General features: G+C 52.9%; 1 protein-coding gene and 2 long non-coding RNA genes across 9 annotated transcripts; 2 read left to right on the top strand and 1 right to left on the bottom strand.

Annotated features, from left to right (window-relative positions):
• Positions 1 to 15,360: 15,360 nt before the first annotated feature.
• NKD1 (NKD inhibitor of WNT signaling pathway 1) lies at positions 15,361 to 99,752 on the top strand. 4 transcript variants are annotated; one of them, XM_072827099.1, is made up of 10 exons: positions 15,361 to 15,483; positions 15,639 to 15,671; positions 16,289 to 16,422; positions 72,092 to 72,158; positions 86,591 to 86,697; positions 89,605 to 89,700; positions 95,309 to 95,456; positions 95,954 to 96,038; positions 97,383 to 97,510; positions 98,259 to 99,752. In XM_072827099.1, exons 1-10 carry the CDS (start codon positions 15,459 to 15,461, stop codon positions 98,846 to 98,848), a joined length of 1,413 nt encoding a protein of 470 aa, XP_072683200.1. In that variant the 5' UTR covers positions 15,361 to 15,458; the 3' UTR covers positions 98,849 to 99,752. The 4 variants fall into 4 exon arrangements, with proteins under 4 accessions (XP_072683200.1, XP_072683203.1, XP_072683202.1 ...); XM_072827102.1 differs by lacking the exons at positions 15,361 to 15,483; positions 15,639 to 15,671; positions 16,289 to 16,422; positions 72,092 to 72,158 and adding an exon at positions 83,531 to 83,651; XM_072827101.1 differs by lacking the exons at positions 15,361 to 15,483; positions 15,639 to 15,671; positions 16,289 to 16,422; positions 72,092 to 72,158 and adding an exon at positions 83,768 to 84,062.
• On the bottom strand, positions 77,774 to 83,708 carry LOC140633924 (uncharacterized). Of its 4 annotated transcripts, XR_012031516.1 has the most exons (6): positions 83,340 to 83,686; positions 81,508 to 81,821; positions 80,585 to 80,699; positions 80,045 to 80,173; positions 79,118 to 79,184; positions 77,774 to 78,079 (listed from the first exon to the last, which is right to left on the bottom strand). It is a non-coding gene; the product is annotated as an uncharacterized lncRNA (long non-coding RNA). The 4 variants fall into 4 exon arrangements; XR_012031513.1 differs by having other exon boundaries at positions 79,118 to 80,173; positions 83,340 to 83,708; XR_012031515.1 differs by lacking the exon at positions 79,118 to 79,184 and having other exon boundaries at positions 83,340 to 83,561.
• A 6,114-nt stretch (positions 99,753 to 105,866) lies between the features above and the next one.
• LOC140633922 (uncharacterized) lies at positions 105,867 to 114,472 on the top strand. The gene is made up of 2 exons (XR_012031512.1): positions 105,867 to 113,094; positions 113,763 to 114,472. It is a non-coding gene; the product is annotated as an uncharacterized lncRNA (long non-coding RNA).
• The last annotated feature ends 2,595 nt before the right edge of the window (positions 114,473 to 117,067 follow it).

The following is a 117,067-nucleotide window of genomic DNA, read 5'->3' as shown; positions in this document are numbered from 1 at the left end:
AAAGGGCCCAAGTTAGTTCATGGCCCAGAAAAACTTTTGGAATATTCTAGAATATGTTAATATTTATTGAGAAGCATTCATGTGGCACTTACTATGTACTAGGACAAGCTCAAGAGTTTTCATCTTTGAAAAGACTATGAAGATTCAAGGGATAATGGGGATTTGGGCCGCCTTGCATCTGACCCTATTCTTGTTAGGAGTCATATAGGGGTTCTTTCTTTTCTAATGCCTAGGGTGTGGCTGGGCCAGTGGGATGCTTCTCTCTTCAAAGAAACAGGGGGAGCCATAGATTCCAGTCTGCAAAGCAGTGGCCTGAGGATCCAGTGCCCAGAGTCCAGGTAGCCAGTGGTGGCCTGTTCTTTAGCTCTGTGTCTTCTGGCCCTGGTTCCAGCCGCCTGACATTTCTTGCTTTCTGCCCATTTTCTCAGCCTGATCTTACAGCTCCCTGTGAGTCCCCTTTCTGGTAGGATTAGTCATGGTTGGATTCTGTTTTAGCACTCAGAGTCTTGACTTGTTCAAAGGAGGAAGTGAGGCAATGAGGCCAGAGAGAGAGGTGGGGAGAGGGGGAACGGAGAAAGGTCTTGAGCGCCAGGCCAAGCATTTGCGACTTTATCCTTCTGGCCAGTGGTTCTTAATTGGGAATGAGCTTTACAATCACCTGATGTATTAGTCAGCTGTTGCTGCGGTGGTGCTGTGTAACAAGTGACCCTGTGTGGGATATGGCAACAAAGATATATTTTTCTCACTACTGGTCTGAAAACCAGCTGGAGTGACTCTGATGAACTTGACTAGAATTGGCTGAGCCAGGCTGCGCATTGAGTTTGTATCTGTTCTGCACATCTCATTTTGGGAGCCAGGTTGACAGGCTATCTGGGGCAAAGTCATTCATGGTGAATAGGAGAAGTGTGAGGAGGTGGAGTGGAAATATGAAATGCCTCTTAAGGTCTTGCCTTGGAGCTGGCACAGGGTCATCCCTGCCCATGTTCAATTGGGCAAAAGAAATCGCATGGCCAAGTCCAACCTCCTGGGTATGGGGGAGCCTCCTCTGCTCACCATGAATCATGTAGAACTGGACATGGAATAAATGTCTGATGTCATTTCATCTACCACACCAGGAGTGTTTCCACAGTCTGAAGCCCTGATTCCAAGCCTTTGAGTGTGATATCTGTATTTCTAAAAGGCTGCCCTGGTCATTCTCCTGTGCACTCCTAGGGGATAAGTCCTCCTGCTACAGACAATGAGAAGCCATGGAAGGCTTTGAGCAGAAGCAGGACATTATCAGTCCTGTACTTGGAAAACAGCTTTGAGCGATAGACGGATGTGGAGGCCGGGAGATCAGTCAGGGAGCGTCTGGTTACAACTGAACCAGAAGAGATGATGAAAGCGTGAGCCTGGTGTTCAGACACTTTTGCTGTATCACAAGCCACCATAAAACGCAGTGGCTCAACACAGCCACCATTTAAATGGTCTCTTGTGATTTGGGGGGTTGACCGGGCTCAGCGGGGTAGTTCTGCTCTATGTGATGTCAACAGGGACCTCAGTCGCCTGGGGACTTTCTTCTGTGAGGCATCCAAAATGGCAGTAGTTGCTGGCTGTCTGCTAGAAGCTAGGCTAGGGCTGTCTACGAGCACACATACATGACCTCTCCATGTGGCTGGGGCTTCCAGCATTGCAGTCAGGTTCTGAGAGAGAATGTTCCAGAAGCAAACATTCCAAGTGGGAGAAAACCAAAGTTGCTCCTCCTCTTAAAGGCCTAGCACTTGTACAAATCTTTCCACCATATTCTCTTGGTTCAGTGGTCACAGGGCAGCCCAGACTTGGGGAAAATACATAGTCTGCATCATAGGGAGAATGACAAGTAAGAGTGGCCATCTTTGATCTATCACACCCGGGCAGTGGCAGTGTGGGGAATGGAAGGAGGGAGGGGAATGGAGTGGAGGGAGGGGAATGCAAATCTAAGAGACATTTAGGAAGAATTATCAGAATGTGGCACCTTTTAGGTCATAGAAGGAAGAACTGAGATGCCCAGGAAGCCTTGCCCTGAGGGTTTGTCACGGTGGCTACTTCAAACCCTGGCATCAGCTGTGGGGTTCCCACATAGACTGGCCACATTGTCATGTATGAAGTGTGTTCCCTGGGAGGGAAAGGTGATTGGCACCTTCACCAGGGAGGGACACCTCTAATCTGTCTGATGGGCATCGGTCAGTCAGATGAGCTGGGCTTCTCACGAGCACCAAATGAAGAGGACATGGGACAGGCAAGTTTGGATAGTGGGGAGGTGGGAAAAAAGAAATATTGGATGCTCCTGGAAGAGGAGGGTTGTAGAAGCCAGAGTAGAAGGTAGCATGGGCGGGTCCGGGAGATGGACAAAAGTGGCCTGTCATTATCTTGATGGCATTTGCAGATGCCATCGGAGACTGAGTGATATACCCTCAAGGGTAGCACCAGCCTCTTCCCAATGGCGCCCATCGATCCAGGTGGCCAGTCCTGATGGCAATGCCCCCATCATGGTTTCGCTCTGGCCTTGAAGGCCCAAGGCCATCTGAAGAAGGATATCTTCTGGTTCCATGCATCAGGAGAAAACCAAAAAATCATCTTCTGGATCACTGAGACTAGGCCTTGCGGGGCAGCCCTGGGTTAGAGTATGAGACAGATTTTTCTTTTCCTTTCTCATCCTCTGGCTCCCTCACCAAGCCAGCTTTCTTTCAGACCTGTGGTTTCTGGTCTCCATGTCACCCATGTCACCAAGGACAGTTGCTAACTTGACCCTCGGATTGTTTAGTCTCTCATTCCTCTGTCCCTCCTGTCTTCTATTTTCCTTTCCAGGGGTCAACTTTGAGAGGTCAAGCCCACACATTTGAAGACATCTCCAAAGGCCAAGCTCCATTCTGGACATGGAAGGAACTGGCCCAGGCAGTAGCCGGGAGATACCAGTGCCTACTCATGATCAGTCTTTCTCGTCCTCATACCAGACCCATAGGGAATAGACAGAAGGAGGTCGACACTCCTAGACTGAGTCCCAGGGCCACCACTTATAGATTGCATGACCTTGGCAAGTTATTTCACAGATTCGAGACTCACTCTTCCCATCCATAAAGTGGGGCCAATACTTCTCTGACAGGCCCTGAGTTTTGCCCATTGGAGGGGGGAGTTAAAAGGACATTCTGCCTTCCTCAGGTAAGCTGATGACACCTGTCTCCCCCTTCCCTTGGGGGGCCTGTTCTTCCCATCCAATACTGTGGTGGGGGGCAGAGCCATCAATCAACTCCCTCCGGCCACTGGGTTGGCATCTGACTCAGGTTGGGCCAACCAAACTCCTGTAGTGATTGGTTAAGAAGTGTGCATGTGACCCATGCTGGGCCAATCAGAGTCATTGCCCAGGATTTGTCTCTCCTGAGGGGGAGAAGAATATCTCTGTTTCCACTGGGAGCACAAGGTTGTGAGGTTGTGAGTCTGAAGCGGCTCATGATCTGTCTTCCCAGTACCTGGGTTATGTGAGCCCATCAAGTTGCTTTCTGCTTAGGCTGATTTCGGTTGGGTTTTGTCACTTCCAATCATTTACAACCAAAAAGAGCTGAAGAAAACATTATTTTTTGGTACTTTGATAATAATAATAATAATAATAATAATAATAATAATAATAATAATAACGAGAGCCCCTTTTATCACATGTCTCTTTGCCAGGCTCTGTGGCAAGTGTTTCCACATACTGGCTCATGACTCACCTTGGTCTCCGGTTGTTTGTATGCGAGGTGACACTTCCCACGTATCTCATCTCCTTGACATTGGATTTGTCCCAATACCGTGCAGAGCACTCAGCTTGGTGTCTGTCCTGCACGAGGTGGAGGGCAGCCTGGTGCCAGTCCCTTTGGGTCACCTTGGACTTGGCATTCGGTGTGACGTAAAGGAGGTGGCCTGTGCGGACAGTCTGTTATCACACAGATTCCACTGGCCACATGGGGCTGAGCCTCCAGCCAGAAGTTGTCTGGGGACTGCTCTTCCCGAAGTGGCTGCCTAAAAGTGGGAAGGACCCGCTCCTGCTCATCCTGCAAACCCAGGCCTCAATTCCTCCTTCCCTATCAGTTTGTTGACAGCTGGCTCTCGACTTCCTTCTGAGGGCAGTGAGGAACTGTAAGGTACTGTTTCCCTTGGGCTGGAGGTGAGACCTCCCTGGGGATCCAACTGGGAGTAAACGTGATGGCCAGCAGCTGGCTTGTGGAGGAGGTGGCATCTATGCTGGTGTCGAAGGACTAGCTGGAGCCTGGAGCGCTGAGAGTAGGGAGCAGAACAGCAGAGAGAGGTCGCAGCCTCGGGGGGCTGCTTGGGCATCCACAGAACCGGCCCGATGGTAGCGCTCAAGGGGGCTTGGGTGGGAGATGTGGGGAGAGTGGACACCCCGACACTGGCTCTCCAGCACAGGTTGCTAATTTTTAAGAACAGAAAAGCTGGCATTTTTATTGGCATTAACAATTTTTTTTGAAATCAGAATGATTTTGACCCGGTGTTAGAGATATCCAGAATGTTACTTGTGCACTGAAATACTAAGTTGTGTGGAAGGGGCATTGGTTTTGGGAGGCACCGCAGCTCTCCTCCATTTCAAACCCTTATTTATTGCTGTTTTGTGACTATCGTTTGGGTTTTTAGTGAGGCCAAAGAACTTTTCGGAAGTTTGCTAGTCCTCTGTACATCCTGGCCCATCTGGGTGGCCGATAGCGAGCTCTTACAAAGGCAGGTTAATGTTTAGGGGAGGAACAGAACAAGAGAGGGTAGGGACTCCCAGGCTCCATTCTCAGCCCCTTCTTCCTCTCCACTTTTCCTGCTGGGGTCAGTTCCATTCTCCTAGGGCCGGACCGGCCAGCCCTGGGCAACGTGTTATGATCAGGGCCTTCCCTGGAGACATCCGAGGCCATGATGGAGGAGCCTTGGCCCTTGCCCCATGCCCCACCCATCCCTGCTCATCTGAGGTTGGAGGGCAGCAGGTGGTGTGGAAGCTCTGTCACCTACCTCCTATGCTGCAAACACGAAAGGTCAGCTGTGATGTGCAGCCTAGTGAGTTCTTGGAAGGTGACCTGATGCCAGATGGAAGTGGGAGCCATCGAAGTGTCTGTGCAGCAGGGAGGCCCGGTCCCTCCTGAGCATGGTCCCACGGTGGGAGGTCATAGAGATGATGACCATGACCAGGCAGCATCAGTGCTGGCCAGTGCCTCCTGAGAGCTGGACTCTGCATACCATTTTGCAGATGGAGACAGCGAGGCCAAGTAACTGGCCAGGGTCACCCAGCTGGCAGGCGAGGAAGGCAAGCCACCTCGGATAGCCTAGGATCCCTCTCAATAGTTTCTGGCATGCTCATTTCCTAGCTACAATCCCCATTTACAGATGAGAGAGCTGAGGGCAGATATGGGAGACAGGAAGTGCTAATGTTCTGCATGGTCTTTGTTTCTCTCAGGTACCCACGGAAGGCAGAAGGTCTGGGCAAAGGAGGAACTTCTATCTTCACCAGAAGCAAGATTTACACTGGAAAGAAGGATCTCGAGGGGAGGTACCAGACTCAACATTCCTTGGCTGAGCCCCAGGGCTCTACATATACCTTGAAGAGCACTTAATTGGTTGTAATTTTTTCTACCATGGGATTGGCATGTACAATTGCAGCTTACACACTGCACAACTCCAGGTGTTTGTTATGTGGCATCAACCTGGGTGACCCATCACGCAGCCCATGAGCCAGTGTACAGTAGTGGCTGCATATAAGGGCTTGGCTGGCAGGCAATGGGGGAGCTAGTCTCTCTAACTTTGTGGAGAAGCTCTCTCATTCTCCTTGAGCCCACTTCCACATCTATAAAGTGGAAATGACCATCATAGTCCCTTCATTTCCAGGGCATTTGTAGGGATGATGTGAGATAACCAAATGCAGATAGCCCTTTGCACAGGGCCTGGTAACTGTGAGTCCACAGTACAGTTTTGCTTCTCACACCTGTCTCCTGGCCTGGACTGGAGGGCAGGCAGGAGCCTTATCTGGTTAATTCCTGCATCCTTCTTGCCCGGCCCAGTCCTAGCACACTGGGGGAACTTACTACCCATTTGCCAAGGAACTAAAGGAATAACATTAAGGATGGTGAGGGTATTTGGGGGACACTGAAGCAGCAGGCATCGGGCTGGCACCTCCACCACAATTCTTCCCTTTTGGAGAGAGCCTAGGGCCTGGTCTGAACGATGACCTTCCACCAGATGCCTCCCTGTCTCTGGTGTTCATTTTCTCTCGGTGCCCTTACTCAGGCAGAGGGCGAGACCGTCGGCCCCAGGCTGGGTCCGGCAGGGAGGCATGCTTCACAAGGCCTGCCACCATACTTAAAATTTTCACAATTAGTTGCCAGCTTAAAAAATATGTGAAGATTTCACTTAGAGACCTGGCTTTCCAGCTACTCTTGAAAAATCAAAAGATCTGGCAACTCTGGACCTTGGAGAGGGAGCTGGTGTTGGGCTGTAGCGGTGCCTGTAGGCTGGGCCTCCCTGGTCCGGGCCCCTTCCTTATGCTGCTCGCCTTCCCCTCTGTGAACCTGTGAAGCCCGGTTCCATGGCGCTCCTGTGCCATCGTCCCAGTGACCTCTCAGAGCTTGGCCTGCCAGACTGAACCGGGCCAGGGCCCTCCTCTGTGTGAGGAGCACACCTTTCCAGGGAGAATCTACGGAGGCGCTCTCAGATGTGCCGGCCAACGGGGCCAAGGCTCGCAAGCAAGCCTCCGGTGTAACCATCCTGCCGACCTTCTCTTCCTCCCCCACCCCCTCTGTCCATCCTGCGAGGTTGCTGCATTGTTTGGAGACGCAAACATACACACGTTATTAGAACCCCAGATCAAAGGCGGCGTCCCACCGCCTGCCTCTCAATGGTCCCTTTGTGCAGACGGAAGCTGGCCAGAGTCAGAACGCAGGGACTGAGGGACAGGCTGGGGAGGGGGCGCTCAGCACAAAGATACTTGTCACCCAGAGAAGTCCGGCAGATCGTGATGTTAAAAGAGGCGCCAGGTGGAGGACGTACCCCGCCAGCCACTGTGGGAAGATGCAAATGGAGGAGAAAACACTCATCCCTGTGGTTTCAGAGGGCGGGGACCACGGTGGCGGCCGGGTGTGGGGGCAGCGGCCTCCATCTGTCCCCTGCCCGGGCTGGGAGTGGAAGCCGCTTGGAGCCATAGGGGGGCAGTGACCTCTTGGCCACAGAGTCAGAAGAAACACAAATGATGTGGGAGGGGCTTGGAGAGGGCCAGCAGAGGCCGCGGGGGGCAGTGTCACCTCTGGTCAGATGGGTCCCCGTGCTGTCATTCCTGCCTGCGGCAAACACTTCCGAAGCCCCTACTGTGCGCCAGGCACGGGGCGGTGAGGCCGGCACCCAGGCAGGTGCCGAGTGGAGGGCGGGTGCCGTGCTGGGACGGCCACGGCCACATCAGGGAGAGCCGCGGCCGCGGGTCCGCGCTGGGCGCCCTGAGCGGTCCACACACATTGTCTCATTTATCTCCCGGGGCTGGTCTGAACAAAGAAGTGCTTTGAGAGTTCAGACACCGCGCCAGGAATCTGCCAGCTTGGGGGGCGGTGCAGGCGGTGGGGAGCAGGTATGAGAAGGATGGCGGAGAAGAGAAGCGGGTTGTCTAGGAGCGCAGCCCGTGAGGACGAGGAGAGGTCAGGAGGTCCCGGGGGAGCAGGATTCTAAGGAGATACCTGCCGACCCCTAAATTTGTCAGGGCCCCAGGGCTCCATTCCGTTCCCGGGCTACACTCACTCACCAAGGGATCGCATCTGCTGTCAGGCCATAGGGGGGCAGTGACCTCTTGGCCGCTGTCGGTCTATAGGCTCATGACAGCCAGGTGTATCTCTGCAGCCTGCAGCCTGCTTCTGGACCCTAGGCTCACGGATCCACTTGTCGACTTGACCTTGCTGCTTTGCTATGCAACAGGCCTCTCAGTAAGGTGCTCAGACTGAGCTTGGGAGCTCCCCTGCGCTGCACACAGCTCCACCTGCAGGCTCCCTCCTTCCTGTGGATTAGGTAAAAAATTCTGGCATCTTCCATAACTCCCCCCTCTCTCCCACCCCATGTCCATTGTTTTATCTAACCTCATCGCCTCCGACTTCCAAATACGGTCACATCTGACTTCTCACCTCCTTGGCTGCTATCACTCAGGTGTAAACCATCATGATGTCACAACAGCATTGCTGCAATCACCTTGTCACTGGCCTTGTTTCTGCCAGGTCTCATGCTGCCACCCCCTAACCCACATTCTGCTTGCAACGCAGCAGCCTGGGTACTCCAAGTCACAATTCTCTAATGACCCCTGTCTCCCTCGAGTTGAGCTAAAGTCCTGGGCAAGGCCCACAAGATTCTTGTAATGAGCCCTGCCACCTTTCAATCTCATCTTCTCCTCCCCCTTGCACACCCTATTCCCACTCCCCCCCCCCCCATGCTTCAGAGCCACAGCTCCACTTGTTCCCAAAGCATCCATATCATGTCCCTGCCTCAGGACATTTGCACTCACTCTTCCCTGCCTGGACCTGCTTTCCCTCTGGCTTCCTTATGCATCTTTATGGCTTCCTTTTTTGTTTCCAAGTCCTCACTCAAAGACTACCCTCTGACCCCTCTACCTAAGATTGCAACCCCTTCCTTGATATTTCTTCTTGATTTTTCCCTCCATAGACACATCACTATTTCCCCCCCCATAGACATACCATCTATTTCACTGACTTATTTTTGTCTATTTTGTTAATATAAGAGCCTGGTACAGATCTTTGTTGACTGACTTAATTAATGAAAGAGGAACACCTTTATTTCTCGGGTTCCTCCCCCCTGGCTTTGGTCCCTCCTTCTCTCAGTATGCTAGTTAGTCAGTGAAGAAGCAAGTTATAAACCTGGCAGCTGCTGGGAAGGTGTAACTCTCCTGAGCTTCAAATGTGGTCTACAGACCAGCGGCAGAGGTCTCATCTGGGAGCTGGTTAGAAATGCAGATTCCCAGGTCCCACCCCAGACTGTATTTTCACACCATCTCAGGGAATTCCTATGCATGTTAAATTCCAAGGAACCCTCAGCGAGGCTATTTGACCCTGGGCCCGGGAAATTGGGAACAAGGGTCTGTCAGGGACCCAAGGTCAGAGCACATAGGCAGAGCTAACCAGGTCAGGAGCTGGGAACAGGCAGCAGCAGGGACCGGCACAGTCTGTCTCCCTCCTCTGCTTCTCTCTGCTTCTCTCTGACTGCTTCTACTCCTGCTTCTTTTTGTTCATTCCTTTTTTTTTTTTTTTCTTTTTGTTCATTCCTAAGACCACATGGACCCCAAGCAGCTGCTCTGGCCCCTGGAACTATGGAGCCCTTTGGTTTTGGATTGCCAGCAAGTGGATCCCAGACCCTGGGCCTCTCTGTTCAAATTCTATTTTTTGTTTTTTAAGATTTTATTTGTTTATTCATGAGAGACACAGAGAGAGGCAGAGACATAGGCAGAGGGGGAAGCAGGCTCCTTACAGGGGGCACGATGTGGGACTCAATCTGGGGATCCCAGAATCATGCCCTGAGCCGAAGGTAGATGCTCAACCACTGAGCCACCCCGGCGTCCCTTTGTTTAAATTCTGAGAAGAGACCCTGACTGAGCAGGCTCATGGGTCAGACCCCCAGCCAGCTGTGACCAAGGAGCCAAGGGGTCATGTGGTCCTGATAGGGCAGCTGGCCACTGTGGAGCTGTGCTCGGTGGCATGGAAGGAGAAGGTGATGGCAGGAGATGGAAGGAGATGGCAGGAGACGGCAGGAGAAGAAAGAAGGTGGTGGCCAAGGCAATGGAGTAGGAGGAGGGGAAGAGGTGGGGGAGGGAGGAAGAGAGGGAGGAGCCTAACCTAGAAGAGAAAGCCAGGGAGGCAGGCACATTGACCAGGAGCTTTCCTATAGTGATGTGTTTCCTTCTTGCCTCAAGCTGTGGCTACGGAGCCTCATGCATAGTGGTGTCTGATTGCTCAGAGGCCTGGAGGTGGACATATACATGCTGAGACATGTTCAGTGCCCACTATAGACATATGTGGGTGCATGCCTTTATCGGGCCCTCCTGCACTGGCCCTGTCCTCACTGACTTTACTTCCTGCCACCCTTTTAGGCTAGGTCCCTGGATTAGGACTTGGAATCTCAGATTGGAAGGAACCTCAGAAGCCATCTAGTCTGGCATTTTCCAAAGTGCATTCATTTCTCTTTACTCAAACTTCCTAAAACAGGTTCCCCAGGCCCATGGAGACCTTTCTCTCACATAATAATAGCATCGCACAATGCTGGTGTTCCTCACGGAACCTGCTTTGGGAAACGCTGATTGACCAGACCCCCCTCCTCCTGTTATGTGGATGGGCCAGACCAAGTGTGGTGATGAGGCCCCAGGTGGACAGCGTGTCACTGAAAAACAAAGGCTCAGGAAAGTGGAAATTTCTCTCTCCCTTTTGTGAAAGGAGTTGGAAAGTAGACAGATGGGCACCGTAACCCGGATGGCTTCACAGATGCGCAAGACAAGGGCCGAGTGGCAGGGACTGCAGGGGAGAGAGCAGGGTCTCACCAAGGAGCAGCATGACGAGGCCAGGCTGGCTCCCTCGCTCTCTCCTCCTCCCTGGGAGCCCGTGCTCTGAACTTGGGAGAAGTTGGTGGCACAAAATACAATTCAGTTCAACCAATTCTTAGGCTCAAGTCGCTGTCTTTGGGGGCTCTCCCCTGTAAGACTTGACTAGAATGGCTTAGAGATCTCACCCCTTGTTCCGGGCGAATCCCACCCTCTTCTATCTCATCTCCAAGGACTGAAGCTGGGGCTGGTCTGGCTCCCATCTTCCCCGCTGACAAACACTTCCACTCTGAAGACCGCCTGTGGCCTGTGGCCCTATGATGTTCTATGTTGGGCTCATTCCTTTCTTCTGTCCTGTGCTGAACCCGGAGATGTGGTTAGGCTTTGGCAGAGGTTTGCAGTAATGGAGGGTGATCCTGCCACAGAGCCGAGCAGGTGACAACTGCCAATCACACAATACACCTCACTGTCCTGAAAATTAATTGACTGCTGCCTTCCTCATGGGATTGCCTTTCCTTAGGCCCTGGCGTAGTGAACTCCTCTCATACTCTCTGGTCCCCTTGACACGCTTTTCTTCCCTCTGCTGGTTGCCATCTCTCAAGTTCCTGTGACTGTCTCATGCAGACTAGTTCAACTTTCCCTTCCTCACCCAAATTGGGTTTTCAGGACACTTGGCAATGCCAAATCTCAGTGTGTGTTTGAGTGTGTGTGTGTGTGTGTGTGTGTGTGTGTGTGTGTGTGTGTTGGGGGGGTTACAGAATGAAGGAACCCAGGGACCAAGGGGGAGCCAGCATGGTTGGGCATTAATTTTCTCTTCAGTATATCCCAGAGCATATTCTTGGCATCGTCTCACTCTCTCACTGACAACACACCCACACACCCAGGGTGGGAGGTGGGGGAGTGGTGTGTCTGTGGGACTGGGGGGGGCTCTCCTCATTCTGTCTAGAGCACCTCCTATGGGCAGTGCTGCATACTGCATCTAGAGATGCCACTCAGGCAAGAACCGCCTCTCTTTTAAGGAGCCCAGATTCCAGGAGGAAAATTTAGTGCCATCATTATAAAATAAGGAGTGCCAGGCCCAGAGGCAGGGGAGCGGACCCGGGCTAATCAGAGTGGTCAGAGCTCTTCAGGCTGGAAGATCAGGAGGGCTTCCTCTAGGAGGTGGCATTTGAAGGGAGCCAATGCAGATGGCTTTCACCTGGGGACCAGCGTGGGGGTGGGCCAACCAGGCTGATGCAGTCTTTAAAAGAAAAAAACCTCCCAGCTCCACGTCTAACAGATTTCACCTAAACCAGCCTTGCTAAATCTCAAGCCCCATGAAACCCGTTTCTGTTATAATCTCTCTCTCTTATCTCTTCCTTCCCATCCTTTCTCATTCTCCTCCCCCAAAGGATGGGAAATCTTCAAAGAAAAAGATGTGTCACTGTAAGTATTCAGCCCAAGAAGTGGGCCAGATAAATTATTAAAACACATAAAAAGACAGTGAGTCGTGGGGCGGGGAGCCGGCACAAGCCGAATAGCCACCCCAGGTGGACGGTGGGCTGGTGGCGCCCACGGAGCCCCTCCTCGGAGTCCTGGGCAGGCTAAGGTTTCACCACAAGGCCCACCTCTCTGGTTTCTCGCCCCAGGGCCAGGTCGGTGGGGGCGGGGGTGTCACGATTCCAACAGCAGCGAAGTCCCCGGCGCCTGCCCGGCTGGGAAGGGGCCAGGCTGAAGGTGAAGGGGGGCCTTTGTGTCTGGGCTGGACATTTGGGATTTACTTCCCTCAAGACTCAAACTGGTAACTGCGGAGTTTTAGTTCTTGCTTTTATCTCTTTTTGAACTGTAAAAAGAAATTCCCAAGGGGAAGAGGGGATACTTTTTTCTCATGAAAGAAGAAAGCCATGACCGGTTTAAGGAAGTAACCAACTTTTTGAGTACTGTGAGAAAGAACGCTCAGAGTTTTGCTTTGATTTTGAGGCACCCTGGCACCGGTGGGGGGTAGCGGGTGAGACAGACCAACAGCAACCCCGACTGAATGCCATTTCCTTTGGAGGGGTTGCAGGAGAGCTCCTGCTCTGAATCAGACTCTCAAACCGCTCCCCCCACCTCCCTCCTACTCCTGACTCCCGTTATCCTGCTCTGTCTTTTCATTTTCCTACAGCTTGGAGGGGGGACGGTGGGTGGTAGTGGCCTCACTTTGGTGGTATTGACGTTTTGGCTGGATAGTGTTTTGTTTTGGAGGGCTGTCCTGTGCATTGTAGGATGTTTAGTGGCAGCCCTCTACTTGCGACCCTCAGACATTGTCAAATGTCCCATGAGGGTACCAACTGCCCTCGGTTAAGAGCCAGGGCATAGCTTGTGTTGCCTTCTGACTTGGTGCACTATGGGCCCATTTGCTGAGTGTATTGTTTCTTGTCTGACTTCCTCCTGGTAGAGTGGGGAGCTCAGTGAGAATAGGGATTGTTTTGTTCCCTGATGTATTGTAAGTCCCTAAAACAGTGTTTGTCACAGAACTGGCACTTCCTCAATATCTGTTTCCAGATGAGGGACTCTCTCTAATGGTGGGGTGTGGGTTTGAGACTGTGTTGGGCAGCAGCCTCACGCCGTTAAAGCAGCCCGGCCGATCGGATCAACAGGCTTGGGTTCAGTTTCTTACCAGGCCACTGGCTAGCTGTGTGACCTTGGACAAGTGACTTCACCTCTCTGAGCATAGTGGTTTCCTTTCTTTGTAAAACAAGTACAAGCCTGCATCAGAGAGTGGTTGTGAGGGCTAGCCACCCTTTAGGATGATGCCTGGCATGTAGTAGGTCCGGGCTAAAGGAGTGCAACATAAAATGGACAATGACAATATTCTGGAGAGTCCCAGCACTCCTCAAATGAAAGCAGCCTGTTACTGGCATCAATATACCTGCTTGTAAGATTAGCCTTTGTTTTCACTGGAGAGGGTGTGTGAGAAACGAAGTTTGGATGATGGAAGTAAGGCACTGTTGAGACATTGTTGAGTAAGACATTGTAAGAGATTGATGACTCGAGGCCCCTGCAGCTCCCAATGTCCTTTTGAGATATGTTGATGCCCAACGCAGTGGCCACCAGCCACACACGGCTATTGATCTCTCGTGATGTGGCTAGTCTGGGTGGAGATGTGCACTAAGTGGCAAGTACACACCAGATTTCAAACAATTAGTGCAACACAAAGAATGTAAAATATCTCATTATATGTTGAAATTATAATATTTTTGGTGTTTTGGTTAAATAAAATATATTATTCATTTCATCTGTTTCTTCTTACTTTTTTTCTATGTTGAAGAGGGAGATGGCCTATATGTTATTTCTTTTAGTGTTCTTATAAGCTTCTAAAATTTTTTAGTTTTCGTTTAAATTTCTTTATTGAAGTATAATTAACACACAGTGCTGTGTTAGTTTCAGGTGTACAATACAGTGATTCAACACTTCTGTTCACTACTCAGTGCTCATCTTGATGAGTCTTACTCTAATCCCTGTTTCTTTTTACTTAAAAAAAATGTGGCTACTAGCAAACTTAGGCTTATGCATGTCACTCACATTGTCTTTCTTGGGCAATGCTGCTGCAAGGAGCTGGCAGGAAGGGCAGACTTGAGCCTCCATTTTACAGACCACAAAACTGAGGCTTGCAGAGAACTCAGTCCCAGGGTAATAGCCGTGTGCTCACACTTAGCACAGGGCTTTCTTTTCCCACGCCGGGGCTGCTGGGTACCAGGCCGAACTTAACAGGCCCACGGTGTCCCAGCAGAGCAGGCATTCTCCTTGAGATCCACAAAGGTGGGGTGGAACCCCTTGATGTCGCCCTCCCCTCCGCAGAGACTTCCCCAGACAAAACAAACAAGCCCTTGGGTCTGGCGAGCTGCAGCGGGGAGCGGAAACCGAGGAAGATCAAAGACCCAGCGGTTACCCCCTTCCGGGCCGCGCAGCTGGCAGCGCGCCCCGACCCCGGGAGGGCACCCACGGGCCCCCGGCGTGAGGCCTGCGAGCGATTGGCTGGCAACTCGTGGCTTTCGGACGCTCGCAGCCGCCAGGAGTGGGCTGGGCCCAGAAACGGCTGCAGGCGCGGTGCGGGCTCCTCTCGGACTCCCAAATCACAACGCAGAGGGGCGGAGCGGGGTGCTGTGGGCGGTGGGGGCGGGGGCGGGGGCACGGGCACGGGCACGGGCACGGGCACCGGGCGAGTAACGAGCGAACACTTTCTGCAAAAGTCAGGTCCTGGTAGGATCGGGAAGGGGCAGTGCAGCCGACCCCCGCGCCCCCGCCGCGTCTCCTCTCTCGACCTCAGTCCCGTCACCTGTGAGCTGGAGCCGGAGTCCTGCCCAGCGCTCTTCGAGGAAGCCGAGCGGAGGGAAGGTGCAGGGCTGTTAGCGGGAGCAGAGGCCCATCTAGAGGAGACGGGACCCCGGGGCGTGTCCTCCCAGGACGCCTACCGCCAAGGGCCCTCTCCCCCTCGCGGCCCCCCGGCCCCGACCTCCCGGCCACCCCCCGGCCCCGCAGCCCCCCGCGCGGGACTGGAGCCCGCGGCCTGGAGGGGGGCGCTGTGTCCGCCCCTCGCCGCCTGGCCCCGCCCCGCGGCCCCGCCCCGCCCCCGCCCCGCCCCCGCCCCGCCCCCTCCGCGGCCCGCCTCGCCTTTGATGCGCCGCGCCCGGCCAATGGGCGCGCGGGGAGGCGCGGGCCGCGGCGGCGGGCTGGGGGCTCGGCGCGCCCCGGCGTCAGTCGGGCCGCGGCGACGGCGGCAGGAGCGCGTCCCGGCGCCGCCTCGGGCTCGGCTCGGCGCGGGGCTGCTCCGGGGGAGGAGAGCCAGGCGCGGCTCGGGAGCCGGGGGAGCCGGGGGAGCCGCGGGCCCCGCGGGCCGGGCGCATGGCTTAGGGACGCCGCCGCCCGCCGCGCCCCCAGCATGGGGAAACTTCACTCCAAGCCGGGTCAGTGTCCCCGCCCGCGCCGGCCCCTGGCCCCGGCCGCCCTCGCCCTCGCCCGCGCCCTCGCCCGCGCCCCCGCGACCGCTAACTCTCTGCCTCTCCTTTCTTTCCGGCTCCCGCCGCCGCCGCCGCCGCCGCCGCGCGCGATGTGCCTGCAGCCGCCGTGTGCAAGCGCAGGGAGAGCCCGGAAGGTAGGCGCGCGGGGCACGGACGGGGGAAGGACGGACTGGCCTCGCCCGCGGGCTCTTATCCCCAGGCCCCCTCCCCCGCCCCCAACTCCGCCACCAGCCCACAAACCCGCTGCGGGGGCAGCCTCCGCGCCCCCTTCCTGCCCCACCTACCCCTCCTCGCCGTCCTGGGCCCTCTCCCGACCCGCACCCCTCCCTCCGCGGCCCCCGCCCTCCGCGCTCCCTGCGCCCCCTCCTCAGACTTCTAACCCCTTCCCCGAGAGCTTGCCCCAGGCTTCCCGGCCTCACCCCCGTCTCCCGAGATCTGGGCTCCGGCGCCCCCTGCGCCCCTCTTCCCCTCATCCCGTGCTCACTGCACCGGCCCTCGGACCCTCACCCCAGACCTCCGCAGTCCTGCCCCCTGGCTCCTGCCCTTCTGGTCGGCAGACCTTTCCTCCGGGGTGCTGCTCCCCCTTCGCGCTCCCCGCTGGGTCTCCGCCGAACCCCTCTCTCCCGGCGACCTGCGTCCCTATCTCGGATGGTGCCCCGCTGCCTCCGCCGCGCCCACTCTCTCCCTCCCCTCTCGGGTAACTTTCGGCCCAGGGGCCAGACTCAGGGGCGTCTTGTCTTCCCCGCCCCAGGTGACAGCTTCGCGGTGAGCGCCGCCTGGGCTCGGAAGGGCATCGAGGAGTGGATCGGGAGGCAGCGCTGCCCGGGCGGGAGCTCTGGACCCCGACAGCTGCGGGCAGCGGGCACCGTTGGCAGAGGAACCCGGGTACGCTCCCCACCTACCTTTCGGCCCCAGAGGCGGGTCTCCCTGCCCACCCGCCCCAACTTTTAGCACCCTCTTGGCACAGCTTCTAAGTCCAGAAGTCCCTTCTTAGCCGCCCCTGCCCCACCCCGTAGGTACCCCTCCTGTCTTGGGGAACCTGAGAGGTGGCTCAGGTGTCAGTCTCCCGTCCAGCTGGGGGTAGAGGGCTGTCTGGGGAGGGAAAGGTCCTAGATGAGGCAGGCCGTGGTGCAGCTCCAGTCTGTGGGGAAGCTCGTCTGTGCTGGAGGGATTTGGGGGCCTGCTCTGATTTCTACCCTGTTTCTGTGGCCAGCATTAAAGGGTGGGTTTGGAGGGGGGTGCTAGGAAGACAGGGAAAGCATGTAGGGGTGTCTGGGTGGAGGGTGGGACTGTACTGGCCTCCACATGTGTTCCAAGTGTCTGTGGCATTCATCGGTACCATCTGCCCAGGAACCCTAGTAGAAGGGGCTGTGATGTGGGTAGCAGAGCCTGGGGGACTCTGAAATCTGGTAGAGCCCTTCACTGGGCCCACAGGGAGAGAGAGGGTCTCCTGCTGCTGTAGCCAGGGCCTGCCCTGAGCCTTACCCCAGTGGGTCACTGAGATTGGAGTTGTTCCTGAGGTTGGGGGTTGGGGGGAGCAGTAGATGCGACAGGGGAGTGAGTCCAGCCCCAGCTCTTGGCCTGGGACTGGTGCTCACAGATGTCCAATGAGCTCTGGAACTCTGCACGGGGCTTTCAGATGGTCTGCGTGGAACTCGAGCAAGCCAAGGATCAAAGGATGAATCAACTTTTTGATGTGACATTTAATTTTTTTTTTTTAACTTCGAGGGGAACGGACTGAGTCTCAGGTCTGGTTAGTTCTTTGGTCTTGTCCATGGGCTAGGGAGGGAGGGGCCTGTGGAGTTTTCAGATGTGAGTGTGTGTGTGTGTGTGTGTGTGTGTGTGTTTGGGAGGTGGCACCTGGGTTGGTTGCAGTTGGGAGGTGGGCCTGTGACTTACATGCACTCTTGTGCATGTATGAAATAATCTCTGCGTCTGGGAGAAGCCCCCATCTCCTCCTCCACCGCCTCCCTTAGCTGGGGGCTTTCTCTTCATTTTTCTTCATCTGTTGGCTGGGCTGGAATTGGAGCTGCCGTCCCCTTGTAAAGGTCAAACCTTGGTGGGTGGGGGGCACTGCGGTTGGGGCCCTTTAGAAAGAGAACTATAAACTTCCCTTTCTTCCCCCACCATTTATAGTTTTTGATCTACTTACTTATTTAAAGCCTAGTGAAAATGATCCGATTTAGCCATATGAACAAATGCATTTGCAGCTCAAGACAGAGGCCAACTGAGTGGATTTCCATTAATCAAGTTTTGGGTTTTTTCAGCCTGTTTATTTTTACAAAGTATTCCTGCAGAATGACATTTATTTGCAGTCCCTTCTTTTTTTTCCTTTTTTTTTTTTTCCTTTCCTCAACTGCCAGGCAGCTTGCTCCATGCTTTAGGGGAAACTTGAAATACAAGCGAGGGCTTACTTCAATTGACTTTTATCTTCAAAGCCATAACAAATGTTACCCGCATGTTTTTGGTGGGTCTCCTTGGCATCCAGTCCTGGAGGATGGGAGGGAGGAGGAAGGAAGGAGAGGAAAACAAAAGTCTGTCGTTTTTAATTAAATAGTAGTATTCCCAGCAAGAGGAATGTGAGCCAGTAAAAGTTGCCATTGGGGGAAATGAGGGAGGGTGGGGAGGGGGCCCCAGCTTAAGTCTGTGGCTTTGGTGAAGTCATGGAATCTTGTTGCTTAGTTTCTTCCCCCAGCTGAGGACAGCATGGGGTGGTGCTTGCCTCGCTTCCTCAACTCGTCTCTCAGAGAAACACTGAGGGTTCATTAACCTTTGTTCAAAGCACTTTTGAAGATGTGAGACATGGAGCCATCAGTGTGACATATGTTAGGTGGTGGAGGGTGGGCCCTGCCATCCAAGGTAGTAAGAGGAGGGGCCCTCTGCTCCTTGGGGAGTTCTGCTTGGTGACTGGGACCCAGGCACCCAAGTTTCTACCAGCTCTGGCCCAGCCACCAAACCCACAGGGGTGGGGATGGCAGTTCACCCTAGGAGAGGTCAGGGGAAGCCCAGGGTGTGGCGCTGCTTGGTGGGGACATGTGCACCGATTTCAGGTGTTGCCTGGAGGAATGTTTGTTATCTTAATAGTCAAGCATGTCTTTTACCAGGAAAGATAGTAACTAGGACATCAAGCCCACGATTTCACGGATATTATCACTTAGGATGGAGCTAAATTGAAAGAGAGTGTTGAAAGTTGATTCTGAGAAAAACATTAAGTACAAGCGGTCAAATTTGTGACTGTGGAAATGGAATGTCCACAGTTTGGGAAACCTGGAGAAATAGTGAATGAGACAGCAGTGGGCAATCTCCTGTCTAGTTTAATTTCCGTGATTCCCAGCAGCACAGAAAGGGTGGCTGCAGGCTCTTCCAATAGATCATCAGGATGTACGGTGTGGGCTCCAAAGTCAGCTGGATTCTGGGGGCTGGCAGACAGGGCCCCCCTCCAGCCCCAGGCCCAGGATGGTCTCTGTCTTTACTTCTTCACCTGGCCCTTCACCAAAGTGGGTGGAAGCACATTAGGGGTTCATCCAACTGGCATTATTATTATTGTGATGAACATTGCTATATATTAAGTGCCTGTATATGTCAAGCACTTTGCTTACATGATCTTACTCCTCTTCATAGCCCTATAAAGTTGTCAGCCGGTTAGTGTGGACTCTGTCTTTCTGTTTCTCTGGAGCACTTTCTAGACAATGGGGGCCATGTGTAGCAAAGCCCTGTGCTAGAGCATATGCCCAGAGGGTGCCTCCCTTACTAATTTCCAGAGAGGCGGCATGCTGACCAGCTGCTGAGCACTTGGGGAAGAGGTGGGTGGTGGGCCAGGTAGGAGCAGAAAGGGCCCCTGCTTGCCCTCTTCCTTCCTGACTGGGCCTGAGTAGCTTAGTAAATGTCCAGGGTGGGTCCCAGTTGCTTGGAAGGTCCTGGGATGTGAGAGGGTGACCTTGCTGGCACTAACCTACACCTGCCATCCTGAGTACAAAAATAAATGAGGTCAGGCTCTGGCACTATAGCTTGTCACCTTGCATAAGCCATTGTACCTAAGCTCATCTGGGAGGCGGGTATAGTAACATTCTCATCCCTGGCAGGGTTATGGCACATGATTCTTCAAAAAGATTTCAGAAGGGGGAAAGGTACTGGGAGGTTTACCGAGGTGGCTGGGGGAGATAGGAGCCCAGATTATGAATCCAGAGGCTTCCCACCTTCGCCTGCCCTGCCATATGCTATAGACGTGCTTGGAGGGACACAGGCTAAGGGCTTCTGCTCTCCCCCTGTGGGGTGTGATGGAACTTCAAGGAGTCATGTGTTCAGAGGAGAAAACTCATGAGAAATGTGACATGTCCAAGTACTATGAGAGAAGAACAGTAAAGCGAACGATTTAAACATCAGACAACAGTGTGCTAAACACTTAGAAGTTTGAATAAAGCATAATCACCTCAAAGGGATGCAGGAGGAGAGGTAAACATGAAGCTGTAATGGCAGTTACACAAGAAAACCAGTTGGAAATACCAGGTCTACAAAAATGTCATATAATAGGATGGGTGAAATCAAAAAGCTTGTCGAGGAATGGAGCCGTGGAGTAGACAGGGAGAGCCTGATGGCCTAGCCCTTGGAGAAGCAGAACCCGGGTGCCTGTGTGCTCGCGTGGTGTGTACCTGCGTGTGCTTACATGAATGTGTGGGACCAGATTTAAGGCCAATCCCCCAACCCCACTCCGTCCCTGCAGTTTGGCTTTTCTGTTCTTTTATGGCAGGGCTACCTTAAGAGTCGGGCTGAGAGCTGTGGTGCTGGTAAGCCTGTGGGTTGATGGTGGCCGCCAGGCGGGTTGCTTATTGATTAGGGGGCACCTAGTGCATTTTGACATTTGGGGAAGATTGGGAGGGCGCAGCCTGGGTCAGAGCCCGTGGACGTGTGGTCCTGGGCGATGAGATTGGAGGCTGGCTCTGGGCCCGGCTGCTGCCCGAGTTGCCAGATTCCAGGGGAATCACCCTTGAATGATACCAGTTGGCACAATTAAAAGGCCCCATGTCTTCACCATATGGAAAGCGTTAGGCCTCCTTACGTGGTTTCGAAGCTATGTGCCGGGAGGTAGACTTGACATTTGAGGTAAAGCATAAATTAAATATTTGGTGTTTTCAGAATTAAAAGATGATTTGCTTTGAGGCTGGTGGAGGCATCTGGGCCTCCACTTGCTGGCATCTTTGGGTTCTCCATGGAGGGTCTCTGCCTGTGGCACCCAGGGCCAGCCTCTTAGCCCTACCTGGCAGCTTTCTTTATCCTGGGGGAGTGGGGAGGAGAGCCTGGGTGTTGGCGGGGGGGGGGGGGGGGGAGCTGGGCAAGGTGCCAGATGGGGCTTCTGGCTTCTAATAGGGTTGGGTCTCTCAGGAGGGCGGGTGGTGGGCAAGGGTGTCATATTCTGAAGGCTTTAATGGATCTCTGTGATGTGGTCTCTGGGAGGCCTCGAGGAGCATCTCATCCTGCCTTTGAAACTTTTCTTCCCTGAGAAAGAAGTTCCCCTGGGTCAGGCCGATGCATGTTCTAGTCCCTCGTTCAGAAACAGCCCCTCCACATTTACTACAAACTGTAGTAAGCCTGGGGAGAGGCTGAACCAGGAAGCAAGCATGGCATGTGTCCCGGGGTCCCAGAATTCAGGGGAATGTTGCTTCCCCTCACCTAGTGGGGATGGCTGGAGTGAGGTGAGAGGGTGGGCCACGATGCTCCTAGCACTGGGAAGCTCCAGTACCATCCTCAGGGACAGACTATCCCTGTGAGGGCTTCAAACAGCTACCCGGCACATCAGCAATAAAATAATCACTTTCTGAGTAATACATCTCCTCTTGTGGTAGCCCGGGGCACGTAGTGGGCACTCAGGATGTGTTTGCTGCCTGAATGGGTGAGTGAATGAATGAAGCTAGCTTAGGCCACCATCCCTGCCTCATTCTCTCCCAGATCCTCTTCCTCAGGCAGGTGGAAGAGTGCGAGTAGGCCTTTTCTCTCAGGCACTCTGTTGTTAGTTATGATCAACAATGAGTTGTTACTCATCATTAACTCCCTAGCTGTACCAGGCATCGAGGATACAGTGACAAATAAAGGGGTTGTGGTCCCCATCCTCCTGTGGCTCCTAGCCTAATAAAGGAGACAAAGGAACCAGCACATAAATAGGCACATTACCGGCCCTGGGAGAAGCTGCGTGAAGGTGGCACTGAAGCAGGAACCTGACAGGCCCTGAGGAAGAGGATGTGGGAGGAGAAGGCTGGCATCCATGCCTGGAAGAGCTGATGGAGGCCCCAGCCTTGCCATCGTCCTTGGGAACTGGGTGCTGGTTGGGTTGGGAGCATGGACTCCCAGGTGGCTTGCAGCCTGTGGGGACTACAAAGCTTTCCTGGTGCTTTAGGCTTTCTGAGAAGCCCTGTGTGTTAGTGGCTCTTGGCATGTTTGAGCTACCTGTCCCCCTGGACAGGTGTGTGGGGTGGAGGAGCAGGGTGGGTAGTCAGTGTGCCACCTCAGCCAGCAGCATGTCCCTTAGAGCTGATTCATGTGGAGGGTCGTGGACGGCTGTTGGGATGGCTACCCTGGGGGGAGAGGAGGGTCCCAGCTGTGCTGGGGTCTGGCGGGGGGGGGGGTGGCGCTGAGGGATGGGATGGAATTGGTTGCTCAAGGCAGAAAGAGGCACCTCAAGGGCTAGGGGGTAAGAGGCAGTGACAAGCCAATCCCAGAGAACTGTTGTGAGCCTGTGTCTGAGGGAAGAGGGTCCCTTGCCTTGGGTTACCTGATGTGTCTGAGCAAAGGGAGCGCCAAGGGACCCTCTAGTCAAGGGGCCAGTGCCCTGGCCCACCAAGGGATCTGCTAGCACCGGCGAGCCAGGCACCCCTCAGCTCCCAGCTTGGGGGTTCCTGCAGCCTCGTTCGCTGGCTGTAGGTTCACAGTGTGCTTTGGTTTAAAAACTTTTAGAATTTTTAGGTTGCTTGTTGGATTCCAAAGCAGGCGCTTCCGGCTGCTCCCTCACTCTCCTTTCTTTTTCACTCACACATGTTCTTTTTGTGGCTCTTGTCTCTCAGACATTCTTTCTCTTCCTCTCTCTCTCTCTCTCTCTCTCTCTCTCTCTCTCTCTCTCTCTCTCCCCCCCTCCTTCTCCTCTCCTCCTCTCTCCCCCCCTCTCCCCGAGGAAGGAAAAAATTCAGACTCTCACAAACAAAATATCTGCCATTCCATCTGAGGGAGAACTGAGGCAGGAGCCCAGAATATCCTGGAAGAAACGCCAGAGAGAGCTGAAGGCCTCAGTTGTTTAATCTGGAAGGCGGTCTTTGATGTCACCGGGCTCCGTTTATCCTGGGAGGCTGCCTGCTTCTTTATGGCTGGCTTCAGACTCTCCACATGAAGAATGGCCGAGAGCCTTCAGGGGCCGGAGGAAAAGCCTGATCACTCCCCGAAGGGCAGGCCTGAGGATGCTGCCCCTCCTGCCAAGCCCAGGTGGGGTGGAGAACCTTTTCCAAACAAGCATTTCCAGAGACATAAGTAATTCTTTGATAACTTCACGGGAAAGCCGAGGGGGCTGTTTATCCATGTGGGCAGCAGTCACAGGGCTTTGCGAGGAAAGCTCAGGTCTCTCCACGGGTCATCCCTAGCCCCAGAGAGGCGGCTCTGCCCACCCGGGTGTGCCCTGGGTGTGAGTTTGCTTAGAGGAATTGGTCTGAGCTTCACTTTCCTTACTTGTTGAGCCACGTGGGCGGTGCCCTGTGTGCGTGGCCCTGTGTGTGGCTGAGGCCTTTCAGAGAGCCCAGGGATCCTGGCGGGGGGCTTCCCAGTGGTGTGGCATCACTTCCCTTCTCTGGGCCTCGGGTTTTCCAGCTGAGAAGAAGATTTATCATAATTTAACAACTATTGGTGCATTTTATTCAAGTCATTCCTACGTCTGTGCAATAGATATTGAGTACCTATTTTAGGCCATGTATACATTTGCTCTGCCAGTAGAGCATGGTATCTGTGTTCATGGAGTTTATACTCTAGTAGGAAAAGAGAAGTATTTTTAAAAACAAATGATGCAATTTAAGTTGTGATACGTACCTCAAAGGAGGAGTCCTGGGTGCTTTGCGAACATTGAATGGATATAATCTGGGTGGCTGTGCATTCCACAGATATTTGCATGTGTTTAGGATGGTGTAGAAACTGTGAACCATCTGGCACAGTTCCCCCCTCACCAAACTTAAGAGTTCAGTGGAACTAAATGTTCATCTTTGCCTTTCATCCTGTTTTCTTATCTTATTGCATTGGTTAGAACCTCCCATACTATTTAATAACTGTTTGTTGTTTAACTAGTTAAGAAAGCTTCTTCCAGCCCCTGGCTTGCTAATATTTTTGAAGGCAGGAATAAATATGGAGTTTTGTCAAATGCTGTTGGGGTGTTGTCATCCTTTGCTAATATAATAAATGATTTATATGCCTGATTTACATCATTAGATTTCCTAGTGTTCAACTTCTTTGTATTCCTAATCTCAGTGCTCCTTTGTCACAAGACACTGCTGTTTAAAAAGGTTGCTTTATTTGTTTTGCCAATCTTTCACTTTGGATTTTTGCATAGATATTCACGTTAGATTGGCTCATAGTTTGGGCAGGTGGATACTGAACAATGAAGACAATGTTAGGGGAATGTTGGAGGACACTCAGGCAACTCTGAGAATCTAGGGCAGGGAGTGCCAACTGGCTTTGGGTCAGAGGTGGTCTTGGAGGAGCTGTGATTTCAGTCCAAAGGTGAATTGGGGAAGGGGTGGCAGGGAGGCAAGAGGGGGAGGCGTGTAATAGCACTATGAGTGTCTGCTGTATGGGCCAGCAGTGTGTGAGAGAGCCCTGTAATGAAGGGGGCAGTTTGTTTGAGATGCTGGTTGAAGTTCATTTGGCTAAGGGGTCACAGTTTGGGCCTGGGGGGCCTTCTCAGCCATGCTATGGGCCTCTGTCTTGGTCTAGAGGGAAGACAAGTAGCAGGCCCTATGGGAGGGGCCAGCAGGACAGAAGTGGGGTAGCTCTTGTGCCTGGGAAGAAGGAATGTGGGGACGGGCTCTCAGTTGTAAAAATACTTTGGAGGATAAAGAGGAATCAAGTGACTGTATCTTCTGGGCTCAGTGAGAGATTCTGGAATGTCTGCATTGATCCACACATAGCACTATGGCTCTTGGGGGTCATCCAAGGGATCTTTGAGGAGGCCACCAGCAGGTAAAGGACCAGAAGGAGAAAAGTACATAAGGCAGTGTAGCGTGATTCTTAAAGAGTAAGGACTCTGGAGCCTAATATCCTGGGTTCAAATCCTGGTGGCTCAATTTTCTGACTGTGGGACCTTGGGCATAGTGTCTAACCTCTGTGTCAGCCAGGGGTCTGGCAGGAAACAAGTGTACTCCAGATTGTTTAAAATAACTTCTAAAGGTGTGGGAAGGGTTAACAGAATCTTCATGGGGTATTGAGGCACCCAAGGACTGCTTGGCCCCTGGCAGAGGCAGGGAGGTGTTACCGTCCCAGGGCAGAAAGGGCAGGGGAGGAAATGTTGGATATTTTTGGTTTGGATCCCTGTAGGAACTGTAGCTGAGGAAGGTCAGGCAGGAGCTGTAGATATGGAAGATGAACCATAGTCAGAGACATGGTGCAAACGTAGCGGGGATGGGAGAAATACCCCGACCTTTTTCTCCTTGTATCCTCTGGTTTCCTGCTAGGGCCTCCTATTGGCTGAAGCTGGAAGCCAGAGACCAGGAAGCTTCAGCAGATTGGTCTAAGGGAGTCAGCTTCTGGGGGCACAGAGCAGCATGGGGGGTGGGGTGGATGGGGGTGTGGAGGGTGATGGAAGAATCAACTCTGGGCCTCAGTTCCCTCATCTATAAAGTGGGGATGAGCAGTTATGGGGACTCAAACTGTAAAATGGTTATAACTGCCTAGCACAGAAGTAAACGCTCAATTCAAGTTAGCTATTGACCTTATAAAGCCTTAAGAAACACCACACTATGGAGATTCAGGGAATGCTTCCTGAAGGAGGTGGCATGTGAGGAGGCTTTAAAGGATGATTCAAGTTTAAAGGGCCAGAGAAGTCCTATTAATGAGCACAGCAGGCTGGGCAGGAGACACTCAGGAGGGGGTGGGGACTGGGGGCCCCTGGGGGGCACCCGTCCTATCTCAAGGGGGCAGCACCCCTCAGCCCCAGCCAATTGTTACCATGTGGGAATGCGGCCCTGGTGTTGCCACATTTGATCATTAAGAGAATTCAGCCATCTGGGTTTTTGTGTGAAGTCATTCTAATTAAAAAAAAAAAAAATCATCAACCAAATACAACTTTTAGAAAATAGTTTCTTTGGGTGGAGCCAGGCAGCTAGATTTGGCCTGTTGTGCCCTGGCTCATGAGACGAGACTTTGGTGGGTAGGAGTGTGTTAGTGGTGATTGTGCGTACACGTGAGCGTGAAGGCTGCCTCGTGCTTTCCACGTGGTTTTTCCGTGTGCCGTGCCCTGGTATTATGCCAACGAGAGACGGGCTCAGCAAATCCAAGGGTGGGGCCGGCGAGGGAGAGCTGGGAAGCGGGGACAGTGTCTCAGTCCCACGGAACACCGTGGGAGGGCCGGGTGGGGTAGGCACAGGGAGATGCTCTTGGGCCCCTCTGTGGACGGCTCTAGGCCCATTTCAAGCTCGCGTCTAGCATCTCGCATTAGTTCTCTTACCCTCCATTAGACCCGCCTTCGGTTCCGGCCTCGTAGTCCTCAGCCCCCGGTCCCGCCCCGCCACACACCATGCGGCAGGTGTCAGAGGTGTAGCTTGCAGAACCTGACTCCCAGTTGCAGGTGTCCCCAGCCAGCTGGCTCGGCTCTGATCCTCAGTTTGCACATCTGCGGAGTGGGTAGAGCCCTGGTTGCTAGCTCACTGGGGTGCTCTGAGAGCGAAATGAGTTTCCTCCTGGCTGCTGAGGGTGAGTAAAGCAGATGCCTCTCCCCTTCCAGCTTTTCAGACTGGCTTGCTAATGGTCTTGCTAATGGTCACGCTGATGTGTGCTAAACGTGAAGAGGAAAGGAGCAGGCTGTGGTGGGAGAGTAAGGGGGCTTCTGCTGTGGACTGGCGGGGGTGGGTTGGGGGTGTGACGTTTAAGTTGCTGGGGCCCAAAGAATAAAGAGCTGGCTGAGGAAAGGGTCATCTCAGACAGAGGGAGGTGCAAAGGATGTGATTGCTGCAGATAGTCTTCAACTCTCTCCTGAGCATCTGGCCCAGGACCAGATTCTCATCTCTGAGATGTTAGGACAGAGACACATTCTCCAGCAGAGTGGGGTAGGCATTGCCTGGGGTTGTGGGGACAGGGGTCTGTGACAGGTCACAACCTGTCATGAGCCCTGGTCCACCCGCTGCAGGTGATGGGATATTTTTCTTGACGTCCGGCCACTCTGGCTTCCCTCCTTTCTGGCTGGATGGAAGGTAGCGGGAGAGCCTGTGGAGCTGATCGGCCGGCCTGCCGAGTGCTGCCCGAGCCCCCTGGCGTCGAGTGCTGATCTGGGGCTCTGGAGAGGGGCAGAGCATAAAGGGGCCCTGTTAGCAGGGCCGGCCTGTCTACCCTCAGGCCACAGGTGAGGGCTGGGGAAGACCAGAGCCTTCCCAGTGGGCTCTGGCCCAAGGATGTTTTTCTCATTCCAGAAGGCCACACAGGCTGGCAGGCTGCTCACACAGAGGCTTAGGCTTGCAGCCGCTCCACTGAGCAGGTTTGGGGGCGCTGTTGCTATCGTTTTACTGATGGGGAAACTGAGGCACTACAGGAGCCTACCTCCTTGCCCAAACTCACTTGGTTGACTTCAAAGTGGGCTCTTGTTCCAGCAAGATTCAAATTCAGGTTAATCTGATTTTAGAGCTATCTTCCATCATTATAGATGAGACTTTTTCCCCCTTCAGCCACATGTTATAATCCCCTTCGTGGCTCATGAAATCAGTTTAGCGATCGGCATTTAAAAAAAAAAAAAAAGAAAATAAAAACAAGAGAGAACAATGCTTAAAGTAAGAGGAAATACATATCTTCCTGAACTTTTGTTTAACTTAGAGACAAGTCTATAGATAACAGATAGATGGATAGACAGATCAATCTAGATCTATGGATACCTACACACACATCTGCACCCAAATCCACATATACAGAGGCCCTCTGGAATGTAATTCTTGCTGTGGGTTGAAGTGTTGGAAAACACTGATGTTTGGTCGCTGGTGAGGGCCCTGAGCCTGAATGCTGTGTCAAGCCCCAGCTCTGCTTCCTACTAGCTGTGTGACCTTGGGCACTTTCCCTAACCTCTCTGTGCCAAAGTTTTCTTTCTTAACATTAGAGCCTTTTGCTTTGCTGACTATTTGGTCACGACAGATTTTCCCAAGATTGCTGGGGGTGCTTTCTTGCCTAGGTAGCTAATGTGCCCTCTCCTGGCCTTCACCTCTGCATCTCCAAATATGCTGAAGAAAAGGAGGGTGTTTGGGTTCCCTTTTGCTGCATAACAAATTACTCCAAATGTAGTGACTTAATCCTTTTGTGATTTGCTTAATGTTATGCAATTGGGCTGGGCTTGGCAGGGGCAGCTTGTCTGTGGCTCTATGTGGTAGAGTTGGGTGGCATGAACAGCCAGAGGCCACCAATTCCACTTGGGTCATATGTCTGGGGCCTTGGTCCTCTTCCACGTGGCCTCACCACACAGCGAGCTTGGGCTTCCTCATAGTATGGTGGTCTCAGGCTAAGCTGACTCACTACTTGGTGTCTGGCTTCTTGGGAGTGCGGCAATGGAAACTGCCAGGCTTTCTGAAGGCTTAATCAAGTTTGTTTAAATCAGGTCACCAGTCTAGCTCAGGTCTAGCCAGGGGAAGGGACTACCTAGGGGCATAAATACTGGGAGATGGCATTCACTGGGGGCCCATCAAGGTGGTCTAGCAGAGAGGATGGTCTCCTGGAGAGAAATTGCCCAGGGACTGAGTTGGCAAAAGGAGTGCAAGGTGTCAGTTGGATTTAGGATTCTAGTGCTTACGGCTGGGTGTGGCAGGAGTTGTCTTGGTGGGATGACAGCAGAGGCGGGGCCAGCCTGGGTCACGAGGGGTCTGAGGAAGCCTTGCATGTGAGCAGAGCATGTACTTGCAAGAACATCCATGGCTGTGTTATTTGGAAGGCTGAAAAATGTGTCACAACTCAAATATCCATCACTAGGAGACAGCTAACAAACAATGGGATAGCCGTGTCATGGATCTCTCTGCGACTTGTGAAACCAGGATGAGTGAGGGTGGGCAGCGGGCTGACGGGAAGGAAGCCCTGATATGCTATTGAGTGAGCAAAGCGAGAGCAAAACAGAAGTATAACGTGGTCCCGTTTTCACAGGATACAAAAGTCTATTCAGGCCCATGTCTATATATTTGCAGGTGCACAGAGAAAGATCTGGAAGGATACACTGTCAAAGGCTGCTTCCCTGAGGATTGGAGTGGTGGGAGGTGGTGAGGAGAGAAGGAGTTTCACTTTTCACATTATGTGTTTCCACATTGTTTGACTTTTTTTTTTTTTCCGTCCAATGAGCATGGGCTACTTTTGTATTTTTCAAAAAGCCCATACATTTTAGAAGAGAATGAGAGACAAGAAGTGGATCACATGTGCAGGAAGCCAATGGAGAGGCTTTGCTGGAGGGGGCAGAGAGGGAAGACAGTGGCCGGAGGGGGGTGTGGGTTTGGGAAGGGCGCAGGGTCCAGTGAGGACCACCTGCATCAGAACCTCCTGTGAGCCATCTCAGATGCAGAGACCTTGGGGCCCCTTCTCTGCCAGATGCTCTCTGAATCGGAGCCTCTCTATCAGATGATGCCTGTCCTGCCTGGACCTCTGTGGGAAAGGCCGTCGAGGAGGGGCCAGAGCAGGAGGCACGGCCCATCTGTAGGGCCATCGGGACCGCACGAGCGGCCCCATGGAGAAGCTGGCAGAGTCCCTGACTCACGCCCAGCTCAGGCAATGATTCTGTCTCCTGTGCATTTCCTCATGGCCGTGGCTTCTTAAGCCTACAAGTGGGTTTTGTAGTTGTGGATACCTGGTCTTTCTTTCAAGACCTGTCAAGACCCTTGTTTTATAACTGGAAGGGAGGCGATGTTAAAAGGACCTCAAGACTGGCGCTGTCCCATAGAACTATCTGTGATGATGGCAGTGCTCTGTGTCCGCACTGTCCAGTAGGGGAATCGTTAGCCACCAGCGGCTGAGCACTTGGGATGGGGCTTCTGTGACTGAGGGGCTGAAATTTAAACATATTGTATTTGAATTAATTTAAATAGTTGCATGAGGCTAGCGCCTCCCTCACAGAGACCACGGCTCAGGACCAGTAGAGAAGATCCAGTGCTGCAGAACATCAGGGTAACCCCCATCCTGAGGGGGATCTAAGGAGTTATTTGCAGCAGGTGGTGGTGGAAAGAGAGTTTTGCCCCCAGAAAGCTCTGGTGAAACCCTTCCCAGGGTCTTTCCAGACCCGGCTCCCTGGAGGTGTGGCTTCCCTTAAGTGTGGAGGAAGTCGGCCCCACTGGCCACTGCTACATCAGGGATGGGAAGGATCGTGGTATCCTTCCAGGTGGACAGATTGGAGCACCTTCTCCTGCTGTCACCAATCAGGCCTTCCCGGCCTCCTTAACTTTGGAGGACCTGCTTGCCATCTTGCTTCTGGAGTGCTCGCTTTGGCAGCACGTATACCATCTTGCTTCTGGGGTTCGTGGCTGAAGACCTGTCCCCTTGGCCCTGGTGTACAGAGCCAGAAGGTATAACCCACCCCTGGGGCAGTGCTGAGAGGGGCCAGCTTTTCTCCAGGAGGAACAGCCAGAGCTTGATGGTCTGCAAAGCCCTCCTCCCAGTCATTGGTCAGGCATTTAAAACTTACAGAGAGCTGCCCAGGGTTGGCATTAATACCATGAGGGAACTGAGGCCAGATGGCAGAGTCCATAGGGCTGGTTCTGTGTGGCTCACCGCTGCGTCCTCGAGGTCTTTTGCCCTGCTTGCACATGGCAGAAGCTGAAGGGGCACTTTCTGGGGCGACAAGGCTCAGAGGGGCTAGCAGCTTGGTGAGAGGGCACACGGCCCCAGAGGGGCAGGAAGTCAGGCCCTGTCCCTCCTTATCCCACCTCCTTATACAGAGCCACGCTGCTCCTTGCCCTTGAAGAGAGCCTCTACTGGCATCTCCCCTGCCTTTTCGAAAGAGTCCTCACCTTTCTTCATTTCGTAAATGAAGGAATGCATATGGTAAAAGATGAAAATAAATTTAAAATACTACTAAAGGTTATGTGATGAAAAGGAAGCCTCCTTGCCACCTCTGCTGCTGCCTCCCAGTGGCCCTCTCCCCAGGCACTTGCTGTTTCCAGTTCCTCGACATGCTTCCCAACTTGCTCTGTGCAAATGCACCCTTATCTGTGTGCAGACAGCACAAGCCCTCTTGACCGATAGGACTGGGAAGCACTGGTATTTGCAGGTTAATTGAAAAATGGACGTAAGGTGAGAATCATGAAAAAGTGTTAGAGACTGTTTCCCTTGACCGTCATCATCTGGTTCTGCACCTTGCTTTGTTAACAGCGCATCTTGGAAATCAGTCCATATCAGTACAGTTAATCTTTTTTTTTTTTTTTTAGTACAGTTAATCTTATTGCTCTTCATGGCTCTCAAGCCTTCCATTCGAAGGACGAAGGACAGGCCATAATTGATTGCACTGATTCCCTGTTGTTAGGCAGCCAGGTGACTTAGGGGCTTGTGCCTGCGGTCTACCTGAGATCAATGGCGTGCATTTCTGTAGCTCTACTTCTACACGCATGCCCCTGCTCCGACACACACACACACACACACACACACACACACACACCGCACACCCTGATGTGATTTCCAGGTGTGGCTCTATTACTTTTCTGCCAAAGCCAGAGTTTCTCCCGAGGGCCTGTGTCTTCAGAATTCAGGAGGGTGTCGAGTTTGGGGTGGGTGTTGAGGTTAAGTAAGCGTGACCTTTCTTGGTGTGGATTAGTCAAGATCTCTTGGGTTTTCTACCCATCCCCACTGTGTCCTACAAAGGCGTGTTATTGGCCCGTGTAACCAGGAAGTTCTGAGAGTGAATCAAATTCAGATACATTGGATCTGAGAGCTTCGATTCTGTCCCAGGTCAGTGGTCTGTGCCTTTAGCGCCGCTTTCTTTGGGGTTGGCTTCATTCTCAGGCAGGCTCTCCCCAGGTGGTGGCAGCCTGGCACCCGGTGGTCGGGCTGCCATGCCAGGCCAGAAGGGAGTATTGTAGACAGATCCCAAGCTGGGCTCCCATTGTTTTGACTTGGGTCACATGCCTGTCACGGACTCAGTCCCTCTGCCTCTGAGGATCCTGGGTCATCCTGGATTAGGGCTGGGATCAGCCCCAAACCTCTAGGGCAGAGAGGGAGAGGGTAGGCGGTTCCCCAGAGAAGAAGCACCTGTGAGAGAAAGCTGCAGAATGCACCCTGGATGGTTGGAACCAACATCTGTGCGCTGCCTGGCCCCTGGAGTAAAACCCACTGACTGCCGCTCCTGTCAGCAGCTGGCGAGCGTGGGTGGGGACAGAGCAGCCGACAATGAGCTGACTATCTGGGGAGAACTACTCCTTGCCATTGGGTCTTAGAAGAGCCCTGGTAGTTTGTCACCTTCTCCATGCAGCCCACATGGGTCATAGCCTTCCTTTCAAGCTCCTAGCTTCCAGTGATAATGATCTTAACCTTCAGGGAGTGGGTAACAAGATTCTTTTGGGAAACTGCTAAATCTGCTGGTGTCTCTCTTCAAGTAAATGCTCTCACCCCTTTAACTCCAATTTCAGGGCACCCATAACCTCCCCATTAATAATCTCTGCCTGAGTTTGCATGTTTTCTTGTTTTAAACCTCATTATTATTATTATTATTATTATTATTATTATTAATTTCTCATGTGGGTCTTCTCCTAATTCCAGGAGCCACAGAGCTTTGGTCCTGGGCTTTGGATCTAGGTTTATAGGGAACTGTGTTGACTGTTTTGACATTGGATCTTAATTTCTTCACTTGTAAAATGAAGGAAAAAAGTTCCACATCTTGGAGTTGTTTTGAGGATTAACTAAAATAATGCATGTACCAACTTAAGGCTTCACCTGCAGTAAGCACTCAGTAAACATGCTGGTAGCTCAGTAAGACCTCCAGAGCTGCTGGCAGGTTCTGGAAGATTCCTGGGAAACCTGCTTCATCAGTTGGGAGCCCAATACAGCACCTGGAAGGGGCTTGGTTGCCGTTTGGTGGCAACCAGAGAGGATTAGAGAGAACTTCTGTGTTTGCTGAGGGGTTGCTGGGTGATTCATCTTTATTTCCATTTGGGAAAACTAAGGCCCAAGAGGCTCCCGTGACTCATCCAGGTGTCTTAGGGTTAGTTTGGGTTAGTTGTGGGTATCTTTATGTTCTGATCTTAGGACACCCCTCTGCTTATTTTCAAAACTGTGTCTCCTGCCTGGCCAAGGACACGCCACAGGTGATGGCTCACCTGTGTATTACGGGGCTTGGGATCGGGACTTGCCAATCTCAGCAAAGCGCCAGCCAGTAGCCTGCCTGGCTGGACACCAGGCCTGGGGGGAGGTAGGTATTGTTCTGTAGAAATGCAAACTGGTGCTTTGCTTTGAGAGTATTAAGACACAAAGTCCCTGTGGTTAACAGCAAATTAATCACAGTATTAAGGAGGGAATGTCTGGGTAGACATGACTTCATGAGCTTGTCATAAAGTCTGCCCCTGCCATGTTTCACTCTCCAAGATTTTTGACTTTCAGAAAAGGAACCACAGATAGAGTTACCAAGTTTTACAGAAATATTTTTACTGGGCAGAAGATTGCTTTATGGTGCGAGCCAGTTATTTCAGGAGACAAGCAAAGAGCCCTTTATTCTCACGTTCTGTGGGAGGAAATATTATGCTAGGAAGCCCGCTTCTTGGATGGGCCATTTAAGAGGCTGGGTCGCATTTCTGGAATTGGGAGTGGGTGACAGAGATGGTGCAGGGAGCTTGGGGGGCTCCTGGGCATGTAGGAGCTCTTACCCCCAAGCTCTTACCCCTCCCTGGGGATTCTGGGCTTGTCATGTGGGCAGAAGAAAGCCTAAGGTCACAGAACAGGGATAGGTGGTGGTCAAACATGGGCTTGGGCCTGAGGGTATGTGGCAGAGAGGGGAAGACACTGGGGTGGGTGGCATGCCGGTGTGTGAGGCCCTCCCACTGCTGGAGAGACAGTAGGCCCAGGTCAGAGCAGTCTGTGCCATTTGTCAGGTGTGTGACTCTGGATCCTCAGCAATTGGAGTGTCATTTTTCCGTGTGTGACATGGGGCTACCAGTTATCCGGCACCTGGGCTTGTGAGGATAGAGTGGGATTGCCCACACCCAGCATTCACTCGTTTGTTCAATCCATAGCGTCCGCAATGATCACTGGAGGCAGGGAGGCTGGCCTTCGTTCCTTTAGTCCACATTCCAGAAGCAGCTCATCGTGCGCCTTGCTTTGCTCGGGCTCGCAAGTGCCTCAGGCCTGTTTCCTGAGTCCCGAACGAGGACTTCTGGTCTGATAATGCAGTCATGAGGGATTTGAGCTCTGGGCCACCCCAGCTGGTTGGAGATTTATGGACCTCATTCCTCGAGCTGGTCAGTATTTCAGTTCATGGAAGGAACTGTTCTTGCCTGGCAATCAGGGGAAGCGAGATGATTGTACTCAAGGAGAATGGGTTTGACTTTGGTGGATCGAGACTGTCCCCCACTTCCCCCCTTGACGTGGAAGAAGAATGCCGGCCAAAAGTTTTGTTTGTGTCTGGAGCAGCCATGCGCCTGATAAGGAGACGGCATCCTTGCCCCCTTCTTGCTGCTGACCATAATCCCTTTTAAGTTGGGCGGTTGGAGAGGGTTGATTTATGTCCTTCTCTTCCTCACCTCCCTTTCGTTATTTAGAATGTGAGGGAGAGTTTATCTTGTTCTCCAGGAGATCTATCAGTTCAGCTTTGGAATGGCATCCAAGTTTACAGAATGGAGTCTGGTGCCTAGAGCCTTCTGGTAAATATTTTGGGAAGTTGGATTCCGCTGGCATTAGGGCCCATGGGCTTGGGCATTGGGTGCTTTTCCATGGCTAGACGATGGGACTCGGATCCTTCCCATATGATGCCCCACACACGGGCCACGTGCTGAGGCATCTCGGCACCCCACATCCCTGTACCTTCACCGTCCGCTGTGCTGCGCCTTCTGCCAGGAATCCTCGCATGGCTCGTTCACTCCCTGCAGATACACACCACCTTTCTTTATCCTTGGCATCCTCACGTCCTTCCTTCCCATAAACCTCCGACATTCATTCACCATCCCTCCGAAAGCCATTCCCCAAGTCTGCCCCCTTCTTTGCTAAAAGCCTTCCTGTCGCTTTGCCAACACCTCCTGTGTTCCGACCTGAGTTAGCCAAGGCACATAGATGGGCTCTGGCCAAGATCCATAGTCTCTCCAGCCTCAGTTTCTTCATCCATAAAATGGGCTGGAAATAATAGGACCCCATCTCCCACCCCCTCTTCTAGGTGAGCATGAGGATGAATAGGAAATGGGTGGGAAGTCAGGTGTGCAGGAGGGTCTGGCACATTTTTCACTTGCCTCTGGTCCCCACTTTAGATTGTGAGCTGCCCGAGTAGAAGCCAGTTCTTACTCATCTTTGTAGCTTAGCAGGTGTCTCCTCCGTAGTCAGCCCTGCGAACATAGTAAGTGAAACCCACCAGTTAGGAGAGGCAGTGATTCTCCTACGGGTTCCTTGGTTGGAGAAAATCTCTTAGAGCTTGATTTTCAAGGTTCTGGGGACGAGAAACGATATTGCCTCAGCAGGGTGATTAGAATACTGCCCACTGTGGTCGCCACGAGCCTCACGCGGCTGTTGAAGCTGCCCTGGATTGTGAAGGCTGCGCAGATTTCAAAGGCTCAGCATGATAACAAAGGATGTAGAGTTTCTCATTAATGATTTTTACATTGATTATGTGTAATGATAATACTTTGAAATGGCAATGTTTTAGATACATTGGCTAAATTACATCATTAAAATTAAGTTCATCTGTTTCTTTTTCTTTAATGTGGCTACTAGAACATTTAAAACTACATATAGGGTTTGCATCTGATTCCTTTTGAGCAGCTTTGGTCTAGATTCTAGACCATTCTTGATGATGGTACTGTGCCCAAGTAGGCAAAAGTTCATTCTTGGGGCCAGTGGGGAGGCGGGGCAGGGGGAGGGGGAGGCAACAAGTTCTTACCTGTTTTAGATCTATATACATATAGATCTACATAAATAGATGCATAGTATATTTGCAGTATCAAAATTTCAAGTAATTAGGAAAGAAAGTCTATGTAGGCCCTGAATGGGGCAGGGGGCAGATAACAAATCCTGAGAAACGTGGCTCCAGGGACAGCCAGACCTGAGTCACACACTGGCTTTGCCTCTTACTAGCTGTGTGACCTCGGGTGAGTTCCTTAAGCTCTGTGCCTCTGTTTCTTCATGTAAAATGGGAGGAGAAATGGTACTTATCCTGCAGAGCTGTTGGGTAGATGAAAGGTGAAACACTTTGCCCAGTACCCAATAAAGAGGGTGGTTATTATTGTCAATTCTTATTCGTGTGTGTTAAGTGAGGCTCCGGAGGCAGAACAGGGGGGACTTGCACTTCCAGAACTTACAGAGTGACATCACGCCTGTTGGCCTGTTTTTCTGCCTGGAAATGCGTTCCTGGGAAGACCTTAATGTCTGTGCAGCACTTTGTACCGAGTGTGGAATGTGGCTGGAGGGTGTTTGAGCACATCCTCAACTGGACCAGCACCTCACTGGGTGCAGTGGGGTGGGGGGGTGCTCCACACTGAGGGCTGTTCATTGGTGGCCTCTGTCAGGCTCATAGCAACCCCTCCTGGCCAGGCGGGCGTCCAGCTGTCAGGGCCAGGCCAGGGCTGAGCTGGGCATCTCCTCCCTGGGGTCGCCTTCAAAGGGAGAGCTGGGAGGAAGGTGGAGGGGGAAGGAGGGGCTACCCCATTGACTGCCCGACACAGACAATTGGATTAAAGGTCCCTTTCAAGGCCTTGGAAATTGTTAGTGACACGGACCCTGGCCTGGGGACTGCTGCCTTTTAATAACAGAACCAAATTCCCTCTTCTGAGATCACAGATGCCGGGGTCCTGCCTTCTGTGCAAGGAGGCAGGGAGGCCGCTCAGCAGCATGGCTAGGGTGAGGATGACTTGCTAGCTGCTCAGCCTGCTGGACCCCCCACCCCCACCCCGGAGTTTCTGTACATGATGGTTTTGAGGAGCAAGTGGGGGCCTGGGGCATTTCGGGCAGTCCACTGTCTGGCACCTGCTCTTGATGCCGTGCACACACCCAAACCTAACCTGTCCAGTACGGCTCTCTCCATCTTCCTATGAAGCCCATGCCTGGCCCTCCATCCACCTGTTGATCCATTTGGAAGCTGGAGGTCATTTCTGACTCTTCCTCTCAACCCTTAACTGAATGGCTGGCAGTTGGATAACTTTTGTCAGTTCTCTAACTAAATGCATCTTAGATTTGTCCACTGCTTGTCACTGTCCCTGTCTGGTCTAGGCCACCGTCACATCCCTCCTGGAGGATTCCAAAGCCTCTGATGTTACCTTCTGTAGTTCAGCCAGGCTGACCTTATAGGACACTTCAGGATTTTATAGAATTGTGCCCCTCCTTAAATCCCTACTGTGTTTTTCTATAGTCTTTAGAAGAATGTCAGATCTTTCCTTTTCTTTTTAAAGATTTTATTCATTTATTCATGAGACATACACACACACACAGAGAGAGAGAGAGAGGCAGGGACACAGGCAGAGGGAGAAGCAGGCTCCATGCAAGGAGCCTGATGTGGGACTCGATCCTGGGACTCCAGGATCACACTCTGGGCCAAAGGCAGGCACCAAACTGCTGAGCCACCCAGGGATCCCCTGTCAGATCGTTCTTATAGTCTACAAGACAGTATGATTTGCCCCTTTCCCACCTCTCGCCTCCTTTTGCCTTCCCCTCACTCCCTCGGTCCCAGCCATGCTGGTCCTTTCTGAACACGTCTATCATGCTCTGACCTCAGGCCCTTTGCACATCCTGCCCTCCCTACTTGAGACATTCTTCCTGACTCACCCTTCAGGTCTCAACTTCCATGTCACTGCCTTGGAGCAGCCTTCCCCGAGGCCCTACTTACCGTGAGTTTCCTTTCTCACTGCCGTTCCTTCTCCTAACACACCCAGCTCCTTCCACTTCTTGGGATGCTTATCACCATTAGGCATTAGCAATTTATTCATGCAGTGATTGAGTTCTGGCTCACCTCCCACGGGACATCAGCTGTGTGGTGTCTGCGGCAGTTACCGGTATTAACCTCTGCAGCTCTAGCCCTTGCACAGCATAGAATGTGGGTTCTGTGCCTGGGTGGCTCATTGGGTTAGCATCTGACTCTTGATCTCAGCTCAGGTCTTGATCTCAGGGTCATGCATTTAAGCCCCACGTTGGGCTCCACGCTAGCATGGAGTATACTTAAAAGCAAACAAACAAAAAATTTGCAAAATGGAATCGCTTTGCTGTGTGCTTTGGACACATCCCTTCCCCTCTGGGCTTCAGCGACCCAGTATGTAAATGTGGGTGGCAGTAGCTGGACTCAGTCACTTCCAAGTTGCTTCCATCCTGGATACTTTTTGGAATTAACCAGTGCTTTGTCTAAGACCCCACATGGTACTTGGGGCTGGCTGGAAGGCTGGGTGTTGCAGGGTCATGTGCCCTGCCTCCTTCCTTTGTACTCTAGTCAGGCTGGGGCTCAAGGGGTTGACTGTGGGACTCTGGGAGAAAGAAATCCTGTGTGTGCCAAGTAGCTCATTCATAAAAATGGGTGCTTGTCACCACTGCTATAGTTCTTTTTAACCAGCTTAGAGGCAACGTGGCATTGGTGCTTGGGTGAACCTCCGAGTCGGGCAGAACTGGATCCAAAGCCAGTCTCTGCCCATCCCAGAGAATGCTGAAGTTAGAGGGGGTGCTAATGGGCAGTTCAGAAGCGGGTAGGAGAATGGCTCTGGGATCAGAGAAATTTGAATCTTGGGCCTGCTTCTGACCCGTTATATGGCCTTAAGCAGTCTTCCTGATCCTTCTGAGGCTTTAGTCTCCTCATCTGTAAAATGGGACTCCCTGTTGAACTCCCCCTTGAGGTTGGTGTATGAGTTCAGTAAGATCTTTTACATGAAACTCTGTGGCCTGGTGTAGGCCAGTTGCTCAGTAAACCTGCTTTTATTATGATTAATAAGTGTTCCTTTTAAGAATTACTTCTTGTGAGGGAGAAGGAAACAGAAAAAGGAAAAGTCTTTCTGGAAATTTCTTTACCCCTTGGAAAGGTCTTTACCCCATGGAAAGGTCTATTTCCTTCCTTGCTGGAAAACCCTCACCCCTACCCTTCAGCATCACCCTGTCCCTGTCCCTCCATTGTCCCCCTGCACCCTGTCTGGTCACCCAGTGACTCATTAATTACTGCAACTAGATGGTTGCTATGGAGATCCCCTGATGCTGAAATTGCCCTGTAGCTGGGTGGGCATCCTGTGATCCCTGCCTAGGGCCTGAGGCTGTGACAGTCAAGGGACTAGGGGAGGGAGGTTCAGTTTGGAGACTCTGGGCATCCATCCTCCCCTTGATCTGCCCTGCAGCGTGAAGGTGGCTGCTGGGGGTGGGGGCAGCGAGTGCTTTCTGGGGTCAGATCAGCAGGCTGCCTCCTCTCTGCCCCAATGGGATCTACCCTCTTGGAAGCTCATCTTGGCTCAGGACTGGGAGAGGGTCCCATCCTCACAGCCCTTTGGAACCTGAGACCCTTTGCAGATGTGCAACTTCCTGGGGGATTAACACCCTCTCTGAGCACAGCCTCTGAGCCCTCTGGAGGTTTCCTGGCAGCTGTTCCTAAGCCGGCCTTGTATGTATCAGAATAACCTGGGGAAATTTAATGAGAAATAACTTCTGGGTTCAACCCCTGGCGAGTCTGATTCAGTAGGTATTTGAGAACCTTTGTGGCAACAGGTCAGGTTCACATATCAGCCACAGGGCCTGAGAGAGGGGAGAGGTGGCGACCCCAGGAGCATCGGGGTACTGTTACCCACAGGAGGGGTGCCTGGCCCCCTGAGTGACAGCTATTGACTCTGTATGTTGGGTGGGGAGGGGCAGCCCAGGAGTCTCTTCTTGAAACACACATATAGGGGTACCTGTGTGGGGTGGCTCAGCGGTTGAGCATCTTCCCTTGGCTCAGGGTGAGATCCTGGGGTCCTGGGATCGAGTCCCTCATCAGGCTCCCCCCCAGGGAGGGGAGCCTACTTCTCGCTCTGCCTAGGTCTCTGCCTCTTTCTCTGTGTGTCTCTCATGAATAAATAAAATCTTAAAAAAAAAAAAAACCCACACATAGGTATGTGTATATATAATACACGCACGTCGACACATACGCATTTCTAGATTTTTGTTTGAAGTCGGCGTTCTTTCCTCCCATTTTACAGATGGCAAAACTGAGGTTCTGAGCGACAGGGTCCCTTCTTCCAGGTCAGGATCGAGCAGCGGAGCTCGGCCGTGCAAATCCTGCCTCCCCGCTGCCTCTCTTCGGCCCCCGTGTTCCTGCCCGTCAAATGGGCGCAGTGCACGTACCTGGGCCACCTCCTGGGCCCACGGCGCTCGGGGACGGGGACGGGGGAGGGGAGCGGGACTGAGGATCGGGAAGCCGCTGTGAGTCACCCCTCCCGAGTGAGGGCTGAGCTCCTCGCAGTCAGGGCTTGGGGCTGAGGTGGCCTGGGAGGGCCTGTTTGGTTTGGTTGACATTTCCGAGAGATGCCGGGCCTCGCTGGTGCCCCTGGCCGAGCAGACCCAGCCGTCTCCCCCCAGGGACTAAATTTAGGATTCCTCGGTCTTGGCTGGGCCTCCTCTTGTTTTTGGAAAGTCTCCATTTTGTTCCTCCTGCTGCCTGCGGGCGGCCGAAGCCCAGCCCCAGCCAGATGACCGGCCTGCCCGCGCCGCACTCACGCTCTGGCCTGAATTGATCTTGTCGGAGTTAATTAGCAGCTGGTCCTGCAGGCCTGGCCTCCAGCAGGCGGGAGGAGCCGGCTGGGGGTGTGCCAGGAGCCAGGGGGTCCCCGCCCCGCAGCCCTGCTCGCTGCGCCTCAGGCAGAGGCCCTCTGGAGGGAGGCTCTGGGGTTTTCTTTGGCACTTGGTGAGCAAATGGCTCCCTCTCCCTTTTCTTCTGAGCCCTGTAAAAATAAAAAGTTAAAAGACCCTCAAGTTTGAACAGTAAAACCAAATACATGAAACCAAGCTGTTTCCATGTGGGGGCCACGGACTGTGAACACCCAAGTTTGAAACTTCCTCTCGCTGGAATTTATGGAAGCCTTGGAAACTTTTCCTTTTCCCTTTAAACATCAGAATTGGCTCAGGGCATTCTTTAAAAGCATAACCCTGGTGCTGCTCACAGCTTGATTTAATACAGCTTGAATACAATAGTAACTTCTGAACGGGGCTCTCTTCAGAGAGCAGGAAAGGTGTTTCATGACACCAGTAAGTAGGCTTTTTTTTTTCTTGCCTTTAGCCAAGAAGTATATTCTAAGATTTATTAGATTCTCCACTGCCCTCCCCCTAGTAACCCAGATTTTTGCTAGAAGTAAAGGAAACTTGCTCAGAACAAGTTCTTTAACTAGGGGCTAGAAGATGCGGAGACCCGTCCTCTGGGGGGACTCGGGTGCTGAACATTGACCCGAGCAGAGGCCGGGTTTTTACAGGCGGGCGGGTCACAGGTGCCCGCTTCCCAGACCAGACCCGCTCGGGGCCTGGGCGTTAGGAGCATCAGCAGGAGGGTAATTGTGTTTTGGGAGGAAGGGGTGAAGTGTGGGCATGGGATGCGGTTGGTGGGGGGGATCAGCTTTCCTGCAGAGGGACTTGCTCTGGGCTTCGAGGGACGGGTTTTGCCAGCCTGTATTTGTGGGAGGGGGTGTTTGGGAAGACGGTGATGTCGTGACGGTATTCCTCGAGAAATAAGGCAGATTCCTGATCTGCCTCTGCCTCAGTGCTACGAATCTCACTCGGGCTGTCGGGCCCGAGAATGGCTCTTCGGGAGCTCGGGGGCCCCAGCTTAGGGAAGGGGGGACCGGGCTCTCGAAACACCAGGCCTAGATTTCAGCGTGGTCGCCGTTGGCCGAGCCCCTGAGAGCAAGGCTTCTCACCGGAGCAGAGACAGTTTGGCAAGGTCTGCGGGCACTCTCGGTCATCACGCCGGGGCGGTGCTGCTGCCGGCATCTGGTGGTGAGGCCCGCGATGCTGTTAGATACCCTACATGCACTGGACAGCCTCTCAGCGAAGAATTATCTGGCCCCAACAGAGCCGCGGTTGACAAACTCTGCTGGGGCAGAGCATCCACAGGGCCCACCAAGTCCACTCCTGTCTTCTAGAAGGTTCTGAGTTCCCGAGATTGGTTGCTAGCTTCTCGGCTTATTCCCACCTTTTGTTCAAAGTTGGGACTCTCTGCTAATTTGCCCTCACTCCTCCCAGGGCTCTGCCTGGGTCCCGGACGAATGGGTGCTTGGTGGCTGGTGTGTATACTGACCGCCGGGCAAACTCCCGAACAGAGCTTAGAGGAGCAGCTGCCCCTACTGCCATGTCCTAGGAAGACATTTGGCCACTGCCTCCTGTCCCCGACCCCTCCCCAGGCAGCAAAGATGCAGACCCCTCAGAGGTAGTGATTCCTGGTTTAAGTATCGATGACAAGCGGTTAATAAGATTATCGATCTACAGCTAAATTGCTGCGATCAAGTGGTGGTCTGGCGTGGAAGCAGTGCCTGGCCACCATCACATTTCTGGTTGTCCTTTGTTGAGAGAGCTGGGCTGGAGAGCTAGATTTGAGACACTAGAATTTGGCCTGAGAGTGGCTGCCCATGGGCATAGGAATACCTTTCTAGAAGGTTGCTAAGTGGGCAAAAAAAACTTTTTTTTTTTTTTTTTTTTTTTTGCAAAATACGTTTTCATAAGTCATTCTTGATCAAGGTAGTAGGCATAATGGGCATCCGGGGGTCTTAAAGTTCACCTCTACGTGGGGCCATTCAGGTGGGCAGCATGTAGGAGGTGGTAGCTGATGTGACTTAGCAAGGTGAGTTTTTCCTGCTTTGGTTTTGCCTTGAGCTGCTCACTCTGATGAGGGTTTGTTTCCTGACCCATTTTTCTTTCTTTTCCTGTTTTAGATGGGGTGACCCCAGTTGTAGGAGCGCATAAACCTTGATGTTGGAGTGGCTCATGATGCTAGCATTTTATTTATCATTCACGTACCAGTGTAAGACAGGGATCTTGTTTGGAAGGTGTCCTTGCCCAGGTAGTGATTTAGTGGCCCTGGCTCCTTCCATCTTGTAGCTCAGGTTCTCCAAATCTGCTTCCAGCTGGCAAAAGGGGAATAAAAGAAGGAAAAAACTACCACTTCTTAAGATCCCTGGCGGTGAGATCACAGAACCTCACCTGATGCAAAGGATGCTGGGAGATGTAGTTCTTTCTGGGCAGTCACTTCCCAGTGGCAACCCCACACCCTGGAAGGGACGCGGGAGCATGACTCACAGCCCCTGCTTGTGTCTTTGTGTCGTTTGTGTCCCTTGCAGGGTCTCTTTTTGCCTGGGCCTCCTTTTCTGCTGATTTTCTCAGCGGCCATGTCTAGCTCCATGTTGCAGAAGCTTCGACCTCTGTTCCATGTGGAATGTGTAGCCCCTGGGGGACTCCTGGTGCCTTGCTGGGAGATTCACACCCAGGTTCTGATTGGATGCCCACATTGCATGCACTTCTTGCACTGCTGTGATTGTCTGTCACATTCTGAGAGCCATGCCTCATGGTTCTGAAAATGCCCAGGAGGTCTCCTGCAAGCCTGTGTTCCTCCTGGGTAGCTAGGGATCTGGTTGGGCTTTAGGGTGGGCTGTGTCTGGATCATTGCTTTCATGATGCCTCATCTTATCATCAGAGGTGGCTTTTTCCCCTGGGAATGCAAGTGGTGCTGTGTCACCCTGGAGAAGTTACAAGATTGGGAAAAGCCAACAGCACCAGTTTAGTTAGTATTTTTTATGCCCTTCCTTTTGGCAGAGATTGCAAAAAGGGTAGACTGAAACTAGCCCCTGGCATATTTTATTTGATCAACTCAATTGCGAAAAAAAAAAAAAAAAGATCAATGCTTTAAAATGGAGGATTTTACTTAGAAGTCCAGATTTCTGACTGCTTTTTGAAAATTGGAAAAGCTGGTAATAGTGGCATCAGCTTCGTAGCCTGGCAACATTCAGCTGGAGCTGAGTGAGGCTGTGCCTTTGGACACGGTATACACCTCCCAGAGCCCTGTGACACCCATCAATCCTGTTTCTCTCTGTGTGGCCCTTCATCATTGCTCTTGCACATGCTTTCTTATAGAGTAATGTTTCTTTTCTTTAAAAAAAAAAAAACAGATTTATTTGCAAAAGAGAGTGCACAGGGGGAGGGGCAGAGTGAGAGGATCTTTAAGCAGACTCTCCTCTGACAGACATGGGGCTCGATCCCATGACTCATGAGATCACAACCTGTGCTGAAACTAAGAGTCAGAAGCCCAACTGACTGAGCCACCCAGGCACCCTGAGATATGTTTCTTTTTAATAAGTTTCTCTAGTTCTCGCAAAGAAAATAATTGCTATCAAAGGTGAGGGTGGGAAAGATGAGCCAAAATGGTTCTTTGTTTTAAGAAAAATGAGAGTGTATTTCTTCATGGGGACAAAAGATTCTGTATGTTTCCTATGTGAGTATTAAACATGGCCCACTTTATTTATTTAAATAACCTAGCTCCAATAGGATCAAACTTGTGACATCTGACCTCACTGATGTATTGCTTCCCATAGGATAATATTTCCCGAATATAGTATCCCACTAGGAATTCTGGGGAGGGGAGTGTTAAAGATTCTGTGTTAAAATAGGTTTGGGAAAAAAAAATAGATCTAATAACCAAATTAATAAGTTCCGTTACTGCAGGAATTCTCAGTGCCTTTATTGTGCTGAGGTACACTCTGAATCTCAAAATGAGGCTTTAGTATAACTTAGTGTTCTTTCAGTTTGGTGGCCAGTTTCCCCATCTTCCCAGGGCCGTAGATTTGAGTGCTCTCATGCTGTGAAGCGCTGTCTCTGACATCACCCAGTGTGTGACCTGCATCCCCCAGGTGTACCTGCCCTTACACTAGATGCACCAAGGGCCTCCCAAAGATGCAAACTTCGCTTTTGCAAAGTTGTCTTCTGCCAGCCGCCCGCTGAGATTTCGAGTCCTCCTTGCCGTGTGGGGCGCCTGCCACGTGCTTAGAAACGACTTGGATTGAGAGGGTTGGCTGAACAGCCAGTGCCCTCTCTCCGTGGTCAGCTTGCGGCTCTGGGTATTTTGTGGGCTTCCACAGAGCTGGTGACTTGTTTTCTGATCCAGGATGATGTTGGGCTATTTTGCAATAGCTCTCAGTTGCTGCGAGGCTACAGGGGCTCGACAAGTGGGATCTGGGGAGGAGGAGAGCAGAACTGCATGCAGGGGAGATGCTCTGCTTCGTCTCCCTGAGCTGCATGTGCCGTAAGGTGTATTTCGTGCCCAATAATGCGTTTGTCTCTTTGCCTGACCACAGTAAGGCAGCTCCTGGACCAGATGCCAGCCTTGATCTGCTGAGCTCCCTGGGATGTTTCTGAGAAGGCCAGAGTGTGTTGCCCGCCCAAGGATGTCTCAACTAATTAGTCCATTAGAGCCGATGGGCCTCAGATCATGAATTTGGAGCTGTCTGCTAATTATGCCTCGAATGTGATTTTAGTTAAATGATTAAGGGCTCTCCCAGGACTGCCCTCCCTACAGCAGTCCCCTCGGCCTCTGCCTAGAGCTCTTGCCAAGATAGGATTCTTTTTTGTCCCAGGAGAGTATCTTGCTCCCAGGGCCTGAGGGAGGCTAGATCTTGTAGGTGCTCATTTCCAGACTGAGGTCTTTGCAGAGAGCATGGTGGCCTCACACCTTCCAGACATCTTCGTGTAGGCACAGGAATAGGAACAGTGCCACTCACCAGTCATTTCACACATTCATTCTGGAGGGGGCCTCAGGGTTCTGGGGAGCCAGCAGGGACCCTGGGGTCCCCGGGCTGCTGCTTTCATTTTGGTGTTTGTCCTAGAATCACGTCTGGGGTGAACTGTTTTGGTTGTTCCAGCCCAGACATGTTCTCGATGACTGCAACCCTGGCCTCCAGCAGCCATGGGAGAGATTTCACAGCAACCAGCAGAGCTGCCTGGCTAGGCCCAGTCAATCCATAGCATCACAAGAGATTAGAAGGTGGTAGTTTGAAGCCACTAAGTTTGGGGATGGTTTATGGCACAACAGGAGAAAGTCAAAACAGAGGAGTGGGGCATCTGGGTGGCTGATGGGCTGAAGCTGTTGAGTGTCTGCATCAGCTCAGGTCATGATCCCAGAGTACTGGGGTCGGGCTCCCTGCTCAGCTAGGAGCCAACTTCTCCCTCTCCCTTTGTCTCTCCCCTCTGCTTGTGCTCTTTCTCTCAAATAAATAAATAATATCTTTAAAAACAAAAACCAAAAAACAGACGGGTAGCTTGTTGTCAGCTTGCATGGAAGAAAAATGAGATTCCCGCTGGCATGCGGTGGAGCATCACCTCCTAAGTATCAGAGAGAAGGGCAGAAGGATAAATGGTCTCCCTTTAGGGCCACGGTGGACAGGTATGGTGGAGTGACCAGGGCCATCATGACTGCAGGTGTGGCTCTATCCCTTCCTGGGTGTTGTCAAGAGTTCCAGGATTCAAAGCTTCATTTAAGTACAGAAATTCTTGGAGAATTTCTCATTTAAAGCAAACCCCTTGATTTAATGGGTTTCTCATTCAAAACAGTATCACTCTTCACCCTATTAATCTCAGGAGGCTTATTTCCTTTGTCAGAGAGAATGGGCAATAAGACAGAGTGTCTATATATATATAGATACATGCATTTTTAGTATATAACTATATGTGTGCACATTACTATATATGTACTATATATAACTATATATAACTGTAACTATGTATGTAACCAAATATATATATGGTTAGCTCTTGCTGTGTAACAAACCACCCTAGACTTAGTGACTTACCCATTAATTATTCCTCACGGTTTGGTTGGAGCAGTTTTACTGACCTGGGCTGGGCCGGGCTGATTCGGGTTGGGCTTGCTCATGCTTCTGAGGACACTTGGCAGGTCAGCTGGCAGCTGCCTGGTCTGAGAAAGAATTGGCTGGGACAAGGCGACTCTCCTTCACGTGCATTTCACATCCCTCCAGCAAGTGAGCCCAGGCACCTCTCATCATAGCGGCCGATGTCTAAGAGAGAAAGTGGAAATCTCAAGTGTTGTATCAGGTCTCTGCCTGCCTCTCATTGGCTACAGTCCCACTGGCTGAAACAAGTCACACAGTTAAGCCCAGAGTCAGTGTGGGAGGATACCACCAAAGGTCCTAGGTGCAGGGAAGCCTGGACAAATCAGGGCCATTAATACAATCGGCTTGATATAACTGGGCTGAGGGGTCTGTTTCCTGCCCATTGATCCCAGAGTTGCGGCTTTCCAAATGGGTAATTTAGACATTTTTCAGCCCTTGCCTCATTTTTCCAATCTATAAAATGAGCATAATAATATAAGGACTGTTGCAAGGATTTAAAAAGAAGATAAATGTAAACCATGATGTCTGGCACTAGTAAGCATTTGGTAAATATTAGCGATTATAATTATCAGCCAACTTATAAGTGACCCTACATCACAGGCACGTGGAAACTGGGAGCTCCTCGGGCTGGTTGGTGTCTCTTCTTTGGCCTCTGTATAACCAAGGGGTCTATTCCATCCAGGATGGCCCCTGTGGAGCCCAGCTCTCCCTGACTGTGGGCAGCAGGGCCTTGGGACACCTAGCCCTATCCTGCAGTACCTGTGTCCCCGAGGGCTCCAGCCTGTCATCTGTAGATGGTAGTGAGTCCCAGACCCTAGGAACAGGGGTGTCCAGGCTGACTGCACAGAGGAAGTGACCTGCTGGGGGGCCCAGGTGGTGGCATGTCCCCCGGCTCCCCTGAGAATCATGGAAGCTGCTAGATTCAGGGTGTGCTGCTCTGTAGTAAAGAGAGGATTCTCTTTTGTTTCTTTTTTTCTCAAAACTTGGCCTGTCATGGCATTTTGTTGCAGGGAAAGCCTGTCATTAGATTCAGATTTTGACCATGAAGTACCTGCCATAACCCAGGCACGGAGGGTCCAAGAGGGGTGGCCACACTGGTACAAACGCCTCACTGGTGTTTGTACCAAACATGTGGCTGGCGCAGGGCCTGGGGACACCAGCAGTTCCTGTTCAGTCCACTCTGGAGCTAGCCGGGGCCTTGGTGGGAGTGGAGGAGAGAGTGTCCCAGCAGCTGGGCTGTGTCAGCTTCGCAGAGACATGGTCCCTGCTGGCCAAGGAATTCTGGGTCTGAGTCGGAGATGAGGCCGCTTTGGAAGCACATCCCGGGCCCTGGAAGACTCTGAGTGCCCTGGGCAGCGGGCCCGACTGGGGACTTGGGGCCGGAATGCCGGGAACTGAAAGCTGGCCTGACTTCTGAGGCTCGTGGAGCTGGCTCTCCAGAGGCCTCGCTGCCTCCAAGATCCAGCCGCCAAGCTCTTCCCCGGGCAGGGCCTTCCCCGCCTCCCCATGCTGCCCTCCGCGGCCTCCCTCCGCGCCTCAGCACCCCCACCCCCGGGCTGCACTGTGTGCTCTGTGCTGATTTTCTTCTCTTCTCTCCGGTTAGACACTGGTAGTAGTAAGAAGGATGATAGTAGCATGATCAGCAGTGATACCCACCACCATTTATCGAGAGCCTTCCATGTGCCGTGGCCATGCCAAGTGCGCCGTGCTTAGTAATTCGTGGTCTTTGTGCTACTTACTGGACATCATCATAAAGCTTGCCCTGCTTTGGAATTGTGAGGATGTTTCCGTCCATGGGTTGTATTTACCCATGAGCTGTGCTCACCGTGGGCCTGCGTGGTTCTAGGTACATGTAGTAAGTTAGGCACTGCTCTTCTCTGCACATTCCAGAAGAGGGTCTGAGGAACGGAGTGGTCAGTTCACATGCGGAGCTGTGATTTCAACGCTAGTGGGCAGGCGCTCACTCTCTGCCAGGCTGTGTCCATCTGAAGGATTAATGTGGCCTGACTTTTTTTTTTTTTTTAAGATTTATTTATTTATTTCAGACAGAGAGAGCACCTGTGAGAGGGGAAGGGGATGGTGGGGAGGGGCAGAGGGGAGAACCTCAAGTGGGCTCCACATTCAGTGTGGAGCCTGATGAAGGGCTTGATCCCAGGACCCAGGGATCATGACCTGAGCTGAAATCCAGAGGCTTAACAGACTGAGACACCCAGGTGCTCCCGTGGTCTGACATTTTAGAAGACAAGCGCCTGGGTGGCTCAGTGGTTGAGTGTCTGCCTTCGGCCCAGGGCGTGATCCTGGGGTGCTGGGATTGAGTCCCACATCGGGCTCCCTGCAGGGAGCCTGCTTCTCCCTCTGCCTGTGTCTCTGCCTCTCTGTGTCTCTCATGAATGAATAGATAAAATCTTAAAAAAAAAAAAAGAAGAAGAAGAAGAAGAAGAAGAAGAAAAGTCCCCATCAGAGTGTTCCTTCTGCACCCTGTTCTGTGAGCCACCTGGAAATTACAGTTCCTGGAAGATGCCGGCTAGTAGAGGCTGCCTAGTCAGGGCCTGGGCCCTTGGATGAATGAATGAGGATCTCCTTCAGGGGGCTTTTCCTGCTTGTGGAAGCTTGGATCACGGAGGCACACAGGTGTGTCCTTGCTTCAGAGGGAGTGAGGGGTGTCTGCCCACCTCCCCACCTATCCCCAGCTGGGGGTCAGTTCGCTCTGCATCCTCTTTGTGGACCACGGGTGCCACGTGTCCCGGCTCCAGGATGGTGTTTGAGCTGGAGGGTTAAAAATAGGCCCCATTCTCTGTTCAGACTCTTAAGGCCAGAGTGACTTCCTAGGCTCCCATGGGCCGTTGTTCTATCCACAGCCACCCCCTGGTGGGAAAGGGGGAAATTCTCACTTCCTGGTCCTCCCAGAACCCCACGATTAAAGAGGAAAGCCCTACCCATCAAGCCCGACTCCTTCTTAAAGTAGAAATCATCTCCAGTATAGCCCGTACAGAAGGCCACCCAGCCTCTGCTTGAATACCCCCTGTGACAGGGAGCTCACTATTCTGAGTGGCCTCTTCCTTTGTTGGATGGCTTTAGTTCCTGGAAGGATAGAGAATATTGGCCCTCCCTGCCATGAGTCCTGCTCTGCGTTCAAGAGACACCCAGAATTGGCTGCCTTCAGCCTCTTCCACCCTCAATGTTCTCAACCTCTACCATCACTTTACCAGTTCTCCCGCTCTGAGGCTTTGTGCCCTGGAGTAAGTGACTTAGCCTCTCTGAGTCTGAGTCTCTGTCTTAGTCTGAGTCATTTTATCACAATATAAAATGGAGATGGCCCTAGTCCTTATTCAGACTTTTCGTGAGGGAGGGTTAAGTGAGTGAATACCTGTAAAGGATTTCACACGGGGTTTGCTAAGTAAATAAATATCAGCTCTAATTACGCAGTCATCTTTCTGGTCATCCCTAGACCAAGGCTTCTCAGACTTGAATGTGTGTGTATATGAATTACACGGGTTTCGTGTACATATGCCCATTCAGACTGAGAAGATCAGGTGAGGCCGGGGACTGCATGTCTCACAACTTCCCAGGCTGTGTGGAGACCGCTGGCCCTCAGCCCACGCTTGGAATGCCAAGGCTAGTGTAGCCATGTTTTTACGAATGAAACTTCATTTTCCAGGTAGGGTTTATCTTGTTCCAGTGATAGTAGAATCATCATGTCCCATGATACAAGATGTAACGCTTGTGGTCATGCAGCCTAATATTGCATTACCCAAAGGAGACAAAGGTAGTATCTTGGGTGTCAAGGTAACTTTTGTCCTCTGGCTTCTGAGCCTGACCTAGTGATTTATGGAGAAATTGGCCTGTAGTTTACATGGATTTTTCATGGATCTGAAAGAACCTGAGGATCTTTGAGGGACATGCCTTGCCTCTGGAATTCCCTCTGTTCCAGACCGTTGGGTGTATCATATGACTAACCAAAGCTTGATCAGTGAAGGGAGTCCCTCTGGGTCCTGTGGAGCAGAGTTCCTCATGGCAGGGGTGGCCGACACAGGCAGGTAGAGGCTGAAGCAGCCTGGTGTGGGCGATGGGTCAGTGCCCTGCTGCTAGTAGGACTCCCTCACGTCCCAGTGACTTCTGTGCACTGAGAGGGCCACTGATGCCTGTTTGCACTTTCATGGCTCCATTCATTCAACTTACATAATGGAGAAACTGATTCTTCAGAAAAGATTTAAATACTCATTCCAAGTTGTATTGCCATAAACCAGTGGGACGAGAAGATGACTTGAGAATGACAGATCAAACCCGCTCACAACAGCTACAGTGGTTACTGACCTAACACTGCACTTCTGATTCAACCTGTTCCAAAGGTGTGGTGATGCTGTAGCTTTAACCAGCGTTTCTTTGTTCCTTATCTGACTCTGCTGGGCTGTGATCTGCTTTGGGTGGAAAGGGAGTGGCTGCTCAGCAAGGTGGTTAGATCCAGCACAGCCTCTGGCACCAGGTGGCTCAGGCTAAATCCCAGTGCCACTTACGCAAATCTTTTAACCACTATGTGCCTCAGTTTACTTATCTGCAGAATGGGGAAAATCTGAGGTGCCTGGGTGGCTCAGATGGTTAAACATCTGCCTTTAGCTTAGGTCATGATCTCAGGGTCCTGAGGTCAAGCCCTACATCGGGCTCCCTGATCGGTGGGGAGTCTGCTTCTCCCTCTCCCTCTGCCCTGCTCCCTCCCTGCTGTGTGCTCACAGGCACACACGTGTACTCTCTCTCTCTCTCTCTCTCTCTAATAAATAAATAAAATCTTTAAAAAAAATGAGGGAAATAGTGTCTACCCCATAGTTGTCACTATGAAGTGAGTTCATAAACACAAAATGCTTAGGAGGGTGTCTGGCCCACAGTGCCACATTACATCTGGCCCTTTTCCCCGTTATGTTGTGATCTCACTGTGGCTGAAAGAAATTTAGCATCTTCCCAGAACCTGACATCACAGGATCCTGGTTGTTCACTAGCTTATGAGTGTTGGATCTGCTGATTCAAAGTCAAGCTCTTGTTCTTCAGGCTAAGCTACCCTCGCCCTGCTGCATACCCCACCCCTGCCACTTTAAAAAGTAGTTACTGGGATGCCAGGGTGGCTCGGTGGTGGCTGAGTGTCTGCCTTTGGCTCAGGTCGTGATCCTGGGTCCCAGGACTGAATCCCATGTCAGGCTCCCCACAGGGAGCCTACTTCTCCCTCTGCCTCTCTCTCTGTCTCTTATGAATAAATAAATAAAATCTTAAAAAAAAAAGTAGTTACTATAGAAAATTTCAATCCTAAACAGAAGTAGAGAGAATATGGAAATGAATCCCCTGAAAGCAATTGCCCAGATGCCAGTCAACTTTCTTGACTTCTACTTATTTTTTTTTTCTTGACTTCTTTTTTAAGGATTAAACTCTACTTGTGTCATAATAGAGCCTTCTCAGCCTGTGTTGTCCTTGTAGGTTTTCTTCTTTATTTACGTATACATAGAAACATTTTTTATTTTCATTTTATTGTGATAAGAACACTTAATATGAGATCATACCTCTTAAATTTTCATGGGTACAATACAATACTGTTGACCATTGATCCAATGTTGTAAGACAGATCCGTAAGCCTATTCATCTGGTTTAACTGACACTTAACAGCAGTTGAGTAGCAACTTCCTATAAGTTCGTTCCTCAGCCCCTGGTGATTGCCATTCTGCTCTTTGATTCTACGAATTTGCCTATTTTTGATACCTCACATAAGTAGAATCATGCAGTATTTGTCCTTCTGTGACTGGCTTATTTCACATAGCATAATGCCCTCAGGGTTCATCCATGTTGCTGGATATTGCAGAGTTTCCTTCCTTTTTTGGCTGAATAATATTCTATTGTATGTATACACTACATTTTCTTTATCCTTTCATTGATGAAAATTTAGGTTGTTTCCATATCTTGGCTACTATGCATAGTATTGCAATGAAAATGGGAGTGCTAATATATCTTCAAGACCTTGATACATTCAAAGTGCTTGAAGAAGAAAACTGCCAACCAAGATTACTATACCCAGCAAGACTGTCCTTTAGAAACGAAGGAGAGATGAAGTCTTTCACAGAAAAATAATAGCTAGGGTGGGGAGCACCATTCCTGCCTTACAAGAATGCTGAAGGGAGTTCTTCAAGTTGCATTCGATAGCAATGTGATAGCATAAGAAAGCATTAAACTCCAAAGATATAGACAAATACAGAATATTTTAATGGCAGTGAGTAAATCACTTTGAATTCTATTAAGACAAAAATATTAACAATAACCATAAAAACGTGTTAATAGACACATAATACAGAGAGATGTAAATTGTGACAGCAGTGACATAAAGTGTGGCTGGGAGGGGAAGAAGTGGGGAATTTCTGTTTGCAGTTCAAACCACAGATGCTGTTAGAACTGCAAGATTTTAAAAAATTTATCTATTTATTTAGAGTGGGGGAGGGGTAGACAGTAGCTCTTTCTGTCCACAGGCCCTGTCCCCCTGTTTTAATAAAACCAGGTTGAGTGGGGGAGGGGCAGAGGGAGAGGGAGAGAGAAAATCTCAAGCAGGCTCCACACCCAGTGCAGGGGCATACATTGGGCTTCATCTCAAAACCCTGAGATCATGACCTAAGCTGAAATTAAGAGTTGGACACTTCACCGACTGAGCCACCCAAGTGCCCCAGAACTATGAGATGTTTCATGTAAGCCCCATGGCAACCACAGAGAAAATTTTAAAATTATACTAAAGAGAAAGAGAAAGGGATCAAGGCACATAAGTTCTACGAAGAATCAACAAAACAGGGATGCCTGGGTGGCTCAGCGGTTGAGCATCTGCCTTCCTGCTCAGGGCGTGATCCTGCAGTGCTGGGATCAAGTCCCACATCGGGCTCCCTGCATGGAGCCTGCTTCTCCTTCTGCCTGTGTCTCTGCCTCTCTCTCTGTGTCTCTCACGAACAAATAAATAAAATCTTAAAAAAAAAAAGAATCAACCAAATACAGCGGAAGACAGCAAGAGAGGGAAGATAGAAGAAAAATCTCTAACAGAGAACAATGAAAAAAATGATAATAGTGAATCCTTCCCTGTCAATATGTACTTTATTTTTTAAGCTTTTATTTATTGATTTGAGAGAGAGAGTGTGTGTGCACAAGGGGAGGGGTGCAGAGTGAGAGAGAGAGAGAGAGAGAGAAGGTGACTCCACTCTGAGCAGGGAGCCTGATGCAGGGCTGGATCCCAGGACTCCTGGATCATGATCTGAGCTAAGGCAGATGCTTAACTGACTGAGCTACCTAGGTGCCCCCAATAATTATTTTAAATATAAATAAACTGCCGCATCAAAAGATAGAGTGGCTAAATGGATTTTTAAAAATAACCTGATGATGTGCAAAAAACTGAGGTTTGTTTGGGTTTGTGTTTCTGCAGTCCAGCATGTTCCATATGGAAGCCCCAAGTGGCCAGTGCTCACAGTTCACTCCCCTGGCCCCGTGAAAAGTCAGCCCAGCGGGGGGCACTGTTAGGACAGGGCTGTGCCACACTTGTACCATCCTATAATTAGAGGGACCATCCCCCCACCAAGCGTGGCTCCTCTTCCTCCTCCGAGGTGGTTCAAGTCTGGGCAGTTCCTGCTCCTCTATGATGGTATCACACAAACAGATCATGTGGGAGCCCTCTGTCAAGTGCTCTTTTGACCTTGGCATTATGGTGACCTCTTCTGCCAGTCCAGCCTTGGAAGAGGCCCAGTCCTTTCCAGGACTGCTGGGCTCAACTTCATCTCCCCATATCGATCCTCCTGTACTTGTGCAGATAATATAGGAATGTAACAGTCCCTCATATAAGACTGACATATGCCCAATGGAAGAAGCAAAAACTCCCACATGCCTTCATACCCTCCTATGTGTCAGAACCAACAGTTGTTCATAAAAAGATATTCACAAGACAGTATCCTGTTTTGGAGGGAGGAGAGGTGATCCTTCCTTTCTATAATACATATGTCTTTATACACTTTATGGTAACTCTTTTTTTTTATTTATTAAATAAACATTTACGTAGAGCTTCCGATAAGCCAGGCATTAAGTGCTTTGCAAATATTACTTACTTTGATCATCACAACAGTTCCATGAAGTAGATATTATAATTTCCCTGTGTTACGAAGGAGGAAACTGAGGCACAGGGAAGTTACCATCTCTCAGCTGGAAGGTGACAGAACCCAGGTGGTCTGCGGTAGAATCATTTCATTAACTACTCAGCGATGCTACAGACTCCTTGTGGTGCTGTTATGAGTCCACAGCCATTAGGAGTCAACCTATTGTAAGATTAACCTGATAATCCTCACCTTTGGAGGTGCGCATTGTCAGGCTGAGGCTGCCTGGTCCTTCCTGGGCGGTTTACTGTGGGTATGCATTTGCTGTTTCTTGGTCTGTGAGCCACTCATCCCTCGCTGTCTGGTCACGGCAGTGCCCCTGGAGCAGGGTGTTGGGGCCAGGAGACGTGTGGGACTGAACCGGAATCTGATTGAGGGGCACGTTCAAATCTTACAGATCTCTCCTTTGTCCAAAAGCACTTTCACTCCTGAGACAGTCCTGAGAGACTGACCCGTGGCTTTGTGAGTGGGTAGCGAGGTGGCCTGGAGACAGCAGAGGAAGGGTGGAGGTCAGGGCCTGGCTGACTCGACCCTCTCATGAACCCCTGGAATCATGGCCTGTTGTAGCAGGACGGCCTTCAGAGATACCATCTTCCCTCCTCCCTTTATACAAATGGGGAAACTGAGGCAGAATGTGAGGTTCCCAGGCCAGTGTTTTTTTTCCTGCCATAACCACTTGTCTCCTGGTGAGCAGCACTGGGAAGGCAGGGTAAGCCTACAGAGGGATCTGAGTTGGTTGGAAATAGGGAGCCGTCCAGGGCTGTAGAGCAGGGGAGGGAGCCTGTGGAAATAAAGAAGTAGTGTGCCGTGTGGATTGGGGTGTGAGCCAAGGAGCTGGTCGGCAAAGCATTTTCCAGGTAGCTGACCTCAGCCTAGGAGTCTGGCTGAACCAAGAAATGGGGCGGGTGAGGCTGCCCTGGGGTGGGCCAGAAGAGCCGTGTGGGAGGGGGCCAGGCAGCCCAAGGGGACGCTGTCTGCTCATGAGTGGAACAACCCGGGCTGTGTGTGGGATGTCATGGCCTTGGTTTCGGGTTGGAGAGGCCCTTTGCACCTGCCCAATTTGCGTCCTGGGCAGTGACTTGGCTGCCGCCGAGGACAGAGCTGGCCGCGACTGCAGGGAGACGCCGGGCCTGTGTTTTGAGCAGGAGCCAGGGCTGGATTCTAGAATAGGCAACCGGCCCAGGCACAGTCCACATTGGCCCCTGATCAATGAAAACTGTCGCTCGGCCAGCGCATTGCCGCCACCGCCGCCTGCGGCTGCTGAGATGGGCGGGGCCTCCCCGGGCCTGTCCCCAGAGTCCCGGGCTCCGCAATCAGCGCAGTCCTGGCCTGGCAGGTGCGGCTCCTACCCCTGCCCCATGCTCTCCCTGCTCCGTGATTCAGAGCCCCATCCACCTCTGCTTGACGTCTCCCCCAGGATGCTTCCATGGACACACGGAGCGAACACGGGACCTGTGGAGAGGAGGCCGGGGAGGGCAGCTGTTTACCTTCTTGGCTGCTGTTCGATGCAATTTGGGCTCCGTTCCAGGTCTGTGGGGCCTTCAGTCATGAGGAGGACGTGTAGGGTCCCTGTCCTCAATGAGTTTATCTCGCCAGGTGGGGAGACTGGCGATCCACAAACAGTAGTCCTCCAGAGCACTAAGGAGCACAATGAGGCCTTCACAGGTTGGGGCGGGGGGTGGACAGCAAGTGGGGGGGCCCTGCTGAGCCTGGGTGTCCTGGGCTGGCTTCTCCAGGAGAGAACATTACAGGTGCACTGGGACAAGGAATTAGGTGGCAGCCAGGAGACAATAGTGGGAGTGGCCTGGGCAGAGGGCAGTGATGAGGACAGGGGGGTGGGCAGCATGGAAGGCACTGACCATGGGGCCAGGTGCAGGGTCAGTTGTAGGGAGGGCTACCACTGGCCCATGGACCCATGACAGTGCCAGTCACTCCTGCTGTCCTGGCCCTGTTATTCATAGCACTCCCCTTTCACCCTCAAAAGTGACCTGGTTTGAGCAGTAAAATTATATGGGCACCCCAGAATATAGGCAGTAGTGTCCTCGTTTTACCAATGGGGAACTGAGGGTCAGAGAGACTCAAGTTTAGGTCAGGCCCTGGAAAGAGGACAGGAGTGGAGCTGGGATGGGAACCGGGCCTGTCTGACTTGAAAGCCCAGGCTTTCCCATAATCCTATGCTGCCTCCCACAGTAAAGTGCAAAGTCAGAGACATAGGTAACTTAAATATTCACTGAGCATGACCCTGCATGGCATCGTGCCAGGGCTGCGTGGAGTCAGGGGAAGCTGGATTAAGCAGCACTCATTCAGTGGTTGAATGGCATGTAAACAAGCTCAAACTGGTCTAAATAAAAATGGGTGATTTAGTGGTTCATGTCATTGAAAAGTCTAGGGGAAGGACCAGTTTCAGGTATAGTTTGATCCAGGTGTTCAGCATTCTCAGGACCCATTTTCTATTGTTTCAACTCCTGGATCTGTTTTCCTTCGTGTTGGCTTTTCTTTTTGACAGAGTCTCCCTATAAAGAGGTAAAATATTTTCTTCAGTGTCAGATTTCCACCCCTCACATTTCATTAATGTCAGCAGAAAAAGAGCAAATGTCCTGGGATTGCATCTCTTTGGCCCAGGCTTGGGTCATGTGCCCAGCCATGACTAATCCCTGTGGCCAGGGATGTGAAAAATTCTCACTGGTCAGGCCTGGAATATGTGCCCACCCTTGTGGTTACGGGGCAGAAATCAGCCCTGTCCATGCCTCATGGATGAAAGCGGTAGAGGCATAGGGTTTCTAGATACCATACAGGACAGCCCATTTTATTTCAGATAAATAACACATATTTTTTCTATAAGTATATCCCAAATACTGTGTGAGACACTTCGATTAAACAGTGATTAAATCTGAGATCCACATTTAATGGAGTGTCCTGTGTTTTTATTTGTGAAGTCTGGCAAGCCAGAGGGGTGGCTCTGCAGGGAAAATCAAAATGTTACCAGAAGAAGGAGGAATGGATGCTGTGGGGTAGGGAGTTGTTTTTCCAGATCACAGGAGGTGCCCACTACAGAGGTGGGGGGAGGGATAAAAAGCTTTCCTTCAGCCTTGAATTCCTCCTGAAGGTACAGTCTATGAAGCCAGCCCTGAGAGTTGTGGATATTCAGTGAGAGAAGTCACTGGACCATGAGGTGCTCCCTGTACTTGAATTAGGCCCCAGAGATGGGGAGAGGCATATATTGAAATGGGGGTGGGGTGAGTGATAGGTGGGAGAAAATGTCCATTTCTGTCTGCCAATCAGGCCTGAACCCTGGCATAGGGCCCCTGGCCTGTCGCCTTTCTGGACTGGCCTTGGGGTGACCCATACCTTTGTCTGAGACTAGCCAGCTTGCTGGTCAGCCTGTCTGCCCCATGTGAATTTACCAAAATGTGTTGGGATTCCTCTAACGAACCAGGTATTCAGGGGAGAGCCATCCTGTATACCACAGAAGCAGTGCCTGAGACAAGGATTATGTGCAAGTGATCCATGAAGGATAGTCTCCCAGAACAGACAGGAAGGGGGAGAGCTCCTGCAGGGAGCTTTGGAGTATGACTTCTGCTTCAGGATTGGTCCCCATGGGAGGCGAGGAAGCTGGGCTCAGGACCACCTGGCAGAGGGCTGGGAGGGGAGGCTTGCAGTTGTCTGAAGGCCTCTGAAGACACCTCACAAGTGTGGGCTGCTGGTGTGGAAAGCTTACCAAAGGTGGGGGCGAGGGCCCTGCAGAAACGGCAGGAGATGGAAGTGGAAGCTGTTAGCAAAGGGCCTAGAGAAGTCAGAGAAACCTGCATATGCTGTGAGCACTTTGAGGGGCTCCTGATGGAGATCAACAATAAGGTTCGAGGGATCCCTGGGTGGCGCAGCGGTTTGGCGCCTGCCTTTGGCCCAGGGCGCGATCCTGGAGACCCAGGATCGAATCCCACGTCGGGCTCCCGGTGCATGGAGCCTGCTTCTCTCTCTGCCTGTGTCTCTGCCTCTCTCTCTCTCTCTGTGACTATCATAAATAATTAATAAAAATTAAAAAAAAATAAAAAAACCCAATAAGGTTCGAAAAGTCCCACAGTGAAGAACCTGGCATCTTCTCCAAACTGCACGGGCCACAGAACCCTGCTTGTGGGGACACAGGTCTGAGAGTGAGCTTGCTGACTCAGCGGAGCACCTGCTCCCTGGCTTCTGGTGGAGTGGAGTCTCTTCTTGGGGCCTTAGTCTCCCCATCTCCCCCTCCAAGAGGGCCTTAACCTGAAGTCCACAGAAAGGGTTCAACATACAGTTTTATTTGTGTGGCATTTTACCGGGGACACATTCTCAGGGGGTTCTGGGCCTTCCCCCAGGTCAGAACCTTTGCATGAGGGCTCTGCTCTGGCCTGGATGCCTGTGCCTGGAGGACTGCGTGTCTGAAGGCTTTTCTTCCTCGACATCCAGAAACACGCCGGGGTCGTGTCTCAGGAGCCCTGGCCTTCTCTTGGGGTGGGGTGGGGGGCTCGGTCCCTCCCAACTACACTGCGTGTTCCCGCCTCCCTGCTCAGAGCCTCCCTCCTTGTGTTTAGGAGTGGGTGAGGGTTCCCTCTTGACCTCTAGGATTGTGGGTGAGTCAGACGACCCAGGGACTGACAGACACGGGGCACTGCTATTACTGCCTTCTTGCCCTCAGACCAGGTATGTCCTCTGACCTTGGGTGCCAGCCACACAGCATCTCGTAGGCCTCCGTGGGCTTCCCGGGGGATCATGGTTGCAACAGGGGTCCCTGGCAGGACCTGTGGGGGCCGGCAGCCACCTTTCAGATTCTTACAATGCTCCCCCTCCCCAACTAAAAAGACAAAACAAAAACAAGGATTTTTGGTTTGCCCAAGAATGAAAATCTGATGTACAGCCAATGGGGTCTGGGGTCGGGCAAGAGAGCTACCACCCTCCTCCGCTCCCAGCGATAGCCCCTGTTCACATGCTCAGCTGGCCTCATGCCATTTCTGGAAGCTAAGTCTGTCTGCGTTACATGACCACAAAGGGGTGTCTTGCCAGCCTCCCCCTCCGGCTTCCTCTGCACCCACAGCCAGGAGCACTGGGGAGCAGGCAGGTTCTGGTGGGTTCTCTTCATGGCCTGTGTGCAGGGCATGGGAGGGAGCAGGGCTCTGGGGTGCAGAGAGGCCCCTTGCCGCCTCCTTCCCTCCCAGGTGGGATCTGAAAACCACCCCATTTCACTGGAAAGTTGCAGACCACACCACCTGCTAGGGCCAAGACCCTTCTAGCAGACTTCTGTGGGTGAGATCTCGAATCAACGTGGCCTGTGGCTGTGTGTTTTCATATTTTCTTCAAAATGCTTTGCCGTTATTTCTGATCGTGGAAGGAATCGTGCGTGTTCACAGCGAGCCGTCTGACACCCCTGGCTCCGGCGCCCAGGCACCACCTCTGGGAGCATTTTGAGGCCGCCCTCTCCAGACAGGCCTCTCTGACCACAGTGCACAGAAACACGTGTAGATAATTTTAGCAGATGTAATCGCTTCTCTTTTTTCTGGCGACTTGCTTTTCTCTTTGAGGAAAATACGGAGAATGTTTTTCTGAGTCCGTAAATTTAGTCAGAGCTGCATTTAGTTGTTTAGCACGTATTCATCGAGTGCCTCCTCTGTCAGGCAATATGTGGTGTGTCAGATGGTGCTGAGTGCCATAGAAGAAACTGAGGCAGAGAAGGGATGAGGGGGAGCTGAGATCAGTGCTGTAGTTTAAATAGAAGTGTTTAGGGATGCCTGGGTAGCTCAGTGGTTGAGTGTCAGCCTTTGGCTCAGGGCGTGATCCCGGGGTCCTGGGATCGAGTCATGCATCAGGCTCCCTGCATGGAGCCTGCTTCTCCCTCTGCCTGTGTCTCTGCCTCTCTCTGTGTGTCTCTCATGAATAAATAAATAAAATATTTAGATAGATAGATAGATAGATAGATAGATAGATAGATAGATAGATAGATAAATGGGTTTAGATCATCACCCAGGTGATGAGGTGAGCCAAAGCTTGAAGGAGGGGAAGTGGAGGGGATATATGGAGAGTGTTTTAGGCAGTGGGAACAGCATGTACAAAGGCCCTGAGGTGGCAGTGTGTTTGTAATCAGGAGATGAGAGGGTGAGGTGAGGGTGGCCAGGGCAGAGTATGTGCAGGGGAGTAACAGCAGGGCAGGACAATGATGGGGCAGACGGGCCGGGTGGGGCTCTGTAGGGCATTCATAGGACTTTGGAGAATGGACTAGAGAGTACCAGGACAGAGAAAAGGAGATGGTAGGCATTGCCCTGATGGGAGAGGATGACCTCTCTTGGCATCCTGGAGCGCACTGTGGGTGTGGAGGAGGTGAGGACGTGCTGGTTTCGAGGTACGTTTTGGAGGTATGAGCCAGCAGGATGTAGTGGGGTTGGTTGGAAGGGTTGACAGGGCAGTGGCAGACTGACTCCCGGGTTGCTGGCCTGAGGGACAGGAAGGAGGGAACAGCCCTGGTTGGGTGCAGGGAGGCAATCTGGGAGGACGGGTTTGGGGCGAATGGGAGTCTGTTTGGATGCATGAAGTCGCAGAAGCCCGCAGAAGCTCGGTGCACATGGCCAGTGCGCGGGGAGCCACAGCACTGCCTTTAATGGAACAGTGCTTAAGAAAGCATAGTGTCGTTTGAGCATAAAAGCATTGCGTGTTCTGGGTTTTAAAAGACGGAGAGAATGAGAGAGAAGAGGAGAGGGGAGGCGGGGAGAGACAGCACAAATCCAGATTGCACAGAAAGCTGGACAGCTGAAGGGGACAAGTCCCTGTGGCCCATCCCCGCTCCCCAAGGGGAGCGGCACTATTACCGACAGGTAGTGTGCCCTTCCAGAAATGTTCTGGAGAGGACGCCTCTTTTGTTTATGAGCACAACAGGGACCGGCCTCTAGGCTGTCCTCACCTGCTATCCCCCTGTGGGCACCTGGGACCCTGGGAGCCCCGGTTCATGAGCAGTGCTGCTAACCCTTCTGTTCATCCGTGTCTGCCTTTTTATGTGACCTCAAGGCATGCCTGTGTCACAGGCCCATTTGGTAGGTGTGGACACTGAGACTTATAGGCACTGATCTGGTGGCTCATAAACAGCTAAGATTCGGAACAAACTGAGTCATCTGGGAGCCCAGATGTGCCACTCTTGATTCTGCCCAAATGCAATGAGGTGAGGACGTTGGAAGTCAGTAGTCACGCTGGTTGGCAGTGGGGGGCACAAGGCTTTAGCAGCAGGCAGTCAGCTGTTGAGGGCAAAGGGCTCTCCAGGCAGAGGAAGCAGCACCGGGGGAGGGGGTGTTTGTGGGGGGGCTGTTGGGAGGCCTTGAGGTGGGGCCTGGCCAGTGAGGGGGCTAGAGAGAGGTTCTGGGAGCTGGCCCATAGGGAAGGAGAAGGAGGCCGGGACAGAGGCAGGCCTGGCATGGACAGGCATTAGAGAGGCAGGAAGTTGGCTTTTGTAAGAGCTTTAGGGCCAGATGGGGTGGACCAAGTGTGGACACGTGTGTGTGTGTGTGTGTGTGTGTGTGTGTGTGTGTGTGTCTGCCTGTCTAGGAGGAGGGTCCCAGAATCTGGCCCAAACCATTGGTCTCTTATTCTCTCATAAAAATGAAGACTCCTTGGATATACAAAATGAGAGCACCTTATTGCGTCTGTTTAGTTAGGTGAGGAGAAACAGGAGGCCCGAGGCCGAGAGGAGCATCATGCTCCCCTGGCTCCCCAGACCACACAGGGTCCCCCGCTGGGCTAGCCTCTGCCCTGGGCAGGGAGCACCTCCTTTCCCCCCAACAAGATGGCCCCTGGCCTACGGGAGCACCGTTCTCTGGCTGATGGGTGACGTGTTGTCAGTCATGAGCAGCCTGGCTCACGGCCACCCCGCTCCACAGGGCACACCCGCTGGACCTGCCAACGGACCTGGGCCTGTCCCAGAGCCAGGAGCTGCTGGCAGAGGCAGCCCAGCTGCCCAGTGATCAGAGGCACACCACCGCCCCTGTGGCCTCTGCCGTTATCAGCATGCGGTGTGGCAGGCTGGTGGCGTGGCGGGTCCATGGTGTAGCAGGGTCAGCAGGGAGGCAGGCCTCGGGCCAGGCGGGAGGGGCACCGAGGGCTGGTGGCCTTCTGGAGCTTGGGGCCTGTGGGATGGCTGGACCCAGGGTGCTCCTGGGTCCAGCTCTGATCAGCTGTGAGGCATCTCTGAAGGCAGCGGGGGGTCGGCGAGGAGACGAGAGGGCAGAGGGTAACGGACAGGGCACCCCCCTCACGCACAGCAGAGAGGGGCCGGCGGCATTATGGCCTGCTGACTGCCTGCTGGGTGTGCTGGGCACTTGACATCCAGTCTCATTTCTCCTTCCGAGTGGGCCTGCCAGGCGGCGGCTGTCATTCCCATGTTCAGGTGAAGAAACTGAGGCACAAACAGGGAAATCATTTGTACATGGTGGCACGGCATAGAGCGGAGGAGCCAGGGCTCAGGGCGGACCCTCGTGGGAATCACTTACTTCCCTAAGCCTCAGCTCCCTCCTGGCTACGGGGTGACAACGGCGCCAGGCTCACAGGGCTGCTCGGAGCCTTTAGCTGGGCACCTACCGTGCTCAACAGAGCACTTGGCCCACGTTAGGCGCTTGCGAAAGAAATGCTGGTAATTATTATCACTGAGTCCTCTGTGTGCGTGACCTCAGTTACTCCCACGCCCTGACAAGCCCATTGGATCCTGGTTTCCACTGTAGAAACTCCTTTGAACTGCCGTCTAGTAGGAAAGTTCCCATCACGCCGGCAGAGCAGCCCTCGGGCCCCGTGTCCCACCCAGCCCTGGACAACCTGCCTTGTGTTGGGTCATCCTCCTGCGAGCTCTCAAGTCCCAAAGGCTGGAGATGAAGGCAGGGTCTGGGTAATGCCCAACTCTGCTGTTTTCTCTTGGCATTAGCGGTTTTTCCCCAAGCCTGGGATCCCTATTCCCAAAGCATGAGCCCTAGAGGAGGGCCTGTGACCGGGTGGGAGGAGCATCTACTGAGCTGCTTCCCTGGTGTCTCCCTTCTTCCTCTTCACACCCTTTCCCACCTGTCCGAGGGATCCTCCAGGTGGAGGAGGGAGCAGAGGACTTCAGCTTGGTCTCTTTTGTATTTTTTTAAAGACTTTATTTATTTATTAGAGAGAGAGAGAGAGAGAGGAGAAGAAGCAGGGGGAGGGGCAGAGGGAGAGGGAAAAGCAGGCTCCTCGTTCTGCGGAGAACCTGATGTAGGGCTCGATCCTGGGACTCCAAGATCATGACCTGAGCTGAAGGTAGCCCAACTGACTGAGCCACTCAGGTGCCCCTAGCTCAGGCTATTTATTTATAAAAGATTTTATTTATTTATTTATTCATGAGAGACACAGAGAGAGGCAGAGACACAGGCAGAAGGAGAAGCAGGTTCCATGCAGGGAGCCCGATGCAGGACTCGGTCCTAAGACCCCAGGATCAGGACCTGAGTCAAAGGCAGAGGCTCAACCACTGAGCCACCCAGGCGCCTGCAGCTCGAGCTCTTTAAACCTTGCAGTTCCCAAAGCATGATCCATACATTCTGCTGGAGGTAGAGGTGGGGCTTGAGATAAGTGGTGGACAGCTTGTATTTTAATGGTTCTGCCTTTGTTTCATTTGAATTATATTTTTTGAGAACCCCAATGGTAACTAGGACATCACACCCATGATTTCACTGATATTATTGGCAAGACTAGATTTTAAACAGAAAGAAAAAGGGAAAGAGAGCCAATTTAAAGAAAAATGTGAATTACTCATGGCAGCCCAATTGAGAGCCAGTTCTGGGAGTAGTTGGGACGATGGTATGTGGATACCAGCAGCTGGATTGGGGTGACAACAGCCCAGGAAGTGGACTCTTCTGGCCCACTGCTGCCAATGGCCGGCTGTGTCTCTAGGACTGGACAAAGCCATCTTTGGGAGTTATTTGCACCCTGGAGAGTGGAAGGCCTGAGGGTCGGAGGAAGGGTATGTGGTGGCTCTGGATCCTGCTAAAGCATACCTGCCTGATAAACATTACCTCAAATCCAGAAAGTCAGCTCAGGCTGGAGCCCCCGAGATGCGGGGGGCAGAGGCTGGGAAGTGCCAATGGGAGCAGAGGGATTACATCTTGAGCAGATAAAAACAGTCGGGGAGAAATCCAAGGAATTTTAATTACTGCTGCACATCTTTGGAGTCCTGAAGGCCTGGTCCTCGTAGGCCAGACACGCAGGCCAGCTCTGCAAACTGAAGCCCTCAGAGCCGCCTTCCCTCTTCTGCTCAGCGTCCCCCCTCCTTCAGCAGGGGAGATACCTGTGGAGGTGCCCACTGCTTAGCAGGTGGCAGCAGCTTCCTCCCTCTGGCTTCCAAGTTGGCTGGAATCTCGGCTCTGGTTTTAGGGGACTATAACTTGGTTCTGAAGATTCTGTGGCAGGGGGAGGGGAGGTTGTCAGAGCTTTCAGCTGCAAGTAGGAGAAGCCCAACACAAATTGCCAGAAGCCAAGAGGGCAGTCAAGTGGCTTCCATAACTGTCCCATCCCCAGGAAAGGCAGGTGAGGGTGGGTCTGGCTCCAAGGTTCATCCAACAGACACTTATTATTTACTATATATCAGACACTATTCTAGAGCAGAACAGGCCCAAGTGCCTGCCCTCAGGAGCTGACTTCTAGAAACCAGTTGGTCCAAGGCCTCGTCGAACGGTCATGCTCTCCTGGGCACTGGCTTGTGTCTCCATCCATTTGTGAGCTCTTACCTGGCGTGTGGGGTCTCAAGCAGCCGGGGATGGGATTGGACACAGCCTTGGCATGGAGAAGACACCTCCCCTGCCAGCTCGTGTGAGGATGATCGAGGGGAGGACTCCAATTTGCTTATTAGCGGGGGGAACAGATGCTGGGTAAGCAGAACCCGTGGCCTTCCCTGCGGGCTGCATGGCCAGAGGAGGCTGCAGTGGCCTCATGGGAGTATCTGAGGCATCTGCCCCATGCATCACTTGTTTGAGAAGAGGGGACATTTTTTTCTGGAAGCAGATATAAGGTCTGCTGACATCCAGGAGGAATGAGTCTGTTTCTCTCCTACCCCCCGGGAAGAAGGGAGTCCCCAGCCCCTCCTGGACTGTCACTAGAGCCAGGGCCCCTAGGAGCCTCCCCACCCTGGCCCTTTGCCAGTGGCTGTCTTTCAGCCCTGGCTTTCATGTTGCACAGTTTGGGGGTGGAATAGGTAATTCCTCGCACTTTTGGCCTGCCACGTGCTTGCGTAGAGTGGCTCTCAGGAGCAAAAGTCACAAAAGCCCCTGGTTGAGGTACACATTGGAGATGGGGACTTTGAGGCCTGGAAGGTGAATGGCCCTGACTCTCCTCCCACTCTTGCTTTTTGCTGGGTCAGGGAGCTGGAGCCCCAGAAGGCCTCTTCTCAAGGGGACCAGGAGTATCATCCTGGCCCGCCGCCCCATTCTAGAGGCAAGGAACCCCAGAGCCTGGGTGGTTCTAACCCAGCTCTGCTACTTGTTCTCCTTGAGCGATCTTAAGGCCAGTCACTTAACCTTTTGGCTGAGCCTCAGGTTCCTCTTATAAAGTAGGTTATTGTGTGGGTTTTTATGAAACTAGATTTCAGTGGCCCAAGTGAGACATGAATGTACTAGAACACTTCAGAGAGAGTTGAAGTTTCTCACTTCCTGTCCACTTCCCTTGTCCCTCATCTCCCTGGCGGTAACCAGGGGGACATCTGTACATTGGGTGTGCTCACGGTATGTGTGTGTCTGGTGTTTTCTTAGATGTACAAGTCATGCTCTACTTGTGTCTTCCATGTGGCGTGGCGCTCCTCCTGCTGGGATTTACAGATTTTATGGATCTGCCCTGTTCTTCAGAGTCACTGTGTAGCATTTCACAGTGTGGAACCAGCACACTTTCCTTTCCTGGGCATTTCTCCTGTTTCCGACTGTTGGTGAACTTGAACATGCCTCCCTGGTGCTACGGACACGGAGGTGTTAAATCACTGGACGTTAGGTTTTTGCAGGAATAGGATGTGAGGATGTTCCAAGCACGCGGCAGAAGCAGGGCGCTCCAGAAGGACAGAAGCTCATCCTCGGTGTTTCTCATGATGTGTATTTTGTCTATGTTTTCTCACTCTTTCTTGACATTGAAATCTCTGTGTCACAGCAGAGCAAAAAAGGAACCGGGATGGTTAAGTAAGGTGTCTGCTGTCACTCAGCTGCCAAGGGCGGGCACCTGACTCCCGGGTCCGGCCGGGTGCTGGGAATGGGAATGGAGCATCCCTGCCCGGGACGGCCAGAGCTTGCTCTCGGCGGGGCCTGCCCACAGCGGCGCCGGTTCCCCAGGCACGCCCGGCCCGGCTGCCTCTGCACAGTGCGCTGGGAAGAGGGAGCTCGCCAGGAATTTCCTGGGGCGGCTCCAGGGGCAGCCTGCTTGCATCTAAGGGTGACAGGGTGGTTGGGTTGTGCCTCCCACCCTCTCTTTCCCCGACATGTCCCCAGCCCCGTGCATTCTTGGAATCTGCGAGTTGTGCCGTGTTCTATGGGCACCAGGAGTGTTCTTTGAAACCCCGTGGCACCAACATCTGTTAGCTCTTAGAGAACAGAGACATTGACAAAGAACTGCTGGGCAGGCGGTGGGGGGAAGATATTAAGCTCAGGAGTAGGAGTCTCAAAGACAAAGAGGAAAAACCCTAACCGAACTCCAGCCCGCTCCCAAGCCCTGCTTTGATGTGGTTTCCCGTCCCCGGAGGCCTTATAAGGCCTTATGCCTGCAATTCTGTGCTCTGGGTTGGCGCTGGCTGCACACTCAGCGCCCGGAGGAGCTGGCCTCTCTTCCTGGGGCCCAGCGTGGGGCAGAGGAGCAGCAGTGCCGGGACATGGGAGGGAGGCAGGGAGGCCCGGGCCCTGTGGCCTGAGAGGCTGCTGAGCCCGGCCACTGGGCATCAGGCTGGGGCCAGCAAGAAGTCTGGGGATCCAGGAAGGCTTTGATTACAACTTACAGCCTAGTCTGAGGCCGACTATCCTGAAGGCCAGAGGAGAGGGGGCGTGGGACCAGGGGCCAGAGTGATGGCTGAGTAAAGGAGCAGTGAAGGACAGTCACTCATACCAAGCTCCACACTTGGGCTTCTTACAGGGCAGTGGTGAAGGATACGCGCTCTGGAGCCAGGAGCCTGCTTTCTAGCCTGGCTCTGGCACTCACTGGCTGTGTGACCTTAGGCAAGTCACTTAACCTCTCTGTGCCTCAGTTTGCTCATCTGCAAACTGATGATAAACTGCTAATAGTGGCACTACCTCAAAGGATTGCCATGAGGATTAAATATGAAGCATTAAAAACACCGTGCCAGGTAGGAGAGTGACTCTTAGTGTCTTTGACGGCGCCTTGGGGCTGGTGAGCCTTTGAGCTTCTCCAAGCAATGTTCTAGTAGTCACCTAGTAGCCAGAGTGGAAGAAATAATAAACAGTAACTACTGGTCTTTGGAGCCCCAGCCGTGGTATCAGGTGTAATATTAAGCACTGTCCATGCAACAACTTCCTTAATCTTCGCAGCCACCCTGAGACATGCATACTATCGTTCCTATATGCAGATGGGAGGCTGAGAAAGTTCCTTCACCCACGTGATGCAGCTTGTATGAAGCAGAGCTGGGATTTGAACCAAGGTCTGGCCCATTCCAGTTCTGTGCCCCAAACCTTGTGCATGAGGCTCCTCATGGAGGGACTTGCAGCTGTCAAGGGTTCTGAGCCTCTACCTGTAGGATGGTACTGAGAGCCTAAGGTCCCCAGACCTTGCCCATGGGCCTCCCAGCAGGGCTCTGCTGAGTCCCCAGCCTAGTGGGGAGAGGCTGTGGGCCCCTTGAGTCCTGCCACAGAAGCTGGAGTACTTGACCCCCACCCCTGGAGCTGCTGGCAGGCCTGTTCTTCTCGTACTTCTCTAAGTGTGATCCCCGGTTCCCGGCAAGTGTGCCAGGACTCTTAGTTGTCCCTGTCCCCATGCCCACAGGAGCCTTGATTCCACTGTACAAGCTCAGGTCAGGCTTCTGCAAGAAACGGCTCAAATCTTGGCTCTGTTGACAACCCAGAGCTGTTGCCTGGCCTCTTAAAGCCTCCTCCTCATTTAAATACAGGGCTTGGGAACCTCATTCCCCAGAAGTTCTTATAGGGATTCCCTTGGTCAGTACCTCGTGTACCACAGGCACTTGGTAAATGATGCAAGTGGCAGTTGGTACCATTATTTCCTGCCTCCTATGTCCCTTGAGGACTGACAACACTTTCTTTGTAGGGAAAAAAAAAAGGGGTTAACAGTTATAACTCACTTTACAAATTGCAGATCATTTTTATGAGCGTTTATTCCTGGAGAGATGGAACACGTGGGGCTATGGTGAAGATGGAGGGAGATAATAAATATACTTACAGGGCTCCTGGCATGGTGCCTGGCACTTAGGAGATGCCCAAAAAGGTCAGCTGTCCTGTCATTGCTGTGGTTTGTGATCATGCCCATTTTATAGAGAGATAGACTGAGGACCCCAAGAAAGCGGTGGCTGACCCCATGTCCAAGGGGCAGGGGGGCTATGGAGCCAGGATGTGATCCTGCGTTTGGTTCAACACTGCATTGCCTCTTGTTTACGTGATTCAAAGCTTGAGGACCACAGACACTGCACTCCATGCCCCGGGCCACCTAGCTTGACTGATGAAATGAAATTTTTTTAAGAAGATTTATTTATTTATTTTAGAGGGAGAGAGTGAAAGAGCAAGTGAGTGAGCAAGTTGGGGGAGGGGCACCAGGAGAGAGAGAATCTCAAGCAGATTTTCTGCTGAGCACAGAGCCCAATGCTGGGCTCATGACCTATGAGATCACGACCTGAGCTGAAACCAAGAGTTAGATGCTCAACTGACTGAGCCACCCAGGTGCCCCAGATGAAATGGGTTTTTGCCAGCATCAAGCACCTGTGCCACCCAGCGTGTCAGCGGACCATGGTGCTGGGGAGCCTTCACAGTTCTACACAGCAGGGTAAGGTTTAGCACGAAGAGGCCAACCCCGGAACTTGCCAGAACTCTGCTTTAATATGCAGAGACATGTCTTTACTGTGTCAGGGAGCTTGGTCCTCCCCACAGACAGTTCTCAGAGTGTGTGATACACACTGTGAGGCATTGTTCTCGGGGTTCCAGACGGCTGCTTTGTTGGGGGTGACACTTCCAGTCTCTAAACTGCTCCAAGTGTGCCAGCAAGAAGATGCGAGCGCTCAAAATATGTGCCTGGCAGGTCCTGGCCGCCTGGCCGGGAGCGGTCAGGGTGGTGGGCCGAGGTCAGCACTGAGCGCCTGCTTTCCAGAAGACCTCAGCGTGATCCCTTGAAGCTGGTCGCCTGCTCTGTGAGGAAGTGCTGCCTGCCAGCCTGTCTGGGGGAGGCGGCATCCGTCTTCCTCTGGCATGAAAGATGGGCTCTAATTGGCTGCCGGAGTGTCCCAGCCATCTAATGATGCCGCCTGAGTGTGCGCCTTCCCTGTCACCAGCTCCCGGCTTCCCTGTCAACTCCAGCGCTGTTAACACAAACAGCCAGTTTACAAGCCCAGGAAGTGTTCGGTGATTATGATAATTGGCAGAGGAGGAAGGAGAAGCCGTCCTGACTCCAGGAATGGAGAAGCCTGGTTTTGAAGTCAGTGGGACGCTAGGAGTTTGAATGACCACATTTTCACAACTAGCAGGGAAAGCGTGTATGATGATGCCCCAGGACGATTTGAAGAAGAGGGAGGATGGAGAACACCAGCCCTAATCCATAAAATGTTAGCTGTTGATCTTTTCAAAACAAAACAATAAAAAACAAGAGACTTCTCTCCAGCTGTGTCCAGTTCTTAAGATCAGATCTAGAAAACATCAGTTTGTTTTGTTAATCAAGACAAGCACTGGTGTTTCTGTTAAGTATCTGAGGTGTGGGATTTTTTTCTTCCTTTCTAATGTTTCAAGGAGAGGGTACATTCTATTTTTCTTTCGCTTTGCACTTTTTTTTTTTTTTTTTTTCAAAAAGAGAAGTTGGTGACAGCTGCTGAGTTTGGGCTTTTTTATTGCTTGTCATTTCGTGGTTCGAGAAGCGCTGCCACAGCACTGTTGTGGCATCAAAAGAGATAAGGTGATGTAACACTCCCAAACTTTGTCTCTCTCCCAGAAAAAGGAGCATTTCCCAAAGTGGGTTCCTCAGAATATGAATCTCATGTGTTGCTTTCTAAACACAAAACTTTGTGATCTCAATAGGTTTGAGGAATGCAGCCTAAGTTACCACTTGAATATTCACAGTGTCTGCTGTTACCATAGTCCGTTCTTCAGTAAGGGATCTTGTCTAACTTGAAAACAATCTCTTTTGATCACAGAACTCTTATTGGCAGAAAACCGATAAATGCAGAAGCCAGTCTGACGAGTGCTGGTCTTGCTTCTTCCATATCTAGAGTCATCCTGCTGGGGTGGGGCGGGATAGGTGGTAGCTTTGGTGACGTTCCAGAAATTTCCCAGCCTGTGGGCCAACCACACTCCCCTTGCCAACCTGACAACACCCGAGGGGCAGCCTGACCTATCCCAGCAGCTCTGCCAAATGGGATAGGATAAGCCACCAGGCATCCTGAATCCACACATGGGGCACCAGGCCAGGCATGTGTAAGGATCAGGCTAGTTTCCGGAAGGTGTGTGCACTGGGGAGAGGCGGCAGGCGTGTTTGAAGATCAGCGGAGCCAGAGCATGCAGGTTTCTGAATGTTATGCTGAAGAGTTGGGGGTTTATGTTAGGGCAGGAGAGACCTACTCTCGTGCACACCAGGCGCTCTTTGTAAACCCATGGAGCCAGCCCGCCCGCACCCCCCTGCTGGAGGAAGGATTCACACTGAGATCCTTTCCTGAAGCCCACCCGGGAGGTCCTGAGTCCATCAAGCTGACTCCAAGGGATAGATGAGGGACATTTTCTCATCCTGTCTCTCTCTTTCCAGGGGCAGAGGGTGGAATTTCCTTTCTGAGGGAGAGGAGTGCAGTATTTTACAGTGGGCTGTAGACTGAGAAAAAGTTACTTCCTAAAAAGCATGGTGACAATTCACTTTTCAAGTGATAGGATCCACCTTAATTGACCTAAATTCCCATCAGAAGAACCAGACCAGGATCCCTGCATCCCTGTGACCAGCCAGGCATGTGTTCATGACACCGCCTTTACGTCTGGATGCCGGTTGCCTACCTGACTTTGTCCGATACTTCCTTAACATCCCTGCTTTGTCTTCCTCTAGGAGCTCGTGGGGGAAGTTTTCAGAGAAACGCTCAGTGAGGAGGAAGAGGAAGACTTTCGGCTAGAAGGTACGGGAATCCATCACCCTCTTCCCAGGGTGCAGTGAGATGGGGAAGGAGCATTGGGTCTATCATGTGCCCTGTGTACCCTCCAGAAAATCTGCAGGCCAGATGGAGGACAGGACCCTGACTGTCGATGGGAGTGGGGTAGGGGTGAGAAGCCAGAAGGGAGCAGGGAGTGTAGCGTTTCATAGTCCAAGCCCAGAGTGGAGCTAGGGTCCTGAGGCTCGTTCCTAGCCCTGCTCCGTATTGGCTGGGGAACATTGGACAGGTTGTTTAAGTTCACTGTTTCCACTGGGGTGTGACCATAGGAGCTCCTAGCCCCCCCAAACAGTGTTAGACCTGTAGTAAGCACTACATAAAGTAGCTGTTGTATTTCCCCATTTGGCTGTTCACATGGAACTCATCTGGAGCTCAAGCACACCTCCAAATAGCCCCCCACCCCCACCCCACTGGCTCTTCCGTTCTCACTTCTGTAGCTCTTACTCTTGCCTTTGTTTGAGGGGAAGGATGAGGACGCTGGAGTAGAGGGCTGGTCACTGGTGCCCTCACCTGACTTCGGGCAAGGCACACCATCTTTCTAGAAGAGCCTTAGTTTCCACACTTACAGAATGGGAATGAGAGCCCTCCCCCTGTTTGACTCTCTGAGTTGGCACAAAGCACAGATGGCATTGGAAAGCATTTGCTATGTGGGATCATGTTTCCCATTTTATACTCAGAGAAGAGAATCACTGAACTGCGGGAGCTTAGGATAGTAGGGACCTTGCTGTTGAGTTGAGGACAGGCAGCTTGCAGGAGAGCCAGGGGGCCAAGGGTCTCGGGGAATCTAGGCCTTGGGGCTTTGAGAGGAGACCAGACAGTGCCAAGAGCTTCTCAAGGGATGCGTGGGCCAGACCTGATGGCTATGGCCACATCCAGCCTGAGAGCTGTCAGAAACATTGGGTCCTGCTCAGTCCCAGGCCATCTGCACTTTGAGAGGCTCCCCTGGTGGCTTGTGTGCCCACTGCACTTTGAGAAGCCCTGTTTTAAGAGATTCACTCGGTAGCCCAGGAGTTAGAGGTGGGTTGGGACCCAGGGATCTATCAAACTTTGCTCAAATAAGAGCAGGTCCTGAATCAAGTGTGGAGTCCCATGGATGGAAGGCTTTGTGCAGGCTATTTTCCTTGAGCATGTTTGCCTGCAGAGCTGGTGATGGCACTCAGGGGCTCTGCAGCTTTGATTCTTTATTCCCCTGGGCTCCCCCAAGCCTCAGCTGTCATCTTTGGCTTCAGGGAGAGATGCCAGGAGTTGGTGATTTGAGATCTGAGAAGTCAGGTAAAGATGTGCAGGATGTAAATCCTGGGGATTGAGTGACCCCAGACATCGGTTTCATAGGCTTTGGCTCTCATTCCAGCTATGTATTCATTTCCCACTCAGTCGCCCGGTGGTAGCCCATTAGCAAGGCCATTCTCTTGTTTGTCTATCCTTCCATTTGTCTATCCTTCCACCTGCTCCATCCAGTCACCCACCAGTCCACTCCTCTGCGTGTCCCTTCGTTCACTGATCCCTCACTCCTTATCGTCCCATCACCCAGCCACCCACTGTCTGTGCTCCATCCATCCATCCATCCATCCATCCATCCATCCATCCATCCCATCCATCCCATCCATTGTTCTCCCTACCCTCCTGCCACCCATCTACCGGCAGCCTGCACATACTTCATTCTCTACCCATGTGTTCATCACCCATCCTTCATCCCTTCATCCATTGACCCCATCTTCCAATCACCATCTGTCTATCCATCATGTTTTGAACTCCTAGTTATTTTTCCTAAATGAGGCACTCCTCTGTCCATTGAGGCTCAGTTTAAAACCACATAATTGATTTCAAATGAGATGTCTTTCCCTGCAAACAGACACGAAACAGCCTACTCATGGAATCCACTTCCCTCTGGAGGGGAGGGTTACTTTGTTCAGTGTCTCCCTTCAGAGCATGAATCATGTTGTAATGAACAGAAGGAATGCTGGCCGAGGAGCACATAGACTGGCTCCCCTCCTGGCTCTGGTAGCCACCCGCTGTGGATCACGGCCAGGTCCCATGGACTCTGGGTCCCTTTGCCCCCTGTAACCTGATGAGTGGGGACATGGAGCTGGACCCAGTGGTGCTCAAAGGATGTGGGCTCCTTGCAGGGAGAATGAAGCCCTGTGGCCCGGGCCAGGCAGCACTTACTGACGTTGGCTGATGGATGGGAGATGAAGACGAGGTGCCCGAGGGTCCCGGCTCCTGTTAAGGAGAGGGTGTCAGGTTGGCAGCACTCGATCTGACCCTATGGCCCACCAGCTTCATGCCGGACTTGAAGGGCAGCCCTGGCACCTTGCTAGATGCTGGCAATGTCCAGGCACGTCGGCACCACCACTCATGAGAGAGGGGGTTGGGAATCACTGTCCTGCCTCAGTTTCCCAACTAGGGGTTGGACTACATTGTTGGTGGTCCAGCTTTTCAGCCTCCTTCTTCAAACAAAAGCTTACACAGAAGTAGAAAATATAAAACAGATCAGGTTGCAGAGAGATGCAGTACGTCATGGCCGGTGTGTTTTATGTTAAAAGGGGCATGAGACGCTGCCCCGTAGTTCCTTGCCTGTGTGAGTACAGACCATGTGTGTATTGCTGTGTAGCCGGAGGCCTCGATGGTCAAAAACACGCGCTCCTCTTGGACCTGGGAGGAGGCTACTAAAACTTGAAAGAGCTCACCAAGAGGACTGTAGTATTAACTGGGATGAATGTTTTAACTTTCACAAGAAGAGTGAATGGGAAGACTCACAGCAGAATTAAGAAAGTGAAAACCATGTGTAAACGGGGCTGGAAGATTGAGGTTCCCCCCCCCCTCCCCCGCTGCTGGCCGGCCTGCATGGCCCTGACACTCCGGGGGGGATGCTGGACCCGTGACAGTCTGGCTCCCTGGTCCCCCACTGGTGCGGCCGCAGCCCCTGGGGAGCAGCATCCACCTGGTGGGGCGGTCGGGCGCTGGGCCAGCGTCCCTCTGTGCTCCCGGCCCAGGGCAAGCAGCCGAATCCTGAATCTCTCCTTTGTCTTCCTGTTGGCCAAGTTCATTGCCTCTTGGCGGGTTGGAGGGCTGTTTAAGGGAGAAAAAAGGCCATCTGAGGCGTGAAGATAAAAAGAAGTCTTTTAGCCATCCCAGGAGAGGACGGCTTTAGCTCTTGCGTTGTTATGTAAAGCCGGCCCTAATCCAGCATCTTAACCGCCTTAACTGGCCAGCTGGGAGCTCGCGGGATGGCAGATTAAGTCTGGGCTTGGTGCAGGGCTGCGAGGGCTGCGGAGCTCCTTTTGAACTGTGGCGAGAACAAAGTAAACATCAAAAGTCCCAAGCTCCATGAGCTGGCTGGGCGTGGCAGGGGCGGGACACAGGGCTGGCTTTCCAGGGGAGAAGGGGACAGGGACCCTCCGTCTGCTGACCCCGCGGGGTCTGAGCCCAGGGGAGGCCCAACCCCACACTTTACTCCTGTCCCCACCTGGCTTCCCCACCTCCTTAGCTCTGTTGGGCCACACGACAGGTGGTGGCAGCCTGTGGCTTGTGGCCTGAGGTGCAAATCGGTGCCACACCTGTTTGGCAGACCCACATCGCCCTGAATGGCCTCTCAGAGCACTGTGTCCCCACTGGGCATGGGGTGCTACTTCTGCTCTGTGCCCTTCGGAAGGGAAAGACCTATAAATGGTCACGGGCGCCTTCTCTCTGGGTCCTCTCTCTCCCTTCCACCTAGGGATGTCCCATCCCTCCCAGTGATTTGACTTCTAGCCTTGCCCACTGACCCCCAACACCTTGTCTGTGTCCTGTCTTCTGACCTCCACTCGGGGCTGAAAGCAGGCATAGTACAGTCTACCTGGCATCTCTAAAAAGTGGACGCCACAGAACGCCCATACAGGAACCCTTAGAAAGGTTGAAGTCAGGCGGACCCTCCCCTTGGGGGCCCAGGCCCTCCCTCCAAGCCCCCAATGTTTGGCTTGACAGGGCCTCCAGGGTCCCCGCTTCCCTGGCCCAAGGGTGGACGTGTTAGACTAGCTGGTCCTGCCATGCAGGGCAGTGGTGTCGAGCCTGAGGCCCTGGGGGTCTGAGTAGCCCCACTACGAGCTCAGGACCTGACTCCACATGAACTCTGAAACTTGTCTCACCACCACTGCCTCAGAATCTGTGAGAGGCACCTTCTTACCTTTACTCGGGCTCTTTTGGGAATTTGCAAGTCAGACCCCAGATCCAGCCTGGCTCTACCACAACTCTCTGGGTGACCTTGGGTGCATTCACATCATGTCTCTGTTTTTCATTTTCCTTGTTGGGGGTAATCAGAGTGCTTCTGCAGGGTTCCCATGATGACAGTGAGGTCATTAACGTAAGCGTGGAGAACAGCCCCGGTACAGAGTAAGTGCCCAGTGTATGTGAGCTGTTAGGAGTCTTATTGTTTCATGGGTCCTTTCTTGAAGAGGAGCCAACTGGTGTTTATAATTATTTACTAGTCCAGATCAAAGAAGACCTATTTTCAAAGCTTCTTTAATCCTATTAGAATTTCTCCTTCTACTCCCAGTGCATGACATAGAGTCTGGCATGCTATAAGTGCTCAATAAATACTCACTGGAAGATGACATCAACAGCATGAAATCACTGAAGTCAGGTGGCCCCCTCCCTCGGGCCACCCAGGCAGGTCCCGTGTACTCCCCCTCGGCTCTGGTCGGTTTGTCCCAGCACCCAGGTGTGACATGGCAGCCACTCACAGACCCGAGGAGCCCGGGGCCACTCACAGACCCGGGGGCCATTGGTCCCCTTCATTTGGGTTGGGAAGCCAAGGCCCAGAGAGTGTCCAAGGCCACACAGCACACTGAGAATGGAAGTCAGGCCTCCAAGGCCTTCTCATTCAGGAAGTATTTACTGAGCACCTGCTGCAAGTATGGGGCCCCGCTGGCAGGGTGTTCACACGAGGGATGTGGGGATAACCATGCAAGTTTCCAGTAGTGGTGCCCTGCCAAGAGGTGAAAGCCAGTGAAGGGTAGAGTGTGACAAGCCTCTCAGAGGAGGTGACATCTCAGCTGAGATGCAGGTGCCAGGAAGGAGCTGGCCATGGGAGGATGTAAAGGGAGAGCAGCCAGGAGAAGCAAGCAGAACCCCAAGGTGGAAGGAACTTGGGGTTTAGGGAAGAACCAAAGGGAGCCCCATGCAGCAGGAGGAGATACCAGGGACAAGGGTGAGACCTCGTGCTTGGCTTTTATGCTGCTTTTGAAGAGAAAGCATTGGAAAATTTTAGGCAGGTGAGTGCCAGCTTCTGACTTCCATTTTAACCAGGTGCTTGTAGCTTCTGGGAAGGATGGGCCACGTGGGGGGAGGCAGGAGACAATGACAATGACGGGACATGATTCCAGTAGTGTGGGCAAGGGTGATGGGTGGGCCTAACGTGGGGGCTGTGGGGTTGGAGAGAAGTGGGAGGGCCTGGGGGTAGGGTGGGAGGAGGGAGGTGGGGTGAGGAGGTGGTTGAGGGAAAGAGAGGGATCCTGGGGCCCCCACCTTGGACTTCTGGCATAAGACCAAAGGCAAGGGTGGGGCCCCATCTTTTTTTTTTTTTTTTTAAGATTTTATTTATCCATTCATGAGAGACAGAGAGAGGGCGGCAGAGACACAGGCAGAGAGAGAAGCAGGCTCCCTGCAGGGAGCCCCATGTGGGACTCCATCCCAGGACCCCAGGATCACACCCTGAGCCGAAGGCAGATGCTCAATCACTGAGCCACCCAGGTGCCCCAGGGTGGGGTCACCTCTGAGGCGGAGCTTTGGCCAGGTGATGGTGAGGGCTGCTTGTTGGGGGGCATGGTGGGCTCCAGATGGCTGTTGGACATCCAAGTAGAGCTGCCAAGTAGACAGACAGTTGGACACGGAGTCTGGAGGTCAGGGAACAGCTAAGGGGGAGACAGCCAGAGAGGGGGAGAGAGGGAGGACTTCTGAGGGCGTCTCTGCAGATGGCCCTGCACACCTCCCCGACACAGGCCGGTCAATCACGGGGGCTGGCCGGTGGTTCCCTGCCAGTCCGAGAGGAGGAGGAGATGACTGGGGAGCCGCGGGGACCCCCCCGACGGAGGGCAGGCGGGCCACACCCCGCTGGCTGTGCTCTCTCAGTTCAGAGCCTGCCCTCCTGTGAGTGTCAGTGAGGCCCGACTCCGCTCGGCGGCAGTCCTCCCCAGAAGCCCGGGTGACAGCAGCTTCTCTCGAGTCTGTTCTTCATAAAAGCTCAGCTGGAACAGTGGAAATTCTGACTTGTGTCAGATACCGAGGAGGCTTTAGTAGTTTCAAGTAGCTCGGGGTTAGATTTTAAAAGTTGAATTTCATCACATGTTTTAACTTGGGTGGGGATGGAGGAAGAGTGGAAGGGACATGGTATTTTTAGCCCAAAAAGGCTCTTTTCTCTTTCCCTCTCCCTCTCTCAGCATTCTCCCCTCCCTCCCCGAACAGATGTTTCTCGTCTCAACCCTATTCAGACCTCAAAGCAGAGTGGCCATCAACCTTCTGCTCTGATGACGGAAAAGGCCAGAACGCTATTTGTTGGGGAGATTTCTTTCTTTCTTTCTTTCTCTTTTTTCCTGTCCTCTTTCCCCTCAGTCACAATATGTCCTTTTTTTTTTTTTTAAAGATTTTATTTATTTATTCGTGAGAGACACACACACACACACACAGAGAGAGAGAGAGAGAGAGAGGCAGACACACAGGCAGAGGGAGGAGCAAGCTCCATGCATGGAGCCTGATGTGGGATTTGATCCTGGGTCTCCAGGATCCTGCCCTGGGCTGAAGGCAGGCACCAAACTGCTGAGCCACCCAGGCTGCCCCTACAACTTGTTCTTAAAGAAAATCTCCCTATAGTAAGACACAGTCCAGGGAGGCATGGTTTTGGAGCAAAAGACCCAGGCTGGCATTTCTGGTTTCAGGAAGGGGTAGATACCCACCAGTGGAAAGTGCCAGAAACTGCTTTGGAGAATCCTGCATGTCTCTTTTGGTGGTGGTGGTTTTTTCCTGATAAGCAGGGGATCAGAGTTAAGTTGGGATGCTTTAGGTTCTTTTAGACACTCAATAGAAATTCACTGAAGCTTTGGCTGACAATATTGAAAAATCTAGGGTGGATCTTGCCTAAAAGGGGCCAGCTGGATCCAGGAGCTCAAACCACGTCATCCACACACACATTCGCTTCCTCTCCTGCTCCCTCCCTCTCTCCCTGACTCTCCGTCACCTCTCCCTATGTCCCTGTGTTGGTCTCTCCCACTAAGATGGCAAGGGTGGCTACCCAGCTCTGGGCGCTCACATCCTATGAGCTCAGCCACCTCAAGTGAAAGAGCCTCCTGCCCCCCATGCAAAGTCTCACTACTTCTTGCAAAAGTTTGGGTCTCACTTTACTGGCCCAGGTGGATCTAGGTTGTGTGGCACCTGAAGTTGATCCAGTTTTGGGGCCATCTTTAAGAAGAATATAGGATCCTTTTATTAACCTATGTTTCATGCCATTCTTTTATAACTTTGAACCAGATGATAGGTCTATTTTGCTAAACATTAATCTATTTTTATGTAATTCTTTTATAACTTTGAACCAGATGATAGGTCTATTCTGCTAAACATAAATAACTATACTGCCAACTCATCTTTTCCCTTAGCTCAATTCCAGAAATACCTGTGTTCACTCTGACATCACATGACACAAGAGGGCCTATGGAAGTCAGAATGGAAAGAGACAGTGTTTGTAACCAATTGAGGTTAAAATAGCTCATTTTGAGAGTGTCTGGAAACAGAATGACCATGTGAACACGTTGCTAGGGTCCGTGCAAGTGAGAGGCTCACAGGCTCAGCTTTGCTGACTTCAGGATGACCTGTCCCTTGGTACTGACCTAGGAGCAGCCACATTGGCCGTCAGGCTGAAATTCATGGTGTCAGGTCTGGGTTCTGGGTGCATCCCGGAAGCTGGCATGGGATCAGCTCTCCTTAAACCATGTGGATTGAGATGGGAGAGGGGTGACCTGTTAGAGGAAACCCAGATGCTATTCTCAGAAGAGGGAGGATGGTCGCAGAACATGCAGGAGCAGGTGTCAACTATTGTGTGACAGAGTAGAGAGATCAGTGTATGTGGGGGGTAGTCAGGAAAAGGGGGTTTTTGTTCTATTTCTCCACCTTCTGGGTTCAAATCCTGGTAGTGTGACTTACTGTTGTTGTTTTGTTTGTTTTTTTTTTGGTGATGACGGTGATGATGATGATGATGATGATGATGATGGTGACAGTATCGATGTGCCTCAATGGGGTGTGATGGGCACTATGCTATATGTTGGGGCTATAGTAAGAAGATGGAATAAACCAAGTAGTGATAATAGCAGTTATAAGACAGACTCCCTGAGCAGAGAACCCTAGTCTAGCCCCTGGGGGTGTGCGGGCACCTGCTCAGAGGGTGGAGGGCCTAAGCTGAAGACCTGAAGGATGAGCTGGAGCTGGAGAGCCAGGACAAGTGTTCTTGGCAGGGATAACAGCATGAGAGCACCGCTGAGTCAAAACCTGAAAAGCAGTTCCGGGGAGATAAAGAGCCCAGAGATCATTTTCAGCGGAGAAATAAATGGCTTGATCCATTTCACTTCTCAAATTTGGTTTCCTCTTTGGTAAAATGCAAACAGTAGCCTACCCAACCTGGTGCTCTTGAGAGGCCCTAATAGAATACTTCACGTACCCACTACCTTCACCAGCCTGCCCTTGTGCTCATTGACAAACAGATTTGTGTGTCTTTCGGACCCTGGCTCCCTCAGGAGAGTCTCGCACAAATGATGCGAGAAACCATTTGGCCTGGAATGCACATATGATATCTTTCTCTTTTTACTGGCAGCAGATTTACCCGCCTAATTATATTTGGCATAGGCTAATATTAAAATTCATCTGCATTCCCTCTAACAGCTGCTGCTGGAGGATTGGGGAGTCAGAAACATCCTGGCCAGCCACCCTCAGGGCCACTAAAATATTTGCAGCAGATAATCTGTACGTGGACAATTGAGAAGGGCCTGTGGGGACATTAGGGCGGGCGTCCAAACTCCAGCAAGGAAGCTCTGGCTTGTGTTAGATCTTATGTCGTATCAACTGAGGACATGGTAGGTAACCGGGCAGAGAGAGCCCGTCTGAGTGTTAGTAATTTCTGGTCTCTGGGCAGAGCGGGAGGGGGCTGATAATAGTTGTAACGGTGTTTCAAATTTGTCCCTGCTTCCTAAGTTTATTATCAACCAGGCCTTTCTGGATTGTGTTAAAATAAGCTGGCGTTTGCTGCTATCATCCAGGGTTTGGATTTTAGCCTAAGTATGGGGTTCAAGAACAGACCTACCTCTTTCACACACCCCCTTTCTCACGCTGGTTCCCAATCTCCAACAAGCCAGAATTTGTGGTGCATTTGTTTTGTGCCTTCCTTGTGTCCGCCTATGGGATTTGGTGCAGTTTAACATTCTGGGCTGGAACAGTGCTCCGTGCATGTGCGTGGTACGTGCTGCATGCTGTGCACTGTGGGCATGCAGGGTCCAGGCTCCCACGAGACTTGCAGTCTGGCTGCCAGGATGTGGCAGGCTCTTGTGAAGGAATCGGAAGATCCCAGATCAGATTGCTCAGAATGAAGTGCTGGGCCGGATGGGGATAGACCACGCTCTGCTCACGACAAATTCATTTGTGCAAATTAGAGAAAGGAGCACCCCCCCCCCATCCCCCCGCAAGACACCTTTCTGCCATCTGTCCAAAATGAGGCCCAGTCTATGAATGGCGCCCCCTAGAGTGGTACATGGCACAACCCAACCTGTTTCCCAGATGACCCCGAGTACCACCACCACCCCCCAAGCCCCCCAGCCACCCCCACTGCAGGGAAGAGCCCTGAGGTGCTGGTCCTGCCTGGGTGCCAGGGAAAGTGGGGCTGCGAGAGGGCGGATCTGTTTTATTTCGTAGCCGTCTTCTCATGCTGTTTGGGTGGTGCCAGCTGTCAGCAGCTCTGGCTGGGTGGGCTGTGCCATCCTGCTCCCGGGGTCACTGCTATTTGCCAGGCTAAAGAGGCTGGAGAAGGTGACCGGGGCTCTCCCAGCATGTGGTCCCAAATGAGCTGTTGATGCCTCCTGTTGGGGCTGTGGCTGTGGGGTGGGGGCCGGGAGCTGGCCCCGTGATCATCGCCAACAACCATCCCCATTCGGGTCTTTCCTCACTCGCTGGTGCTCCTCTGACTCTCTCCTTTCCCTCTTTCCCTCCCCAGCCCCCTCTTCTTTTAAACTGGGGGAGGGACAGGGAAGAGACCGTCTTTGATCTCAGTGGAGGAAAAAAGTCTGTTCTGTTCAGGCTTTTGGCGAACACAACAAACAGTGTTTAAAATTTAACTTTGCTTAATTAATTAGTAATTCTGTTTAATGCTGTCTGATCTCCCTCCAAAAGGTATTTTGAAGCTTGAGAAGGGAACATCAAAGGGAGCCCGGTGAAGATGGTCAAGTAATGCATTTAATCTGGCAGTTGCTGGGGGTGGAGAGATGCCAGGTTGGGAGCTAATGTGGGAGAGATCCATCATCTGGTAAACACAGCCAGCAGGCTCCTTGCAGCCGTGGTGTGAGGAGCGACAGGGAGCAGTTTCCAAAGAGAAGGAGCTCCACACACCGCCCCCAGACTCATCTGAGCTGAGAATTGGTTTCGAGAAAGCGGAGTTGATGTTTTCTTTCTTCCATGCGTACTGTGCATGGTTGGGCAGGTTGTGTACTGCACAAGAGTTTCCAGTGAAGCAGGTGAGCAGTACAGTGAAATCCAGCCTGCATCCTGCTTATCAGGGTACCCTGGCGGGAAGGGAGGGCTGCATTTACCTAAGAGCAGTTCATAAACTTTTCTACAAAGGGCCAGGAGAGTGCATCATTTAGGCCTTGTGGGCCATATAGTCTCTGTTGTGACAACCGAACTCTGCCAGTGTAGAGCCAAGCAGCCATACACAGTGCCTATGAGCATGACTGTGTCCCAATAAAACTTTATTTACAAAAGCAGGTGGTGGGTGGACAGGGCGTAGCTTGCCAGCCCCTGCTTTTAGTCATCCAAAGGTACATCACAGACAGTGATGTGAATGCAGGATGTAAACCCAGAATACGAGTCTTTGAATTTAAAGGCTTTGCTTCCTCCTTACTCCATCTCTTCCCTTCCTTTTCCTACCTTTGCTCCAGCTTTCCTTTCTTCTTTCAAATTAGCAGTATCTCCTGTTGTTACTGTGAGTGATTAAAGAGTGATCAGAGTCCCTTTGACATTATGTACCCCCCGCCCCAGAAGATCATCTCTGGGGGAAAAAAATCTCTGGGTTGAGCAGGAGTAGGAGACAGAGAATGGGCTCGGAATCTGGCCCCAAAGCCCATTGTGACAAACATGCCATTCTCTTTGCTGGTTGGTGGGACCTTGGCAGCCCCAAGTGAGCACCCTTTACCCTTCCTATGCCTGCCCACGAGCCCAACGATGGATGGAGGGAGAGAGGTTTGTTCTGCGCAGGGGTGGTGGGGCCGGATGCTGGTTAATGTCTGGTTTGAGAGGGTTCATATGTGGGTGTAGGAGCAGGGCCCTGTGTCCCGGCCCCTGCCCCTGGCACTCAGGGCCTGCTAGGCTTTCCCATCACCTCTGTGACATCTCCTCTGGTCACTGGGGAGTGGAAGGGACAGTGACAGGGTGAAGGGACTTTGGCGGGGGCAGAAGGTGCTGACTCTCCCTGTTTCTGGCCCCCAGGGCTCTGGGGGCAGGAGGGCTCCCAGTCCTATGACCCATCAGTGGCCAGTGCCACAGGTGCCTGGGGTGGTTTTCTGAATGGGGATGGGGTGGGGATGAAGGACCTCTTGGTGAAGAGAAGGCAATCCAGACCACGCTGGTCTTTGGAGAAGACACAGGATGAGGGTGAGTGGTCGAGGGGGATGTTTTCCACCTGCCGTGGGTGAGGAGAAAGGAGGGGAGGTAGGGAGGACCCACATGTGGGGAGGGGTGCTCCAGAGAAGGAGGGAACAGGGACAGAGCTTTCTTTTCTTTGGGTTTTATCAAGTGGAACTTGAAAGGCAATGTTGAACCTGAAGGTGGTTTTCTGATAACTTCTCTTTGAACTTGAAGTTTGGTTTCGATAAGCCTGGCTGGCTTACATCTCCAGCCAGGACCTCTGTGGAGGGAGGCTGCAGCTTTGAAGATGGAGCTGGGCTTTGTTTTCCTTTCTTCTCCGCTCCCACCCGACTCCCCACACCCCACAGGGGGGCTGAATAGAGGATATTGCAGGCCAGGAGAGCACCCTGGTTTCTCCAGTGGGGCGGTTTGGGGGTGACGGGCATCACCTCGATCTGAGCTATCAGCTGGGACCATGGACCATCTTCTGCACAGCCAGCATTTATCGAGTACCTATTACATGTAGGCCACAGTGCTAAGTAGGCACCTTCCTCATTGCCTCCCCCCACCACTCCAGTAACCCTGTGAGGAAGAACCCATTTCATCCCCATATTCCACAGGAGGAGACTGAGATCCAGAGAAGTCTAGTGCTTTACTCAAGGTTGCCCAGGCCAGTCAGCAGCAGGACCAGGAGATGGACCCAGACTCTGAGTCCTCTTAATTAGGACAGTCTCGCCAAGCTCAGCTGCACCCACTGGATGCTGGGGGTTCCTATAGCTGAGGGCTGGGAATGGAGAGAGCCCCTGCTCCCTCACTCGCTCTGTTAAGCCTCCAGACCTTTTTGCTTTCTTCTAAATGGGGGTGACAGCAGCACCCACCGCTTTGTGGCCTGGATAAAAGTGGCTTTGCGTTGCACCCTGTCTGGTCCCATGATGGCAGCTGGTCCGGACCAGCAGGATGCCAGTAGATTTGGGGTGGGGGATCAGGGTGGCCCAGGCTGTGTGCTCAGCTATCCTTGGGTCACTGGCTAATCGCCTGCTTACCTGCCCCAGGGCTCAGCATTGCATGGGAGTGGCGCACCTCCTGGCCATTACACTGTTTGCTTTGGAGGAGCAGGGAAGGCAGGACCTGGTTTTATCCACTATATCAGAAGTGGTCAGCATCAGTCCCTGCCCCCCACCCCCGCCCCATGGCCTCCGAGGAGCTGGATCTCCTCTGAGGTTTGTCCTTATCTACCTCCCTGTGAAAGCACTGGGAGGGAACTGGGATCTGTGGCCGAGGCAGGGTCTCCAGCTGGATCCCTAGGGAGTTGTTGCCTTGAGATGTGGGCATCGAGGGTGGGGCCCTCCCCCACCCCCCTGCATCCCTCTGGGTGTACCCGGGGTGAAGAGAAAGAAGGGGGCACTCAGGCCCAGCTGGGAGGGGAGCTGTAGAAGGAGCCAGGTCAGTCTGTTGCCACCGTGGCCTTCCTGTCCTCACCCGTCTGGGCTGGTGACCGGAGCATCCTTATCTTCAGCTCTTCCCTCCCCGTCCTGTTCCCCATCCCGGACTGCCTGTGTTTGATATGATCCTTGCGTGTCCCTTTTGTATCCCCGAAGCCTCCGTTTTGAGAAAACTTAGCTACCAACTATGCTGATGCCCAAGATTGAGTGGGGAGGGGACATCATTCCCCTGACTGTGACTACCAATGGCGGGGACCCTGTGTGCTGGCCCTGGGCTCTTGGCCTTGACGGTTGGTCTTGGTCGTAGCTCACTGAATCCACACAAGGATCCTGTGGGGAGGGGGCTGTTCTGATCCTTGTTTTATCACTGCAGAAACTAGTTGAGATATCTGGAGAAGTTACATGCCCCACCTTGGGTCACACACAGTATCAGAAGGATCCGGATCCAAGCAGAAACTAAACCTCCCCAGGCTAGCTGAGAGAGGTACCACGCCTCCGTTTCCCTCAGTCCTCCTGACCACCCACCAGTGTGCCGTACGCTGGGCCCCGGGCAGGCAGCATCTTGGAGGAAGCCCAAATGTCAGCAGGAAAGGCAGTGAGGCTGTGCCGACCGTGGCCACGGGCCACAAGCTCCCTGGCCACCTGCCCCTGGTCTGACACAGCCCTGGCTGGCCACAGGCTGCTTATCCGAACTTATAAGGGGCGGAGAATGGAGGCCTCTGAGGCCTCAGATGCACCCTGGAGGTAAGTTGAGTGGCCAGCACATGTGTACCCCGGACATTACCAAAGGCCAGAGAGTGAAGCAATTTTTTAAGATATTATTTATTTATTCATGAGAGAGGCAGGGGAGAAGCAGGCTCCCTGCAGGGAGCCCGATGTGGGATCCCAGGACCCCAGGATCACATTCTGAGCCGAAGGCAGATGCTCAACCCCTGAGCTACCCAGAGGCCCCGAGCAAAGTGATTTTGACTTGAGCACACAGACAGGGAAGAAAGAGGCCTAGCACCCCGGCGCTCCTCCACATGGTCACCAGAACAAAGCCACAGTGGGTGTGGTGGCCCCGAGGCCCAGCTGGGGACTGTCCTCATGCTGTCTCACTTGTCCTCCCTGCAGTGGCCCTGCCTCCAGAGAAGACAGATGGGCTGACCAGCGGAGATGAGAAGAGGAGGGAGAAGGCAAGCGAATCTTGCCCTGGCTCCAAGAAGCAGCTGAAATTTGAAGTAAGTTCCCTTTCCTGGCACTGGGCTCTGGAGAGGAGGGTTTCTGTCCCCCCAGTGGTGCTCTTCTAGGAGGTAAACTGAGGCCTATGCAGATGTGAGGGCCTTATACCTCCTGTGTGAACAGCTGCCTGCAGTGAGAGGCTTCTCCCTTCATGTCTGGGGCTGCCCCAGCTCCATGCAGGTCCTGAGGACGTGTGCAGCCACCCCTCTTGGCCCGGGCTACCCAGACTTGCAATGTGGGGTGGCAGCTGGGCTGTGGCCACTGGGCTGTGGCCCAGAGGTCTGGGAGAGCACATGAGAGGGGTGACGGCTGGCTCTGGCACTGCTATCACTGTACTGGGTGATGGCCTTCCCTGCCCAGCCTATCTGGCATGGAGCTTACACTCTCTCTGCCCTGCCCTCACTCTCCTTCCTTCTCTGCTTCCCTCCGTGAGACCACTAGGCCATCACTCTGGAACCAGCAGGCTAGGGTTCAAGTCCTAGCTCTGCCACAGCTCAGCTGGCCTCACCTGGGAAATGGGGGTAGCAACAGCATCTGTCTTGTTTCGGGTATTGTAAGCATGAGGAGTTAATGCATCTAACGTGCTCAAAGGGGTGCCTGTACACTATCACGTAAGCACTTTCCTCTCCCTTCCAACCACACTTGATCGACACCCGCTGGTTCCCTGGGGACCCCAAGTGAACTGGGCATGGCTCCTGCCTCATGGACCACAGTGTGGTGAGGGGCCTGGGAGAGTGACCCAGACCCAGTAACTGCACTGTCGGGGATGTGAGGGGGATCTGGGAGTATGCGGAGGGGGTGGCCACCCGAGCCTGGAGGCCTGCAGAGTGACGGACGTGTGGCTGTTCCAGACTCCATGCAGTGCTGTGGCTGCAAGCGGAGGTTGGGAGGATGAGTGAGTCTGAAGTGAGCCTCTGAGTGTAGGACTAGGAGTTGGGAGAGGTGATGACACGGAGCCTTTGGGATAAGGAACACTTTAGGTGGAGGGAACAGCAGGAGCAAGGCCCAGAAGCCTGCCAGTGCCGCCCGTTCTGTGCAAACAAGCTGCATTGTATTGATTTCTGGAAAGGGCCTGGCTAACTGCCTGGGACTCGTCCATGGCCCATGAGGACGACTCACCTGAGAAGTCCAGGTGAGGGGCGGGGGCGGACAGAAGACACATATGACAGAAGTTGAGAGAGGGAGGGATAGTTACTGAGGCTTTAGCTGCCTTTGGAGCCGAGCAGAAGGGCCAGGGAGAAGGAATCGGTAAACGCTCTGAGTGTGTGTGTGTGTGTGTGTGTGTGCGTGCACGTGCGCGCATGTGTGCAGGGCGAGTGCTGTGCTACATGAAACGGTGCCTTGCAGAGCAGAGCGGGCACTTGGCAGGTATCAGACGGGCATGTCACAACTGAGGGAAGGCTGACTTTGAACTCCGCGTGGGCCGCCCGAGGACTGCTGGAGGGAACTGGCTTCGAGCTGCAGAGGCTGGGGGCAGGGACGCCGCGCTCGGGCACATCCCTGCCAGCGTTCAGAGGCCAGGTACCACCCCTCTCCCGGGGGCTGAACCTGTCTTCCTGCAAAAGGAGAGGGGAGCTGAGGCAAGACGTGAAACAGAATGGCCTGGAAGGATCTTTGCTTGTTTTTATAGAATCTTGTGAATCTCTTTCCCAAAACAGCCAGCCTTTCTAGAACTTTCTATCTGGTGTTCTGCTGGCTCCTGCACACACACTGCCAGGGACAGAGCTCATCACTTCCCAGTGCAGGTTCCTGTGGTTAGACATGTCGGGTCCTGTGAGTGATGATAATGAAGCCATTGTTAGCATTACGTACCTCATATGTTAACATTACAGCAAAGACAATGGCAGTTACTATCATTAATTGGACTTCTCTCAGTGCCAAACAGTTCCACGCTTTTTCCAGTTTCCCCATCGCAGAGCCGGAGGCAAGGACTTGGCAGGTGATCCCAGAGAGCAGCAAAGGAGGGAAGCCCAAACCAGTAGGTTAACGGGATCACTGCCAGGGCAGCGGGGGCTCAGTCCCGCTGGGAACCTCCTTCCCCCAAGAAGGGCCATGCTGAACGCCTTGGGGTGTCCTGGGCTTACAATCCCCGGCTCTTCAGGTCTTCGTGGGACATAGGAGCTGGATGCTCAAGGTGGGAGGTCAGGAACTGGCCCAGGAGCACCGAGGGGACACGGGCAGGGGGCAGTTCATGCTCCCAACAGCCTTAGGAGATCAGTACTCGTCTTTTCCATAATTTATATGAGGGGAAACCAAGCCACAGAGCAGCCATGCCCAGGGCCACAAAGCTCTGAAGGGCCATGTACCTGGGGCTTCACCTTTTTTTTTTTTTTTTTAAGATTTTATTTATTTATTCATGAGAGACAGAGAGAGAGAGAGAGAGAGAGGCACAGGCAGAGGGAGAAGCAGGCTCCATGCAGGAAGCCCGATGTGGGACTCAATCCCAGGTCTCCAGGATCACACCCTGGGCTGAAGGCGGCGCTAAACCACTGAGCCACCCAGGTTGCCCTGGAGCTTTACCTTTTAATGCTTGCTCACCCTCTCCTGCCTCCCAGGTCAGGTGGCCACCCTGGGAGTCCTGCCATGGCTCCTTATTACTGCTCCCTGTGTCTTCTAGTAACTTCTGTCCCTCCATCCAGGTTCACAAAGCCTCGCCTCAATTCATGCCTCTAGTGTTTCCTTTGCCCTCAAAGGTTCAGAGGCTGTCGGGCACCCTTGCCGGCGTCTCTCCCTGGACCTCCCCTGCCCGGCGGGCCTCTCCCCCCACACCCTCCTGTCCCTCCATGTTGGGGTCATCGTGCTCTCCCTTCGCACAAGGTCTGGGGAGGGCAGTGGGAAGGCAGCAGGCCTGCGACCTGGCCTCTGGGTACTCCAGCCATGCCTGTGTGTTGTATGTTCATGTCTAGGAGCTCCAATGTGACGTGTCTGTGGAAGAGGATAGCCGGCAGGAGTGGACCTTCACCCTGTATGACTTTGACAACAATGGCAAGGTCACCCGCGAGGTGAGTGCACCTGCCAGACTTGCTGCCACAGGCCACCCCCTTAGGCACTTCTGCACCTTCCGTGTCTCCTAGGGTTGGTCCTCCTCCTGAGGGCAGGCTAACAGATGGCAGGGAGGTGTGTCGGGGGGAGCAAGGCTGCTGGAGCTCCAGGGGGTCCTGGAAGAATATCCCAGAGCTGCCTGGTGAGTGGGCAGTGGCGACAGAGGAAGGGGCAGCTGGGCTCCCTGCACCCAGGAGAGGCACTGCTCCCACTGGGGAAGGGGAAGGGGGAGGGTGGGAGGCAGGCGTGGAGCCCCAAGGTCTCTCCAGAGGAGGACCCCGAGTCCCCACAGAGACCTGTCCTGCGTCCTCCTCTCTGAGATCAGGGAGCTCTGGCTGGGGCAGGCCTGGGACCACCCAGGCCGCTTCCCACCTCAGACAGGCTACCCAGGAGCTGGGGCCGGGTGGGCACATGAAGGCCAGGCGGTGCCTCCCTCTGCCGATCCCGGAATGAGCACCCCCGGGCCCTGAGAGCTCTGCCAGTGGCTCTACGCATGGCCTTGTCCCGGCCTGCTCTTCACCGCCCGTCTCCCTCTGAACGCCTGCGTCTCTCCCCTCAGCCGTCCTGCCACACCTCTCTCTCCTCCGTGTGCCCGTCACCCTCCTTCCCTGCATCTGTCTGAATACTGAGCACCCACTATCTACATTCACTATGCCCTAGGTGTGGGGACAAGGCGAAGGACAGCACAGACACAGCATCCAGCCACCTGAGGGGGCAAATCCCAAACACTTATGGGACAATTGCACAGTGTGATGGGTCCAGTGAAGGGAAGGGTCCCTGTGTCTAGGGAAGCCTCCTGCAGGAGGTGACGCAGAGCCGAGCATGGCATGTGGAGCCGGGAGACAGATGCCGGGCGCTCGGGTGTTCAAGGCACTGGAGGAGACTGGTGTGGCTGCTCACAGGAGACCTGGCTTTGGCGGAGCCAGCAGGGCAGGCCCTGGCTTTGGTTCCTGGTGCTTGGGGAAGCCACTGGTGGTGGGCTGGTTTAAGCAGGGGCATGAGCTGGTCTGAACTATTGCAGGGTCTCTGCCTCCCGCATACCCTGGGCCTCACCCTTACCCCATCCGCTTCCTTTCTCTCCCCACTGACCCTCTGCGACATCCTCCCCCTCCCCTGGAGGCCCTGGTTTTCAGATGTGTGACCTGCTACAGATCTGCCTAGGGCTCTGAGAGTAGCTTGGCGGGGGCCACACGTGCCTGCCATCCGGCTCTCGAGGGTGCCAGGTGTGTTCCCAGGGAAGCTTTGCTGTCTTCTCTCCCTGCCTAATTCAGGGATGTGGATTTTCTTCTCTGTGGCTGGTACAGGAGAAGCTACCAGAGGGGACACCTGGGTGAAAATAGGGCACCTCTTCCTCAGCCTGTGGCTTAAGGAATATTAGAACAGGGTGGAGGAAGAAGCTGTGAGTGACTCTCAGTCCTTCAGGACTCCTTGGCATATAAGTGACAGACTCCCAGCAAACTGCTATAGGTCCAAAAAAAAAAAAAAAAAAAGGAATATATTGGTTCATGTAACTGAAATGTGGTCCAGGAGGCTGACTTCAGGCATGGCTGGATCCAGAGGCTCCATGGTAGAGCCTTCCCCCTGGCCAGGAGCAAGGTGATGGCTAATATTTTTCCTCCTCTGTCTGGGGCTTTCAGCAACCCTTCCAGTTCAGAAATTCCAGAACCAAACCTCACTGGCTCCCACGGCCTCACATGAATGGCCCTGATCCAGTCATTTTTGCTGTGGGTTTGCAATGCTTCAGATGGCCCTATTCCACATCCTGGAGCCAGAGGATGTTATTCGATGCATGAGCCACAGAGACTAAAAGTGAGAGGGGGGCGTGTAATTGGCTCCCAAAATAAAATCAAGGTACTGTCCTCAGGGGGTGGGGGAATGGATTCTGGGCAGGCAAAGCCCTGAGAAGGGGCCTGGGGACTTGGGAAGCAGTGGAAATGCTTCCTGGTTGGAGACCTTGTGGAAGGCCAAGGGGAGGGCTTAGGTGAACCCTCGTCCCTCCAGCTGGGATGCTTTGTGTGAGGGGTTATGGTTTTCCTGGAGCAAGAGCCGCCTTTCCTCCCCGTCCTGTTTGGGAATGGCAGCTGCGGTGTAATTACCTTCATGGGGCAGCACACTGTAGCCTGGATGCCTGGTCACTGAGCTGAATGGCCGTGGCCCCGGCTGGCTGTCCAGGCCACGCAGGCAGCCAGCCTGGGCTTCTCAGTGGCATCGCCTTCTCTTCTGATGCATGTGGGGACGAAGACCATGCTGCCCCTTGCTTGCCACCTGCCCCTGCTAGCTGCCGTCTTCATTCCTTGCTGGTTCAGAAAGGCTGACCAGGAGAGGGCTTGCCCCCCACCTCGGAGGCCTTGCAGAAACCCACGGCCAGACACTGCCATCTGGCTCTGCATCTTGCCTTCCTTTACAAGAGGAAGAGCCAGGAAGGGAGATTTCCCAAGGAGGGTGCCTCAGACTGGCCTACAGAAGGCCATCCCTGCATTGTGTCTTCCTCCTGCCGAGGAGGAGCAAGGAGGCTGGCTTCCAGTCCAGGGAGAACCCAGCCTCGTGTTTCCCCTTGGTCTATTTTTAGCATCAAGGCCACTCCTCAAAGTTGGCTATAAATACCAGTCCCCTCCATGCTCCCTGGCCGTCTGTGGGCATGTTTCTCTGCGCTAGAGCAGACAGGCTCCCTCCTCGCTGCAGCTACAGCCCAGAGCCGGCTCTGGGCTCACTTCCCAACTCAGAAGAAAGTACCTGTTCATTTGTGCAATAAATACTCACAGGCACCCACTTCTGTATGCTGGGCCCCGCGCAGGCAGGAGTTGATTTTTCAGCTGGGATTGCAGGAGCATGCCTATTCCTAGACCCCAAATCAATGCGCCGCCCCCCCGCCCCCCGCTTGGGAGAGGACACTTGGATGGATGATGTTAGTGGACCTGACTTTTCTTATCTGTAAAATGGATATACTGGCACCTCCTTCATGGGCTTCCTAAGATGGAAAGAGGAGGGGGCAAACTGGGGGTGGGTGCAGAGAAGCTCAAGGGCAGAAGAGAGGAGAAAAGGAGTCCTCTGTGGGCCCTGCCAGAGGAGCTAGATTGCTGAGTGAGCCAGAGAGCCTGAGTCTCAAACTGGCAGCCTCCACAATCCTGATGTAGCCCCGAGATGTTCCAACCCAGCCCCCCAGAAGTTTTTGTTAAAAATTATCACAGGCAGCAAAAGCAAAAATAGATGAATTGACTACATCAAAATTAAAAAGTTCTGTGCATCAAAGGACACAGCAGAGTGGAAGGCAACCTACAGAATGGGAGAAAATATTTGCAAATCACGTATCTGATGAAAGATTAATATACAGAATATAAAAAAGAACTGCAACTCAACAGCGGGAAAACAAACAACCCAGTTTAAAAATGGTCAAAGAACTTGATAATTTCTCCAAAGAAGATACATAAATTAATGGTCAATAAGCATAGGAAGAGGTGCTAAACATCACTTAACGTTAGGAAATGCAAATCCAAACCACAGTGGGATCCTACCTTATATGCCGTAAGATGGCTACTAAAAACAAAAACAAAAGCAAAAACAAAAACAAACAAAAAAAAACCTCAAACTGACCAACAATGACAAGTGTCCCCAAGGAAGTGACAAAATCAGAACCCCTGTGCACTATCAGTGGGGATGTCAGATGGTGTGGCTGCTGTGGAAGACAGCATGGAGGGCCCTCAGAAAGCTAAACAGAATTACCATATGATCTCCACTGCTGAGTATGTACTCCCCAAAGCAGAGTCTCAAGATACTTGTACACCCACATTCACGGCAGCATTTCTCCCAAGAGCCAAAAGACAGAAGCCATCCAAGTGTCCGTCAGCAGGTGAGTGGATAAACATAGACATACAGTGTGGTATTAGCTTTGAAAAGAAAGGAAATTCTTTTTTTAAAAAAGATATTTATTTATTCATGAGACACACAGAGAGAGGCAGAGACACAGGCAGAGGGAAAAGCAGGCTTCCTGCAGGGAGCCTGATGTGGAACTCGATCCCAGGACCCTGGGATTATGACCAGAGCTGAAGGCAGACGCTCAACCACTGAGCCACCCAGGGACCCCAAGAAAGGAAATTTTAACAGGTGCCACAATATGGATGAACCTCCAGGATGTTGTGCTGAGTGAAACAAGCCAGTCACAAAAAGGCAGCTGCTGTGCGATAATACTTCTTTGAGGTCCCTGGGATAGTCAGATTTGTAGACATAGAAAGTAGAGTGCTGATAGCCAGCGGCTGGGGAGATGGGGAAATGGGGAGTTGGCAAAAATTAGATGAGTTTCCAGTATCAAAGGTTCTGAAGATTTAGCAGAAGATTCTGGATTTCTGAGATGCCTGTCCCCATTGCCACAGGGCATATCAGCTGTGCTGAGTGGGTGCCACATCTGTGGGTGCTTCCCCACTCCAAGTCACTCATCCATATCCCTGCCTAGCCATGGCAGTGCTTGGTGTCACCTCTGCTACCTCTGCCTGAAGGGCTTGTGGGTGGGGAGTAAGGAGAGGGCTCTATCTGTGTAGGAAGAGCCATAAGGGTGGGTAATTGGCTATCTGGGGCCCCCGACCTATAAAGAGCAAATACCTTTTCCAAAGGTTTCCTACATCATTTAGAGCTGGAAGCCTCCCCTCAGGCAAATGACCTTAGCAGATGCCCAGAACAAAGGGAGACCTATTTTATCCCTCCAGTCCCCAGTCAGAAGTCTCTGAGATGCTTCACGGAGCTTGGGTCGGACATCTCTGTTCTGGTTGAGGTAATATCCGAGGCCCAGAGAGGAGATGAGATTTGGTCAAGCTCTCACAGAACAGTTAGCAACACATCTGCTTTTCCATGTTTCATTCAGAAGGAGCTCCTGAGGGCAGCCTGGTTGGCTTAGCAGTTTAGCGCTGCCTTCAGCCCAGGACGTGATCCTGGAGACCCGGGATCGAGTCCCACGTCAGGCTCCCTGCAGGGAGCCTGCTTCTCCCTCTGCCTGTGTCTCTGCCTCTCTCTATGTGTCTCTCATGAATAAATACATAAAATCTTTTTAAAAAAAGAAGGAGCTCCTGAGACCTGAAGCAGGTGCCATTGAGGCCCTCCCCTAGGCTCCCCAGCCTGCCTCTAAGTTCACCTGCTGCCGAGGTGAATGGTGCCCACCAGAAGAGCTTTTCCTGGTGGGAGGTAGCTCAGTCTTTGCAGGACAGCCTGGAAGTCCAGGGAATGTAGCATCATCATCCCCCAGGGCAACTCAACCAGGGAGGGATGAGACTTTTCTGGGGTGGGTTCCACACAGTCCCTCTGAGGACCCAAGTGCAACTGAGTCCCGTTGCCCCTGGCTGTACCTGTTCATTCAGCTCATCCACTGCTCCCTGCCCCTTGGCTCCTGCATCCTAGGATCCCCTCCGTCCTAGGATCCCCTCCTGGATGAACCTTTCATGTGCAAGTTTGTCCCTTAGGCTTGACTTTGGAGGGAGCCAGGGGGTTTTCGCTTTCTCAGGTTTCACAAGCCCTCTGATTCCTGTATTGTGCATGCACGGTGGCTAAAGACCCCCCGTGGATTTCTGCTTTGCTCCCCTGCAGGACATCACCAGCCTGCTGCACACCATCTACGAGGTGGTTGACTCCTCTGTCAACCATTCCCCGACCTCGAGCAAGACGCTGCGGGTGAAGCTCACAGTGGCCCCTGATGGAAGCCAGGGCAAGAAGGGCATCCTTCTCAATCACCCTGGTGAGGGGCTGGAGGGCTGCCCAGGCCACAGGGGCCAGTCCACTCCCAGATCTCAGGAAGGATCACCACCCTACCTGGGAGGAGTGGAAAGGAGCCCCTTTTACTGGGAGGGACTTTGTGGACAGGTGGAATTTGAGCAGATCCTTGAAAAAGCAGGATTTGGATAAGAAAGGAATTGCGGGTGGGAGACCCTGGGTAGGCAAACCTGGAGGTGGGCATGGGCATGGATGCAGCTATAATGCAGGCTAGCCAAGGAGTCTGGGGAGGAGGTGAGTCTGGGAGGGTGGGGTGGGGCAGGAGGTAAGGGGCCATGTAGATGTGAGACCCCTCTGTCGGGTCCTGGCTTGGAGAACCCTTCCCACAGAGCCATTGTGAGCAATCGTGGGCCATTTATCAAGGGCGACATGCCAGGGAGCTCAGAAAACCTCAGCAGAGCCAGGAAGCTGGTGGGCACAGGTGCAAGCTGCTCACCTGGCTGTTTCTCGGGTGGGACTCAGACCTGCAGGGCACGAGGCCCAGAGCAGAGACCAAGCCTGCCGAGGAGCTCCGAAGCTGGGAGAAGAAGCAGCGAGCCCCACTCAGGTACAGTGGGGGTGTGTGTGTGTGGGGGGGGGTGGCTAGCAGCCCAAGGCACCTGACCACATATTGAACACTAGCTGTGTACCTGCACCTGAGGGACTGAGCTGGAGGCAAGTGATTTCGGAGGATAGGCTCACAAATCAATTTTTAAAAAAATAACTAAATGTAGGTCCACATTCCTTTGTCCAAAACTCTTTGGGCCAGAAATGTTTTGGAATCGAGCATCTGTTGGATTTTAGAAAAGATGTTCCTGGTGTATTTCTCATGTATTCTATTTGGCATCTGGGCAGCACCCTGGGATTTAGCACACTGAAATTTCTGCACGGAGACATATGAATATCCACACAAAGTGATATGATATAAAGGCTGTGGCTCCCATCACATCCATTTAGGGCAGGCTGGGCTGCCCCAAGGTAATGAGAAAATCTTTGTCTTCAGGCTTTTTTGGGTGTCAGAATTGTGGCTAAGGGATTGTGAGGCTGCGGTTCTCTTCCACCTGTTATTTCTTTTAACTGCAGGGGGGATGGAGAGAGGGACGCAAAGAGAGAGTGTGTTTAAAGAAAAACATTGAGTCACTGAGTAAACAGGAATATAAAGTAACAGCAGCCTAGGAGGCAGAAGGACGTAGGAGGCATTAGCGGCCCAGAAGTCAAGGGGGGAGATGGGAATACCTGCATGGAAGGGAAAGGACGTAACTGGATTGTGGGAAGCACCCACGCATAGGGGCAAGCTGGGAGGTGGTCCCAGCAGGGGCCCCAGCTTGGTGTGGGGAGGTGCAGGGAGCAGGGGGTCGGGGAGTAATGAGGGAGGTGGGGCTGGCAGATGGGAGAGCCTTGCAGGGAAGCTCAGACTCCCTCCTTACATATACATTCATAAGGCCCGTTCTTGGCTTTGGGGCAGGTTACAGAGCCTGCCCCCTTTAGCCGCAGTGGCCTGGGGGCTTCCGCTGCCCATGCTCTCTGGGGAACCAGCCCAGGGCTTAGGTGTCCTGTCCTCTGCGGGCGCACGTGGTTTGAAGCCTGACTTTGAGGTTCCCTAAGTTTTGACCAGTAACCTCTCAACTTTACTTTGGACCTGTTCAAAGCAAATGCCTCTCCAGTCCTCCCCAGAAGGCCCAGGGAGGCCAGCAAAGGTCTGCATCTCTGCTGTCAGGGAAGAAACTGGAAACAAAGGTGGCTGCGATGACCACTCCCTCTCCCCACCCTCCCCCACCCGAGCCCCTTCCCAAGACCCAGAAGGAAATGAATGAAGGGTCCAGAAGGCTTTGTCCTGGTGGCTCCCCGGTAGACATGGGGCTACCCCCACAGAGGGCCAGGGCCCACCCACTCACTTGCCTTCTTGCCCTAGGTTCCAGGGTGACAGCCGTCTGGAGCAGTCTGGCTGCTACCACCACTGCGTGGATGAGAATATTGAGAGGAGAAACCACTACTTAGATCTCGCCGGGATAGAGAACTACACATCCCAGTTTGGGCCTGGTAAGGGAGCTCCTACATCTGGGAGGGGGAGCGAGGGGACAGCTGGGGGGGCCATGCGGGGTGGCGTTCACTGCATCCCCACCCCGGGCTGGGAGAAGGTGCAGCTTTCATTGGATGGGTTAAAGTGACTTCTCGGAAGAGATGACGTTAAAAACGTTTTAAAAACGAACATGCCCCAGGTTGAACAAAATCAAATAGTATCGATAGGGTCTATCATACAGTGAAAACAACAGCTCTGCGCCCCCCACCCCCAGGCCGCTCCTGCCCGCTCCCCTGTTCCAAGCAAAACACCGCTCTCAGCCCTCATCAGCTGCTGACCTCTGTTGACCCCTGGCTGAGATAAATGAAGAGGTAGCCTACTTAATTTCACACGCCCAAGCCCAACTCCTTCCTCCGCCTCCTCCTACCACGCGTGCTGGTTACCTCCAAAGTGAAGGAGCGCACCTCTAGATTTCCTTCCGATCCCATGACCTCAGACAGCTACCCGCCTCTCTCTCTTCCTCCTCTCTCTCCTGGAAAGGCAATTACTTATTTTTAAGGACCTAACAAGGAAGCAGATCTTCCCCCTTCGTATATGGCCACGTTCCCTTCCAGAGAGGTTCCTCCGAGGCAGTGAGGAGCAGCAGTCGGGGTGGGGAGAAAGAACAGTTACCACTCGGAGCCAGGGGGGTGGAGGTGGTTTCTGGGGCACAGGGCAGCATGGGCACACAGTAGGTGCTCATTAAATATCTGTTAAATTGGTTCCTAGGCTCCCCATCAGTGGCCCAGAAGTCAGAGCTGCCCCCCCGCACCTCCAACCCCACTCGGTCTCGCTCCCATGAGCCAGAAGCCATCCACGTCCCACACCGAAAGCCCCAAGGCGCGGACCCGGGCTCCTTCCACTTCCTTGACACCCCATTCGCCAAGGTCTCGGAGGTCCAGCAGCGGCTCCGGGGCACCCAGGACGGGAGCAAGCACTTTGTGAGGTCCCCCAAGGCCCAGGGCAAGAGCGTGGGTGTGGGCCACGTGGCCAGAGGGGCAAGAAGCAAACCCCCCGTGGGACCCGCCATCCCCGCGGTGTCCCCGGCCGCCCACCTGGCCGCCAGCCCCGCTCTCCTCCCCACGCTGGCGCCCCTCGGGCACAAGAAGCAGAAGCACCGAGCCAAGGAGAGCCAGCAGGGGGGCCGGGGTCTGCAGGCGCCCCTGGCGGTGGGCAGCAGTGTCGTGGGGCGGGACCGCGGGAGGGACCTGCCCGCTGTGGTGGTGTATGAGAGCCCGGCCGGCCAGGCGGTCCAGAGACACGAACACCACCACCATCACGAACACCACCACCATTACCACCACTTCTACCAGACATAGACCCCTCCCCAGAAACCCCCAGCCCTGCCATATGAAGGACCCCTCCTCCCCCGCGCCCCCAAGGCATTATTATTCTATTAATTATTGTTATTATGACGATTATTGTTATTAATAATTATTGTTACTCCACTAATATTCAGCTAGCCTCCATGTAGAAGATATATGGAAACACAGAACTAAACTTTTATTTATATGTTGTGAGGACTGCATAACTTACCCAAGAAATGACTCTGGGTTTGGAAGTGGCCTGTTGACGGTGGAGGCTCGCTCGGGCTCCCGAGCTGCAGTTTCCACGCAGGCTGGTCCGCACCCTTGCCGGCTCTGGGGGATCCCTCGGCCAGAACTGTGCCCTACCCCTAGTCTCTTCCAGGAGAACACCCTTACCTGGCCCGCTTCCAGAGACCTTCGAAAATCTCCGAGAAGATAAACAGCTGCTACCTCTTAGTATTATTCTGATTTTGTTTTGCCCTTAACTGATTGTAATGTGCTACAAGGGATTTCAGCGGACTGCGGACGCGCGACCTTCCTGGCTGTTGTGTTTTCATGTCCCAACCTCGAAACCCCTGTTCTTTCCGGAGTTCCCCTTCACGCCTTTCCGGTGGGATCACGTCCCTGCCCAAAGCCAGTCCCATCTTTTCTGCCGTGCACCACATGAAAATACGCTTCTCCTCCTCCCTTCCCTTTTTCTCTCTTCTTTAGAAAGACACACACATATTTAAGGACTGCCCCCTGAAACCAGCCTTCTCATTTTGGGAAACCTCTGGAGAGGGAACCCAACCACACAAACAAGCGTGGTTTTCCAAGAACGGGCATTCGTGTGTTGTTGGTTGTGGCCGAAGATGTGGAAACCTCCTGTTCTCTACCGTTGGCAAATATATATGTACCTACATGGTTCTCTAACAGAGCTTCCTGTATCTATAGCTAGGCGCCAGCTGTCCGTTTCGATGTATCTTTCTATAAATATACACTCTCAGGTACTTTTTCCAGTGTACAGAAGTCAGTGGCTTGCTTCTCTAGACACTTCCTGAGCCCAGATGTCACCTTGTGCGCCTCCTGTTCAGACCACTGTCCATCAGATGCGAATAGGCACTTGCCTCTCATTCGCAGTTTTTTTCAAACCCCTTTTTTGGGACTTAGGGTCTGACAGATTTGGAGAGGCCTGCTGGAGTCTAGAAGCTAGGAGGGCCATGGGGACAGTGGCCAGAGGTGGGGCCCTGGAGTAGCGTCCTCCACAGAGTGCGATTTTATCTGATGCGGGCCTGGGAAGACTAGGAAAAGGACCACTGTCCACCAGGCGGGGTCCCATGAAAAACGTGACACACACTGCAGTTGGGTAATTTGAGGGAATGCTTACAAAGTGTGGGCAAAGCCTCCGCAAGAATACAGGATCTGGGGCTAGCGGTGTGTGGTGCAAAGAGGGTGGGAGTCATCTTCAGCAGACAGAGTGGTGGGGCTAGGGGAGCCACCTGAAGGGGCTGTGAGTGGCCGTCACGCGGGGATACAACCGGCCTTGCGGGGACCCTACAGGGAGATCCATATCCCGCCCTCACTCCTTCCTGCCCTGCATCCTGCTGAGACCCCATTGGCTGGAGCCCCTGGGAGCCAGAGGGAGCCACAGGGCCAGGGAGCTGTTGTTGAGGGCCACATGGCCATTCTTTCAGGCAGAGAGTGAGTGGCAGGACACAAGAAGGAGTGGCCAACTGTCTGCCTCTCTGCTGCCTGGCTGCCAGCTAGCATCCCCTTTGGCAGAGCCTCTGGTTTTGGTCTAATATGGCTGGTAAGGAGTTTTTTCTGATAGTGAGCTCAGGAAATGCATCCGGCTCAGAGAGGTTAACTAATTCGCTTGAGATCACACAGCAGGTGCAGAGCTGGGATTCTAGTCTTCCCTGTGACCCCCTTAATCCCTGGAGGGCTTCACCACTCAGTCAGCACTTCCCTTGTTTTGAGCTGTGGGTTTCTATCACTCAGCATCCAACTCAAACGGCTGGGAATGTAACCAAGGCAGGAGGGAGCTGGCTTTGAGAGGCTAGGAGCCAGGGTGTGAATGAAGCGGAGACGTGCGGGGTGCTGGCTCTCCCTCTCTGGGTTTATGCTTCTACCTCCAGGAGCTTCGCCAGTCTATGGGTGCTGCTGGCTCTCTGAGCCCCACGGCCAGACAGGAAAGGATCTTCTGCTGGGGTGGCAAGGGGGCAGAGTCTGCGGGAAGAAAGGGGCCGGAAGCCAGGACTAGAATGCTACAAGGTGAAAAGGAACCAGGGATTGGGTCCACACAGGGAGTCTCTCTGCGGTGGCTTTAGAGCATCCCCTCAGCCTCTGAGAGGGGGTCCCACGCCATCCCTCCCACCCCACGTCTGCCGGGATGTGGTTATTTCTTAGGGACTGGGATTTATTTAAAATACCATTTTGAAAAATCGTAGCCTGTGCACATGTTAAAGATTCAGAGAGTACAGAATGGGCATGCAGGAAGAAGAACGCTTTCTTCCGGAATCCCCAGAGTCTAGCCTTCCCTGACCCCCTCCCGGGCCATCCGGTGAGGCTCGGTGGTTGTGAGCACAGACTTTGGGCCCAGGCTGCCTGGGTTCAAATTCCGACTTCCTCAGTGCTCTGTGCTCCAAGGGATACGTGGAACTTTTCAAATCTCTGTTTCCCCTTTGTAAAGAGGGATCATAAGAGACCTACCCCATAGGGTTGTTGCTGAGTTAACATATGCCCAGACCAGGGGAGCATCACAGAAATGGTAGCTGCCATTATTTATAGGAATAAATGCATTTCTGTAAGATTCCTCCCTGCTTAAATTTTGAATTCTTTGAAAAGGCTTGTTTCAGAGCAGTTTTAGGTTTACAACAAAATCGGGGGGAAGATACAGAGATTTCCCACACACTCCTCACCCCATGCATGCACAGCCTCCCCCATCATCAACATCTCGGCAGAATGGTACCATTTTTGCCAAGGGTGAACCTATGGGGGGTACCCATTGTAATGACCCAAAGTCCATAGTTTGCCTCAGGGTTCCCTCTTGGTGTTGGACATTCTATGTGTTTGGGCAAATAGCTAACGACATACCCATCGTTATAATACCATACAAAGTATTTGCACTGCCCTAAAAATCTTCTGTGCTCCACCCATTCCTCGCTCCCCTGGCCCGTTTTGTTATTTTATCCAATATTTCAAACAAGGTTTGAAACAGGAAACTGTAACAGTAACTGTGAACTCACAGCCCGAGTTTGACAAACGCTGACAGTTTACAATATTTATTTCAGATCTATTTTTAAGAAAGAAAACACTGCCTTGGCTGCTTAATCCCCTTGCCACCCCCACTTTTTTATTTTTACCCAAGGAGTAACATAGTATTCATACTCAGGCCTTCACTCTGTGACCTAATGCATTTGGAGAGCTTGCCCCGGCGGCTCTGGAGCGCGGCCCCCTTCCCTCCAACAGCTGCGCAGCCTTCTCTTGCTCGGAGGCCGGTGCTGTCACCGACTTGCCGCAGCCCCTCCTGCCGGGCCTGTGAGTCTCAGCCCAGGCCGGGCCAGACATGGGGCGCTGGGGGGCCTGGCGAGTGACCGGTCCCGGTGCCCGGCAGCAGGAGCAAGAGGGACAGTGCCAGCATGGACGGGCTCAGCTCAAGAGCCTGGGCGACATCAGTGCTGCTAGATCGTAAACAACTGCTCAAGGAAGTTGTAGCAAATAGTTAGAAGTTGCAGGAAGAAGAGAGAGAAAAAGGAAGAGGAGCCACGGAGGAAGAGAGGAAAAGGAAGGAAGGAAGGAAGGAAGGAAGGAAGGAAGGAAGGAAGGAAGGAAGGAAGGAAGGAAGGAAGGAAGGAAGGAAGGAAGGAAGGAAAGGGGGAGGGAGGGGAAAGGAAACTGGAAGAGATCAAGCACGCTTCCTGGTGAGGCTTTGAGCACATGTGTGTCCCCCATCCCGCCCCCCCCCCCCGGGGTGGGGGGGTTCTGTCTTGATCGCAAATCTGCCATCCTTTCCAGAGGAAACTGCTTGTTTCTGCTGCTCCAGGACACTGACCTCTGAGCTCCTCGGCCTGGAGAAGTTGGAGGTGGGGGACAGGACTGGGCTTTGCCTAGCTGGTGGCTGGGTGCCCCGCATCGGCATCCGCTCATCTGTCGCTGGGCCCTGAGGACATCGGGGGTGTCAGGCAGCCAGCCCGGCTGAGGCTGCGCTCTTGCTCCCAGGCCTGCTCTCACCTCCGGGGAGCACTGCGGCCAGAGCTCATGCACTTCCCACCCAGCCGTGCCAATTACACTTTTTGGCAAAGCAGACAGCCGGGAGCAGTTTCTTTTGCTTCCCCCTCATTGTTCTCAGCGTGTAGATGTCACATCATTACGGGGCCAGAGGGGAGCAGCCTTGGAGCTGGCGGGAGGAGGGGAGGGCTGCCTGCACTTCATGTACCATTTCTGTCAGCTGCCGCCACTAATGACCCTGCTCCTGTGAGCCCCGTCAGCATCGTGGGAATGAAAGGGGACCCCTGAGGGGTGCTCAGTGTAAGCAACCGGTGACACCCCCCTGGCCCCGCCTTCACCTCCTCCTTGAAGGCAGAGCTTCACCCGGCCCACACCTGGGGGTGGTGTGCCCCCGAAGACCCCGCAGCCGCCGAGCCTCTGCCCTCGCAGCCCTGCCTTTGCCCCCCAAGTCCCGTGGGCTCAGCCCAGCTTCACCCCTTCTCGGCACACACACGGCTGGTTTTGCAGCGCTGATACGGTTGGTCCAGGTGAATACTTTAGAAGTGACTCCTTAGAAGCGGTGCCAAGGGCACCCTTCCCCAATCATTAAAGCTTCATTGCTGCCTTGTCAGGGGCCCTGATCTGGTCTGTTCCCCTCTCCCAGACCAGCAGACCTCTGAGCCTGACCCATCTGGGGCTTGTGCCCTTGAATGATTCCATTGATTTATGTACGTCTCCACAGAGGGCTTTCTGCACTCAGCATCTTCCTTCAGCATGAGGAGGGGGATGAGTGAGAGACTCATCTTCTAGTAGAAAGTGACCCCAGGGAGGAAATGACACAGCCTGGCCTCTATTCCCCATCTCCCACTGACCATCCCCTGGGCCCTATTGCCCTCCACTTTTTCTCCACAAAGGGGAAGAATCCTGGTGCATTCAGCCTGTGAGACTGGTGGAGACAAGAGGGCCTCTACCTCGACAGGAGACCCCCCACACGTGACTTTGGCAGAGACCAGCCTGTGAGGGTGAGGGGTGGGGAGGGCAGAGTGCAGTGTCCACCACCTCTACCTCTCATCCTGAGTGTTCCCAATCACCTGGAGATGTTTGTACAAATACCAGTTCATGGGCCCACCTCCAGTGATGCTGATTCGCTGGTCCAGCAAGGCATCAAGGTGTTTCATCTTCCAAGTGACTTCTGGCAAGCCAGGTTGAGAACCCCAAGCCTTGCGTTTGCCCCAGATGACCTCAGAAGGTCCCATGCAAGGGAAACACCTAACTTCAGGGATCGTAAGAATCTCCTGTGGAGCATGTTAAATGCAGGTACCCAGGCCCACCCCTGTAGAGTGAGATCGTGTGGGTCTGGGGTGGCGCCAGGCATCAAGGCTCCTGACAAGCTCCCCCTCCCACCAGGGCATGGTGCTGCACTTGGGCCCACTGGTCACAGTGTGAGAAACCCAGGACCTATGCCAAACAAGCAGGGTGGAACCTAGCAGCCCTACCCTGAGGAGTATACCCACTAAGGTATAAACGAGGCAGAGGGAGCTCCCCATGCCCCTGTCCCAGTGGGAGCCTCAAAAAGCCTCTTGATGTTGGAGCGTGTGGCCATGACCACACCCTCGGGTGTGGACAAAACTGGATAATTCAGTAACAGCCCTCCAGGTGCAGGCTGAGTTCTCCTGGTGTTGCCCTCCTGCCCCTCCCCTGGTAAAACCACAGGCACCCAAGGACAGCCAGCTCTAGGGAGAGTCCTAGGCATGGCTCCCAACTAGGACAGGTCCACAGAAGCCCTGGTGTGTGCACCACACATCCTCCTCCTCCCTTAGCTCTTCAGGAAGATGCAGGTGGATTTTCTCAATCTTCCTACTGTGTTGTGTGGTCCTTGCTTGCTGCAGGAGGCGCTCAGGTGCTTGGTCAAGGCCGGCCTTGGGAAATAGGGGCTTGATGCCACCACCAGCTGACCCTCTTTGCAGGCTCGGTGATGGCCAAGCACCTGCAAGGGGTCTGCGCTGGGAGCCACATCTGGGCTGACCCTTTGTTTTGTTTGTTTGTTTTAAAGATTTTATTTATTTCTTTATGAGAATCAGAGAGAGGCAGAGACACAGGCAGAGGGAGAAGCAGGGTCCATGCAGGGACTCCTGGATCACGCCCTGGGCTGAAGGCAGGTGCTCAACCACTGAGCCACTCAGGCGTCCCAAGGGCTGACCCTTTGGAGGGCCTGTCCTGATCCCTCATGTCTGCAGGGAAGAGGTATGCAGGGAGGGGTGTTAGAGATTTCGAAGAAGGACCAGGGTGGGATTATCCAGACACAGAGTCACTGCCAGGGTCTGGGGAGGTACTAGAGGAGGCCAGCAGTCCCAGAACCCCTGGGCCACCACTCAGATCTTAGGGGGGGGCAGAGAAGGACGAAAGCCCTAAGGGACTGTGAACACTACAGGATTACCACTGCCAACTCCCTACCGCACCCCTGGCTTTGATTTCCCCCTGCTCCACTAAAATAAACTCATTTCTAGATAGTTCTCATTGCAAAATTCTGGATAAGTTCATCAAAGCTGACTCTCTATTTTTTTCTTTTAACAACAAGGCCTCACTTCTTGGAACCAACTTAGCTGGTGCCCAGACAAAGGGGCAGCCAGCAGTGCTGTCGGCCTCTCGGCTGTGGCTGCTGGCTTCTCCTAGGCTGTCACATCCCCGACCTGACTCGCAGGCAGGCACACAGGGACTTCTACACTGCCCGGCCCCAGCATGTGCACAGTAGGTGGTCACTAAAAGGGAAAGAGGGAATGTCAGAGAAAGGAGGGAGGGAGGGAGGGAGGGAGGGAGGGAGGGAGGGAGGGAAGACACTGGGGATTGCAGGTCCTTTATTGACTGGAAGGTTTGTGGTGTTCTCCTGCTGGGGAGTCCTTGACTGTGGAGTTTTACAAAGCAGTCGCAGTTCAGATAAAAGTCTGGGAAAACAACACAGCATCACCGACTTCTAATTTTGCTAAATAAGAATGGAAAAGAAAAGAGAAGAAAACTACAGTCTTATACTCTTTAAAGAAAATTTAAAAAAAAAAAAGGACAAAATTGAGCTTTATTTGGAAAGAACAACCTCTCACTGCATTGGGGGTTCCCCCCACAACCTCATCCCACCACTGTTGGAAAACAGTGATCATTTGGCTGCATGTTTATTGTGTTTGTGAACCGCCAGTTGTGGGTGGGCAGGGGTTACTGTCCCCATTTTAAAGACGGGAGAATTGAAGCTGGAGGAGGCGTGTGCCATCCACGTTGACACTCCTTCCTGAAGCTGAATCCAGACCAGCTCCTGGGACCCCTCTCTAGTCTGTGGCTTCAGCTGCCTGCTGGGAGACGTGGGGATAGGCTAGCATCTGTGACATCTGGGGAGAGGCTTTCCACGGCCTCAGTCATGGGCCGGGGGCTCTGCAGAGGCCGCTGTGGTGATCCTGCTTGTGTAGGCAAAGCCACCTGCAGCCAGACTCTTGGAGGCCTGTCACTGGCAGTCTAGCAGGAGCATCTGCTGTGACTCCACGTGCGTGGTCAGAGCCCCACACCCTGAGAGCTTGTCCCCCTCCTCCCCTTCCTGTCCCCTGCCTGCTCTGAGCCTCCCAGTCTTCCTCCTCCAGCCCCTGGTCCCTCGGGCTACACCCAACACGGCCCACCAAACATGTCGTGTTTGACCCATCTGGGGTCTCAAACATTTTCAACTAATTTCCCAAATCTGAAGGTGTCACCCAAATATCTGGGCTTTGAGTTATTTTTTCTCACAAAGATCAAAAAATGCAATTCCTCCAGGCTCACCTTCCCACCACTGCAGTGATTCCCCAGGAGCTGTGGTGACACCCCTTCAGATAAGGTCCAATGTCCTGGTGCCCTGTCACCCTGGCACACGTGGGCCTTCCTCGGCTTGGCCCTGCAGCATCTCAGCTCATAACCCTGAAGATGCTCAAGCACCTTCTGGGGGGGGCCCAGTGATGCCCATGGAAACCTGGGCCTGCTCAAGGCAGAGTTTTTTTTTTTTTTTAAAGATTTTATTTATTTATTAATGACAGAGAGTGAGAGGCAGAAACACAGGCAGAGGGAGAAGCAGGCTCCATGCAGGGAGCCTGACGTGGGACTCGATCCCGGATCTCCAGGATCACACCCTGGGCTGTAGGCTGTGCTAAACTGCTAGGCCACCGGGGCTGCCCAAGGCAGAGTTTTGGACACTAACAGAGGCAGCAGGGGGTGGGGGATGGAAGAGGGTTTAGGCACGGGAGGATTTTCATGGGGAAGATCCTTGGGGCCAGTTCTAGAAATCCTCCCTCAGCACATGGCCCCATTCCTCCTTTAGCTGGGGCCGGGTTGGCTGGGGGCCCCTCGTGGAGGCTGCCATCCTGCATGAGACCCTGCCATCACTGCATAAAGAGGCAAAGTGGACAGAAAGAGCCCCAACTCAAAAGACTCTTGCTGGGTTCCATCTGCCTGGGCTACTTTGAGCTATTGACCATGGGCCAGTGACTTCAGTAGTCAGAGACTCAGTTTGCTTTTCTGTGAAACAGGTCTAATGAGATCCCCTTTGCTTTAGCTCCAGGGTCTTAGGAGATGTAAGCAAGGGGAGAAATACAGGAGATTCTTACACATTCAATGCCCTGGACAAATCCCCGTATGGCTCGGCTCTCTTGGAGGGGGCAGCTAAAGGTTGCTGATGAGAAGGGGTTCTCAGACACGTGGGGAAGCCCAGCACTGCCCTATCGGGGCCCAGCACTAGGCGTGGCCCCCACCTCTCTGGGCTGCGTCTCACCATTCAGGTTAGGAGTTTGGCCCTTTCCTGTCTGCAGATCCGAGATAGGTGGGGGGGAAGGATGTGGCTCCAGAACCTCTGGATATGACATCCTGGATGCTGCACATCTGGTTTGGTGGGTGAAGTTTGAGGAGGTGTTGAGATCCAGTAGCCATGCCCCGGAACGCAGGCTTGGGGGCCCAGCTCAGGTGGTGGAGAGTATGGACTGTGCAGTCAGCAGACTGTAACTGAGACCTGCTTCTGCCAGTTCCCAGCTGTGGGACCAGCAGCCCACCCTCTCCGTGTCTCCGTTGCCTTCTCTGTAACACAGGGGTCATCAGAGTACCCACCTCACTGGGGCATTGTGAGGATCAGAGTACATGATCCAGTGGGTGCGGAGTGCTTGGCTCAGAGCCTGGCACACAGTAGGCCCTCGAGAGATAGCAGCTGCTATTATGAGAATCTGGATCTGGCCCCACAGGGCTCATGGGAAAGGAGGTACAGTCTGGAAGGCTGCCCTGCCCCAGCCTGGGCTGCAGCCCCGCTGCAGGTCAGCTGCACGCTCGAGGGCCACCTCGCCTGCCCTGTTTCCTTTCCACTTTCAATAGGGTCACTCCACGCCTCCCAGACGTTACCTGCCCTGGGAACTTGGGCAAGAACCCACCCTCTCTGGCTGGGCCCTTAAATCTCATTTGCATAATGAAGCTGCCTGTGGTTCAGACAAGCTGGGTCTTGGAGTGGCAGATGTAGCAGTGGTAGGACTGGCACCCTGAGAGCCATGCCCAGTAGTTCCTTGTCCCCACCAGTGGGGGAGATGGAGCTTCTGGGTCAGCTCTTAGCTGCCCCACATCTGGGACTCTTCTTGTCCTCAGAGAGTCTGGTCCAGCCCCTCAAGGGACCAGGCCCTGAGCCCCAGCATCTCGGAGGAGTCTAATTTGCCATTTCTATCACTTATAGAGCACCTACTGTATGCTCAGCCTGCATCTGCTGACATCTTTAGGACACCCTTGTGAGGAAACTGACTATTCTGCTAAGTGACTTATACCAACCAAGCTCATGGTTAATGTGTGATAGGGTTAAACACAGAGTGACACCTGAAGGGGCAGAGGGCAAGCTGTTAGCCACCTGACCCTCCCTTTCCAGGGGCCTTCAAACATTGACAAAGATGAACAAAGACCAGTCCTACCCTCTCCTCTGCCATCACCCCAGCCAAGTCTGGGCAAATGTGAGTTTGGGATGTTTTGGAAGGTGGGACCGTTGGGAAGCCTGAGACCCCAGTGGCAGCAAGATGGTCCCCTACTGTCCCCTTCTTCATAGCACTGATCTTGTTCATAATTACAGTTGAGCCTGTTATGTGCTGCAAAGTCACTGCTAACCCTGAATTAACAAATACTGAGCCATTGCTCCTAGGGGACATACAAGGTTAGGTTCCTGCGAGCCTCTGGTTGCCACATTACATCCACCATCAATACCTAACCTTGTTTAGGTGTGTGTTTCTGTTTAAGGACACCTGATTTACAATATCTTGTTGATTTGTTGACATTGAACTCACAGCCAATGGCAGTGTAACTCGTGCCTGAACAAAGCTGATCTAACATGCATTTTTCTCTGTAAGGCACATCACAGCCTTTAGTGCCTTGGAACGCTAGACAGCGTGTCAGCACCACATTTGGGGGGGCATTTTAAACAGCGAAATCACCAATGCAAGGCACACAGTACCAAAAGTGTGGCACAAAATAGACTACAGAAGGGACCCTTGTTTGTAGTGTAAGAGCTGAAACAAGAGGGCAGATCATCGCCGTGTTTGACATAAGCTGGAAACACGCATGTCTAAGTGGCTTAAATTTTTGCTGCTCCACACATAACTACGATTGACTGTGAAAGCGTCGTGAGTATTGATTTGGGGGTGACAAATACATTTTAGAGTGTAGGCAAATTCATAAATCAAGACTAATTAGAGTTGGCTGTACATACTTGTTTGTGCCTCTGATTAGTTAACATCTATTGCCACCAAAGCACTGTCTTGCTCACCAAAGATCATTTTGTGATCCCAAAGGCCCTGCAAAGATCAGCACAAGTTAAATCTCTGCAGAGCAACTGGAGGACAGTGCCTTGCTGGCCTCCCCACATGGCCCCAGGGCTAGACCCAGCATAGCACCTGCCCTGGTGCTCTAGGTTCTCTGCTGATTGCATTCATAAAGACAGGTGTGCAGGGAGCCTCCCCTCTCACAGACTTGTGCTCTGGTTCACTGATCTGTTGATTCTGCCCTCGGGGATGGGTAGCAACATTTGGACCGACTGAACACCAGGAATGTACCGGGGATGCTCTGGGCAGCATGGAAGAGAGGGCTAACACCACTGTGCTTGGCCTATGGGCTCCCAGTATAGTCCAGGCACACGGGACCTGAGTGACTTTGAGTGTCTCTGTCCCCTGTCCAGATCCTCCCCAGATGGCCATTGTCACCTGATTTAATTTCCTCTGACTCTATCCTCAAAAAGCAACATCTGATTGTAATTTGTTCAGAAATTCCTAGCCAGAGTATTCTAGTGGGGTCTATGTGAACTTTTTCCCTCCTTCCCTCCCTCCCATCCTCCTCCATTTCTTCTTTCCTTCCTTCCTTCCCTCCTTCACTGTGGAGAATTTAGTATTCACGTATCTCACTCAACCTTGCTGTGTGGTTTGGTTACCACAAATCTGTCTCTGGGAGCTGACCACTGCGAGATTAAGCCCGGTCAGAGCCAAAGGGGACCCAACCTTGGTACTCACTGTTCAGAGAGGTTCCTCTCAGGCCCAGCTGACCTTTCCCTGGACCAAACCTGTTCCAAATTCATCTCTAGATTCCTCTTTCCATGTGTCCTCTCAAATATTTACAGAGCAACTACTCTGTGCCAGGAGCCATGCTTAGCACCAAATAAAATAGACATCCTTCCTTCCTCCCTTCACAGAGCTTTCAATCTAGTAGGGGAGCAACAGTCCCACAAAAGTTACATTATTTTCAACTGTGATCAGTTCTGGGGGGGCATGTGAGAGAATAACAGAGGGACATGACTGAGACCAGGTTTAGAGAGGGCCTCTCCAGGAAGCCACATTCAGGTAGAGACCTCAAGGTTAAGGAGGAAATAGCCAGGTGAAAAGCTTGAGCAAAGGCCCTGGGGTGGGAGAAAGCGTGGGCCATTGAACGAACTTATGGAAGCCAGTGAGGCTGAACACAGCAAGGAGGACACCCAGGATGGGCAGGGCCTGTGGACAGGGGTGGAAGGTCATGGTGGAGAGTTTGCTCATTACTCTGAGGACACATCAAGAAGTTGGAAGGTCAGGTGCGGGGAGGGTGGTTAGGGCCTGCCCTCTGGTCACTTTGTGGAGATTATGACGAGAGCCTGGAGAGGACACAATGTCAGCCTGTCAGAAGTTGCTGGTGACACTCTTAACCCACAAATGCACTAAGGATCCACTTGTTTGTCTACACCAGGGATCAGTGATACCTCCCTTGTTGTTGAACGACATTTTAAGTGAGGGAAGTAACAGAAAGTAAAGTTGGAAAGAACAAGAGGGCAAAGACAGAGGCTGAGAGAGAAAGAGTCCTCAATTCTCTCTCTCTCTCTCTCTCTCTCTTTCTCTCTCTCTCTCTCTCTCTTTCTCTGGTAATTGCTGAATTGGCTCTCGGGAAGGCAGAAAAGGAATGGCTGACTTATGTCCCTCCACCAGAAGAGGGGAAAGAAGGGAGGCATGATATTGACTTAAACGCGGGGGATTTAAAAGGCCCCTATGTTCCCACTTTGTGCTTTGCTTCTAACAGACAGCCTGGGACCTTTGAAGTCAGTCTGGCCCAGTAGGGAGCGGGCTTCTGTGGAGACAAGATGCTAACAGGGGCGGGGGAAGGGGGCCAGGGGGCGGCCGAAACTCTATTAGGCATGCTCTAGCAAAAAGAAAGGCAAATCCAATGATAATGTACATCTGTTTCAGGGAATTTATAAGCTTTGAACATTTTTTATGGGCAGATAAGTGGGTCCTTTTCTTACCATAACTTAGAACTTCAAAGCTGAGTGTGTGGATAATGCAAATTGCTGAAATATGAGATTTTCCCTACAAAGAGGTTTCCAAAAAAGACGAGGAAGAAAAAGAGAGGGGGAGAGAGAGAGAACTAAGGCTAATTGATGCCATAGTCTTTTATGTACATGGCAAAAACGGGACAGAAATTGATTTTTATGAAATAAGAAATCGATGGGAGAGACAGGGAGAGGAGGAGCCCAGAGGCAGGTGTGAGGGCTGGGCCTGGGCCTGCCAGGTCAGCCTAGGCTGTGGGTCAGCTCTGGGGACACCGCCCCCTCCCTCTGGATCCCTCAGCCTTAATGGAGGACAGGACAGGACAGGACAAACAGACAGGACACCTCAGAGGCAGCCAAGGCAGTGGCAGCCCTGCGCCTGGTCCATCCAAGATCGCAGGGGGCTCAGGGACAGAGTAGATCCTGGACGCCTGGGGAATCAGGAAAGACTTCCTGGAGGAGAGTGGCTGTGTGGGGCCGGCAGGATCCTAGGTGGCTGGGAGGGGTGCAGGTGCATAGTAGGTGAAGAAACAGCTGCATCAGGGGATGCCTACGTCGTGCCTCTGCCACCCTGTCCTTTGCTCAGTGCTCTGTTTTTTTCTTATCTGCCCGCCCAGACCCAGCAAGTAGCTTGTGAGCTCCCTGCGGGCGAGGGCATAGTAAACACTCAATGTATGCTTGTTATGTGAATGAATGAATGAATGAATGAATGAAAGACACGCAGGATCAACCAGCTCTGTCTTTTCACTATTTGACGTTTTAATATCTATAACATAACCAAATATGAACATTTGAGTTTGTAAAGCCGTTCTTTGGGCATGAGGGATTCGGGTTCTTCGTGCTCTTCTTCTTCGCCGTCTCCTCCCTTCGGCCTCGGGCTCCCCTTCTTAAAACACCTGCACAGAAGCAGGAGGCCTCCTGCACTCGTTTTATGATTTGTCCAAGCCCCCACGGCCAGCCATCCCCTTTGCCAGTGATTGGCTGAGGCGATGTCACGTGACCCTCTTCTGGCCAATGGGCTCCGGAGGAAGTGTGTGGGCGGGCTGTGAGCCGTGCGGCGGCGGCCATGTTGGCGGGTGCCTGAGGACGGCGGAGCGCAGACCGAGGCCCGGCCCGGGAGGGCGTCGGCGGGCCCCGCTCACCCGGCGCCTGCCGCTGCCCAGCCTGGGCGCCCTCATTGCTTGGCTTTTCTCACGAGAAAATCCTGGAGATGGAGATTTGAGGTCACGTCGTTTCTTGCGAAGTGATCCCGAGAAGCGCCAGTAGGGCGGTGAGGAGTGGGGCGGCGTGGCGGGTGGGCCTTGGTCGCGCGGGGCGGCGGTCCGCAGGGGCTCGCGGCCGCCGGCCGATGGAAGTGGACTGACAGACGCACAAGTGCGCCACGCGGCGGCCTCGGGTCGCTGGCGTCGTGTGCTCGTGCGGCCTCCTGCCCGTGCCTGCGGTGCCCCGGCCCGCGGGGAAGAGGCGAAGGTGCGACGGCCTCCTGCGGATGCGGCGGCACACATTCGAGGCTGGGGCAGGTGCCCGCGTTGGGGCGGCGTTGGAGGCAGGGGTCCGCCCCGGTGGCGCCGCCTCGGCCCCGCGTCCGCCCCGCGTCCACTCCCAGGCTCCCCACAGACCTCGGGTGTCGCTCCTCTCCAGCCCCCCCCCCCCCCCCCCCCACACACACACGCCGGCCTCGTGGCCCCAGAAGCCGCAAGAACCTCCTCCTCGCCGCCCCAGCGCACCGCGGTCCTTTGTCACCCCGGTCCCCTCGCCCTGCTTGCCTTACCATGGCCCCTGGTTGGACTGTGGAGCACCTTAAGGCCATCACCTCTGTCTTCTGCACCCCCCCCCCCCACACACACACCTGACCGAAGCCACCTCTGGGAAAAGTAGAGAAGGCAGCGTCCAGGGCTCCGTCCTCACCAGCTTGCCGTTGACTTTTTGGTTCCGCAGCTCTTCCTGACCTCGTGGCTGTGTCTCATCACGGGGACTGTATTCGTCTCCCTTTCATAATCTCCTCCGCTCTTCTGCTCTGGGACTCCAGGCACAGGCTGCTTGTGGCTCCCCTGTACGCCTTCTCCCTTTCTTGTTGGCAACGGAGCCTCTGGTTTTGAGTTCAAAAACGAAGACTACGGTTCTCAAGACTCCCGCGCAACTCAATTCTGTCACACAAGGGGGTGTCCTGTGGCAGCTCTGGGAATCTTTTCTAAGAACTAGCTTGTCTATTCCTGTTGTCCCTTTTCTCCTCCATCCCCTCTCCCATTCTGCTGCCTGGAAAGCAGATGTGATAGCAGGAATTCCAGCCATTGCTCTGGACCATGAGGACAAGGACATTACCCTGGAGACAGTGGAGTGGCTGGAGGAAGCCTGTGCCCTCGAGGAATAGGAGTTCTACCGCAGACCTGGACACCTCCATTTAGACTATTCAGTGAGGAAGAAATCAACTTGTCGCTTGTGCAAACCACTTTCTCTTGCAACCAAACTGAATGCTCAGTGAAAGAACTTTCTTGACATCAGGCCCTATGGGACCCTCTAGCTTCTCCTGAGGCTTTGCAGAATCCTCCTTTACAAACTACTGCATTGGAACTGGGTACCTGGGACCTCTTGTACTATCCCTGCAGAATCTGTAAGTATTGTGAAATAAAACATTTTTTAAATGGTGACATCGTTCTAGTCTTGGTCCTGACCCCCTTTCTTCTCCACAGCCTCACTTCTGGGGATCTCATCCACTGCCATGGCCTTGACAACCATCTCTAGGCAGTTAACAAGGGGCTCCAACTGCATGCCCCCGAACAAACTCTCCATCCTACCCCAAAACTTGTCTCAAGCTTAGTAAAGGGGGATACAGTCCACTGAGTAGCCTAAGCCAGAAACCTGGGCATCCTCTGCAGCTTTGCCCTTACCCCTTATCCAATTACTGAGACTTGGTTCTCCACCTTTTTTTTTTTTTTTTGTCTTCGAAAATTTTATTTATTAGAAAGTGTGAGGCAGAAAGAGCACAGGCGGAGGAAGGGGCAGAGGGAGAGGGAGAAGCAGGCTCCCCGCTGAGCAGGGAGCCTGACACAGGGCTCTATCCCAGGCCTGAGTCTCGGGTGCTTCTCCAAGGGTGCTGACGCCCCCCACCCCCACTTGAAGCTGTGTGCTTGCAGGCAGGCCCCTGCAGGACTGGAGAAGGCAGGAAGACAGGGCACAGCACAGGATGTGCTTCTGCTGGGGCCAGGTGAGCCTGTGCTTGCTGGACTCCCTGGTGGCCACACTGGAACGGCAGGTGGCTGTGGGTCTGTGCCTCCTGTGCCACACACCTCCTTCAAGACCAGCTCCCCCAGGAAGCCCTCCGTGACCCCCAAGGCTGGGGCAGACGTTCCTCGTAGGCTCCCCACACATCCCTTGTATTCAACTACTTGTCTTCTCTGCTTAGCTGTAAACTACTTTAAGGCACAAATGAGATGAGGTGACAGGGCTTAAAATAAAGGTGTGGAAATGAAGTTGCAACAGAGGGAGAGAAGTGTCGAGATGCTTCAAATCTATAGAAAGCTGGAATAGGGTTTTAGCAGCCTAGCTGGGCTGGGGGACCCATGGAGCTGGGGTGAGGAAGCAGCCCGTTCCTTGCTCTGGGCCATCCGTGATGCCACGGTGCCCAAATCCCCCTGGAGGCAAAGCACTGCCCATTTAATCCTCATGGTGACTTTGTGGGGTAGCCTTTCTATCAAGTCCATTTTACAGATGAGGAAGGTAAGGCTCTCTATCCCCCACCCCCACCCACCCTGGTTTAAATCCAATTCCAGAGGACCTAGGATGCAGCTTGACCAGGGCCCCGTGGCTTCCCGTCTCGTGGCGGAGTGTGGCATGGTGGGGGTGGGTTGGGGTGTCGAGATGGCCAGAGGACAGGCAGGCCTTCCCCTAGCTGGGCAGCCAAGCCTCATGTGCCACCCGCCACCCGGGAGGCTTCAGATGCAAGGATTATGGAAAGCGAGAATACAATTTCCTGATAAAATAGAAGAGGCGATTAAGTTAATGAAGGATCATTTTGCTGGTTTGAAAACTATAATTAATAGGCATTAATTGTATATTTAGAAGTTTAGCGTGGCGTGGGCTCGGGAGCCGTCTCAAACACAATGACACTGTAAGCGCTGCATAATAAAGACAGGGCCCAGATGGTCCTCAAAGCCCCTAACGAGAGCTTGGCGAGGGGCTGCTGTAATGATAAAAGATGCCACTCGCTGTTCTGCTCTTCCTTTAACGACATCCTTTCTGAGATGATGCTTATCATTGGTACTTTCATCTTCAGTTAAATAGCATATGGCCCCGGCTGATTAAAACCCCCTCCTGGTTTTAATCAGCGACGCGGGATCAGGTTTCTAATGGTGGCAGTGGTGGCCTTGCTGGTCCCGTGGTAAGCTTTTCAACTACATCTAAGTCTGGAGAAAGGATGGTGGGAGGTGAGGGGCTGGGAGCGGGCCCTGTCCGCACCCAGAGCGGCCCTTCTGGAATGACCCAAGCCAGGAGCCTGTTCCAAGGATGCCTGGGAGATCAGGCTGGGCTGGCTCAAGTTGTCTTCAGGAGATGAGACTGGCTGGAGGCCAAGCCTGGTTAATGTTGGCTATGACAGGGAAGCTGGCTGTCAGATCCCCACATTCTCAGAGAAAGCTTAAAAGGCTTAGGGGCACCTGGGTGGCTTGGTTGGTTAAGCGCCTGACTCTTGATTTCAGCTTGGGTCTTGATCTCAGGATTGTGAGTTCAGGCCCCTTGTTGGGCTCCCCACTGGGCATGGAGCCTACTTAAAAAGAAGAAAAAAGTTTGAGGGAAATTCTGTAGGGACTGCTCACCCAGGTAGGAAGAGGAAGGGCCACTTAGGGGACTGGAAGGTGGGAATCAGACAGATGGCATTTGAATCCTGGCCCCAATGCCCTGGGCTGTGAGGGAGGGCTCACCAATCTGAGACTCTTCTCATTTTTTTATTTTTATTTATTTATTTATTTTTTCTTCTCATTTTTTTTTTCTTCTCATTTTTTTAAAAAAGATTTTATTTATTTATGAGAGACAGAGGCAGAGACACAGGCAGAGGGAGAAGCAGGCTCACTGTGGGGAGCCCCATGTGGGACTCGACCCTGGGATTCCAGAATCACGCCCTGGGCCAAAGGCAGATGCTTAACCATTTTGCCACCCAGGCGTCCCTCTCACACTTCTCATTATTATTGGTTGATTAGGTTATTATCCCCAAGGGGTGAAAGCTGATTAAATGTAATTGGCGAGTCAGG

This window comes from Canis lupus, chromosome 5, assembly GCF_048164855.1.
Source record: "Canis lupus baileyi chromosome 5, mCanLup2.hap1, whole genome shotgun sequence".
NCBI lineage: Eukaryota > Metazoa > Chordata > Mammalia > Carnivora > Canidae > Canis > Canis lupus.
This window is presented reverse-complemented; position numbering and strand designations above follow the sequence as displayed.

What these genes read in the sequence shown, in the direction of transcription:
- NKD1 (XM_072827099.1), top strand. Translation starts at nt 15,459, where the DNA reads ATGGGGAAACTTCACTCCAAGCCGG. An exon ending in GAAACTTCACTCCAAGCCGG is followed by an intron (nt 15,484 to 15,638) that starts GTCAGTGTCCCC and finishes ATGTGCCTGCAG; the next exon opens with CCGCCGTGTGCAAGCGCAGG. An exon ending in GCGCAGGGAGAGCCCGGAAG is followed by an intron (nt 15,672 to 16,288) that starts GTAGGCGCGCGG and finishes TCCCCGCCCCAG; the next exon opens with GTGACAGCTTCGCGGTGAGC.